This window comes from Homo sapiens, chromosome 5, assembly GCF_000001405.40.
Source record: "Homo sapiens chromosome 5, GRCh38.p14 Primary Assembly".
Taxonomy (NCBI): Eukaryota; Metazoa; Chordata; class Mammalia; order Primates; family Hominidae; genus Homo; species Homo sapiens.
In genome coordinates, this window is record NC_000005.10 from 165,850,105 (window position 1) to 165,994,283 (window position 144,179).

General features: G+C 36.6%; 1 pseudogene; it reads left to right on the forward strand.

Moving 5' to 3' along the window:
• RPL21P59 (ribosomal protein L21 pseudogene 59) lies at positions 54,980–55,533 on the forward strand (annotated as a pseudogene).

Sequence of the window (144,179 nt, forward strand, 5' to 3'; positions counted from 1 at the left end):
CATGCTTCATGTGTCTCAAAAGAATTATTTGCCTTTTGCTGGGAAAAAAAAATTCTTTATACTTATACACAAATGAATTTCAGAGGAAAAGAGAATTATAGTTAGGAAACTTAGGTAATGATAACACAGGTAGAGAAAAAACCTAGGAGAGAGCCAAAAGTTTACATTTTGACAGAAGTTTAGATTAGTCATTTTAAATGTCATTCTATAGAATGTCACTGGAATGCATAAACAAGTTAATTAGTTTAGTTTTCTTTGTTTCTTCTTTTGCTAAATCCAGGCAAACAAAATGGGATTCCAAAACCAGAAATAAAGAAAAAAAGCCGTTTATCCCCCTTAATCCCAAGATTCCTGATTTGGGGTCTTTCAGTGTTTCGATGCTTCTGGTAACGTGTTCATTCAAATATAAATGCGATCCGCATCAAAGGCTTAACATTCAGATTAACCACTTTTTTGCATCTCACCTCTTTTTAGTTTGAACTTGGAATCTCCTCCATGTACAGACCACTAATGAGAAAATCCTTGCTTATGAATTCAGTTCAGAATTGGAGCAGTTTTCCCCCTCTCTCCTTTTGCATAATGTCTGCTTTGAAGTCAGGCAGTCCAAGAAAGTGATTGATCTCACCCACGTTCATAACTTTTTCAAAGTACTGCCGATATCATTAAATTTTAATTAACCCTTTGAGCTCCTTCTATGATATAAAGATGAGGGAACATCAAAGGCTCATGTGTTGGAACAGCAGTGGCATCTTTTGTGCTCACATAGCTTTTTAGAAGATCTCTAAGATGCAAATATTTCAATGGGGCCTTCAGCTTATTTTTTGTGTGTCTATGACATTGTTATGCTGTTGCAGGGATAGAGCTAAAATCCATTGTTAGTCTTTCAAAGCTAGTTATTTAAGCATTGCTGTTTTAAAGGCTTAGAAGTGATATAGCCTTCCACCTCTTCCACATAAAACATTGTAATCAAGGAATCTGTTTAAAATGTCACTCAGTTTGTAGCTTCCTGTGTTGTTGTCCTTCACCAGCTCTCATTTATAATTTAATCTTTATTTCCATCTTATGACTTAATGTGTAATACTTTGCATGTGGTCTTAGAAAATGATACAGTTACGTTTAAATCCGCTGGATGAAGAAGCTAAGGTAGAAAGGGGAATGTGTACTGCTAGAGGTTACGGGCTTTGACGGTGCAAGTATGATGTAGAAAAGAGTTTTCCTTAAAGCATTTAGTAAATATTTATTGCGTGTACAGACTGTGCCAGGCATTGTTTAGGGGTATAGTCACTGCCCTCATTAAATGTACATTCTAGTAAAGCAGCTTCTGCAAACCCAGGTATTTGTGTTCTGTGTCTCTTAACATCACTGACAATCACTGTCAAATGTTATGTGAATTTTACCACCATTTTTTTCAAAAAGATTTTTGAATATTGTTAATGCCTCGTAGTTCATGGATGCCTATGAGGCCACTAGGAAATGCTAGCAAGTTCAGGGGACCTAGGATCCTCACCCCATGCACATGACAGTGGATAGACAGTGTCTCGTGTGATAATTAGAATTGAAGAAACTTGTGAAGGTGGATACAGGTAACTCATTCACTCATGCCTTGGTTTTCCCACACTCCTATCTATTTTCTGTTTCTTGATAAAGTTTAAATTAATATACATAAATGTGTTTTGAAATATTACTGTCTTAAGGGTATTAAGCCTATTCATTTTAAGCTTGCTAGTTAGGTGCAGGAAAATTTGACTCGAAAATATTTCCCTTTGTCGGGTGCCTTTTCCTCCTGTTGTTTCTCTTTTAATGTGAATATCCACTACCACAGTGTTCCTTCTAAAGATCTATGGGAGGAAGAAGAAGTGATAAAAGTCTTGATTACTTCACTTCTGCAGAAGTAATGATAAGCTCGTTCCAAAACCCAAATGCACATTTGCCCCTTTAGGGTCACTTTAATCAAGGCATCATCACAGATGATGCATGTCTACCAAAATGAGATTTTCTGACCTTCCGAAATGAACATGATCTGGGCTTGCATTTGGGGTGTCTGACTTAATGTGCTTCATGTTTATAAGACTTAAATTAAACCTGCGTATATTATTGGGGAGAAATTCAACAATTTTACCAATAATTTAAAAAGTAATTGATGTTTTTTTCTCTTAAATAGAGTTTGAGCCCATTATAGCAAAAATATTTTAAATATTGAACTGTTAATTGCCTTAATAATTCTAGAATTCCTTGTAAAGACAAACACTTACTGTAAAGATAAAGTAGAAGTGTAAACGGTGTAATTGTAGTTTTGGGCTCAGAATGTAGATTAACCCATGTGACGGATGTGTCCAATACAAACAATATATTCTGACTACACTATACAGATTTTTTTTCTGTTTTTCCCTATATTCGAAGAGGACACTAGATAAATTAATTTGAAAAGTCTATATGTTCTAGAAATGGACAATAATAAAGGACAAGTAAAACTTAGTTTGCGTTGGTAACAGATGATACTTCATATAAAAGATTAAGTTTTTCCTTACATTTCACAGTGAGGAATGGTAGCCACCTAACAAGTCACAGTGCCATTTAATGTTTCATATTATTTCTAAGTGTAACCTGTGTTTTTTCATATTGTTAATTATATGCAGATTCGTATACATTTGTTCACCCCAGATTTAAGAATGGTTATCATGGAGAATCAGTCCAAGTGCCTGAGAATAATACTCGAAAAGCCATCAATAAGAAAATTGTGAAAAATAAAAGTGAAATAAACAAATTAGATTAAGAGCAATAAAAGGTTTAAAGCTATACCCCTAAAAGGGTTTGTTAAAAACTAAATTTTTTATAGTTATATAAGTTGGAAATAATTTGGGGGCATGCATGCAAAATGAGCTTAAAATAGGTTTTATATAAATGATGAACATATGGTGATCTATGAATGCAGTGGCAAATGGGATTCACTGGATAATATGCCCATTCCTCCTTTTCTCTCCAATTTCTCTGTCAAATGAAAGCCAGAAGAGATTATGATTAAAGTTATTCTGAGGAAAAACAAAATTCTGAGTCGTAGATTATAAGCCCCTACTTGCTTTCTGCTTTCCAACTTCGCCAAATCTGTGTTGCTGCTCAAGGGCAAGATGACCTTAGTGTTACCTCCAGATGCCCTTCTAACTGGTGGTGCCATACCAGTAGGAGAAAAAGATTCACAATGACTGTAACAAAACTTAGCCGGGTGACCCAGGGGAGGGTGTTGACTTTTTCTAGAGATTGCCGTCTGGTACCCACTATTTCCCAAAACAAACTCCTCTGATTTTGATCATCCTTATCATTATTTTGTCATTTGATTTTTACTAATGCTGCTAAATATTGCATTTCAGAGATTGCACCAGAAGCTTTAGACACATTATCTCATGTGCTAACGAATGACTCTAGGATATACACAGTGTTATCCCCATGGAACAGATAAAGAAACTAAGGTTCTGAGCAGTTAAATATCTTGCCCAAGACATAAAGATCAATGAATAGCAAAGTTAAGAATTTAAACCAAGTTTTACCTGTCTCCAATTCCTTAGTTCCGTTTACTAAGTTCTATTGAATTTCACACTATATTTGGCCATCTTTCTTTTCCTTTTTTTTTTTTTGAGATGGAGTCTTGCTCTGTCACCAGGCTGGAGTGCGGTGGTGCAACCTTGGCCAATCTTGGCTCACTGCAATCTCCGCCTCCCAGGTTCAAGCGATTCTCCTGCCTCAGCCTTCCAAGTAGCTGGGATTACAGGTGCACGCCACCACACTCAGCTAATTTTTGTATTTTTACTAGAGACGGGGTTTCACTATGTTGGCCAGGGTGGTCTTGATCTCCTGACCTCGTGATGTATCCGCCTCAGCCTCTCAAAGTACTGGGATTACAGGCGTGAGCCATCACGCCCAGTCCATCTTTCTTAATGTTATGTAAATGGGCCAAGTTTGTTTCCCCTCTCTCTGCTTTTTGATTTGTCGTTCTTCCTACCAGAAACACTCCATTCTCTTTGCCGTTAGTTCTTTGAGCCACGACATGGATCCTAAATAATGGAAACTCCAGTTTTGTCTTCTCAGCTTCCCTAACACTCTTTTTCTTCTGCTCATGTAATTCAAGTGGGCTTCTGCTACCCCCAGATCTAGCAGAAGTGCTCAGAGATGCCTCCTCCCTCTGACCATAGTAATTGTTTGGAGATGAATATGCAACTCAAACTGAATCAGTTAGAGTCCTCCTCAAGATGTTGACATCATCAGAATGACTTTTTCTTCCTGGTAGTTTAACTTACAGCCATCTTTCCTGCCTTGTAGAGCATCTCTTCTAAGAAAACATTCATTCAGGGAAAATCACAGACATATGGAAAAAGACAAACCTATCAGGTTAAGACTGAGACCCTGGATCTAGCTGTGCCTGAAGCAGTCCAATTTTTCCAATGGCAGATGAAACTACCACCCCATATTTTCTATATGAATTTGTATTGTGTCTGAAACTTATATTGATTCTCACTAATATTCTTATTGATCTGTCACATCTTTTCTGGTCGTCTGGGTCGTTATTATATTACATCCCTGAATAGCCACATTTCTCAGTACTTCAAAAAATGTCCCTGAACCCTCTTCTTAAAAGAGTCATTTTCTTTTCTCTTTATTTGTATCAATTCATAATCCCAATAGACTATAACTTCTAAGACAGTACAGACCAGGCCCTATTCTTCCTCATATTCATTTATGCTACTCAGCGTATAGTGTATGTGTTCCAGTAAATTTAATACAACAATATAAAACACATGCTTAAGCACTATCACATATATTGAGATTAATAAGATTGAGAACTACTTCTGAGGCACTTAAAATCATTTTGCAGAATGGGAGAAAGGCAAGGCATAAGTATTGAATGAAGCAAATTACTTTAATACAGGATAGAGTAAGAGTGGGGATGGAGGCAGAAGCTCGTATTTAATGAGTGCTTGTTATGTGCAAAGCACACTGAGCTAAGACCTTGGCACGCATTATCTCCAGAAATCCTCAAAATCACACTACAGAGAATTTTATACATTGTAATATGGAGGAAACTGAGACTGAACAAAGATTATTATCTTGACCATGTTTTCATTCCAGATGGCATGTGCTGAACAAGTGCCACTTCTGGGAGGAAAATATACATAAGACTGAGTAAAATGTTACTTAGGTTCTCAGACAACAAGGTAGGTGGCTGGTGGGTGGATTCTACTTAGAGCCAAGGAGGCAATGCAGTGTAGACAAAGTGGTGTACAGTGAGATCATGTTAAAGGAGTCAAATGGAGCCCAAGATAGAAGGAGGATTGTGGATTCGGAATCAACTGGTGCAATACATGAGAAAATGTCAGCACGAGCAATTCAGACCTAAGACTGCGGATGGGTTGTGAGTGATGACCTGATGTTCTGACTGTGAAATTCAGGGATAGTATTGGAGGCTTAAAATCATCTTGAAGGTCTGGACACACAGTCCCATGGTTAGTAAGGGGGAGGCAAGTAGGATTGGCCACAGTCCACCTCCAAAGTCCTCATTCTTTTCCTCTTACCCAGGTGCCTGAAGTGTCAAAGAGAATTTTAAAGTGCTATGGGAGCTCAAAGGAAAGTGAGATATACCTAGAGATTTAGGAGGCAGCTTTGGAAAAGAATGTCAAGGGATGCTTCAGATTTTAACAGAAAGAAATACATAGAATAAGGAACATTTGTGGCTGAAAAAAAAATGGTAAGAACTTAAGTGTAAGAAATGCATGTTTTGAGTGATCGATGAAAAACGGGTGTGAGAGTTAGTTTCAGAAAACATTCTGGGGAAGAAAAATGGGGCTTGTCTTCTAAAAGCCTATGATCCAATGGGTGACTCCTGTCCAAAACCACATCTATGGTTCTCAGTCATGAGTTTTGATCTGAAAAATTATACTTTTAAAAACTCTTCAGTTTTGGTTTACTTTTTCTTTTCACATCATAAAGGATTGTTTAACTAGATCATGGTGTGGCATACAAGTAAATATCCTCAGTTTTGAAGCCACTGTTGAGAGTTCTTCCTTATTTGCAAGTCTATCATATTAGAGATAGAAGAGTGGAAAAAATATGAATTAAAAATTTGATTTGAGTTGGGATTTGGGATAAAATCACTTGGGCTGAAATCCAGACTAAATATGTAGGCACAGGAAAGCTATTTACATTGTATTTCCTTTATATCTTTGCAAGATAGTCATGAAAATCGTGAGAAGGCAAACTCAATTGTTTAGCAGACTATTATAGAATAAGGGCCTAATAATCATAAACTATTATTCATAAATTATCATATAGAAAAATTAAGTGCTGTATCTGATTTGCATTAGAGAAAGTTATTCTTCAAGAACTAAAAAAGTAGAACTATACTAAAAGACTTTATAACTCTGGTATTAAAATAGAGGTGGTATCGTATGCTACAGATGAGAAAGTAAGACCCAAAAATATATCCATGATTTAACCAGATCCGTCAGTTTGCTATGATTTAACCAGATCAGTCAATTAGTTTCACCATTATGTAACATATCATCATCTTTCCAGCCTCCAACATTTATTGAGTTTTCTTGCCACTTGCTAGCTGGCTGCAAAGCCAATCCCAAGTTTTTATTTATAAATTTATTATTTACAGCAATATTTCACTTCCAGGCACCAATGTCTATATCAATTACCTTTAATGGTGAGGTAACAAGTACTTCCAAGTTATCAGTAGCTTAAAACCACAATGGTTGATTTCCTCTTGCATGACACATGCTGCAGCTCTGCTATGGCTCTTTTCCATGTGTCTGTTTATTCCAGGACCCGTGCTGACCAAGCAGCCCTTTGTGGTATATGATGGCCTTGTGACAGAGGGAAAAACTCTGGCCAAACACACGAGGGCTTTCAAAACTTCTGCAAAGAAATGGTAACATGTTAGTTCAGCTCCTATTTCCTTGGCCACAGCAAGTGTCATGGCCCACCTTAATAGTGATGGCCTGGAGAAGTATAAGCTTCTCACCTGGTTAGTAAATGACAGAGTCATAATACTAATGATAGGGGCAGGGAGCAGAGAAATTCTAGACAGAAAACGGTGAGCATCCAGCAAAATCCCACTCTCAAGCTGAAAAGCCTGAAACCATGGCCCAAAGTGAGAACGTATGTCCCTGTTTTTCCACTCGAATGTTGCCTTTTCCTAAACCACCATGGCCTGCCCCACTCCATCCTGTGTCTATAAAAAACCCAGACTCAGCCAGTAGATGGGACTATGGCTGGACATCAGAGAGAAGTGGCTTGACTTCAGAGGGACAGCTTGATGGTATAACTTCAGAGAAGAAACCAGCCAGAGATGGCCAGACTTCAGGGGAAGATTACCTACCTGCCTCATCCCCTTTTAAGCTCCCCTTCCCACTGACAGCCACTTTCTTTGGTGATAAAAGCCCCCACATTTACCATCCTTCAATTCCTTCTTGCAACCCCATTTTTCCTGGATGCTGGACAAGAGCTCAGGAGACATGACTGCAGATGAAACGGCTGTCATGCTTTCCCTTTGCCCTTGCAGAGGGTAGCCACCTCCTGCAGAAAGGCAAAGGGCCCACTGAGCTGTTAACACTTAAGATGTCTGCAGACAGCAGAGCTAAAAGAGCACCACAACATGCCTTCAGGAGTCGCAGGCACCCCGCCTGGATGCTGCTGGAGGGCTTGCATGGAGTTCATTCCTGCTGGCGCCCAAAAGTGGCCAGCCAGTTCCAGTGCTTTTTCACTCCAGTTCCTGCACTTGTTTGCTCAGGCACTCGCTCCTGTGAGGATTAGAGAATGGCAGGCTGACTAAGCAAGGCGCACCCCTGTCGTGGGTCCCATGAAAGGGTCAGGAAAATAATCTGCTTCACTAATGTTACCAACAAGACCTTCGAGTGGGTACTTAACGCTTGGCAGAATGCTAAGATGCTTCCCTGGACTCTTTATCCCCTATTGATAGCCCTAAGGATTATAAGTACAATGGATTTTACTCCCATGATCAGGTTATATTTTATGGCACAGTTGATTTTAAGAGAGGAAGGTTATCTGAGTGGGATTGACCTAATCACATAAACCCCTTTAAATCTGGGTCTAATAGAAAGAGAAAGCTAAAAACTGGAAGCACAAGGGAGATTTGATGGGAGAAGTCCTCAGTTCCCGGCTTGGAGGTAGACAGGGCCACATGGTGAGAAATTCAGCTGCTCTCCAGGTGCTGTGAGAGACCACTGGATCACAGTCAAAATGGGGATCTTGGTTCTACAACCACAGGAAATTAAACCTCATTTCTACAACCACATGTAACTGAATTTGGCCAAGAGCACTGTGAGGCAGATTCTTCCTTAGAACCAGCAAAAAGAAATGCAGTCTTGCTGACACCTCAGTTTCAGCCTTGTGTTCCCCCAACCATAGAACCCAGTCACTCTGGGCCCAGACTTCTGACGTCCAGAACTGTGAGCTAATCACTGGGTATAGTTAAGCTACTCCCCATGTGGTAATCTGATTTACAGCAGTAGAAAACTAAATCCATATTACTCTCCTACTTACTAGCTCTGTGTCTTCAAGCCAATGTTTTGGCTTCTCTAAGCCTTAGTTTTCTCATATTTTACAAATAAAATATCTACTCCATAGATTTCATATTGTGATAATCAAATAAGGTAAAATATGCAAAATTGATTGTAAACAAAGTGCTACAAACAGGTAACGATTGACATTGCAACATATAACATAGTAGTTTGGTCATTTACATGTACAAAGCAATAAATACAGGAATCCTTTATTTTCCTATAAAGTCTCACCAAATTCAGGAAACAGTCATGGAGAAAGGGAGACAAAATAAGCATTAGAGCTAAGCAACAAGGGTTTGGTTTCAACTCTGCCATTGGAAAAGTTACAGGAATTTGAGTAATGTACTTAATTTCACTAAGCCTGTTTCTTTAAGTGTAAAACATTTAATATCTACAAAAGATTTGTTATTGAAGATTAGAGATAATACATATACATCGTTCCCAGTGTAGGCACATATAAGCCCCAAATATTCATAACATTTATAATAATAAATAACACTGGCTATATAATATTAAAAATATGTACAGCATATTCTATGTCCATTTGCTTTCTGGCCTGTCCTGGACGAGGTCAAATTATCCATTGAGGTAGAAGTTCAAAATGAAGTCTAGCAGACTGTCATCCTGGGCATATTGGCTTCAGGCTTAATCTGGATGGAAATATTCTCCACTCATCACATCTTCAGCTTTCAATTATGGGTTTTACATTAAAGTTCAGTGAGCATCATAGATAAGCTCTCTTGATTGACATCATTAAAAAATTCTTTAGTTCAGTGGCATCTTGCCTGCAGATTTATTAGACTGCTTTTTTTGGTACACTGCCTGTTTGAGGGAGAAAATATTCCGCTACTACATAAGGGCAGGATAAAGATTAAGCACAATTGCCAATTGCACATACGGAGTCTGATGTGTTCCTATTACCAAAAGGAATCTGTAGAGTCTGATATCCAGGAATAGGAAGAAACTTCAGAATATCCTGAAACCCAGCCTCATGCGCTGAGTCAGGTCAGGTGGTGGTACCTGTTTCACACGTGGAAGCACCAGAAATGTGGGTGCTTTGTTTAGTATCTTGTAACTAGCTTGCTGTCTGATCTCAAGGTCCTGCATTCTTCCTATTGTGCCACAAGATTCATAATGCTGTTCTCTAGAGGCGGTCTCGCCTACTCACAGTCTCTTGATGGATAATAAGAAACTTTATTCTCTTGATGCGTGTTTACAAAGTAGATAATTTACCAGTGAATCAAATATTTATTGAACACCTACAGGGGGTAGAGGATGTTGCCAGGCAGTAAAAAGAAACTGAGATATCCAAGATACAATTCTTGTCATGATGGAAATGATAATTTGGCTGAGCCACAAAAATACTTTAATGAAATTATAAGTAACATTATCACAAAATATATCAATGTCTCAGTGAGTCCCTCAGATCACTGGAATCAAAATCAACTGGTGATTGCTACAAACACTATATTTTGAGAATTACTTTAATATGTGCTAAGAGTCGATTATATGATAGCAAAAAAAAGAATGCTCTATAGAACCGAAACACAAGACCTTAATAGGACAAATTACTCCATAAGAGACAAATGAGTGGATGAATATATGCAGCAGGGATTGAACAAATATCAAAACAAACAGAGGTGATCAGGGAAGGTAGTGATGAAACTATAAACAATTGACTAGATTCATGAATAGCAGGGAAAGTAATGTAGAAATTCTATGACATTAATAATGTTATTACAGATGGGCATTTTTAGTCTTTTTATAGCCAAAATTATGGTCAAACTGGAGAGCCTGAAAGGATGGAACATTTTTTTAAGGATTCATAGTCAGAATCTTTTTTCTGAGGACATGTTAAAAAAAATAGCGAAGGCTAAATGATAATATGCAGTCACATTTGAATATATTTTTCCATCCATGTGAAAAGAAACATGATGTGTTACATGGTATTCTAGGTTAACAATGTGGTTATTTCCTTGGAAGGAAAGGCAAAGACATGTAATTGTCAGCAAGACAATTTTTTTGTCCCTAATATATTAGGAACCCATTTTTAAAAGTAGATACATCTAGAAGAATCTTTCCTTCGAATCTCAAATTTTTTTTAATTTTATTTTTTTTCAGTAAATGCTTTTAACAAAAGCAATAGCAGCTCAACCCTCCCTTGAAAAACCCATTGAAATTAAGAACATGTGAACATGTTTGGTTTTTTTGTTGTGTATGTTTACATTTTGTATTTTGTCAGAAGAGAATGCTACAGTTTGAAGACTGTATTAGAACTTCTCATACACGACAGTATTGAAAAAGAATGCATTATTTGTGAGCATGTGGTATCTGAGTTTGATTTTTATTTTTATAAGTGCATTATATCTTGATTGTAAAATAATGCATACATGTAACAAAAATTCAGGTAAAAATCTTGATTTCACCATAATCCAGTGACCCAGAGGTAAATATTGTTAATCATTATTTCATATATCAACATCTTTCTCTCTCTCTCTATATATATACATATACACACGTATATTTATTATGTAAATAAGAAATATGTGTGTATATATATTTCTGTATATGTGTATATTATACAAATAAGAAATATATATGCTTATATAAATAATAGGAAATATATAAAATATGTAACACATTATATATAATATATATTAATATAAGAGGAATAAAGATAATATATTTTTTACTTAATGTATTCATTAAGTAAAAGTGGAATATTCAACCACTTGCTTTTTTTCTGCAAATTTGCTAATATATATTGGATATTCTTCTAGAAATACTTTTGTCCTTCAGCAAGAACAGAGACTTGGAAACGGGTATGAAGTGAGAAGCCTCATTACTCTGTTATGAATTACACGTAAATCAGATTGGCTGGAAAACAAATGGCCGGTTTGCTTTCAACTGCTGTTGAGCATTCCAATGATAGTTGGCTTCTTTGTATGGAATTCAGTACTGCTTCTGTGAAAACTGTGTGCAACCCCAAATAGTCAATTCTAAATCTTGTTAATAGTGTTATTAAGTTGCATTATTGTAAGCTTCATTTCAATTATTAAGAACTATCAATAGGCTTATTAAAATACTCATTCTGTTAAAATGATCCAGTACTGTTAACTGTAAGAGAAGACCAGCCAACACCTTATTCTAAAATTTCCTAGTGAGAAAATTGTTTAGAATCTTATATTATCATTATCTTACTGCTCTGAAAGAAATTTTCCACATGAAACCCATTCTCCTCACGTGTAGATATGATCTGGCACAGTGGTATGGTGTAGTCATTAAAGGTAGGCTTATTTTTCAATATTGCTGAAACTAAAAGCATTTTGTATGTTCACTGCATTATTGAAAATGTTAGATAAAGAAGAACTAACATTAGTAAGTTTATTTATGGTTTACAATGTGTTTTCGTATTATTTTCTCTTTTAATAAAGATAATTTGGAAAAATATGAGCTGGATGTCAGCATTCCTCCTGGGAATTTCAAGAAATATTTTTATTCATTTGCTAAACTTTTATTGAGCGCTTATAGGATCTGAAACCCCATGATACAAGGTTTAGTCCAGTGGTTCTTAACCTTGGCTATATATTGTAATCACCTGGAGAGGTTTAAAAAACAAAACAAAACAAAACAAAACTGGATGCCAAGGCCACAGCACAAACCAATTACAGTAAAATATTGGGGGTCAGAATCTCAGCATTGATAGTATATTCAAATTTTCCAGGCAATTCTATCATGTAGTCAAGGTCAAGAATTAGTAATTTTCAACATAAAAGCATAATATAAAGATAAAGACAATTTAATCAGCAGTTAAATGTTATATTCAAATATAAATTTAGATTGGAGTAATTAGAAATACAGAGTTAAATGCATTTTTATTACACTTATAGTGTAGAATCATATTTTACTTGCTAAAATCTATAAAGTTATTTTTGCATTGCTCTTCATATCTAGAAAAATAATGAATAGGTAGGTAGGTAGGTAGGTAGATAACACTAATACAGGCATGATACCTTGAGATCTGCCTACTACTGTGTGTATCAAAACAAAGGAAAGTAAATATCAAAAAAAAAATCCATGAAAGATATAAATCTTTACTATATGATTCCTTTAAAAGTCAGCTCAGAGGCCAGTATTGCATATCACAAAGAACGATACTTATTCTCTTTGCCTAAATCTGTCCACTCCTACAACTGCTAATGAGCTCTTTCTTTTCCTGAAGAATGGTTTCGCCATGTCTCTATCCCCAACTGCACCTTTCTCTAAGCAATGCTCCACCCCTGTATCAACATCATGAGGTCACTGTCATCACATGGCTCCAAAAATCTAATTATTTTTTTGCCCTTACTAATTTTGGTTAGGATAAAAATGGATCCCTTTGGGAGTTGGGTGAATTAAACACTTCACGATGCGTGTAATTGACTGACGGTAAGACAGAAGACAGTTTGATAATGATAGCTGAGAAGATCTATAGAAAGGAATGAGAAGGAAGGGAGGAAGAAAAGGATTAAAAAAAATGGAGGGAGGGGAGGTTAGATAAACTAAACCTAAGTCCCTCTCTGCTCAAAACCAGCAATTGCTTTTCTTCAAATGACAGTAAATCCCAGCCTGTATCACTGCCCACAAAACTGCACAAATGTGGCTCTGCCCACACCTCCTTGCTCTGCTTTTCCTTGCTACTTCTACGCTGGCCACCCTGGCCTCATTTCTTGAACATGCTAAACTCATTGCCTCAAGGGCTTTGCATTTAGTATTCCTTTTGTCTAGACCGGCGCTTGCATACATTTCGCAATATCTGCAGAAATTTTTGATTGTCACAACTAGAAACATGTTACTAGCATCTAGTAGGTAGAGGCTGAGAAGGCTGGTTAATATCCTACAAGGCCTAGGTCAGCCCCACCCAACAAGGATTCATCTGTCTTCAAATGTTAGGAGTACAGAGGGTGAGAAATTCTAGTCTAAACCTCTTTTCCCAGATCCCTTCTGCTTCTCCTTTTTTTTTGGGGGGGTGGGGGGCTCTCCTTAAATGTCAGTTGCATAAGGAGGTATTTCCAGATTGCCTTATCTAAAATAATAGTCCCTATCACACTGTCTCTATCCTGTCATGCTGCTTTCTGTTTATTCTATGGCATTTATAAATGTAATGTTATTGATGTTAAAATGGACAAATACATAAGACAAATGAAAAACTGTTCCTACTAAATGTCCAGCAAGTTCCAAGATGAATCATACTTGCAGTAATATTAAATGAGAGGAAAAAATTACCATGTATTTCAAGACTGAAGAAACGCGAAATTATCCAGATTTTGCAAAGAAAACTGAGGCTTCAAGAGGTTAAGGAACGTACCCAAGATAACATAGCTCTTAAGTGGCAGACGTAGAGAGCTGATGGTTAGATTTCCTCTTTGAAGTCTTTTTGGTGGGTTAGGTTGGGGCTGGGAAAAGGAAGATAAAGAAGCTTGAAGGGTAGAAAGAAAAGAAAAATAAAGGGAAGGAAATAGAGAAAGCATACATTCCAAATAAAACAATATCATAGAACAAACAATTTCCCATACTCTAGGGCATAGCGTTTAGCTCATCTTTAAGAAGCACAAACTACTAGTATTGTTCAAGATGTAAAATAGCAAGGTCATTTGACACAACTACACTAAAGCAATCATAATACTTAAACCGTGAAACACCGTGCTGTAAAACACAGCCAACATTCTACCACGCAGCTAAGTATCCCCCCTGGACTAATTATTTTTAAAAGTTAGACAGAAAACCGTTATAGTTTTAGGCACTCTTGTCGACCTAGAAGTGAATAAAGCACGTTTCTGCCAACCAGAGGATGTGGTTTAAGGTGCCTGGCATTCTTTTGCTTTTTGTTTTTACTCATTTGATAATGTTTTCATTACGTACCAAGCAGAAGAGCTCACTGTAACAGTACGCGGCGGCGTTAAGATGGAATAGGTGTACCGTAATGGATGGTATTGCAAATACCGAGCTATAAACGATACACTCTTATTAAAGTCACAAAAGAAGGGGACAGACTTAAACATTCCTAGATTGTAGCTGAAAAGTAAAATATAAGTTTTGGAAGTAGAAATGGAATCTTTTATTTATACAACTGTAGATACACTGAACAATATAACTGGCAGGGATTCTGAAAGAAATCGCATTACTGGGCGCAGTGGCTCACGCCTGTAATCCCAACACTTTGGGAGGCCTAGGTGGGCGGATTGCCTGAGGTCAGGAGTTCGAGACCAGTCTGGCCAACATGGTGAATCCCCGTCTCTACTAAAATACAAAAAAATTAGCCGGGCATGGCGGTGTGTACCTATAATCCCAGCTACTCGGGAGGCTGAGGCAGGAGAATTGCTTGAACCAGGGAGGCGGAGGTTGCAGTGAGCTGAGATCACACCACTACATTCCAGCTTGGGCAACAGAGCGAGACTCTGTCTCAAAAATAATAATAATAAATTTTAAAAAAATAAATCTCATTAAGTGTTAAAAGATCACTAGATAATTTTGGGGTCTGTCTACACTAATTAACCTAACCCTACTTAAAACTAATTAAAATAGTTTTAAAGGAACAAACATCGAGTAGTCAGAACAGATGAATCCCTAGGGGGTTGCAGACACAGTACAGAGGGTCTTTAGGCGTACTCAGGTTTGGGAAGATCCTAGCTGGTTTTGAATTCAGGCTCTACCAGTTACTCACTGTGACCTTGGCTAGTTCCTCAACTTTTCTGTGCTTCTGGTTTCTTAACAGTAAGGTGGCATTACTAGAAATGTCAACTACACAAGATTCTGGTGAGGATTCAACACATTCAAGGCACATGAGAGTCATGCTGGCACTTGATAAGCATTCACTAAATGGAAGTATGATTGCTATTGATGGCTTCCACCCACTACTTTGGGAGCACCTGAAGTGACACAGTACAGGCTATAGACTTTTGGTGATCTTTGCCTGTAGATTTTCTTTTATTTTCTTCCCTTAAAAAAATCATCTAAATATGAGTACTGGCCATACATAAACCATATAAACCGATATACTTTGCAAAATTAACCCCAAATGCAAATTCCTTCATTTGTCCACCATAGAGTATCCCCCCTTCTTTAGACTTGTTTATATACTTGGGTTGAGAGCAGGATTCTTTTTTTTTTCCTTTTTTTTTTTTTTTTTAATAAATTGTTATGTTTTTTCCTCCATATACACTCAGTCCTCCCCCTCCTCTGCCTACATACAAAAGAAAGACCTCAAAAATACACAATAGCTTTTTCTTTTCCTCTGTCAGACGTAAGTTTTGAAGACTTCACAATTTATTGGTGGTCAGGTGGGAAAAAACAGTTTTCTAAAATGCAAACGCTTCTAAAACTACCAGTGTCTCCTCTGGCAGCACCAGCTTCAAATGATCTGCCCACTGAGAGCATCTCAGTTTGATGCATACTATTTCATAAAAGCTGATTCAGGCTTTAGACTCCTACAGGGTCTTCATAAAGTAGGTATAAAATAATAAAAAAAATAAAGCTAAAGCTTAAAGATTGAATCTAAAGGACATTTATTTCTGATCTCACCTCTCTCATTTTAGAAGAGGGATGTTGATTTTTTTCTTCTAAAATATGTTGTGTTTACTTTAGTAAATTTTCTTCAGATAGGATCCAAAGAAGGAATAGCTTGTTCTAGTTTGATATTTATAATTATATATATGCTTAAGCAAATAAAACATTTAGACCTAAACTCTCAGACAAAGGGCTAGGCATTTTATGTGTTTAGATCTGCAGACGGTCCTTACGGCCATCATTTTCTTTCCAATGCTCTTTGAGTCTGGTAGCCATAACAATAGTGCTGTTCTGCAGTAATGAAGCTATGTTTTCTCATAAAATGCAAAAGATATTTGTTTAGATCATATGTCTGTGAAGCAAGTATAGTGCAAACTTTTGAAAATAGTCACAATCAGACATGAAATGTGTTAGGTAGTTAGGCTGATAATTTCTAAATTTAAATGGATTGAGCAAGAATGTTGTATGTTTGTCAGTTCCTAGAAGAGGGGGCATTAGAATTTAGCTACTCACAATCTTATACCAATTATAAAAAGTTTGCTTTGACAAGACATGACCAAGAAGCATAGACTGTCACAGTGGCCTTAGGCTGCTCCCCATGCATAAATATATTTCTTCCACTTGATTAAGATTTCAGAATTAGAATTGCACATTTTTAGATTAAGCAATAATCTCTTCTAATCTCAAATAAGATACTAGCTTATTGCCTCCCTTTTGCATTTACACCTACGTTTTTTAAGGTCATTACTTCTGTTTTTAATTCTACACAGGTTTTTGTATAGCAAAATAGGTCTACCTTGTATAGCCTTCCCTGTTTCAGTCTTATAAGTAAATCTGGACATATTTTCCTGTGGTGTTTATGATTTCTTGTTTTCATATTTAAAATTGGTATGCCTAAGATTATTTTCATGCATTAAGAACCTAGGATTCCAGAGTCATTATATTCCAAATGTTTAGCATTTAAAACAATAACAATTTTTAAAAAATCTAACCATTCTATCAGTTTAAATGATATGCTTATTGTTTGCTAGTTACTCATATATATATTTAGTTCCAATATCTTTATTTCTATTCTGTGAAATTGGTACCCTTCTGTTTTTTGTGTTTATTTTCTTTTCCTCCAGTAACCAACCTGCTGTCTTGGGTTCTATCACAGCCTCTCATAGCATTTTAATTCTTGGCAGGTTTACATTTCTTGCCTGCCATTTACATTTCTTTCTATTTTTTCTTTTATTTTTTAAAAATATTTTTGAATAACCCTAATTCCTAGTTTTTTTTTTTGTTTTACTTGAAATGCATTCCTACAAACTTGCAGTTACGTAAAAGGAATAAGTCCTAGTTTTCTATAACACTGTAGGTTACTATAGTTAGCAATAATTTATTGTACATTTTCAAGTAGGTAGAAGAGAGGATTTTGAATGTTCCCAACATAAAGAAATAAAAAATGAGGTGATGGATGTGCTAGTTACCCTGATTTGATTATTATACATTGTATAGATGTACTGAAATATTATACCATATAGATATGTGCAATTATGTATCAATTTAAAATAATAGTTAAAACACATTCTAATATCATATTGTTACTTCCTACAAATTTTCGGAGGTATTTTAATTAGCATATTCATTGAATATAAAAATTTTTGTGAGGAAATATTAAATCTGTGCAATAATAAACCTTTCTATCAAAAAGTAAGGTGTGTTTTCTGTTTATTTGTCTTGTCCTTTGATAGAATTTCAACATGTGAGCAATATATTTTCATATACTTTTTAAAAAATGTAATTACATATGATAATTTTGTAGAACTTACTTAAAAATCTACAGAAATTTGTGAAAATATTCTTTGATTCTGCTATTGCACAGCTATTAATTTACCTCATAGAAACATTTCCCAATGTACACAAAGTTATTTGTACAATTACTTTGACTGAAGCACTGTTCATAATATTAAAAATTGAAAGCAATTTAAACGTATATCAGTGAGAGGCTGTCTGACACATTAGGGTTCATAATTGTATACAGTAAAATGCTTGCATCTATGAAAAAGATTCAGGTAGATTTTCACGTACTGATATGAAAGGCTTTCCAAACTACATTACTAAATGAAAAAATATAAAATACAGAACAATGTATTTAGTAGGTTAACATCTGTATAATTTTTGTATGGACTTTACAAGGAAAATTACACTGCACTATGCATAATAATTTTTCTAGAAAGACATACAAAAGTTATTTTACTATAAGAATATGTAATAATGACTTATTTCATAGGCATTCAGAAGATTTTAGACATCGTTCTAAGTGCTTTCCACATAATAATTCACCTAATCCTCATTACAGTTCTCTGTGATGGCTCCTAGGCTGATCAGCGGTTTATAGATGAGGAAACTGGGGCTCTGTGATGGTAAATAATGTGTTCTAGAAAATGTATTGGTGATAAGCAAAACAGATAAGATTCAAATCCAGGAAGATCAGCTTCAGAATCAATATTCTGAACAAATGCATGTGCTTCCCTTTAGAAGTGCCCATCTTTGGGGGTAAGACCTAAGATGTTGGGTAAGAATCATTTCATTTTGCCTTTTGTAGCTTTTTGTTTTAATATCTACTTTCTGATTGTAATACTTTTTTTATCAAAAATTAAGTTTTATCCAAGTGATCTTTTAATTTTTCTTTATTGTTTTCTTGTTCATACAAAACCTAGCAAATGCCATATGAACAGATTTAAGAGTAAAAGAATAATGCGGATGTCCACACAGGGAGAGTATCTTAGAGAAAATATACCTTCCCCACATGAGGGGACTGCTGGCAGTAAACGTCATAAGCGGAGGGACATTGTACCAAAGGGTAGTTGGAAATGTAATGGAAGTCTTTTGCTCATGACTCTCTGACCTGAATATATTTTAATCTGCTTTTGAATCGCTAAGTTATAGCAACACATTGCAAAGCACTAAGATATGTAAAATATTTGAATTTTTAAACAGAAATATTTGACTATTCAACAGGATTACTTTCCATAGCGTGATTCATAACATTGTCAGTACTTTTGTCATTGCCTTCATATAGCAGAAGTGATGTAACATTATAGAATAATGTGTGATGTGTGATAGAAATATGAAATGATGGAGTGGTTGGGTCTTTGCATTAGAATAAACTTTATGAGTTACATAGTGTTTAATAGTTTCTGGCTGGTATGAAACCATGCTTTAATTGGGATTGAGCCAAACCAAAGTAGTACCAATGGCGTGGATTCATTTCCAAAGAACCAGTGCTTTTTTTCTGCAAACTATTTATGGATCATTTAGTTTCCCAAAGAAAATGTGGGGTATATCTCCTATGTAGTCCTTCTGGAGGCTGGTGTGTGTGTGTGTGTGTGTGTGTGTGTGTGTGTGTGTGTGTGTGTACAGCTGTGTGTATAACTGTGGTAATGTACATAACGTATTTGAAATGATAAGAAAGCTGTTATTGCAAATTGTAGCCTAAGATTGCAAAGCTGAGGAAGACAGGTGGCAGGATCCCACCACCTAGCTCTAAATATAGATTCCAGATAACATAGAACTTTCTGAGAGGTGAATGGGGTTATAGTGAATGTGGGGAAGGGATGGAAGGGTAGTAATTCCTAGAGAAATGTGGGAACATAGGAAAATAAAAGGACAGCCCTATGACAAGCTCACTTTCTTTCTGTGAGTTCTCAAGACTCTGGTCAGATCCAAGTTAAAGGAATGTAAAATTGAATTTTGGATTGGATATTTTACTGTCTACACATGAGAATGTCCTAGAACTGAAAATGAGTGTAAGCTATCCATTGCTGAAAATCAAAGAAAAGGGAAGTACAATGCTTAATTTTATGTGCCAGCGTTGCCAAGTTGTCATCCCAAGATAGGTCACCAAACTTTATTCTGAATGTTTTTGTGAGGGTGTTTTTGGATGAAATTAGCTTAAGTGTGGACTTTGAGTGATACAGATTGCCCTCCATAATGTGGGTGGGCCCTCATCCGATTAGTCAAAGGCCTGAATACAACAAAAAGACTGACCTTCCCCTAGCAAGAGTGAATTCTGCAGTAGTTGGCATTTGAACTTGAGCGGCAACATTGGCTTTCTCCTAGGTCTCCATTCTGTTGACCTTTAGACGCGTAATTGCTCTTCTCTGGGTCTCCAGTTCGCTGACCCACCCTGCAAAATTTTGACTTGCTACCTTCTAAAATCACATGAGTCAATTCATTAAAATGAATCTCTGCATATATTTGCACATTCTATCAGTTCTGTTTCTCTGTAGAACCCTGATTAATGCAGGGGACAAGGCTGCATATTTGAACACAGTGGTGGGAGAAAAACTAAAGCTGTTTTTTGCTTGCACCCTAAGAAGTTTGTCCCATTTAATAAATTGGCTGCACACACTAGACAGCCTGTCCTCTTACAGTGAAGATCAGAGGACGACACAGAAAACTGAAGCAAATAGAGTGAATTGGATCTCTTGTATTTCTCTTTTGCTTTGGCTCATTCCTTTTTCCTCTCATTTTCACCTCTCAGAAAGTCTTAGAGTTGGTTCTATCCTTTGTGTGAAAGGGCTGAATTGGGCTCATCCCATTACAGAATCTATGGCATATTACTATCCAGAAATTCTTTTATGTCAAATAGAAGCAGCTAAACTGGTATGAAATTGTTGACAGACCAATAGCATCTCACAAGTAAGTGAAGCTTCTCCTCTTGAAACTGAATCTTGCAATTAATAGAGCATTTAAAATGACATGATTATTGCATCAACTTTCATTAGAGTTGTAATCTTCCGCACTGCACATTCCATCACCCATTTGTATTCATTTACAATGTCATCCAGACCCTATGAAAATAAATCACCTTGGATTCAAAATACCAAGGTCTTATATCAATGCACCTTATATTTTAATGCCTCTTGTCTAATGACATGAATACCTCAGACATGCAAATTTATAATAGTGTATATACATTTGATGATGGTCTAAAAATAGCTTCATTCTCTTCTCTTTTTTAAATCTTTGTTGCTTAAAGTAGAACAAAAAGGAATAATTAGATATAATTGAAAGAAAGAGATTTGGTAGTTTATTTATTCTTTGAGGCAATGGTCATTTTTCCTATAACCTACAGGGTAAATTCAAAATCTCTTCCATGATCTGACTAGAACCTGCTGTTTTTTTTTTTCTACTAAATATCTATTCTCTCCGTGAGTGCACTGTGGCAGAGAATGCTGTGCTCAATATCAGGTTTCACCTCTTGTCCCCAGCACACTGCATCTACCAGCCTCTTGCTGTTGAGGGAAATAACACTCTGTGTTTAGGCCAATTGGAGGCAGGTGAAAGTGGTGTAAACCAGTTCTAGACATGACCTTTCTCAATTCTCACATGATCATTCATGAACTATTATGCCTTTGCTTATAATATTAGATGTAGAGAATCTCATGAAAGATTCTAACGCCCTTGAACAGGGGCAGGTGGAGTAACCACATGGAATAAACCTTGGTCTCTGAAGGACTGCATGGGATAGAAGTCACACAGGGACCCATCTTAGACTGTGATATGAAAAAGAAATAAGCGTTATGGTGGTAAATTGTTCAGAGTTTGGGTTTCCTACAGCAACTAGCATTACTGCTAGTAATATGAATAATCTAAATTTTAGCTATAGTAAATTATTTTTATACTCTGTCCATGCAATTCCTAATTCCACAATGCCTTTCCCTGCAATGCCCATCTCTGCCAACTGCATTTCTTTTCTTTCCTTAAGACCCAATTAAAATTCTTCTATCTCCTTTATACTCATAATAAGAATGTGTTATTCCCACAGAATATATTCGTTGTCTTATATCACTCTTTATGTCCTAGTACATTTAGTTTTATACAGTACCTAATATATTTCTATATTTCTCATCAGTATAATATCTGGCACATATAGATGTGTAAAGTAAAATAGATATGTCACATGACTCCCGTGGCTCATAGCCAGCCATAAACATTATTTTATAACCTGTAACTATGCTAAATAACCCTACTTGTATATGTAGCTATAAAATGTCTTTATTTTAGTGCATTTTAAACCAAAATAGTTAATGGGAATAGTTGATCATTTTGAAAATGGAAGGTTATAGTTGTTTAGGAGAAAAACACTAAAGGAACATGTATTACATACTTAGCTGTTGTGACATACTTTTCAGGTGAATCTTCAGTGAGAGGTTAAGAAGTCCTCACATTTCAGAAATCATTAACATTTGAAGTTACAGAATCCTGAGGTCAGCAGTAAGTAGACTAAATGGTACCCATGAGGAAGTCAGCACATGTCCCCAAAAGTAAATTTCTTATCCCCTTATCACGAGAAGCAGCCTATTAAGTAGTTATGGTAGTAAATTTTAAATTCCCCTGAAGAAAAGATTGACAAAATTGAATTATGAAGAAGAGCTAAGAAGATTAAATTACCAGAAGAAGAGCAAAGTCTTGGGAGTAACTTCTCAGCAGTCTTCAGACCCAGAAAGTTTTATTAAGTAGGGAGTAGGAAGGGTACAATAAGACAACATTGCTGAATTTGCAAATGTTTGGGCTATCTATATGTAAAGTCCAACTGGTGTAAACATTGCACAGGAGGATGAACGGAATTTGTAAAAATTTGGCATTAGGGAGTGTTAGGACCAGCATATCCCCCATCCTAGAACCATATGGCTATCAAGTCTACTTCTCTTATTTCTGAGATGAGCAAACTGAATCGTAGAGAGGTTAGTTAGCGTCAGACCATCACTTCAGATTTCAGAATATGAAAATATTTATAAGTCCTGCATAAACATAAACTGTTATTACTGCAATTCCTCTCACTTAAAAAACAAACAAAACAAACAAACAAAACATTTAGCATACGATGATGACTTTTAGTATGTCTCTCCATGGTTAAAGGACTCTTGCTCAGGATCTTAAAATAAATAAGGTAGACCCAAAGAAGAAAGGCAACCCTTATACCCAGGGCCTCATGTCACTCATACATTGTATGTCATTCTGGTCATACTGATAAAACTAGAGTATATAGTAAAATTATCAAAATGTTGCTATCTTCATGTAACTCACAATTAGATTACTCATTTAGAATAATTAATGTGATAACTTTTCCTAATTGGAAATTTGGTAGTTCTTGTGAAACATCATTAATGCCATAGAAAAACTAAAATAATTAGATTTCAAGTATCATACACATTTTTCTCTAATGCAATAAGGGGAAGAGGGCAATTGTGATCTGGTTGATCTGGTAGTATTCAGTTTACCAATTATTTTATATTTAATCTCTACAGAAAAGCCTTTATTTTATGAGTACCAGTGATATATGAATAGACTGAGGCACACCAAGCTGAAGTCTCATGAAGCCATGTAGCTTCAATCTCCTCATCCAAGAATGAATGATTCCAATTCATTACATTTATTCATTCACACAACAAAACTAGGATGTCTAATGGTGATAATTGCTATAAAAAAAAAACAATAAAATAGGGGAGGAGAGAGGATGTCAAGGTATAGAAAGTACAGCTTTTCATAGGGTAGAAAAAGGAAAAGCATCATTTAAAAATGACAGCTGAGCAATCACCCAATCTGCAGAAGAATAGTTTCAGAAAAAGGGACAGCATTGAAAATGCCCTGAATTGAGGAGCAGCAGAGTGGTCTGGGGAGGAATTAGCAGGAAATAAAGACAGAGAGCTAATGTAGAGCCAGATTACATAGAGCTTTTTGAAGTACTGCAAAGATTTTACCCTGAGTTGAGCATTACACACTCTATGCATGGAACAAAATATCACAGGTGCCCCCATAAATGTGTGCAAATATTATGTACTAATAATGATTTTAGTTTTTCTTAAATTGAGTGGAGAAGATATTAGAGGGCTTTGGTAAAGCGAACCGGATGGAACGACGTATATATTAAGAGAATAACTCCGGCTGCTGAATTGAGCATAGACTATAGGAAAGTGGACACAGAAGGGGAAATGGAGAAGCTGAAAGGCCAGTGGAAAGGCTGCTAAAAAATCTAAAAGAGGCCAGGCTCAGTGGCTCATACCTGTAATCCCAGTACTTTGGGATGCCAGTGTGGGCAGATCACCTGAGGTCGGGAGTTTGAGACCAGCCTGACCAACATGGAGAAACCCCATCTCTACTAAAAATGCAAAATTAGCCGGGCGTGGTGGCGCATGCCTGAAATTCCAACTACTCCGGAGTCTGAGGCAGGAGAATCACTTGAACCTGGGAGGCAACAGTTGCAGTGAGCCAAGATCGTGCCATTGCAGTCCAGCCTGGGCAACAGGAGCAAAACTCCGTCTCAAAAAAAAAAAAAAATCTAAATGAAAGATGATGTTGGATTGGAACAGAGTGGTAACAGGGACATGCTGAGAAGGCATAGATTTTGAAAATAAAAAAGCAATGGGCTTTGCTAAGGAATGAATGTGAGGTGTGGGAAAGAGGAAACAAGAATGATTCCAAGGCCGTTTGGCCTAAACAGCTAGAAACTCAAGAGTAGTTGTCCACTGAGATGGGGAACACTGTGGGAGGAACAGGTGTAAGGAGGTAAAACCAAAAAGTTGAGTTTGGGATATGATACATTTGAAATGCCAATTAGATTTCACAGAAATATATCAAGTGGACAGTTAGGCATGTGATTCTGAAATGCAGGGGAGAGGTTCAGGGTGGACTAATAAATGTGGAAGATTTTATAGCATAGAATACTTAAATCCATGAAAATGGATGAGTATGCCAAAGGAATGAATGTGTAGTTAGAGATGAGGTTCACGGTCTGAGAACTGAGGGTCATGAAACTTTGGATGCTGCGGAAATGGAAAAGAATGAGCAAATGGTCTGGAAAGGAGAATCCAGTTATGGAAAAAATACAGGAATGAGTAATGTCCTGGAAGACAGTATTGTTGTTGAAATTTCTAATACTATTTTTTTTTACTTACTTTATATCATCTGTACCTATCAATTTTAAGCCCAAACTCCCAAATCATTCTCCTCATGCTTTTGTGAAGAATTACTATGCTTATTAGGACTTGCAAATGTAGTAATTCAAATAACCTGTCAAGTATTTGGTAACTTTCAAATTTAGATCTCAATAGTAATTTCATTAATTAAGTCAATGAACTTCCCATGTACCTAATGAAGTTATCACTGACTTCTTAAACTTTCTTGGGGAGCTATTCCAGACACAGAAATCCGGGCAAAATCTAAACCCCACATACAAATGGAAAATAGACCCTTAAAAGTTTTTAAAAGGGTACATTCTCATCAGGTCTCCCATTTTTAAGAGCCTAATGAGCTTGGGGTAATTGAAATATTCACGTTAATGGTAGGTGTTGAGCAAATTTCAAGAACTGAAAATAAATTACCAGTCTTTGTCTTCACCCCTCTCAGTCGCAATTAGAACGAGGTTGCAAAGTGAAAGGTGGCAAGTAGAGAGATATATTTCTCTTTAACCTCTTCACCCAATCAATCACCTACTTTTACTTAGTTTTCTAGTTCACCCCTCAACCCTTTCTACCTCCTTGGAGCTACCATTCTCACCTAAGCTTCAACAATCACTTCTCTCCTTGCTTGGAAATAACTTCCTAGTTGTTTACTCTGCCTCTGTTTCCTATTGTTCTTCATCATAAATATAGTCATTGAACAGTAACACTCAAATTCACTAGGATATTGTTTTTATTTATAATTTCATTTTTATGTCTCATGTATTATCCCTCTTTTTTCTTACTCAGACATGTTGATAACATTCTAAACCTTTCAAAGTGGAAAATTTTGGTTTCATTAATCAACTGAATTTCCCTTAATTTAAATTTCAATAAATAGTGTTTTCATCTTTGTTAATTTCTGTTATTGACTACTTTGTTTTCTTTTTTGTTATTTTTCAGCCTCTCAAGTCATATGATTTGTTTTTCAAAGTTAAAATTCTTCTAGTGTGTCATTTTCTGGCTTCAGGTTTACTTCTAGATGCTACTTTGGCTGAATCTCATACAGTACTTTTATTGTCTTTTATTTGTAAATTGTTCAAGATTATAGTGATTTTTCCTCATTTTAATTGAGTTAATGGGTATTTTCAAGTTTTCACGTGGATACATTTATTTTTCACTGTTCAAGGTCATTTATTGTTAATTTCTATTTTTATTGCATTGTTTTTAGATAATGCAGCCTTTATGATCTCTGCTCTTTGGGGTTTCTTAAAATAGTCCTTTGTGGTTTCATACACCATCCATTTGTGTGGCTGTTCCAGGTATGCTTAAAACAAGTTAGTTTAATGGTTTTAAAAACAAGTTGGATAAATCTGGCTTAATAACAATAAGCCAATTGTCTATTCAAGTATGAAATATTTATTAGGCACCTACACTCTGCCAAGCACTGTTCAAGACAGTGAGATGATTTCAATGAACAAAATAGACAGTTCCTGTTCTCATTGAGGCTAGTCAGGAATAAAACAATAAAAAAGAAGGCAAACACATTGTATGTCAACACATAATAATAAAGTAAATGGAGAGAACCAGGAAGGGCAGCCAGAGGCTGTTATTTTATAAGATCAGACAGGGCTTCCCTGATTAGATGACATTTGAGGCAGGATGTGAAAGCAGTGGGGAGAGCCATGTGGATGTCTAGGAAATGAGTGCTCCACAGAAGGAAGGACAATTGCAAATGCTCCAAGGAAAGAGCACTCTTCCTATAATCCAGTAATAGCCAGGGGTTGAGGTGGCTGGGAAACTTTGAGTAAGGGAAAGTATGGTCATTTAGCTGTGGTAGGCAGACCACAGGGTGGCTTGAGAGCCATGGCAGCAGCACCAGCTTTGACTCTGAGTGAGAAGGAAAACCTTTGGTGGGCTTTGAAGATAAAAGTGCTATGATCTGACAGAGATTTTTATTAGAAGATTCTTTCCATCTTGCTGGGTTGAGAATAGGCTTGGATGATGGCATGGGTAGGAGGGTGTTTGGGAGGGAAAGAGAGGAAGGGAACAAAGACAATTCAACTAAGAGGACAATTAGGAAGTTAGGGGAGACTTAAAGGTGCCTTAGACAAGAGTGTGGCATTCAAGGTAGTGAAAAATGCTTGAATTTGAGGGTAGAATCAGGATTTGCAAACAGACTGGTTGTGTGGTGAGAGGGAAAGAGAGAATTCTAGGATGATGTCAAAGATTTTGCCCGAATAATGGAAGGACAAAATTTTCCATGATCTGAGCTCAGAAAAATCTGTGGATAAAGCAAGTTTTTATGAGATAAATCAGAAGTTTACTTGTAGGCATCTTAAATTTGAGTAGCCAGTAACACGTATTAGAGCAAAGTCAAATAGCAGTTAGATAAAGGAGTCCGTAGCTCATGGGAGACATCTGGACTCTATAAATATTTGAGATTTTCTGGAGAGTATGAAAAAGCCCCCAAGACTATACAAGATCACCTAAGAAGAGAATGCAGAGAAAGAAGAGCTGAAACTGAAAAGTGAAACTGTTAGGCACTTCTACATTTAATTGCTGGGGTAAGGAAGAGAAACCATTCAAAGAGATTGAGACAGAGTGTCCGATGAAGAAGGGGAAGAGTCAGGGTATTCTGATTTCATGGAAGGCAAGGGTTTTGAGGCAGGGAGGAATCAGCCCTAAGAAATGCAGTCCATCAAATAAGATGAGCCCTGGAAGGCTTGCATTGGATTTAGCAATGTGGAGAACTTGCTATATGGTGACAGTGACAAGAGTTAACCAGTGTTCATGACAGTGGTGAAAGCCTGATGGAGTGAGTTCAATAGAAACAAAGGCATATTCATTATTCTTTCCAAGGAGTTGCTGTTAACTCCTTGAAATGAGGCTGTGTTGACAATTGAAAGGTTTTTTTTTCTTATTAATACTTCAAGTTCTGGGTTACATGTGCAGAATATGCAGTTTTGTTACATAGGTATACAGTGTCATGGTGGTTTGCTGCACCCATCAACCCGTCACCTACATTAAGTATTTCTCCTAATGTTATCCCTCCCCTTTCCCCCCGCCCCCCAACAGGTCCCGGTGTGTGATGTCCCCCTCCCTGTGTCCATGTGTTCTCATTGTTCAACTCCCACTTATGAGTGAGAACATGTGGTGTTTGGTTTTCTGATCTTGTGATTGTTTGCCGAGAATGATGGTTTCCAGTTTCATCCATGTCCCTGCAAAGGACATGAACTCATCCTTTTTTATGGCTGCATAGTATTCCATGGTATATATGTGCCACATTTTCTTAATCCAGTCTATCATTGATGGACATTTGGGTTGGTTCCAAGTCTTTGCTGTTATGAATAGAGCTGCAGTAAACATGCATGTGCATGTGTCTTTATCATAGAATGATGTATAATTCTTTGGGTATATGCCCAGTAATGGGATTGCTGGGTCAAATGGTATTTATAGTTCCAGATCCTTGAGGAATCACCACACTGTGTTTCACAATGGTTGAACTAATTTATACTCCCACCAACAGTGTAAAGGCATTCCTATTTTTCCGCAACCTCTCCTGCATCTGTTGTTTCCTGACTTTTTAATGATCGCCATTCTAACTGACTTGAAATAAAATCCTAGAAGAAAACCTGGGCAATACCATTCAGAACATAGGCATGGGAAAAGACTTCATGTCTAAAACACCAAAAGCAATGGCAACAAAAGCCAAAATAGACAAATGGGATCTCATTAAACTAAAGAGCTTCTGCACAGCAAAAGAAACTATCATCAGAGTGAACAGGCAACCTACAGAATGGAAGAACATTTTTGCAATCTATCCATCTGACAAAGGGCTAATATCCAAAATCTACAAAGAACTTAAACAAATTTACAAGAAAAAACAACCCCATCAACAAATGGGGAAAGGATATGAACAGACACTTCTCAAAAGAAGACATTTATGCAGCCAACAGACATATGAATAAATGCTCATCATCATTGGTCGTTAGAGAAAGGTTTTTGAAAGATAGAATTGTGGGGCAATATCCCTGAGTAAGCTAAAGGAATGGACTTCGTCCTCAAGTGAAGAGAGGTGATTAAAGAAGAGAAAACTATTGTATTTCAGAAGAGGCAAAGTGTATTACCTTGCTATGATTGGAGAAGCATTGCCTATCTTTTGCAAGAAGCAGGTTTGCACCTTTGCAATCATGTTTTTTTTTCCCTTCCCTATACCCCTATCTCACATGTAGAACAGGAAAGGCCAAAGAGATCAAAATTTAATGTCTCCTTTACTTGTTGTGACGCCTACTTTGAGACTATGTGCTTACCAATGAGATACTATTTTTTTTCTCTTTTTTAAGATTTAAAGTCCCTCTGACTCTTAAGTCCCTCTGACTCTGTCAGTTATACTTACTATAATTAACATAACTTTGAGATATTAATCTTTCCATTTTCAGATCTTTTTGCCTCTGTTTTATGGTTTTGATTTTGTTCAAATATTTGAGAATCTTTGGTTTTCTATTCATTCTTCTATTTGAGAACCTCTGCTTTTATCAAAGCCATGCTCAGATGAGAACTGCTAAAAAAGATGATGTTTTGATGTTTCTAGTTGGATATGGATCCCTGCCCTGCCTGAATTCATTATTGTGCAGGACCTTTCCTTGCCTCTCCTGCCCCAGTGCCAATTCTTACTGCATCATACTTGGGGCATATTTTGCCATGGCTAATTCCTTTGCTTGGCACAGGGGCTCCTTGTGAAAGCTCTTATGGTGGCTCTGTGATTAGTTGTTTTTTTGTTTGCTCAGTGGTTGCCTTTCCTTCAGTGTTCACTCACTGAGCATGGTTCTTCTCTATATTCACGAGAATATTTTACTTTGTATACTTGGGGTCACAGTTGCCTTTGATCATTTTGTTCTACCAATTCCACTCTCTTTCAGAAGGTCTCCAGAATTTCTCATTCATTAATATCATATTCCCATTTTCCAATTTTGTTATTCCATTCATTAATAAATTACTTTCTAAATTTGTATGAGATGTGAGGTTGGGAGAATTTGGAAGAGTATTGTCAAATGTCAGTTTTGATTATCACCCTTTTAGTTTTGTGTTACAAACTTAAAAATCTTTGATAGGCCTACATATTTTATATTTTGACTTTTTAGTGACCAGAAAAAATGCTTATATAAAAAATAATTTTAAAAAGCGTTTATTATAAAAAGTGGATTTTTCCTTTTAATCTCACTCTAATACCACTCCGTTCCTGTCTTCTCAAAGAATAACCCCTTAGGCCGGGCGCGGTGGCTCAAGTCTGTAATCCCAGCACTTTGGGAGGCCGAGGCGGGTGAATCATGAGGTCAGGAGATCAAGACCATCCTGGCCGATATGGTGGAACTCCGTCTCCACTAAAAATACAAAAAATTAGCCAGGCGTGGTGGCGGGCACCTGTAGTCCCAGCTAATTGGGAGGCTGAGGCAGGAGAATGGTGTGAACCCGGGAGGCGGAGGTTGCAATGAGCCGAGATCGTGCCATTGCACTCCAGCCTGGGTGACAGAGCGAGACTGTCTCAAAAAAAAAAAAGAAAAAAATAAAAGAGTAACCCCCCTTTATAATCTTTATTATATATTTGTACAGTTATGTAAATAAATACTTTTTATTTTTACATGCATAAGAATATATTGCACATATTTCGAAATTATTTCATTGGCAACTTTTCATGTCTATACATATAAATCTTTTCAGGTATTATTCCATTTGATATAAGGATAATAAGGTTGGAAATCTCTAGCTCATTGTCAACAGATAATAAGTGATGATAAAGAGTAAGAAGAGTAAAAAGATCACCAGTTAAAAGTGACTGAATCACATTTAATACGATAACCTTAATTAAAGCCTGATTTTGAGAGCTCACATGTGAGCTTGGACAAGTTTTCTCATCTGTAAAATGGTAAAATCATAATAATAATATTCATTTCATACAGTTGTTGTAATATATGAAATAATACATGTAAAATACCATGATTCTTGGCATATAGTAAATGCTCCAGGAATATCAGTTGTCATTTTTTTTTTAAGGCAAGAAAATAAGCTACTATATGATACTAGGCAAGAAATAAACACTTTTCTTAGGCATAATGGCATCTGGAGTAAAAGTAATATCCTAGTGTAACTCTTGAAATTCACTGAAGATGGAACATCAGGATGAGAGTAGACTAGAGTGTTCCTGCAAAGAAATACTCACCTCTGAATATCTTTTGTTTTCCCTACCACATATTGTTCTCACTATAATTGTACTTTAAAGATGGGTAGGAAATGGGGAGCCATGAGGACCTCTAGTGGTTTGGTTTCTTTGTTTTTTCTCTTAGGAGTCCACAGGCCAAATAATCGCTACCCAACATAAAAATGGAAGCAACATAAAAATGGAAGCCATAATGTCACCTCTAACAAACCTGTGGTCCTAATATTGAAAGGCGTTATAGCATATCCCTCCCTCACTCACATTTACTTAAATCAGGCATGTCTATACAGGAGGGATGCACAGCCTGTCACTATACAGGCAAGGCTTAGGTAAAGCGATGCAGTAGAACTATTTTTCACAGTGCTGGCCTCAGAGGATTGGCAACGTCTGCATTAAATATGAACCCGGAAAGTTCACCACTCAGCAGACTGGGCTGCCTCTAAGCACAAAAGAAGGTTAAAGCAACATGCTTACAACTTCATTCGTTTCACAGAGTTCTCCTAAAGAAGACCAAAACCTTAAAAAATGTACTATACTAATTTTTATTGTTTTTCTCTTGGTCTACTAGAAACAACTCCCTTAATTCATGGATTAAACTTTTGTTTGCAAAAGCACAAACCTATACAACAGTAAAATACTGTGTAGCAGTAAAAAATTCAACTTTTTAAAAAACATAAATTCTAGAATTACATTGAATGATAAATGTAACTTTTAAAAGATTGTATAGTATACCGTTTTATCAAGTTTAAAACAACTGAAATTAAACAATTTACTTTTTAAAATATGCTATATTAAGAGACCTCATGCACATACACACGCTCCCCAAAAGAATTGTCAACATAAGATTCAGAATAATGGTTACCTCCAGTTCAGGGAGGCAGGGAAACAGGATGAAGGACTTTATGAGTTCATTTAAGTTATTGTCAAGGTACTGGTTTTCCTTATAGGTGTGGTTTTATTGCATTATTAAAAATAAACAGTAACTAAAGAGAAAAGTATCATTTGTGTCATAAAACAAGCATCTGAAAAGAACAAGCCAGTTACAGGAGGCGATGTGAGATGAACCCAGAGCAGAAAGCCAGATATTAGCAGGGGATTTATTTCTAGAAAAAACAAAGGCAAAAAGGCACCACTGAAGCCTCGTTATGTCATATAGGCGACAGTCTCTACTATAAACAAGTGACTTGACAACTATTTTAAATAATTTTCAAGAAGCAAATTAAAGAAATGTTCATTCGTATTAATAAATAGAATCATCCTTAAACCCAACGTTTCTAAAAGAAAACCTGTGTGGCTGTAGGGGCTGTGGATTTTCTTGGTTGATCCTTTCAATCAGACAAATAAAGAGGTTATTTATTAGCAAGTGTAGCAAGTACTTCAACACACGCTAAGGCTGTTGGTATCTACAGTCCAAATAGTTGGTGAGCAGGGTTCAGGGACAGTTATTTGACAGCTGTGAGTGGAGCATTGGTTTCCATCCATGAAACTCATGAAGAGTGCTGAGGAGTAGCCAAATAAATGTGAGGTAAACATGTGATAACCCTGTCTCCAATCTTTACAAAATTAAAGGATTTGGCTTAAGAGTGGTTAGGATGGCTCTATGCTCCTTGGAATTCCTCAGGACCTGGGTCACTGTCTCTATTTTATTGATGATTAAATTGAGAACTGGAGTGTTTTGTAAGCTGGTCAAGGCGTGGCAGACACAGAGCTTAAGCAGTAAGCTCAAAGGTAACTCTTTGGGCCAAGTAGGGTGTCCCCAGCACCAGAGTCTGTGTTTGGTTTTTGGCCTAGCTTTATTATGCCATCTTAAGAAAAAATGCCTCAGTCAAGTCCCTGTAGGACCCTATCTGTCCCTGTCTGTCCTTGTCCATCCCTGCAAATCTCTGCTAGTTTCTGCTAGTCTCTGCTAGTCTCTACTAGTCTCTACTTTTGTACCTCTTTAGGGCACTGACCTTATATTGCTAGTCTTTGCTAGTCTTTATCTATCCCTTTCTGTCCCTATGGTATCTGTTAGTTCCCACAAGTTCCTGCAAGTCCCTGTCTTTCCCTGCCTATCTCTATTTGTCTCTACTTATCTCATCTCTTATCTCTTACTTATCTCTATTGTCTCTATTTATCCCTGAAGGCCTCTTCAGGTCCCTTCAAGTCTCTTCAAGTCTCTGTTTGTCCCTGATAGTCCCTGTTCAGGTGCCACTTGTGGCTGACTGCCCCGGTTACTACTTGAGACGAGCATTACAGCAGTTACTACTGTTACTGCTTGAGACCATCATTACAAGACTGAATGAAGGGACGAACGTAGAAATGATAACACAAAACAAAAGAAACTATTTTAAAGAAAAGGCTAGCATGGGAAAGAAGAAGAGAGCTCCCTGCTTCTAGTGAGCAAAGGCAGTCCCCCTGAGCTTCCACAGCCCTTCTTATTTATTGGGTAACAAGAGCAAGGAAGAGGAGGTAATGATTGGTCAGCTGCTTAATTAATCACAGGTTCATATTATTACTAACAGGCTTCAGATGTACCTAATCACAAGAAACGTTTGTGTGGCCTCCAACATCCATAGTCATTTATCTAGATCCCAGAAAAATAAACACATCATGTAAAAAGAAATGTGGCAGGGCGCGGTGGCTCACGCCTGTAATCCCAGCACTTTGGGAGGCTGAGGCAGGCAGATCACGAGGTCAGGAGATCGAGACCATCCTGGCTAACATGGTGAAACCCTGTCTCTACTAAAAATAAAAAAAAATTAGCCAGGTGTGGTAACAGGCACCTGTAGTCCCAGCTACTCGGGAGGCTGAGGCAGGAGAATGGCGTGAAGCCAGGAGGTGGAGGTTGCAATGAGCCAAGATGGCACCACTGCACTCCAGCCTGGGTGACAGAGTGAGACTGTGTCTCACAAAAAAAAAAAAAAAAAAAATGTATAAGTTTGCAACACAGCTTATCATTTGGTTTTTCCCTCTCTCCCTCTGCATCAAGAGTCAAATGAAATACTAAATACATTTCTGCTTCTTTCAATTCCAAGATTCTCTGACTTTTTACAAATGCCAGCAGTCACACAACTCTGGGAGAATCTTTTGATATTCACATTTATTATAATATAGAATAAAAATGCCTTTTGATTCTGCCTCTTGAACTTAAAAAGCTTGTGTGGTTAAAATTGCAAACCCAGGAAGCAAGGGATCATTATTTTGCATCACAAACTGCAATGATTTTATCCAAGGAAATATAAGGAGTGGCAGTTGTGGGGAATACATGGTGGGAGGGGGGTGTCTGGAGAGAATGAAAGAAAGACAGGGTTAAGGACAACTGATTTTATTTAGGTTTTTTTTTGTTTTTTTTTTTTTTCTATTTAAGTTCCTATGTTCGAATGATTGAGTGACTCCTGGAAACTCCGCTCTCAGGGGCAGAGAAACAGATGGCCAAGATCATCCAAAGTTCACCTAATACATTTCCCTTGTCTTCAAATCATTCCAAACAATTCGCTCGCATTGCAGAAGGGTTAGATTGGATTAAAAATAAGCTTTTTCTAATTTCGTGAACGTTCTTTAAAAAAAAAGAAAGAAAAGAAAAAGAACATTTGAAACTACACCAAGACCAAGAACTCATTTCAAATACCCATGATTACCAGTTGGGAATCTGTAATTCCAAACATTCAGTTGTGTGGGTATGGCCATTTGCTATAGACGTCAGGGATAGCCTACACATTTTGGCAATGCAGGATCTTGATACTACGTAGAATCTACAAAGTTGAACTCATAGAAACAAAGAGTAGAACAATGTTGTCAGGGGCTCAGATTGGGTAAAACAGAGAGTTGTTTGTCAAAGGGCACAAAATTTTAGTTGAAAGATAAAAAGTTCTGGAGATCTGATGTATAGCATGGTGACTACAGTTAATAATACTGAATTGCAAACAAGTATTACTCTTAAGATTTGGAAATCATTTTTAAATAGCAGTCATATAATGTGTCAGGCTTACTAAAAGAATTGTAAGTATATTAAACTTTTTCACTAAAAGTCAGTGAGACTAACTCATCTGGCTATTTATCATAAACCAGTTGTGCTTTAACCAAATCAGTCAACACATGGAAGCTTCTCAGAACTCATGTGTCTTCAGTCGCCAAGTCTTTAGGTCCAGACAGGTTCAGGGAAGGCTTGGTACATAACCTTTTTGACAATCCAACTGTGCTTTCTCTCTACTATTTTGGAGCCAGTACACCTGGGGTAAGCTGTTCCAAGCAAAGTGCAAGGGCATATCAAACCCTCACCTTTCTCCTCACTTACAGTTTAAGCAGAAGAACGTGTTCAGGCTTCCCACTGCTACATTTCAGAATTTTATTGGTGTGGGAGGCTTCCCAAATGAGTATTTCAAGTGACAGATGATTTTGTTGTGCCCCTTCTCCACAGCATCAATATCCGCTATTCTATGGAGGATTAACTAGAGTAAGCACCCTGCAGTCACTGGTTATGAATTGTAAATGTGTGACGATTATGGCTCTTAAGGCACAAAACATACTTTTTATAGTGATTTGTGGGGCCCATTTTTATTGAGAATGAGCTTAACATTGCCAGATTCATTAGCTACTTGAGCTACGCTGGTCAGATCCTTTGTGTGTTCGCGCATTAGGCTTTCTTAATCAGAGAAATAAGCTTACATAATTTCTTTTAAATTATGTGTAGTAGGGAAGGAGGTATGCAACACAGGAAGGTTTGTGAGAAAAAAAACTATAAAGTAGAAATGCCAAGAGCGAATTCACATTAAAAAATATTTAATGAGCAATAAAATGCTTCTGTAGCGGTTCCAAGGGATGCGCAGCGTGGTCCGGGGAAGGAGCAGTGTGTGCCAGTAATTCCTCTTGAGAACGGTATAATTTAGAGAGTCCAATTGCTTTCTGCTTCTCAGGTCCCCTTGTCTGATTCTTTTCTCTCTTCTTTTTTTCCTGTTTGGAGTTAGGAACAGTAAACTGATACTGATATATTTTCCAGCAAAGATAATTTTGAGGGCTGAGTGTTACCTCATCATCTGCAAGGAGAATCTCTGTGCATGACAAACTGAAAGATATTTTTCCTGTGAAAGGAGTATCATATACATAAGAGCAGAAAAAGCAGAAAGTATAAGAACATTCCTTCAGGATATCCCTCAAGTTTTTAAAAATTTTCATATATCCATCAAATTAATGAAGTATTTGAGTATGTGTCTGTATGTATGTGTGTATTATATTTAATGATGTGATTTTTATAGCACTTATATATAAAGTTATACATAGAATTATATGAATTACATAATATACAAATGAGATGATATTTATATTAATAAGTTAATGTCATTGGCATTTACTCAATAAACTTTCATTGTGCCAGACATGCCCACTGGGTTTGGAGATTCAATGATAAAACCAACCCTTCACCTCCAGGAACCTGCATTCTAATTGGGTTGTGAGTTGTTAATTAAAAAGTGACCCAAATTGTAGTATAATTAATATTTGTTCAATGAAGGAGCGGTATATGGCATTATGAAAGCATTTAACAAGGTGGGTGAACTGGCCTGTTTCCTGGCTCCCATAATAAATCACATCAAATCGGCCCTTCAACTTCTGTTAGGGCATTAGTGGTTCAGCCTAATACTTCAGAGTGGTCAAGGCATGAGAACAACATTGCTCTCCACTTCATCCATATTCAGGTGCTCTTAGGTCCATCCCACATAAAGAAAGCTGAGGCACAGAACAAAACTGTACATTGTCTCTGAGCTCTTGTGGATGATGTCCTTCAGCTCAGGATGATGTCCTTCAGCTGAGTTCCACCATTCCCAACTTCCCTTCTTTCGATGGTTAATTTCATGTGCTAACGTGGCTAGGCTTTGTGTCCAGTTGCTTGGTCAAACACTAATCTAGATGTTGCTATGAGGGCATTTCTTAGAGGTGACTGAACAATTACAATCATTTAACCTGAAACAAAGCAGATCACTTCCATAATCTGGGTGGGCCTCATCCAATCAGTTGAAGGTCTTCAGAACACAAACTAGGGTTTCCCAGAGAAGGAGGAATTCACCCTCAAAACCATAACATAAGAAATCCTTCCTGAGTTCCCATCCTGCTGGTCTGTCTGATGAACTTTAGATTCAAGACTGCAACATAAACCCTTATCTGAATCTCCAGGCTGCCATGCTGCCCTACAGATTTTGGACTGCCAGACTCCATAATCATGTGATCTAATTCCTTAAAATAAATCTCCCTCTCTATATATATTCCCAAGTGGTTCTGTTTCTTTGGAGAACCCTGACTGATATTCTCATAAACTACAAAATAAATTACCTGCAGTTGGTTTCCATAAAGCAGGGACTGAGATAAAGCATTATGTGCAAATGATCTATTGAGGAGGTACTTTAAGGAGAAATCGGTCAGGGAGGAGGCGGGGGGGATAGAAGAGGGAAGGGAGGAATCCCATTCCAGCAAGGGAGCAATTTCAGATAAAGGCCTATTCTTGACCTGGTTTCATGAGGAGCTCTGGAGAGTAAATTGTACCCTAGAGTTGGTGCTACCTTGAGAAAAGGTAGCTGACCTTTTATATTCTGCAGCAATCAGTCATTGGGTAAGTGTTGGTGGGGCCCTGTATACTCCTAGGTAGTGCTGACTTTCTGTGTTGCTGGTACAAGTTGTTGGAAGCAAAGTACAAAGACGCTGAAGGTTGAGTGTATAAAATAGTAAGCTGGATCTTCGGGGATGTGGGTGAAGCATGGACAGTCCCACTCTATAGACAGTTAATAAATTTGGTTGAGTTGGCCTAAGCCGTGCTATGTGCCAACTACTTTAATGTGCAGTGCTAAATCATATAATGATAGATTAAACATAGAATTTAATATGACTATATATCTCTTACACAGGAAATAAATATTCCTCCTTTTCCTATTTCTGAAGAACAAGAAAAGAATTGTAGGTCAACTACCATCACCATAGTCAGACAATAGTTTCACCCTACTATGTTCCCAGCATAGTGCTGGATACTGAGGAACATACACAGAAGTATTAAGACCTGTTCCCTGCTCCCTAGAAGTTCAGAAATTTACATAGGAAAATCATGTAAGTGTATTTTTAGTATCTGAATGAAGTTTCAGCCTCTTCCTTATTTGTGATATGGGAATAATAGTGATATCTGTCTCATCTGACTGATATGATAATTAAATAAACACATTCAAAATGGTTAGCACAGAGAAAAGCACATAAATGAAAATTATTTCTACTTTTTATTCTTTTGCCAGACTATAAGCTGCATGAAAGCAGAGATCTTGCTTTCCAGGCTAATTCCCCCCAGCCATCGCCAGAGTCTAGCACAGTTCCTAACTTGTAACAGGCATTTCATACGTATTTCAATGAATAGGAGATGTGAACTAATGAATTTTCATCTCTTTTCTGTCTCTTCTAATGTTGTAACTTTTATTTTTAAACATAGGATTCTCAAGGGCAAAGAATTAATGCTAGTTATAAGTTATGTACAGTTGGCACTTAATGTTAAGTAATAATATTTGAGTCAATTTGATATATTTATTGTTCTTCAGGGAGGTACCCATTGTTTATTAGCCTTTAGGAGATGTCTTAATTGTAAGGGAAAATAGAAGACACATGGGGTGCAGGTATTCGCTGAGCTGTTCAGTGAACTACATTACTGAAATGTTGCCAAACACTAAAGTTCTATTCAGAATTGTTAATCAGTCTGCATATTCTTGTCTCATCTTCAAAGTTACTAACTGCATATCATCATCTATTTCTTATGATTGTTCAAAGTATAGCTAATTAAATTGTCCTTCTCTACCTGAAATGTGCTCCTCTCTTGACAAGCTAAAGCTGTACCCAGGTAAGGGGGCTCCTTATATGTTCATTCATTGATTTGCTTTTCAGATTTGTATGCCCCCATTGTGCTGGGCACAGTGAAATACTTTGAAAATGAAAAGGTGAATAAAAGTGCCTCTCCTCAGGTGATTCAGACATTGGTAGGGGATCATATTTTTCAGATTTTCTATTGTGGCACATAACAACAATAAATTTGGTGAACAAATCTTAAATGTATAACATATAACCACCACCTATATTTTTAAAAAAAATTATTCCAGAAGGCTCCTACCTGCTCCTTCTCAGTCAATAATTCCCCACCAAGAAAGATCTACCACTCTGACTTCTAGCACCTCAGATTAGATTTACTTGCAAAGAGACATTTAAAGGATCGTTTTGATACTATTTTGAAAGTACTATACAAAGATGGGTCCAAGGAGATGTTAGATCATAGTGAAGCAAAAGAGATCCCAGGAAGGGGAAGAATGTAAATCTTCATAGAGAAATGACATTTCAATTATATGTAGAATAATATGTACAATTTAGGCAATGAAAAATGTGGTGGAGAGGGACTTCAATGCACCAAAAGTGGCATGCGCTGAGAGCATTTTGTGTTCAGTAGGTGGCAGGTAGATCACTTTGTTAAACAGTGGGTCAATGGGAGGAGAGACGTGGGGTATCAGCGAGAAAGATTAATTGGCATCAGATATAAGACTTTTTGTAACATGTTGGGAGTTTTTCATGTCATAAGCAACAGGAGGCTAGGATTGGTCTAATTTGAGTGAAGAGATTTGGAAAGGAATAATGTGAAGAAAACTAACAGAGTGCAGAGGCCACATTTCCCACTGAAGAAGAAAGTGATAACAGAATCATAATGCCGCAATGGTAACTCCACTGTCTGTTTCTAAGTAGTGGGTTTCCAGGTCTTAAAATTCTAATTGCACAGGGGTACTATAGGAAGCATTAGAGTCTTTGTAACAGAAAATGCTCACATGTTTAAATGAATTGGGAAGTATACGGTTGTCTGACATGAGGAGATCAAAGGATGACGGGCTGGCTTTATGCGCTTTCATGAGCGTGTGCTCACACTCAACATGATAGGGACTAATGGGGTGTCTCCTTTAAATGTCCCTCAGTTTTTTTGGTTAATCTGGAAAGGAGAGGGTAGAGAAGATACTGGTAGAATGATGCAATCCTTTCCATGAGGTGAATAACCTGATATAATGACTATTATGCTTTCTTTCTTCCCTAAATCACCTCATTTTTTTTTTTTTCCTACCTGATACAGTGGTCCTAGGACCAGGACTGCAACTATAAGTGCTGGAAGCAGGGATGATTCCTAAGCAAAAAACTGCGGCTATGTTTTCAAACCTTATGTCAGCATTTCTAAGGCCCTGATGAGAAAGTGTTGTGCCTTCACCCCATCTGCCAAAATTGGGTCTCAGAGTGAATGCAGCTATAATGACTGGTGGTAAAAAATAAATAAATAAAAATAGACAACTAGTTCGGCTAGTTACTTAACCTATCTGAATGCGAGTGGACTGAGGAGGAGGTAATTGCTAGACTAGTGAAAATGTGTGGGTATTAATGGACAGAAGGAGGAATAGTAGCTGAGAGTAAAGAAGTGAATACATTAGTTATGAATTGATGGAAATCCAATCTTCACACCTCAAAAGAGCCTAGAGCAAGAGATTGTATTGTCTCCTAGCTCAATTCTAACCAGATGCATAAAAGGGTAAAGCTACATGTTTGCCAAGCCCACGCTGCTTTGGGGACCTGAGAGGAAGAAATGGAAGCCTGAAAACCTGAATGACCCCACTCTGGGAGATATTTTCATGCCATATGATGAACTGGACTAATTATTAATGACTGAGTGGGATTCTAATAATATGGCAGTCTCTTTTGAGTTATATATCCTTTTGACGTAAGAGATTCATGTTTGAAGACCAAGGGCTGACCATGATTTTGTGAAATTTATACTTGGTCTCTGTCCCTGTTTCCTGGCATGCAACTCCTAAAATCCTTAGAATCTCCAAAGTGATGTCTTTTTGCTTGCTACTGAGTTGACTGATGGCTGGCAGCCTGTTGGTAGCTTCAGGATGGGGCTGGTCACCAGAAAGATGAAGACAGAGTTAGAGGGTTGGGACTTTCACCCCCACCTCCTCAACCTCTAGGGAGGAGACAGGACTTTAAGGTTGTAATGATCACCAATGTCCAATGGGATTAATCAGTCATGCCTATGTAATGAAGCCTCCATAAAAACCCGAAGGACAGGGTTCAGGGAGCTTCTGGATAGCAAAATACTTGGATATCCTGGAGGATGTTACACCTGGAGAGGGCCTGGGGCCTTCTTACCCCTTTCCATGTGCCTTGCCCTATGCATCTCTTGACCTGTATCGTTTGTAATATTCGTTGTAATAAACCAGGAAAGGTATTTCCTTCGATTCTGTGAGCCCTTCTAGCAAATTAATTGAACCCAAGGATGGGGTTATAGGAACCCCAATTTATAGCCAGTAGGTCAGAAGCTCAGGCTTGTGATTGGCATCAGCAGTCAGGAGGCAGTCTTGTGAGACGAAGCCCTCAACCTTTGGGATCTGACGCTGTCTCCAGGTAATCAGTGTCAGAATTGTATTGAATTAGAGGATACCCAGCTGGTGTCCACTGCAAAACTGATTGCTTGCTGGTATGTAGGGAAAAAGAAACACACACATTTGGTCACAAAAGTCTTTGTGTGGATTTTTGTGGGATGAAAGTGAAGGAAAACTTCTTAAATACCCAATAGTCAAACATAGTAGGTTTCTATAAATTAAGAGTGCCTTTAATATATACATTGGGATCTTGGGAGAGGGAATATTGTATATTTTCTTTTGTTTTTACGTTTGAGTAAATTTTTTTTTCTTTCAGCTTTATAGCATCTTGTGGTGTGGACGGTGCTCTACAGTACACTTTGTGAAATGTTGCTATACAGTGAAAACATGAAAAACAGCCTATAAGAAAGTTCACCTCCATCGTATAGATTTATAAACTGAACAGGTTAAGCTAGATCCACATCATTCTGAAATATATATTATTTCCGTAAAAGTAATCAAATCATCTCTTAACCCAGAGCTATTAATCCTGGGCCCTGGATCCCAGGAATCTTCAAAGGTAGTAAGTGTTGGTCCTCGGCAATAAAAGATAGAAAATCCCTAACCCAGTGAAAATATTTAGGAATGTGCAAGTAACATTTTTCTTCAAACTTGAAATCCTGCTCTTGAAAATAAGATGTTAAAAGAAGACAGGGCTCTGTGAAAGAGAGCCCCTGTTATATCACAAGAATGGCTCAAGATGCTAACTCAGGAACAAGCCTGAGTGATAGCTCAATGGCGCGGAGATCGAAAGCAACGTGAGCATTGTGTGCTGTGAGGATGGACTTGCAGAAAGTTTCCTCTGATTGGACCAGTTCACAGCCACAGCACACGGTTTAAGATTCAAGGGTAAATGGTGTTTGAGTCTGGCTAGATGTATTGACTAAAACCAGTGATGAACTCTCCACTTCAAAAACAATGCAGTGAATATCTGCAAAGGCCATTCCTCCTGCACGCTCCTCAGACATGGTTATAAGTTAAGAGCTTAAGACAGAGCATCCATGCCGAGCCTGGCTTGGTTTCATTTTTCTGTTCTAAATTGAGCATTTTTTTTTTCTGGTGTTCAAAGACTACAGATACCCAGGAGAAGAGAGGATATAAGCATAGTACATGCTTCAAATTTTGTAAAATAAGAAGTCTTATTTCTTGTGATTGTATCTTGATTATATTTTGATCATTTGCCAGCATGGCTGTGTGCCCATCGTTGCTTCTTCATAATTTTTAGTTTATGAGTGTGGAAATTCACAAAAAAATAAAATATTCTCAACAACAGTATACAAAGCATCACTTTTATTTTACATTTAAGGTAACAGTAAGGTTACCTTGACAGCATTTAACATAGCTCAGAGTAAATTTTCTTTTCTCTTTTCTTTTTTTTTTTTTTTTTTTTTGAGACGGAGTTTCACTCTTGTTGCCCAGGCTGGAGTGCAATGGTGCGATCTCGGCTCACCACAACCTCTGCCTCCCCGGGTTGAAGCGATTCTCCTGCCTTAGCCTCCTAAGTAGCTGGGATTACAGGCATGTGCCACCACCCCAGCTAATTTTGTATTTTTAGTAGAGACGGGGTTTCTCCATGTTGGCCAAGCTGGTCTTGAACTCCCGACCTCAGGTGATCCGCCCACCTCGGCCTCCCAAAGTGCTGGGATTACAGGCGTGAGCCACCGCACCCAGCCGGACTCTGAGTAAATTTTCAATGTTTTTACACTGCAGTATTGCCAGAGTTCAGGAATAAAGTTTAGAAAATGTTTGATATTTTTGGAGGTTTATCTTGTATTATCGTTATTTTTTGCCTGAAAATTGATAAAATCAGTTTGCTTTCAACCACAAACCTCCAAAATCACACTGTTTCTAAGAATCTTATCTTACAGCAAATGAAAATATTCTGCCACAAATGTTTAATTTATGTCATCCTGAAAATTACCTCAAAATGAGAAAGACCAAGCAAGTTACATTTATCTCAGTTTTCTTTTAAATTAAATGAAGTTTTGAAAATCTTCCATCAGCTCAGTATGTCTGTGGCCATTTGTTAATCATCAACTTAATTTGTGATGATTATTTTATGTTCATATATCATTTTTATGCGTTATAGAAGAGAGAGCACACTCATGTCCCTTCATGCACAGGCTCTCTACAGCGCACCCACGTTATTAGTACACACCAGAGTACTTCTTTACAGAGAAACCACAGCTCAGAAAAGATGTCCTGTCCAGTGTCACCCAGTGACCAGAATCCTCACCCAATTTCATGAAGAACTAAATATAGAATCTATTTAGAAAATTAATTAAATCAGTACATTTTAATGCTAGAAAGAAGTCCAAATTTCATCTGGTCTTATCAAATGTAAATGAGATGACAAAGGCTCAGAGATGTCCAGTCATTTTCTCAGTGCTATCCCCTCAACCCCATCCCCATCCCACTGCCTTAACTTCTTAGAAGCAGAATTGATACTCGAGTTTTAGATTTCTGACATGTGGCTTCCATGTTCTTTCTCCCTCTTAGGAGGGACTTTGCCACCTTCATATCTGCAGCTTTATTTATTTATTTTTCTCATTCACAAGCAATTTTAATATAGAGGCTTAGATTATCTAGGATAATAAAGAATACTACTGACCACTAAATCCAATCCAATGTATTCTCTGGATAGGTGAATAAAACCCTGTGTAGGTATATAACTTTCCAGCATGAGTAAGTCATATCCTAAAAGGTATGGCAGATTTCCTGTCATGATCTTAGCTGCTGAATTTACTTTCAAATCTAAACTCAGATGTTTATAATTGGCAATTCATGCAGCTCTCTTGTTCCATTCCAGTTATACTGAAATGAGCACCAGCAGATACTATTTGCGGTAGGTATTCTCAGAACCAGAAGAAAAATAAATGTTAGTGAATAACAGAATTAAGATTCATTATTCTTGTATATCCTGACAGTATTGAATATGACTGATTGCACAGTATAGAGAAGTGGTTTTGTTATATTCATCATTGTGGGCTTTGAAGAGCTAGAATAAGAAAATGGATTTCAACGTGAACTCCCATCCTATGTTATAAAAATCTGCAGGTTAAATATGTTGAACATTTTTGTGAACCATGAAGTACATGCAAAATAGATGCGTTGAAAATATATAATTTTATGTACACAGTTACACACACATATGCACATACACATTTACTATGTGTGTGGCATTTAATTCCTATCTGTATACAATAGCATGGTTCAAAGTACCTTTTCTGTTGAAGTCACTGAAGCTTGATTTCCAACACCTCGCTATCTTATCTTCCTTCCCTTCAATCTCTCAGTTAATAGGATTTCTATAAACCAGCACAGCAGTGGCCTTGGTAGCTCAGCAGATTAGCCGGTGAGCTTTCATCCTTGGAACCTAGTTCAAATTCAGTCCTGACCAAGATGTCTAATAATCCTCCATGGGCAGATTGCTCTCAAAAGGGCATGAAGCCTAGTTTATCTCTGAACCTGATGTGGAGCTCTGTTTTTTGAACCCTTCCTAAAACCTGAGGTTTCATTCATGCAACTGAGAAAGAAGACGAAATATAGGCATTTGCTTTTAGGTTATAGACTAGTTTCTCTTCTGCAAAGAATTCAAGATATCTCTGGGAAAAAAAAAATTCCTTGCTTCTCTCCGCAACCATCAATATTCTAGAAATAGCCAAAATTAAAACATTATTTTTAATCTCTTTACAACCCCTTTACCACAAGGATCTGTTAGTAGTTTTCACTGCCTCTTCTTACCATTTTAACTATACTATTGCACATGGAAATACTAGAGTGATATTATTATGTTACTCCTTTAATAAGACCCTACAATGATGATGCTTTGTTGTTTGTTCTGCCTTATAGCCAAACATACCTGAATAGCAAGTTGCTACATGATATATTTTTTTCCTTCTCATCATGGTCAACATTTTAGTTGGGCGGAAAAACGTATCTTCCATAAACACCACGCTTCTCTGGTCTCTGAGCATTTGATACTGATACAGCTCCCATACCATTCCTTCCCAACTGCTCGAATGCCTTTAGTATTCTTTTTCAGTCGTACCTATTCTTTAAAAATTACTGGCTTCATCTCCTCTGTAAATGTCTTTCTGTCATATTGGTTCACAAAATCTCAAACTTTTTTATAAGTTATATCAGAAAGAATACTACATTGGAGTCAGGTAACCAGCCTTCTATTCATTTCTATTTCATCAGTTAGCTGTGTGATCTAGATCAAGACATTGAGGGTGAAGACGATGATGACAACGATAATGCGATTTTAAAAACAACTGTAGTTATCTGCTAGATCCTAAGTGTTGTGCTGGGTGCTTTATCCAAAATGTATTTCAACATTTCACTATGAGTATATAAGTGTAATATTCAATCCTATAAATAGCTTACATGTAAGACACACCAACTTTTTATAGAAAAGGTTGTGGAGAACTTTAAAGCAATTTGCCCAGGTAGTAGTGTAATCTGGAATTGAGTTCAATTCAGGCTGATTATTTGTGTAACTTCTAATAATGACTGTGTTGATTCTCTCCCTTTAATCTAGCTGAGCTTCACCTATCGAAGGAGAGGATCTCAATGTGTACTCATGAAGTTCTTCCAGATGGAGAAGTGCAATCATTTTATACATTCTTATTTCAATTGCACTATGTAATTTTCTCTGAGTATTTGTCAAACACTCAAAAAATATATATAAAGAACATTTATATATGTATATATAATTTTTATTTATACTTTATGTATATAAGTTACACTTTTAAAAAACATATATATATATATAATTTATATTGCACAGTCAATATTGGGAATTCAACTCCGCCTTTTTTTGTAGACAAAACAAATTTTTAAATACATAACCTATAGTCATTTATTTGCCCTAAAAGTAGAAATAAAGCAGTCCAAATCCTGCTTCATTGAAACCTCTCCAAGCGTTCAATCCTCCCTGTCGTGAAGAGTAGGTTACTGCATTGAGAAATTTTCTGTAAACTAGTAGTAAAGAGATATTTGAATAACATTTGAATATTGTTTATGTTCTGCACAATCCCAGTATGAACTTTCAAACATTTTAAAATAGGAAAATATTAAAAATGACCTATAATTTGAAAGAAATTATTGTCTATTTTTGCTAATTGTAAGCAGATTTCTTTAGAATGAGTAATACCTAGGAAATGGTTATAATCCTTTCTTCCCCAAAATGATGGAGGAGCTAGGAAGGCTAGAAAATTTTCCATTAGCAGTGAACTGAGTCTGCAAATCTCTTTTCTCAAATACTTAAAAAAATAAACAGCTAAATGTTGAGAAATTTTAGTCTTCAAATCTCTTTCAACACTTTTATGCAGTCTTCCTACATTAATAGATATTGAGTTGTAATGATCATATCAGTTTCTGTTCACAAATTGTAATAATGAAATATGTCCTTTCATATTTCTTTTTATTTGATCCACTTGGATAATACAGAAAAACTAGTTCAATTTTTAGAAATTGCTCAGTCACGTATTCTTACATTTTTCTGATGCCAAATCAAATGTGAATGGCTGATTGATCTGCTGAGGTTGTGATTAATGTATAAGACAAGAAAATATTTAATAGTTGATCCAGCTGCTTAGAAATAATATTTTAAGTCTCTACCTTAGCTTCAAAAAAACTAGGGTAAATTTTTCGCTTAAAAAAGCAATTCTCTGTGTATCAGTATTATCATTACTAATTTAATCAAGTTTGGTGAAGCACTATGGCATAATAATTTTAGAATCACTCAGAATTAGGTTTAAGTTTTGGCTTTACCATTTTATTTACTGGGCGTTGGACAAATTTCTTCATACATATATATATATATGTCTCCATTTTCTTATTTTAAAATTTAAACAGTAAACATTACGTTTCCTAATAGAGTTGTTATAAGGATTAAATGAGATCCTTCACGTGAATTTATCAGAGTACCTCGCATATAATACATATTTAATAAATGTACATATTCAATTAATGTGTGGTAACTTAAGCATAGTTAATGTGATCGTAATGGCATAGTTAACATTAAGTTCAAGAACAATAAGAAATAGTTGGGTGAGGAGATAATTATGTAAGACCATTTAGTTTTACACATTTTTGTTTCTAGTGCTTTAATCTATATTTAAAAATTTAGTCAGACTGCATGAATTCTAGGATTCAGGGTATATTTTCTTCTATTTTATTAGAGCCTATTGTATATAGTTAATGCCTTTGTCCATTTATCTTTTATGCTAAAAGAACTATGAGGTTAAATAAAGATGGTTATAGATACAATAACTATGACCTTACCCATATCTGCAGACCTAGAATCTGAGATTAGGTTTTCTAGTTTCTGTCTAAATAGTTCTATCCAACAGCATGGCTCTCAGACTACAGAAGAGAAACTTTAAACTCCCTAATCTAGCAATGATTGCTCTTAGCATACCTGATTCATTCATTCATTAATTTTAAAGCAGATTTTATTATTTACCATGTGGCCAGAATTCTGCTAAGTGAAAGTTATATCATCATAAGTAAAAAATGTCCCTTACGGGCTGGGCACTGTGGCTCACGCCTGTAATCCCAGCACTTTGGGACGCCAAGGCAGGCGGATAACCTGAGATCAGGAGTTCAAGACCAGCCTGGCCAATATGGCAAAACCCCGTCTCTGCTAAAAATACAAAATTTAGCCGAGCATGGTGGCAGGCACTTGTAATCCCAGCTACTCGGAAGGCTGAGGCAGAAGAATCGCTTAAATCTGGGAGGCAGAGGTTGCAGTGAGCCGAGATCTTACACCACTGCACTCCAGCCTGGGAGACAAAAGCGAAACTCCGTCCAAAAAAAGAAAAAAAAAAAAGTTCCTTACATCTGTAGATCTGATACTCTAGCACATGGTTGGCAAACAGACCGTGGGCAAAATATGTCTGGCCCATTACCGGTGTTTGTAAGTAAAGTTTTACTGGACCACAGATGCACTAACTCATTTACATATTGTCTGTCACAGGTTTTATGCTGGGATAGGAAAATTGAGTAGTTCCAACAGAGGCCTTAGAACCCACAGGACGTAAAATATTTACTATCTGTCCTTTTGCCAAAAATGATTGCCAACCCTTGGTCTAGAGGAGAAAGGTATTGCATAAGTAAATCGAATACATAACTAATTTTAACAAAGTTGTGATAGGTGCTATTAAAGCAAATAATAGAGTGAACCTAATTTGAATGATGTGGTCAGGCTACAGTTAACATTTATTTTTATCTACACAATCAGTTGTGGTCTAACCCAGGGGTCCCCAGCCCCTGGGCCGCCGACCAGTACTGGTAGTCCGTGGCCCGTTAGAAATTAGGCCGCACAGCAGGAGGTGAGCAGCAGGCTAGCCAGCATTACCACCTAAGCTCTACTGCCTATCAGATCAGTGCATTTGATTCTCACAGGAGCACAACCCCTGTTGTGAACTGCACATACGAGGGATCTAGGTTGCACCCTTCTTATGAGAATCTAATGCCTGATGATCTGTCACTGTCTCCCATCATCCCCAGATGGAACCATCTAGTTACAGGAAAACAAACTCAGGGTTCCCACTGAATTCTACATTACGGTGAGTTGTGAAATTATTTCATTATATATTACAATGTAATAATAGAAATAAAGTGCACTATAAATGTATGTGCTTCAATCATCCTGAAACCATCCCCTCCCCAGTTCTGTGGAAAAACTGTCTTTGATGAAACCTGTCCCTGATGCCAAAGGTTGAGGACCGCTGGTCTAGCCAACCCTCCAAGACACCTGTCCTCCTTGTGGTGTTTCAGTGATATACTCAGGTCTTCAGGCTCCACCACCTCAACAAGCTCATTGTCAAAAATGAAGAGAGTCAGCAGAATCACATGGGTAGTTTGACTGCCCCAGCTTGGAAGCAACACTTGCCATTTCTGCTTGTCATTGGCCAGAATGAGTCACACGGCCCAGCATAAAGCCAAGGAAGCTGGGATGTATCTCCCTTACATCCTAAGACATAACTCCCTTATGCCTAAGATGGAGCAGAAGACCAGCAATTGTTGAGCACAAATAATATTTGTCACATCAGGGAAAGCCCTTTTGAGAAAGTTACATGTACTGTAATCTGAAACCTGAAAATAAAGAATGAGTCCGGCAGGTAAAAAGTAGGCAGTACCATCATCAGACACAGGAATCAGGATGTGAGAAGGCAGAGGAAAACCAGATGTGAGGCCTCGGTGTGTTCCAAGAACCGAAGAAGACCATCGAGTGTGGGGAAAGTGGAAAAAGTAATCGGAGAAGAATTCAGGAACAAGGTCTGGAAGGGCCTCGTAAGCCATATGCAAGTTTCAATATTATTTCATGGGCAGTCAGTGGAAACTTTTAAACACAAGAAACTATCTCATTTTTGTTACAAAAGAAACATGTTACCTTCTTCTTCTTCATTTTTTTTTTTTCAGACTGAATCTCGCTCTGTCACCCAGGCTGGAGTGTAGTGGCTCAATCTCGGCTCACTGCAACCTCCACTTCCCGGGTTCAAGTGATTTTCCTGCTTCAGCCTCCTGAGCAGCTGGGATTACAGGCGTGCACCACCACGCCTGTCTAATTTTTGTATTTTCAGTAGAGACAGGGCTTCACCATATTGGTCAGGCTGGTCTCGAACTCCTGACCTTGTGATCCACCTGCCTCAGCCTCCCAAAGTGCTGGGATTAGAGGCGTGAGCCACCGTGCCTGGCCAGAACCACGTTACCTTCTAAACAGACAATGGATTGGAGAATTTGTCTGTGTCAGGCAAATCCAGATGAAATTCTGTTTTATTGTGGTTTTTTGTCCCCGGCATCTCATTTATAGATACTAAAAAATTTAAATATTTTGCCAGTGAAGTTCATAAAACAAATATAAGAATAAAGAATTTTTCTCTTACTTAGAGATTAAGGCATACACATATACTGAAAAGTTATTTGCTTGAGAAATGTGACCTAATACCTGCTACAAATCCCCCAAACCTGTCCCTGTTCATATAGATTATGCACCAGCAGTAGACGGAGATTAATGATGAAGAGTCTTATCAGGATCCTCTTTGTTTTCCTTGCTATATAAAATGTAGCTATGAAACCACTCCATACTGAAAGCCTGTGTTTGTTCGCCCATCTTCATTCCCTTTCTTTTTTCAGGTGCCAAACAGTTTTTATAAGTTAAAGAGATGGATTTTTATGAAACAGAAAATATCTTTTCTCTTTTTTCTGCTTGACTCTTAGGTATAAATTTTGTAAATACGAGAAAATAAATCATGAAGCACTGAATAATATACGTGTTGTTATAAATTTAATTTTGATGTTTTCATGACTAGCTAAACAACATAATTCATTCACAGTGTAATCACACCTTTTATAACAATTCTTATATACATATATCAGGTTAATTATAGTCTGTGTATCTGATAAGAATTTTATGACAGTCGAAAACAGTTTTCATTTCTCTTTATAAGTAGGTGATATCTTTTCTTTTTTTGGGCTCATTTTATCAGTTGTATTCAGCATGAACTGTTGAGAAAGGACTCTCTAAAATCCACAGTTCAAGTTTTTGAGGTTGCCAAGTTTCTAAATGCAATTCCGTGAGTGGTTCTTTTTCTAATAAAGTTAACCCTGAGTTTTACATCACTTCTCATCTTCCTCCAAGTACTTTCTAAAAGGAGCCAAGTTAAGAACCAGCTCCTTTTCCAACCATTGCTTCTAAAACAATTGGCCAGGAATGAGAAACAGTTTGCGTCTTCTCTTGTCAGCGTAGAATCCTTTAAGCCCTCATGACTCTGACACTCACAAAAATTGTCTCCTTTGGAGGCATTGTGACTTACAAAAAATAAAGTGCTCAGAATTTATAGATACCTTTATGTATCAGAGGGGGACAGTGGGATGCATTCAAAGGATCCACTCCTCTCTCCCAAATATCATTTGAGATAGGAAATGGGATGAACACAAATCCATACTTTAAAACTCTAAGCTGTGCTTCTACTTGTTCTGTAACAGCATGAAAAATCACATCTTGAATCAAGAAAGAAAACAAAACATAAACTACGTGTCTTTCCAGCACTGCGACATCAAAGTTACTTGCTTGCCAGCTACCCCATAATTATTGTTTGTATTGCTGCATGGATGGGAATCAGCACACTTTTATTTTGATAACACTAAACAATTATATGGTGAATGAAAGCAAATGATACTGGAGAAATTGGTGGGGTTAGAAAGAGCCACAAGAATTATAATAATTTTGACTTCTTAACGTGTGCCAGGCACTGTGCTACACAATTTTTATGTATTCTCTCTTTCAATCCTGATGAAAACTAAGTAGAGATATTATTCCTTTTTTTACAGAATAGTTAACTGAATCTTGAGTTAAGCATTTGCTTAATGTTCCTGAATTAAATATACACAGCAGCTCTGAAATATAAATCTAGTCATTTTTCTTAAGACTGAATTTTAAACATTCATTTCACTTAATTTGCACTCTTCTTTTTATAAACAAGAAAATAAAACAATGTTTTTCATATTCAAAAAAGGCGTCAAGTCTGTGAGGAAGTTTGGCACAGAGATCAAATAGATTAAAGATAGTTTAATGATCACAGCATAGACCAGTCCTTCGTGATGTGCCACAAGTCTCTGAGCCATTCAATAGTTTTTTTCAGTGATGTAGGTGTGTGTTTACATGGCTGTTTATTTTTAAGAAATGCATGGATGTGTGTGTATATAGACGATTAGGAGGAGATAACAAACACCAAGAATGACTGATGATAACATTTAAAACAGTAGACATTCTCTAGGAGATTGTATTTTAATTAAAAAGAAGTCTTTAACTTGGATCAAGAAATAATTATACTAATAATTAGTCTGTTCAAAACACAACAAGAAATACTTTAAGTGTCCTCATATCGTGGTAGGTACTTCGCCTAAATTAAGTAACATAAGCTTTGTCGCTAATCATTATTCACTTTAAAACAAAACAGATGAAGCTCAAAAAAATTGAATAGCTCATTGGGGTCACAGAGATAATAAGTAGAGAAGAAGGGATTTAAAGATAGATTCTGTTGCTGCCACTGTGTGTGTGTGTCTGTGTGCGCGTGTGCGTGTATGTGTGTGTGTGTTTACCTTTGAAACACTGCATTCTACTTGATACCTGGTAAATAACATCATGTGAAAAAACAGGTTTTAGTTGAAAACTCAATTAGCAGGAGTTTACAAATCCACACAGCTAAAAAACCAAATGCATCTGTTCTTTGTATTAATTACAGTATGGTTTCAGAGCAAAGAGAGGGCTGGTCTGCCCTCCTATTCCCTGAAATATTCACAGTCACACCTGGAAACTTGGCTTATACCTGGGGCCTCAGACATGAAGAACATTGTTAAATGGCAGCAAGCAAAAGACTGAGGCCAAGTTGAGTGAGCCCCTCTCATGAGGAACAATGAAAGGATGCAAACTAAGTTTAAGTTGGATAATTTTTTAAAAAAAGAAAAAAGAAGTGTAGCAATTGGATTAAAAACTATTTTTATATTTGCAAAGAATTCCTTTACGTAAAAATGTTAAATCTTTCAGTATGACTCTAAAAGGCAGAAATAAGGCTGCATGATGGATGCTAGTACAAAGCAGTTTTAAACTCAGTGTACAGACAAATTAACATGTAACTCTAAAGTCTAATATGGGAAACTTAAGGAATAGGAGCTTTTTCTTTGGGACTAGAACTGCACAGCTTCTGATGTAATTATAACTGCTGTAACCTGTGACCTTCCCATTTGTTTCCGAATAATTCAAATTGCTTTCAAGGTTGGCAACATACTTTATTTTTCAAAATAGTTAATCCAGGATTTTTATTTGTTTGGAAAAGATGGGAAAGTTGGGAATGATGTCACATTGATCTTCCGTTTTGAAGGAATGTTCTAAAGCTTCTTCCCATTCTGAGAGCACTGTCATTCCAGGACTTTTGAAAGGTTAGGAAGCGACATGGCAATGATACTAATTCTAGAAATCTTCTCTTATGACTTCCTCACTATCTTTAACCAATAGACCATACTGTTATGGATTTATAAGTAAATTATGTCATCTTCTCCATGATCTGGCCTATTCTTACCTTATCCAGAAAGAATACCCCCATCAAATATATGACAGCTTGAAAGTTCTACCATTCCACGCCAGTCATCTAAAGAAAAGCTTCTATAATCTCTCAACACTCTGTTTCATGGCCTATAACCCTTATTCAGCAATTTATTTTGGGGACCAGCCTAAATCCCTCCCAGCTATGGTCTCATCTTATTGCCTCTGTTCTTTCACATTATAGTTGAATAGAACTCTGTCTGAAATATAATTTTTCCCTATAGTCCAGGTCTCATGTTTGCCCATAAAATTGAATAGGGCAGATGACAAGGACTTTTTGCAGGTGGTGTAGAGAAATATATGCATATGTATATATGTCTGCATGTATTCATACCTATAAATACATGTGTGTGTGTATGTGTGTGTGTGTGTGTGTGTGTGTGTGTGTATAGTATGGTGTACTAGGACAAAGGCCATACATAGATGAGTAAACCTGTTACCATGTATATATGTGGGACCCAATTGTTTGCATATGTGTGAGATGGGTTTTTTGTGTATGTGCTTTTTCTTTTAAAAATTAATTTCTACAGTAAAAAGTTAAATTCTAGTCAGTCTCTTTCTTCAAAGAGAAATTTAAGCATTTTCTACTCTAAAGTTCTGTCATTCCTATGCACTTGGTGACTTGCTAATTGTGGCAATTATTTCCAATCATTTATTACTTTAAAGCTATTTAATTAAAGCCATACAATACAACTTTGTGCTGTTTATTAATATTTTCTCCTCCTCAGTTCTCTGGGCGACAAGGGCTTAGATTGGGAGCCCTGGGGTTCATAGGTTGCCATATGATTAATAATAGACTGCCTGGAATTTGTCATCTGGCAAATATATGATAATCCCCTACCTGTAAAAGATAAATGAAGCACTTCCAAGACTAAATATTTTATTCACTTTTTAAAAGAAAAATATAATGTATGTTCTGGATAAATTTGGATCTAAATGAGTTCAGTGGCTTTTTATTTTATGTTAGGTCAGTTAACTTATTCATTTTCATTCAAACAAATATTAATGAAAAGGCTTTGCTGATGTGTTAAGCCCTTTTCTAGGTGATGTGGTTGTGAACACAGCAGTGAACCAAACAAACAAATATGCCTCCTCTTATAAGGTTTGCCTGCTGGTGGGCAGAGACAGAAAAAGTGGAGAGACTAAGTAAGTGATGCTTCCTCTTGACCAGAACCACCACCATCCAATAATTTTCCAAAATGACAAACAATGGAAAAGAGGAGTGGCACCTGGTGTATATATATTTCCTTGGCCTTTTAGAAAACATGGAGTTGTTCCTTTGGCCATGTACATGCGAATATACAAGAAGGGTGATATTATAGACATCAGGGGAATGGTAATGGGTACTGCTCAAAAAGGAATGCCCCACAAATGTTACCATGGCAAAACTGTGTCTGCAGCATTACCCAGCATGTCACGGGCATTGTTGTAAACAAGCAAGTTAAGGGCAAGGTTCCTGCCAAGAGAAGTAATGTGCATATTGAGCATGTTAGGCACTCTAGGAGCCAAGATAGCTTCCTGAAACCCATGAAGGAAAATGATCAGAAAAGGAAGCCAAAGAGAAAGGTAGCTGGGTTTAATGGAAAGACCAGCCTGCTCCACCCAGAGAAGCACACCTTGTGGGAAGCAATGGAAAGGAGCCAGAGATGCTGAAACCTATTCCCTATGAATTCATAGCATAATAGGTGTTTTTTTAAAAAAACACCATAAAAAAGTAGTAAATAAAGAAGTGAAATATGTAGTGTGATAGTGATAAGTGCCATGGAAAAAGAAGAAAGGATAGCAAATGCTTGAAATGATGGAAGGAAGGTTTAATTTTAAATATGATGACAAGGAGGCCACACAGAGAAGCCATTTGAGTAAATGCCTAAGGAACTGGAGTGAGCTCTGCCCCTACTTAGAAAAGTGTCCCTAGAAGATGGACAGCCCCCGACGACACCCTGGAGTGGAGATTATGTGAGATGTTCACAGAAAGAAGGCTAAGGTGGCCAGCCCATCTCTCCTCAAACCATGCAAGGGCTCACACAGAATAAACCAAACCATCTCACACAGAATAAAAGCTAAAGTATTTGCAATGGCCTAGAATGACCTACAAGATGTGGCTTACATTCAGGATGGTGGGTTGAGAGCAGATTCCAATAGAAACCAGGTGAAAATAGGTTTGCTCTTAGAGAGCTATTGTAATAATCAGGTCAGCTATTGTACATTGGACCATGATGGAAACAGTGGACATGGCAAGAAGTATTCAAATTGCGTGTATGTTTTGAAGGTAGCAGCAACGGAATTTGGTGATGAAACTTATGGCACATGAGAAAAGGAGATGTCACATGTGACTTAGGTTTTTGACCTGAATCAGTGAACAAAGAGATTTGGCTCCTACAGTTCAAACAAAGGATGAAAGCATGATAAGGAAAATAAGAAAGAAGCACTTGCTGACTGGCAAAACCAAAGGCGAGTGATCCAGATGGTTACATTAGGCAAGTATAGTACAGAGGTGTCTGTGAAACACCTATACAATGAATCTCTTCATGAAACCTCCTTATATGCCAAGCCAACATCAGTTGTCTTCTCAACACCTACTTGAAAAGCTTCCCGTGTGACATACAGAGATGTGGACTTTGGAGTCAGAAAAACCTACATATTATATTAGGTCTCTGCCATTCATTAAGGTAGTTTTTCTCTTCTCTAGAAAGAGATGGGATTGTCTTTGCTTTAAGATAATTCATTAATAACATATGTAAATAAACTAAGTTGGTTTCTAGCACACAGTAGATACTTAATAAATGGCAGCTGCTGTCATCGTTGTTGTTGTTATAACTACTATAAATCTTGTCCTTTGGCTGAGATTAAAGACTCTACCTATTGTTTATTTCTCAAGCTCTCTTAAAGAATATTAAAATAACACAGTCTGCTGGGTTTTTATAATTAATATGTAGCTGGTGATAAATTCATCAACTTATTTGTTTTTTTTAATGAATAGAAAACTAGAAGGAAAAGGTAATCACAACATGATTTTTCTGGCCTTATGGGTGAAATCTTACCCAATTTAGAATAATCTTATAAAATATGGGAGCCTGGATATTATGCATGAGTCATAAACACTGCATCCTCTTACAGAACTAATATAATTCAGTAGATGCTTCAGATGCCTTGGCAGATGCATCATACCAGCCTAATCTAGACAAACTGTGCTATCATTAAGTAATTTTATGGAAGTAATTGCCTGTATTAAAAATCTGTCTTCCTCTCCTATTGAAGAGGTTGCCTTCTACTAGGCACAGAAATGTTTTCCTTTCAGCCCAGGCACACCAGTTTCAGGGCTTAGAAAAATGGCCAAGAGATTTCTCCTGAAGCAAGCCTATAGCACATTAGTATTCGTATGTTATTTTCTTGTGCCCTTATATGTGCCCCTGGTTCTAGGAAAAGGGAATGCAATGTATTAACTCTTTTCAATATTCATCTCTTTGACTTTTTAAAATATGTATCCCCTATACTGGGCTAGGTGTGGGCTCTAAAGCAATGAATAAATAGTTTCCTGCCTTCAAGGAGGATACTAGAGCAGTGCTTTCTAAACTGAAGTCAAGAAAATATCATTTGGGGAGATAAAAATTAACGTGCTAAGGAAATAAATTGGATTGTTGAAGCATTAAAAATATGTCCTTGCTGCAAGATTACCCAGAAGGTTAATCGGCTACAGGGCATTCTGACTTTTCGAAAGATCTCTCAGTATAAAGCATTGTTTAAGCTAATCAAGAGAGTTTGTTCAATTAAGAGCTCTAGAATATTATTTGGCATTGAGAAATGCTAGTTTGATGTAATGTTAGCATACATCCAGTAAATTACAACTTCAGTATCAAGAACATGATCATTTAGTTCATGAAAAAGTTGATGTAATAAAACTTTTCGAATTACAATGTTGATGCTCAAAGGTCGCTTGAAGGTCATTTAATCACCATGTCTTTCAATCTTTCCTTCTATTCACTACACACTACTAAGGAAACAATTCAAAGAGCTAAGTCTTCACACTTGGTCTCCTCTCCTACAGGTGGTCATTTGATCTGAAGCTATGCTGTAATGGGGATTATGGAACTTCTTGGAGTGTACTGGCATCATATCTAATAATGGGTGCCATGACATTTATATATGGCATTATATATGATTAGGTATTGTGAGGTATGATCACAATGCCCTGTATTATTAGGGCATTATATATTATATATGATTAGGTATAATGAGGTATGATCACAATGCCCTGTATTATTAGGGCAGGGACTATGCCTCTGTTTTCTTTGTATGCAATGTTAGATTAAAAGACCTGAAGAATTGAACATATTAAGGTACATCCCCCATGTTCACTCAAAGAACATACATTTATTGTGTTCATTCTAAGAGCTGAGGCTCTGTTCTAGGCACTGAGAATATAGCAATGAATAAAGCAGATACTGCATCTACCATCACAGAGCTTACATGACAGTCGGAGACACAGACAATAAATAGGTGAAAAGATATGTATTATAATGGCAAAAAAAGATGATTTTATGTAAAAATAAAATAAGGCATAATAAGAAAATAGGGAATGATTAGCGTGGTTTGGTATGACCTCTCTGGAAGTAAGAATATTTCAGCTGGAAGTAACAATGAATACAGAGACCGAGAAACCAGGGAGAGTGCATGCTGTGTTCACAGAACAGCAAAGAGGCCAGTCTCAAAAAAAGGGATTGAGGGCCAGGCACAGTGGCTCATGCCTGTAATCCCAGCACTTTGGGAGGCCGAGGCGGGCAGATCATGAGGTCAGGAGTTCAAGACCTGCCTGGCCAACATAGTAAAACCCCGTCTCTACTAAAAATACAAAAAATTAGCCGGGCATGGTGGCACATGCCTATTGTTCAAGCTACTCTGGAGTCTGAGGCAGGAGAATCAATTGAACCTGGGAGGCGGAGGCTGCAGTGAGCTGAGATCATGCCACTGTACTCCAGCCTGTGCAACAGAGTGGGACTCAATCTCAAAAAAAAAAAAAAAGGACAATTTGTCAAATCAGATTTGAAAACACTAAAGATTAACACATAACTTAGGTGCATGCTAAATTTAAAATAAACTTAGAGTTTTTTTTTAATTGTAAAATTCTAGGTAAGTTCATTGAAGTCTACTATTTTATTCTATTCTACCCCTACTTTGCTGAGGTCCTAATGTTACCAAAATGCCACGGGTTTGGTCTGGGTCCTGCTATTTGCTGCACAGAAAGCCAATCACTGAGACAACAAGTATTTCCAGGGAAGAAGGCTTTACTTCAGTGCTGCAGCTGAGGAGATGGGAGATCCATCTCAAATTCATCTCCCTGACCTACTAAAATTAGGGGTTTATATAGCAAGGAGAAATGTAACCATGTGTGAGAAAACAGGAATTAGGGAGGGGTAAGTAAGAGAAGTTGGTCAGTAGGAAGCATGTGGTCAGTTACACAATCACGATGGGCAAGGGGTCTGGCATCCCATTATCCAGATGATCGATCTGGTGAATTTCAGTTCCTTGATACTATTTGGGAAGCGTCATGGTTGGTTTCCTGAGAAAGGAACTCAGATAAGACAAATGTGACTCCCTCAAGTTTTAAGACTGGGAAGATCAATTTCTATATTTATTCAAAGGAACCATAAACATCAGTTCTGTGGGACAATTGGGCTGGTTTTACTAAATACAGAGTCAGGCTCTCCCCCAAGAATCTGGCAGAAGAAACTTCTCAATATAGTTTGCTTAAATTTTGGCTAACCTTTACCACCCCCTGCCCCCAGCCCACCCCCTACACACACTTCTTTTAATAAGGAAATGAAGACATTAGTGGTTAAATTATTTAGCTGAAGTTATGTAGCTAGCTATCACAAATCTAGAATCAATTTCTAGATCTCCCAGTAAATATCAGTTTTTGTGGTTTGTTCAAGAACACTAGGCAATGAATTTAGCAAAGGTGTGTGCCTTTTTTATGTCACCTTATGGCACTTAGTATGGTGTCTTTGCATGCTATAAGGACCCAGGACATTTTTGGTGAATAAGATTGAGAGGACATAAATCTTAACTGGAATATAAACTTATATACAGAGAGCTAGTCTAAATATCTGTGCTAACAACCGTCTTACTTACAATTAAGGGTCTAAGAAAGCATTGAGAAGTAATAGGGGAAAGGAAAAGCTGGAGGTGAATGCAAATGCTTGTGTGGCTTTCCTCCAGGGATCTAAATCAAATCCTCATTGTATAATTTGATTTGGTTACTCATTGTTTCTAATTAGAAATAATCACATTTACATGATTTCCCCCTCCTTTTTAGTTTCTCACCAAAATTGCTTTGCTCAATTATGCCACTTTATGGTTTCATATAATTTGTATCTCTTGACTCAACAGTTCCCCACATAATTTGGAATGTGTTTTATTTTTTTAAGAAGTGAAAGTTTGAGAGCTATTCTCAAACTGATCATGAGACTTAAGTAGCTCCAGTAAGCACAGAAGCATGCTAAAAGCAAACTGAGGAATACTTGAAAGTTCAAAACTAGGATGATGCTTATTACTAACTATATGTGAAATTAATTAAAGATTTAATTATTTGAGGAAAAATAAATTGGCAGTTTCTACTTTTTGAGTCATTAAAAACATGTCTATTGCTCTAGGGGTTTTGAGTGCATGTGCAAAAAGTAGACTATGCCAGCTTTGAAGTTGCAAGTTTTTTTTAATAGAAATTCAACTTAAATATATGCTGCAGTCTTAGCTTTTTATCCCAAATATGCCAACTTATTTTCTTCTCTAAAAACTGTTTATATAAATTTATATTTTCACCAAGATGTTTAAATACTATAAAATGATTTTCCTGTTTTTATAAAATCATGGTATTTAGAGTTGTAAAAGACTTTCAGGCTTGTTTATAAATAATGACACTCAGATTGGCAAGTGTGTTATGACCCATAGTTATATAGCTAGCTAAACACAGAAATAACAGGGACACGACAGTTCCATAAGATACTGTTTCTTCTGCTACATGATTTTGAAAACTCTAGGAGAAGGGGGACAGGAAAGGAATGATGACAGTGGACATGTTAAAAGCATTTCCTTTCTTCAATCCTCTGTATTTGTGTGTCTGTGTAATAAAATCTATGTAATTTATCAGACCACTTTTATTTCCTTCTGTCTGAGTTTTCTTTTCAATAGTCCATCTTTAACCAGTAAAACTTTAACAACATGTCATTGCAACAAGTAACCTATTGCACATCTATTGTATATCAATGTCTCTTTTAAGTGCTGGGGCAACAGTGGTATATAATGTACAACATTTGTATTTTAATGAAAAAAGTATTACAGAAGTAATTCTATCAACAATAACATTTCATAGATAAGTGATGAAGACATTAAAACAAAGTAGTGTAATGGAGAGTGGGTTCAGTTCTTGGTGATTTATAAATTGGTGGTCAGTTTGGTATCTCTGGAGAAATAAATTTTTTGTGGGGACCTGGTTGAAAAGATCTGGCATCAACCACAGGAAGATTTTGAGAACCAGTCTTCCAAGAAGGAAGGGTAGCAAGTATCTAATGTGGCATTTGACAAGAATGGGCTTTCCATATTGAGGTCCATGAGGTTCCACATGGTGCCCTACTGCTGTAATAAAGACGGGAAGAGAGCTCCCAGGAAAAGGCAGAGCAGAAGAAGAGAGTGAGGTAATGTAGGGTCTCGTAGGCCATGAAAATGTCTCTGGACTTTACTGTGTGTAATTTTAAAAGCCATTGGTCATAATTTTGTTTATTTGGTTTTTTTACTTAGAGCATAGAATTCAAAGATAATGCCTACAGTCCGGGGTGATATCGGATCTAGAACCAAGAGATGATTCATTCTGCTGGGGGAAAGATGTATAGGTATTTTTTCCTCATAAAAAGATACTAGAAGAATTCTTACTTAGCTGTCTATGCCTAAAACATAATTAATGACATTTACTTGTTTTCAAATTCACATTTTAAATAATATTGAAAGTAAGACACAGGAAAACATTCTTGTGCTGTCTAACAAAATACTAAGAGTTTTCTGTCTGAAATTTTTGCAACATTTTTCTCCAAAATATTTTTATGTAGAGAAAAAGCATCTATAGTCAATATAAACCCCTAAAAACAGAGATAGTTTGGATGAACAATTATCCAAAATGATGATCTGTATTACTTGGTTTCAGTAATCATCCTCAGAGCAGTTTGGGTTATTTCTAGATCCTTTAAAATAATTTGGTTTCTCCTGAACCATGGGTAAATAGGTTCCATGTATCAAAGGAAAAGATAAACAACAGAAGTGTAATGTTATCTTACTTTTTGTGTTTCCGAATTTTAAATTAATTTAAATAACCTACAAATGTAAAATATGATGCAACTAATTTTAATTGGAATTTTACATCCCCAGGTATCAAGCATTGCTATTTCCATGGAACTCTTACACATCATCAATCCACTTAAGTGCCTAAGATAGTTTCTCGTGAATTAGAGATTAAGGATAAAAGCAATACTTACGTGATATCATGCATGTATTTAGTCTTTTCTCACATTGCTATAAATAATTATCTGAGACTCGGTAATTTATAAAGAAAAGAGGTTTAATTGACTCAGTTCTGCAAGCTGTAGAGGATGCATGGCTAGGGAGGTCTTAAGAAACTTACAATCATGGCGGAATACGAAGGGGAATCAGGCACATCTTACATGCCCAGAGAAGGAGGAAGAGAGAGAAGGAAAATGTGCTACACAGTTTTAAACAACCAGATCTCATGAGAACTCACTTATCAGGAGAACAGCAAGGGGAAAGCCCCACCATGATCCAATCACCTCCCACCAGGCCCCTTCAACATTGGGGATTACAATTCAACATGAGATTTGGGTGGGGACATATATCTAAACCATATGAATTCATAAGAGAGCAAAGCAAATGGATTGTGAAGTTTGAAATCAAAAGCCTGTATTTGAGTCTCAGCTCAAAACCCTTTGACCTTGAGCAAGTTCCTCATCCTCTTTGAGACTCTGTTTTCCCAATTGTTAAATGCAGATAACAATGCCCATCTCACATGATATGGGTACTATGAGGTTTAAATTATATAAATGAAGTACTTAGTAGACTAGAATATAATGTTTGTATTATACACTCCTGCTGCATAAGGTTAAAATGTCACTGTATCATTTATTTTAGCATTTGGGATGGAAAACCATATCAAGACATGTGCATCTAGTTTTCCTTTAAACATTTTCTGTTGTCCAGTGATTTTCTTTATCTACTGCACACGAGCACTCAGATATCTGTGGTTTGACAGTTGAGATGTTTAGAGGATTAGTACATTGAATGGCAGGTTGACTTACATTATAGTTCTCTTCCTGTGTAGCTTGCCTTCATGTTCTTAAAATACAATATTTCACAGACAAGATTGATGATGACAATGAAGAAGAAAACTGTTTTCGTATTGTCAAGCTGAACAAACATAACTTCAAAATGAAGTTGGGACTAGGATTCTAATTATTTTATCCTTTCAATGTAAAGAGAGATGTTTTCTTCCAGGATGCAAAAAAGCAAAAATACATTAATCTCCCTAAAGAGAAAAAAAAAGAAGCATTTTAACAGTATTATTCTATGTGAATTACTAAATCACATTTATCTACATCTGGAGGAGCCAAATCTGAATTGACTGATTACTTTTTAAACTAGAATTTGGTTCTGGGTTTAGAACCTTAACTCCAGGTGTTAAAAGCATCTTCTAATTCTTTGATTCACGAAAGTAGACTCTACAGAAAAATTTAGTATTAGATGAGTGGTGGAATTCAAAACATTTAGCATTGTTCTTTATTTTATTTGTTCTCGTTTAATCCTTGGATAAAAATGACATTCATTTTAGTCAAAAGAAACAATTATGCAATGGTATCTAATGAAAAAATGAAAACATTTTCCCCCATTCTTGTTTCCCATCTATCCAATTTCCCTGGCCCATTGGGAGCCACTCTAATTATTTTATATCCTTTCTGAGAATCTTTAGGCTACACAAACAATTATGAATACAGATTCTTCATTTTGTCTTCTTTTCTACTCAAAAGATAGGAAGCCACACACAATAACCTTTACTTTGCCTTTTTTTCTTCTTATATATACCGATAATATAAAGATTCCATTGATGGGTATTATTTGTTTTCAATCTCTTGTTATTAAAAATATTACTCAAATAGCCATGTACAGAGGCCATTTGACACATGTGTACATATATCTCCACTTAAAAATGTGTCTGGAATTTACATGTAATTTTAAAAGCTTTGACCTTAATTTTGTTTATCTTTTTTTTTATATAGACTATAGAATTCAAACTTAATACAATTCAGGGTCATGTCTGATTAAGAATATGTTCATAATAGCATTGTTAGGTCAACTGTTACTTATATTTATAATATCAATAGCTGTTGTCAAATGCCTTATACAGAGATTGAATTGACTTATACGCCTACTTGCTGTATGTGAAAGTGCCTGTTTCCCCTACAGCCTTCTCAGCATAATTTGATATTGAACGTATATTTTTAGCTAGTATGAGAAGCAAAAACTATATAATTTTTATTTGTATTTTCATTTATATTATTATTTATATTTTTCATATTAAGGTTGATCATCTTTGCATATGTTTGAAACCTTTTTACTTTCCTGCAAATTGAGGGTTCACATTATGCATCCATTTCTGTATTGGGTTATTAACGCTTAGCTCATCAATTTTCTAGACATAGAGTTATGTATTATGGGTATTATCTGTCTGTGTTATGGGTTGCAATATATTTTCCTCAAATTTTCATGTGTCTTTTGTTTTTTTGAGACGGGGTCTTGCTCTGTCACCAGGCTGGAGTGCAGTAGGACGATCTCGGATCACTGCAACCTCTGCCTCCCGGGTTCAAGCAATACTCCTGCCTCAGCCTCTTGAGGAGCTAGGACTACAGGCCCCTGTCACCATGCCAGGCTAATTTTTTTTAATTTTTTTTTTTAATTTTTAGTAGAGACGGGGTTTCACCGTGTTGGACAGGCTGGTCTTGAAATCCTGACCTCAAGTGATCTGTGCTCCTTGGCCTCCCAAAGTGCTGGGATTACTTTATCTTTAAAATTAGAGTATAGGCCGGGTGTGATGACTCATGCCTGTAATCCTAGCACTTTGGGAGGCCGAGGTGGGCAGATAGGCTGAGCTCAGGAGTTTGAGACCAGCCTGGGCAACATGGTGAAACCCTGTCTCTACTAAGAGTACAAAAATTAGCTGAGTATGGTGGTGCGTGCCTGTAATCTCAGCTACTTGTGAGGCCTAAGAAGAAAAAATCCCCTGAATCCAGGAAACGGAGATTGCAGTGAGCCGAGATCCTGACACTGCACTCCAGCCTGAGCGACAGAGGGAGACTCTATCTCCCCCCGCCCAAAAAAAAAAATATATATATGTATATGTATATATATGTGTATATATGTGTATCTATGTATATATACGTATATGTATATATATAGAGAGAGAGAGAAAGAGAAATAAAATTAGTGTATAGTTTTTTTACTTCATTGTGATAGCACCACTAATTAATAATCTATCTTTTCCTCACTGAGTTAGTCTTTTTTTACTATGTTAATTTGTTCTTATTTTTGGGTTTTCTTTTATATTTAATTTATCCATGATCCAGTAATATACTGAGTTAATTATTAAGACCTTATCAAAGAGTGCCTGTTTCCTCTCATTTCACTTTTTAAAGTTTACTGGCTATAGTTATTAATTTATTTGTTTATACTTAAAATCATCTTGTTTCATTTTTTAAAATATTTTTATATCTTTATTGAGATCAAGTTAAATTAATAAAGCAACATATGGAGTATTTGCATGTTTATGTGCTATACTTTGCTAGTGAGAACTCAGTGTGTCTTTATTAGTTCTTTTTTTATAACCTTCAGAAGTGCTTTAAAATGTACTTCAAATACGCTGTGTATCATTATTTCCAGTTATTCTTGTGCATTTCTCTTTGGTTTTTGTAACTTTTTTTCTCTAAATCTTTTATCTTGTGTTTGTTGATATTATTTTTTACCTTCTATGTTGTGGTTAATTTGCCTGAAAATGTTGATTTATTTGTATTATTTTTGATAATGAATATGGCATTCCCTTGTTTATAGCATATTTTCAGTTGTGTCCTGGGATTTTTAGGTATTCTATCATGTTTTCTGTAAATACTGAGAGTTGTACCTACTTCTTTCTTTTTTTATGCTTCTGTTGCTTAATCTTGTATAATCATCTTGTCTAACATCTCTAGGATATTATAAAGTAACAGTGATACCGTATTTTGAAGTCTTCTCTTGACTGCTTCTAGAGCTTTCTTTTGAAAAATAACAGCTCTAGCTTTGGGCTGAGACAGATGACATTTTTGTATTATGTAAGTATAGATCAGTCTTGTTTTATTGAATATTTTTAAAATTGTTTTTAAATATCAATACCTTTCAGTTTAAATGGATATAATAAAATGCCTTTTTCTCCTAAGACTTAGTAACATGAATGTGATTAGTATATTTAATAATATTGAACTTTCTTTGAATTCCTTTAATAAAACTCATTTTTTCATGGCATATTTCCCTTAATATGTTACTGAATTCCATGTTGGAGAATTTTATTTGTAAACTTTGCATTGCTATCTATAACTGAGATTAGCATCTAATTTTCAATTTTTGTGTGTTTAATACTTTAGAGCATTATATTCATTTAGTACAAAGGGTTTGAATGTTGTCCTTTTCTTTTTTTTTTTTTTTTTTTTTTTTTTTTTTTTTTTTTTGAGACGGAGTCTCGCTCTGTCGCCCAGGCTGGAGTGCAGTGGCGCGATCTCGGCTCACTGCAAGCTCCGCCTCCCGGGTTCACGCCATTCTCCTGCCTCAGCCTCCCGAGTAGCTGGGACTACAGGCGCCCGCTACCACGCCCGGCTAATTTTTTGTATTTTTAGTAGAGACGGGGTTTCACCGTGTTAGCCAGGATGGTCTCGATCTCCTGACCTCGTGATCCGCCCGCCTCGGCCTGAATGTTGTCCTTTTCTTAATGCTCTAAAAATGTTTTTAAATCTTTGCAATTACCTGCTATTTAATTGTTGGGTAGAATTTCCCTTAAAAACTCTTTGGCAAATGCCACTCTTTCAATGGACATTTTTCTGTTTACTTTTTTTTTCTTTCTGCTCTGAGATCTATTCTGGTAACTTTAATTTCATAGGAAATAAGGCATATTTTTCCAAAAGCTTCAGAGTATTTACTTGTGATTCTTTAACAGGCTCTCTCTCTGGTTACTTCTCCCTAAGTTCTTTCCCTTTTTAAATTTTATTCTTTTCTTTTTGTTATTCGTTATAATTACATAAAATTATAACCATAATAATTTTATATTACCCCTTATAAGCTTAGCTATTCTATATTTACTCCTAATCAACAGGGTTTTCAAATTTGTTTCTTTTCTCTCCTTTTGTAATGTATTAGTTTTTTTATTTTGCTTTATATTGTTGTTTTTTAATGAAGTTTGAGCCTGACATGGTTGATTCATTTGTATCTTTAAAAAATTTTTTTTTCTTTTTTTGAGATGGAGTGTCATTCTGTCGCCCAGGCTGGAGTACAGTGGCGCGACCTCAGCTCACTGCAACTTCTACCTCCCAAGTTCAAGCAATTCTCCTGGGTCAGCCTCCCAAGAATCTGGGATCCACGCATGAGCCACCACACCCGGCTATTTTTTGTATTTTTTATTTTTATTTTTTAGTTTTTAGACAGAGTTTCACTCTTTTGCCCAGGCTGGAGTGAAGTGGCATGATCTCGGCTCACTACAACCTCCACCTTCCAGGTTCAAGCGATTCTCCTGCCTCAGCCTCCTGAGAAGCTGGGAATACAAGCATGTGCCACCACACCTGGCTCAATTTTTTTTTTTTTTTTTTTTTTTTTTTTTTTTGGATTTTTAGTAGAAACAGGGTTTCATCATGTTGGCCAGAGCTGGTCTAGAACTTTTGACCTCAGGTGATCCACCTGCCTCGGCCTCCCAAAGTGCTAGGATTACAGGCGTCAGCCACTGCGCCTGGTCTATTTTTTTGTATTTTTAGTAGAGATGGGGTTTCATCATGTTAGCCAGGCTGGTTTTGAAGTCTTGACCTTTAGTGATCCAGCTGCCTCAGCCTCCCAATTAAAATTTTTATAATTATGTAAGGCAATGAATTTTCCTCATAGCACTTTTATACATAAATAATGTTTACATTATCATTGTTCTGTAGCAATTCTGATTTTTTTATTGATATGCATGTTTTAAAAAGGACCCTTGTTCATTTACAGAGAATGATTTTTTGTTTCTATCTTCGTTATTGAAATTCTAGTTTATTACATTGAAAACAGACAAAATTTGTCATGCTTTTTCTGTTTCAGCACTAATTAAAATTTTCTCTCCAAGTATATGGTCATTTCTTTGGTGAATGTTCCATGAGCACTACTGTGGGAATTCATTAGTATCCTGTATTACCACACCCTACTACTAGTGCATTTCTATTTCTTCTTACATTTTCTATAATTATGATGTGTGAGTGTTAAGGTTGATATAAGTTATGCATTTTAGCATTATAAAGCACCCCTGCTTGTTTTACATAATATTACTTTATTTATAAACATTGTTCTGATATTGAGAGTGCAATCCATGTTTTCTTCTTATTTTGTTTTCCTGTTATAATTCTGCACATCCTTTTAATTTCATACTCCCCGAAGTACTTTGTTCAGGTGTATCTATTGCACATGGTATAGAGTTAGATTTTGCTTTGTTAATGTGATATGAAAATCTTTGTTTTATAATTGGTAACTTAGACTCTGAAGTTTGTAATAGCTATATTCATATTATCCTAAAAACAAATACAAGATTTCCGAATCAAGGTGTATTAGTAATACTTACAGCAAAAAACACACCAGCAGTTCCTGTGAACCCGATCTTTCTTCCTACTCAAATTGTTCATTATCTTTCCCTTATTCACTCTCTTTTGTTGTTGTTGCTAGTAATGGGCATATACCTTAAATTCTAATATTTCATGATCATCCATACATCTATTTTAAACTTAATTCTGCAGTTAAAATAGTCAATGCCACTAATCCTTTTGGCTAGGATTTCTCCAATAATCTCTTGTTTGGCTAGAGTTCATCTAATAGTTTCCTTTGTTTTTCTAAATAAGGACTCATAAGAAACATATACTGAAGTCCTCTATATTTAAAATTACTTTTCTATAGACTATTTACAAGGGGGACACCGTCGTTGAATAAATAATCTTTAGATGTCCTCTTTTAGTCTTTAAATTCTAATAGGTGTTACTCTATTTCCATCCATTTTGTTTATTATTTTCTATGGTCCCGTTTTTGAATGTTGCTATAGAAAATTTGATGCCAGTCTAGGGGTGCAGCCCCCGCCCGGCCAGCCACCCCGTCCGGGAGGGAGGTAGGGGGGTGCCTCCGCCCGGCCACCGCCCCCGTCTGGGAGGTGGGGGGCGCCTCTGCCCGGCCGCCCCGTCTGGGAAGTGAGGAGCCCCTCTGCCCGGCCGCCACCCCGTCTGAAAGGTGTACCCAACAGCTCATTGAGAACAGGCCATGATGACGATGGCGGTTTTGTCTAATAGAAAAGGTGGAAATGTGGGGAAAAGAAAGAGAGTTCAGATTGTTGCTGTGTCTGTGTAGAAAGAAGTAGACATGGGCGACTCCATTTTGTTCTGTACTAAGAAAAATTCTTCTGCCTTGGGATGCTGTTAATCTATAACCTTACCCCCAACGCCGTGCTCTCTGAAACATGTGCTGTGTCCACTCAGGGTTAAATGGATTAAGGGCGGTGCAAGATGTGCTTTGTTAAACAGATGCTTGAAGGCAGCATGCTCCTTAAGAGTCATCACCACTCCCTAATCTCAAGTACCCAGGGACACAAACACTGCGGAAGGCCGCAGGGTCCTCTGCCTAGGAAAACCAGAGACCCTTGTTCACATGTTTATCTGCTGACCTTCCCTCCACTATTGTCCTATGACCCTGCCAAATCCCCCTCTCCGAGAAACACCCAAGAATGATCAATAAATACTAAAAAAAAATAAATAAATAAATAAAAATAAGGTTCTCTAAATGACTGCTAAATTAGTAGGACTAATCTTCATAGTGATTTAGAATTGGTCCCATTAGTTTGAGATTGAAAATTTTCTCTAGCTGTTTACAAGATAGTTCTTATATACTTAAGGTAAAATTTCCTTATGTCCTGTTATTATATTCCTTGCAATCTGAAGTAAGACTGAAATAATTGTAATAAATCAAAGTTCATCTCTACCCACCCTCAAGCCTCTTATCTAATTATAAATGGAAGCATGGAACTTGTATTTGAATTCCAATTATTGAAATAATTGTTACTAAAAATTTTCCCAAGGCAAAAAAAAAAAAAAGAAAAAAAAAAAGAAAATTTGATGCCAGTCTAAAGATTTAATGAAAGATTTTGTCTTTTTGTGGATCTATTTGCTATTTATCATTGAGATCCAGTATCTTAGTAGGATATCTCCCATGTTGACTACTCTGGGTCAGCTTTTCCTGGTGTTTGGTGTGCCTTTTAATTAGCTAGATTCAGGTATTGATTTATTCAGCAGTATGTCTTTGAACTATATCTTAATGATTTTTTTTTCCTTCCCGTTCAAATATTTGGTTTACTTTTATTGAGGAGCCAGTTAAGAACATCGTATAACTCCTTTGCCTGATATTTATAATGATCTTTCTTTCACTCTATTTTTAGTTTTTTAAGTGTACTTATTTGATTGCTCTGGTAATTCCCATCTACTGCATCCCTAACTGAATTTTTTGCAGTGTCTGCACTTTGTTATGTCTCTCTCCATTTCTTCCCTGGGTTCTGGCAGTTCAATTTTTATTTATTTATTTATTTATTTATTTATTTATTTATTTATTTATTTATTTATTTATTTTATATCTGTTTCCTCCTGTATATGTGCTGTGTGGTTTTCCTTCATAGAAACAAGTGCCTCATACCCATTCTCCTAATTCTCAGAGAAATGTTTGGACAGAATTGTCATCTGTTCTGTGGCAGCACTTTTCCTTCCAAAACTCTGGCAACTTTTCTTGCTTTCCCGCCTTTTGTTTTTATATCTTTGTGTGTATTCTCTGTTCGCTCTCTTTTTATTACTTCTTGGGATTTGTTAGATTTTCCTGGCCCAGCTTTTTACAGAAACCATCCCCACCCACTCTGAGTGTGGTGTTTTTTGTTTGTTTGTTTGTTTTGGTTTAGTTTTAGATCAATTCTTTAAGCACCTTTATTAGAGTTGCCTATATGGCTTATATTCCATGGACTGCAATGCCAGTCGCTCCAGTTCTCACAGCTTTTGTTTGATGCAAGGTCTTCGGGGATTATACCTTCAGAACAAGCCCCTTCCATCTAGAAGGTGCTTTTTGGCCTGCAGTTTTGAAATCTACTGATAGAGATTTTGGAATCTCTTCACTTTTCTCTCTAGAGTTGCTGCTGTAGTTCACCTTAAATTATGTCTATGCAAATCTTATCTTGTGTAGCCTTTATATTTTTTATGCTTTTTATCTTCCACAGGCCATAATTATTTTTTTAATTAACCTAACATAGAGTTTAAAAGTAATTTTTTCATTCACATTGTTGTGTTTTACATTTGCTCAATTACGCTACTGACTATGAATCCCAGAATCTCAAAGGCTTAATACAGTAACATTTACTTATGTTTCAAATAACAGTATGTTGATGTCATTGCTGGTTAGGAGGCCCTACTGGGCCACTGTCCTGCAATTAGTGAAACAGCAGCCCAGGATTTTTCCATATTAGGGCTCTACTCTTTTAAATGTAACTGCCAGTGTCACTTTGTGGGTTAGTCTCTATTCCTTCCAGCTGAAGAGGGAAAAAAGAAAAAGAAATATTAAAAATACAACTCATAGGAAGGGTATATATAATTCATTTCATTGACTGGTATAGAGTCATACAGTGTCACTGCCCTGCAAAGACTGGAATATAGGCTAGTCATATGCTAGGAAGAGGACATGGGTTTGGTGATCAAATAACTTATTCTTCCAAAGTAGGATTCCAGGGGAGAAGTTGCTTGAGGTTTCATGCTGCCATAGACATGTTAAAAATTGTTTCTAATGTTTTTTCTTGTTTTGATATTCTACGATGGAGCCTAAGAAATGGTAGGCATTCAGTAAATATATGGTAAATGGGTGAATAAATGAATGACTAAATAGACAGATGGTTGCTTGTTTTATTGAAGGAGTAATTGATGAAAAAGTATATGGCTGGATCAGAAATGGCATGTAAAAAAGATAGGCAAATTGACAGACCTATTTGTCATACAATGTAGCATATTCTTTTCTACTTTAACTTCATCATTGCCCTGATTTTCATATATATGTATATACATTTGTTTTTTATTCTGATTAAAACAAGTTTCCACATGCAATATGATAAAGTTAATAGGAAACAGCTTCCAAATGCAATGTTTGGTTGGATTTAGGCAAGACTTTTTCAAAGTATAAACATGAAATTGTTTTTTAAATTGGTGATGAAATAATAAAGGGTATGAAAAGTCCAAAGTATTTATTTTGCTTTTATCTAGTATGTAGTGAGGAAACATATAAAAATATGAACTAGAAGCAACTTGCAGAAGGCCTCTAAAAATGTTCCAATGTTAAACGTTCATCCAGACTTTGAATAGATATGCTTTGAAGCCTATAAAGCTTCTATTTAAGGCTTACAAGTATTGCTCAGTATGACAGGCAGAAGGATATTCCCCCAAGATGTCACCTCCTAACCCCCAGAACCGGTGAATATGTTACATTACATGGCAAAGGAGGATTAAGGCAGCAGATTAAATTAAGGTTTCTAATCATCTGAATTTTAAAAAGGGAGATTAAACTGGATTATCCAGGTGGACCCCGTATAGTCAGAAGAGTCTTTACACGTGGAGAAGGGAGGAAGGGAGGAAGGGAGGAGAGTCGGTGTCAGGGTGATGTGATGTGAAAAAGACTCAACTGGCCATCGCTGGCTTTGAAGATGAAGGAAAGGAGTTCCAAGCCAACATGGGTGGCCCCTAGAAGCTGAAAATAACAAGAAAAGACATTCCTCCTTAGAACCTCCAGAAAGGAATGCAGCCTTACTGACACTTTCGTTTTGGCCCAGTAGGACCCTTTTGGGACTTCTGACATCCATACCTATAGGATAATGAATTTGTGTTGTTTTAAGCTACTAAGTTTGTGATAATTTGTTACTGCAGCCATAGGAAAGAAAAACACTCTGGAAACTCAAATGTTTCTAGGCTACAAGCTTCATACTTTTCCCAACTTATGCACAACAGTATCATTGATCAACATGAGACTGGTAGTCTGAAAGTTCAAAGATATAATTCAGTTATGTGATCAGATTTGTTGTTTTATCGGCTTATTGGCCCTGACCAAATTATATGACTTTGCTGCCATACCCAGCAGCGGGTACTTTATGGGACCCTTTGAAAAAAAACCAGTTTATACAAGATGCCAAGATAAATCTTAGCTAATAACAAACCTGTATGGTCACATTGATGAGGTAAAAGAGAAATAGGAAACAGCTTCCAAATGCAATGTTTGGTTGGATTTAGGCAAGACTTTTTCAAAGTATAAACATGAAATTGTTTTTTAAATTGGTGATGAAATAATAAAGGGTATGAAAAGTCCAAAGTATTTATTTTGCTTTTGTCTAGTATGTAATAAGGATTACATATCTAGTATGTAATGAATATTAGCCAAGATAATTCTTGGCTAATAACAAACTTGTATGGTCACATTGATGAGGTAAAAGAGAAATTATGTTTTGAGAGTCAGTTTAATGCTAACCTCTTAATGATTTAGCATTTGTGTAAATCTCAAGTATATATATATATATATTTATTTATTTATTTATTTTCCTCTGATTTTTTAAAAACAATATCTCTTCCCTGAAAGTGTACATTGCACATTTTATTATGATAGGAAAGACAAATAAACTAATAAAAAATAGAATAGGCTGGGGAACAAACATACTTGTGAACTTTTTAAATAGAAATACACAAAGAAAATACTCAGAATAAAATTATCTCTACTGGGCAAACATAAAAAGGACCATAACTTTTATGGGTCTTTCCAAAGAAGTGAACTCTGGCTTAATAACTTAATCATGATCTAGATTTTCCTATTGGCATTAAGAAGTAGAGAGGTTGCTGGTTGGAAACATAAAATGAGCTGAAACATCACAATGGGTATGAAGTATCTTTCTGATAATTTTACTAATTAAATTGTTACAGGAAAGTTGCAAAGCTGCGTATGCCCCATGGGAAGGTTTATTGCTTTTCTGAAGTATTCCAACAAGAAACCAAACTATGAGCACGTATAAAATGACATTATGTGTAAGGCCCAAAGTTAGATTAGCCGAGTTGTTTTGAAGAGGCATCAGATAATTGATCAGGAAGTAAAACTGTGATTATATAATAAAATCACAGTTGAATTATAGCAAATAATTGCAAAAATAATTAAAGTCACAAATCCTCCCAGTAACAATATGAAACAATTCTCTTTAGTACCCCACAGGGATGGAACTTGCTAGCTTTGATTGGGATTAAACCTGGAGGTGTAAAAGAAAAGGAAAAGTGTAGTCTGGAAAAAAATCGTATTGAGAACATATCATCCAAAGGAAAAAAAGTTCCTGAGAAGTGAATTTGGAAGTTGTGTAATTTCCATTTCAAAGGATGCAATTTGTTATAGTTCCTTTAATGATTTTAAAAGGAGACAACATCAGCATGGGCTTTCATATATAGGCAGATTCCCAGGTCTCAGTTTATTTCGTTTTCTGCTATGGTCAAATAGAGCGAACTTGTTTCATATCTCTAATTGAAAGACTAGGAACTTAATTAAGAAGAAAAATTTACTTCCAGAAGAATTATGGAGATGATTCTTATAAGCACATTTTGATTCTGGAGGCATAAAATAACTGTCCTTTTGCTTTTACTATTTGTATACCACACATACAATGTAATGTAATATCTACTACTGGATGAAACCCTCGAAGTAGAATGAATAATTTCTGAAAATATGCCTTCCATCTTAAAAAAAATCAAGTAATAAAAATGCAACCTGAAACACACAACACATTGCTTATATTCCAGTTGGCCTTTGTGTTATCCACTCAATCTTTCTTTTGATGTATATGTTATGATCCGAGTGTAAATATCTACCTGATCTGTGATCTCTCAGGTTTCTTTGAAATTGAATACATAGGAATGCTCAAGCAAGAAAGATACCATGAAAAAGCCTTAAAAGAAAAAATAATGATATGAAATCTGCTCCGGAATTTAAAGCACCTAGTTACAAACAACAAACTCAATCTCAGTTTTTAAAAGTTCCAGTGTTTTAAATCCAGTTATTTTGTTATTTCTAAATTGTTTACTGAGCCTCTACCTACCATATTGTTTGCACTGTGGGGACATTTTATATTGAAGAAATTGATAATTATATAGTCAAGAAAATCCTCCACCAGAGTAACACATTGAAATAATAAAACAAGGTTTTATATAGTTACAAAAATAAATATATTATAAAAATTACTCAACTTGATGTTCAGCTTCAAATTAAAATATCTTCTCTAATTGGGTAGACTCTACTAATAAATCTAAGTAGAGCCATTAAAAATTGTAGCTAGATATAATCTCTATATTTAATGAATATTCAGCATTTTCTATGTCTAGACACTGTCATGAGATTAGGCTAAAATGATGAACAAGTGAAAAAAAAATAGATATAGTTTCCACTCTCTCAAAGTTGTACAGTAGTGGGGATTTATACAAGAAATCAGGTAATGACAATACAATGTGATAAATATATGAAGTACTTCAGTGGCCACAGGATGTCGGTAACTCCAGCTTTGATAGTCAGGAATGAAGGATGAGTAGAAACTTACTAAATAGAGACAAGTAGCTAAAAATCTTCTGGCAGGGGAAATAGTGAACAACCAAAGTTCAAAGACGGAGAAATAGAAAATGGGAGAGGAGAAGGAGAGGACAAGAAACATAGGGGAGAGAATGAGTATCAATGGCCTGTTGGATAAATGAAAGAAAGGTATTATGTTGGAGTCTAAGAAGGATTGTAAAAGAAATGATGCTGAAAGAAAAAGCAAGAATTATGTCATGAGTAACACACACAGTACTTTGTTTATTCATTCTATCCAGGACAAAAGCATTTCCAAATGGCTGACAACCTGCCTGAAATTCACATGTACAGAAAAAGACTAATCATTCCACTACTTTTTTTTTTTTCTTGAAACAGAGTTAGTCGATCCTTAGAAAAATACTGTAGGAAGGATGAAAGAGTGACGCAACAAAAGCAGTGGGCATCGCCTCCTGGTCACATCTACTCAAAAATAAGAGCTCTTTATGATGCTGCACCTCAAAAATAAGAGCTCTTTATGATGCTGCACCGAAGATTTGGTCTCCAGGATGGCCACATCACACCTTCCTGAGATCTTCCTCTTTTTACTCATTTCTGCAACAAAAGTTATGCGCTTGCCTCTATGAGCAACTCTTAGTTTACATGCTATTTATAGACAGGTTTTGTTTGAACCATATAGTAATTGTTTTTTGTTTTTGTTTTTGCAGCCAGAAATTCAAAGTTGTAAACTTATCATTTAAAAATTTAGATTCCCAGTTTCTTCTAAGAAACATGAAGCTTCATGGCAGAAACTGGCTGGAGTAGAGCAATGGTACTCTTCCCAAGTAGGGCACACACTGCTTTGCTGCAGTGGTCAACACTCTTTCCTATACCTAATCTCTGTAGATATTGGACGTTTTGACCCATGGTGTAACTTTGGCCATTTATCTTCCTACTGGTTTACTTTAGGTCTTAGCCTCATCTTCAGGGTTGCTGGATTGGTAGCTTCTTTCTCTCTACCTGGGACCACATTTCAATCTTTGGCTACATTTCTACCACTCTTTTTTAGATTTGAATCCAAAGTCTTCTTCTGATAATATCGCTCCAGTGGAAAGGCCTTCCTGCAGTCTATTACTATCTGTAGAAAGTCAAATAATAGCACTCTTCTGCCAAAAAATTTCTAAGAGCTGTCCCTTTCACTCAGAGTGAGAGCCAAATCCCTACTACTGACCTATAAGTTACTAACCTTTCCAAACATGTCACCAATGACACCCCCCTCACCCTGCTCCAGCTCCAGCTGGCTGCTCCTCAACTGTGCCAGAGATGATCCCAACTCAGAGCGTTTTCTCAAGCTGGGACACTGCTTCCCATTCAGCTTTGTTCACATCCACATTTTCAAGGAGGCCTGCCCTGACGACCCTATCTAAAAGAACGGCTTGCCCTCTCTCACCTGGCACTCCTGTCTCCTGATTCTGACCCACTTTTATGATTGTTGTCATTATTATAGCACTCATTGCTTTCAAACCATATGCTTTGTAGATTTGTTCTGTTTGGTGTGCGTCTTCACTAGGATATATGCTCCTTGAGAGCAAGAATCAGTGTGTTTTGTTCATTGATCTTCCCCTGAGAACCTAGAGCAGTAACTAAATATTAGTTGAATAAAAAATGAATGGGTAACACATGATAGAAATAAAACTGTAAGAACTTTATCAAATTCCATCCCACTGTCTATTCATAATATCTCCCACATTTGCTTTCAGGAGGAAGTTTTGTTGGGGAAGAACAATGTCTTTATCATCACCATAAAATAAATTTTTAAAAAATTCATGCTAGTTTATACATTCTTTGTAAGCCTCAAGTTTCTAATCTGGCAAAAAAGTTAAAAAGTGTATTAATACCTTTAAGACTTGTTGTGGAGATGTGAAGGAGTAAATAATTACAGACTTTCCTCAGTTAGGTTGGAAGGTAATTGCTATTTTTGCGAACCCGAAAATAATAGTTTCACCAGCCTAAAAATAATAGTTACTACTAACAAAAATAATACAAGTAAGAAAAGCTCACATTTACTGAACATATGCTATGCATCAGGCACTATGCTAATCACTTTATAAATATTGCCTCGTTTAATCTCATTGAACTCTTATAACAACCTTAAGATACATGACAAATTATTATGCCTATATTTCAGATGAAGAAGCCAAGGTTTGAAGCAGCCATTGACAGAGCCACTGCTTGAACTGTTTTTTTTTTAATCTAAATTATTTGAAACACTGTTCTTCTGTATTATATTATCAGACAGTGTTGTCATTGTTTCTTACAGACTCAAGCACACCTGTGTCTTTTTGTCTTTTCCTAAACTCCTACTTTCCACTGGCTAATGCATACCTCCCCAACCAAGCCCATAATAGGTGGTTATGGAACAGCTCTCTATTGAGGAAGGGCTGAGAGCTGTTGGTTTGGCACAGAGATAACCAAAGAGTGAAGTGCCTACTAGACCAGGAAGACTATATCAGAAAACATTCAGTGGTTTAACACATGTCAAAATTATAACACCCAGGTTGAAACGAAAGGAGGAAGCCCCCACATCCTAGGAAAAAAAAGAAAGACTGTTCTTTGAAATAAAACTTTTTTTTTTCCCCTTCAGCAAGAGCACCTCTTCTGAGCTGACCCCATGGAATGCTAGTTCACTTTACATAAAATATTCTTATTCTGTACTTACATATTTTAGTGGGAAAAAAGCAAATGGGAGATTATCATCTGTCCAGATTTTGGGCTTGGCATTATTTCTGACAACTCGCAATGAGCTGGAATTGCTGTTCCCTCTACTCAGTTGCATAGTTATGTGCTAAAACAAAAAGACAAAAAGCAAAAAATGCTATTTGGGCAGTAGTAGTCCTCCAAACCCAGCATTTTTTTTTAAAGCCTGTATTTTCCAAATGATATTCCAACAATCATAGTAATTTAGCATGTTGTGTTCTTGATTCTGGTGGGCAGACAGTGATTATGTAAGAAAATAAGGTATATTGTGCTGTTTGATATTGCACTTCAGCACAGGAACACCACCAGCTGACAGTAATCAGGCAAGGAAGACCAATTAGGCAGAAATTGCCCAAAATGTGCCTGAGCTTAACGAAGGTAGAAAGGTGAAGATCACTTGTGGTTTGGTCAGCACACCAGGAGTCTGGAATACAAAATGTACAACTTAGAAAGAAGGAAGTGTTAGTCAGCCCTGCATTTTAAATGATCACTTTGAAATTTAAGGAGAGACGCTTGTTATGTGGGAGTCTGGGAGACAGGTCCCGCTATCGGGGACTCTCACAGCATGTATGGTTTGCCACATCTGAGTCATTGGACCTAGTGGCACGTAATGAAGAAACAGGCTATGTTCTCTGAGGTTATTGCTATTTCTTAGGAAAATGTATTAAACAGGTTGAGAGGAATGTTATTGCTCTGTATAAAGCCAGATGATTCAGAAAGCGAGTCCAGGGAATGGGGGCATTGTTTGTTTCTGAAAGTGACTCAATAAGGAAAAAGTTACCTTAAAAAATTGAACAATATCAGAAAGTATAGATTGGAAAGACAGGTGATGACAGTAATACCTCTCTCTTTATAGCCCTTTGCTACCCAAACAGAACTTAGAGATAAATCACCTCAGTTGCCTAATGAGATGATATAATGAGTTGGAAGACTTTGGAATCACAGGCGAAGGTATTTATTAGACTTAACTACCTGAGAGACGTACTATTAAAAATCTCTGACTCTTTGTTTTCCTATCTTAACAATGGGGATAATACACCAGACTCATGGCTCCTTGAAGTAAGAAATTAACAAGATGATATTTAAAAGAGGTAAGGCTGAGCCTGATACATAGAATGTGTTCAATAAATGTTGGCAGTTTTTTTTTTTTCTTTTTGCTCTCATGGCTCATAAAAGAATAAATGGTCTGGATTCAGGACATAGGCATGGGCAAGGACTTCATGACTAAAACACCAAAAGCAATGGCAACAAAAGCCTAAATAGACAAATGACATCTAATTAAACTAAAGAGCTCCTGCACAGCAAAAGAAACTACCATCAGAGTGAATAGGCAACCTACAGAATGGGAGAAAATTTTTGCAATCTACCCATCTGGCAAAGGGCTGATATCCAGAATCTACAAAGAACTTAAACAAATTTACAAGAAAAAAACAACCCCATCAAAAAGTGGACAAAGGATATGAACAGACACTTCTCAAAAGAAGACATTTATGCAGCCAACAGACACATGAAAAAATGCTCACCATCACTGGTCATCAGAGAAATGCAACTCAAAACCACAGTGAGATACCATCTTATGCCAATTAGAATGGCGATCTTTAAACAGTCAGGAAACAACAGATGCTGGCGAGGATGTGGGGAAATAGGAACGCTTTTACAGTGTTGGTGGGAGTGTAAATTAGTTCAACCACTGTGGAAGACAGTGTGGTGTTTCTCAAGGATCTAGAACTAGAAATACCATTTGACCCAGTGATTCCATTTCTGGGTATACACCCAAAGGATTATAAATCATGCTACTATAAAGACACATGCACATGTATGTTTATTGAGGCACTATTCACAATAGCAAAGGCTTGGAACCAACCCAAATGTCCATCAATGATAACTGGATAAAGAAAATGTGGCACATATACACCATTGAATACTATGCAGCCATAAAAAAGGATGAGTTCATGTCCTTTGCAGGGACATGGATGAAGCTGGAAACCATCACTCTCAGCAGACTATCATCACACGGACAGAAAACCAAACACTGCATGTTCTCACTCATAGGTGGGAGCTGAACAACGAGAACTCTTGGACACAGGGTGGGGAATATCACATACCAGGGCCTGTTGGGGGTTGGGGGGCTGGGGAAGGGATAGCATTAGGAGATATACCTAATGTAAATGACGAAGTGATGGGTGCAGCAAACCAACATGTCACATATATACCTATATAACAAACCTGCACGTTGTGCACATGTACCCTAGAACATAAAGTATAATTAATAAGTGGTCTGGTGTTAATTATTTTCAAGTCAAGGTAATAAAGTTCAAGCTAGAAGAAATAGGAAAATGTTGTAAAGAAAAGTTGATTACGTTTTGCCTGTTTATTATAAAGCATTTAACTTTTAGTATATCTTCAAATAACTTCTACTTGATTTGCACAGTTTTCTTAAATTGTAATAAGTATTTTTATAATTGAAAACTATTTTTATAATTTAAGAAAAGTATTTTTATAATCATGTATTTTACATATTGTACCTTTAAATGTTTTTCCAATAGTAACATAAACCCACATTTCTTCCACTATCATTTAGAATAATATTATAAACCCATTGTCCTCAAATAATTATACCTTTTATTGTTTCCTTACCTACCCCACTTTCTTCTTTTCTATGTTTTATCTTTCTATCCTCTTTCCCATTGACTCTTGTATCATCATTAGTTTCTACACTACTTATAGCAACTTTGGTTCATATAATTCCAAAAAATATTTAATCTATTATTTCTATTTATCTTAGGATTGTTATATGCAACATAGTAAAAATCAAGAAATGTTAACTGTCATTGTTATTATCTCTATGCTTTTATTTTTAAATCTCTGTTTATTAGTTATCCATTGCTGCATACTAAATTACCCTAAAACATATGGCTTAAAGCAATAAATATCTATTAGTTCACATTTGTTGGTAATAGCTCTATGTCATAGCTCAATGCCTCTGGCTTGTCATAGCTTGATGCCTCTGGCTTAAGGTCTCTCCTAAAGCTGTGCTTACACTGTCAGCTGGGGCTGTGGTCTCATCTGAAGGTTTGATTAGGGGTGGGAGAATCTGCTCCCAAGCTGATGAATGCGGTTATTGGCTGGTTTTATTCTCTTGCTGCATGAGCCTCTCCACAGGGATAGGTCACAGCATGGCAATTACCTTCTCTCAGGGAAAGAGTCCAAGAGAGAGAGTAAGAGAGGGCACACAAAGCAGAATTCATAGTCTGTGACTTAATCTTAGAAGTGTCATTCCATCACTTCTGCCATATTCTATTTGCAGAAGTGAGGCAATACGTTTAACAGGCACTTAAGAGGAAAGAATTACCTAAGGGCATGAGTATCATAAGGCAGTGATCATTGGGAGTCCTCTTAGAGAATGTCTGTCATCTAAAATTTCTTTCTGATGTTTATAGACTGCCTTAATTCAGGCTTTCAATGTCATTTGACATTCACCACTCCTTAAGATTTCCCTCTTAACTCTGTGTAAGCCACCATCACTAGCAAATATTTATATTTTAGGTGTTTGTCTGTTAAAGTAAGTCTCTGGGGTGGGTGGTGGGGAAGGTTTCTATTGTCTTCAGAATAAATACTTTTAACCCTTGAGACACAGTTGAAGCTCTTCAAAAATCTACTCCTTGCCTTCCTTTCCAGTTTTTTGTCCCTATCAACATCTCTAGTCCCTGTCCCCAAAATTGTCCTAGGGAACAATAATTAGATCAGGAATCAACACTGGCTCATAAAATTCCTTTATACATTCCTGTGCTCAGATTGGACCATCTGAAATGTATAGTCAGAAAAATCCTGATATTCTTCTGAAGAAATGTTGCCAAACAGTTCCTCAAATCTTGGTACGTGAGTCACACTTCAAGTGTACATAGAAATCACCTCCCTGGACATCACTGCTATTTCACAAAGCTCAACAAGTCAAACCTTCAAAACAATGCATGCGTCTTTAAAAATGTGCTTGACATTTTCCCAAATTTTCTCCTTGTCTTTTCTTGTACAATGTGCTCTTTCTCTAACCTAAGAATTGCACAATTAGCATGCAGTATTCCCTAGTATCAATCCTTTTGACTAATTAAGAAGAGAAACATTGAGAGACTATCCTCAGATCACATCACCAGGGAGGGAGAGAGCCAGAACCACAAATAATCTATGCATGTGTCAGATTCTCTTCACCATACAACACTGTCTTTCTTATGTTCTTACAGACAGCAGCCTATAAAATAGCATGCTAGAATTTGGATTGATGTTCCATTTCTCCTCCAACAGTTTTTTTTGTTTTTTGGTTTTTTTTTTTTAGAAATCAGAGTACAAATAGAAAAAATCATAAGCATGTCATTTGCTTTTATTAAAAAAGGATGTCCCAAATCAGGAAATGTGACTGAAGAGTTATGTTTGAAATTATAAAGGCTCTGAAATTAACCATGAATTTAACACTTGCTGAATTTAACTATTAATTTAGCATGTAATACATTTTTAATAAAAGCAAAAGTGTTTAAAAAGGAGGTAAAATTCTACTCATGTCTATACATGCAAAAGAGCAGATTGAATAATAAATATATTTATTCTGTAAATTTTAAATGTTGTGGGGAATAATCCCTGTAAAATAGTTTATCTGTAGTAGGAGAGTCACATTGTATCACAAATGTTTTTAATAAATGATGGCATACCTGAAGGTTGTCTATTTTTAAAATCAACCGTTGTTTCCAGTATCAACCAGTACTTTCAGATAATGCCATTAGAAAATAATTTTATTTACTTCAGCCAACATATGAATACCTTCAGACAGAATTGGAGACATTTTTAAAAATGATCTATGCCATTTCTTTCCTGCTGCAAATATTGTCCTCTTGACAGTCTTTAGCAGTGTGTAGGTGTGAATGTGGGTGTGCATATGAATGAACAGAAGCGAAGCTATAGGTAAATCAGCATGTGAAAATATTGTTTTAATAAAAGGAAATATTTTTGTCTATTGAACAGGCCAGAAAAGAACTATCAACATAAGATGGTTAAAATGTAATGACGTGCAGAGATATCTCAGGGGGAGTACGTACAGTTTTATCTCTCTGTCTCCAGGGGAGTATATGTAAACTAAGCATAAATATTTTTATGTGTGGCAGATTTTTAAAGCTAATTGTTAGTAAACCATGGCTCCATGAAAAACCTCTAAGGCGCAATAAACTGCTTCAGTATTAAGATCGTTGTAAAATAAAATTCGGCAAGTGTATATAATGTATTCAAAGGGAATTGATGAAAAGTATAGTACCAATAGCATGCAATATTCAGTTTGATATGAAAATATTTTAAAAGCACAATATAGGGCCAAAACTTGGAACAAAAAAAAAAAAATGTTCAACTGAAAATAAAATCATGTAATGGCCATTCATACAAGAGGATAAATGAAGCTTTGCCAGTTAAACAAATATAAATATATGTATATATGTTTTTAGGAATAATGAGGGCAAGATCTTAATTAGCTTAACAGGGTTAGGACTGAGTTTTAATGTATTAGGAAAAGAGTTAAAGTATCTGGATAAGGGCCGGGCATGGTGGCTCACACCTGTAATCCCAGCACTTTGTGGGGCCAAGGCGGTCAGGTCACCTGAGGTCAGGAGTTCAAGAACAGCCTGGCCAACGTGGTGAAACTCCGTTTCTACCAAAAATATAAAAATTAGCCAGGCGCGGTGGCATGTGCCTGTAATTCCAGCTACTTGGGAGTCGGGTGTGGTCACATGCCTGTAATTCCAGCTACTGGAATTACATAAGCTACTGGAGGCATAAGAATTGCTTGAACCTAGGAGGCAGAGGTTGCAGTGAGCGGAGATCATGCCACTGCACTCCAGCCTGAGCGACAGAGTGAGACTCCATCTCAAAGCAAAAAAAAAAAAAAAAAAAAAAAGGATCTGGGTAACATAGTCTCCCATCTCATAAGGCACCAAAAATAATAACCTACATTTGCTTAGGTTGGAAGTCATTTTGCTGGCAAACAACTGCTCTGAAAAAGGAAAACATAGGTATAAACCTAATTTCAATGATTTTTATTAAAAATCTGAAAATTAGACATTGCTAAATGTCACACAAAGAAAAATATAACCCCAGTATTTACTGGATGATACTCAGAAGCCTCAACAGTATATTTTCAAAATCATCGTAGAGTATACTTCACTAGCTAAAGCTAGTATTCAAACTGATACATAAGAAATAAATTATATTAATTGTTACTTTTAAAAATGAACTACATTTATACAGGAATGACTTTTTCACTCTGCCTCAGTAGCCTTTTATAAATTCAAATTGCATATAAAATTATAAATTTCTAAAATATAAACAATTAGCTGCATCTTAGGACTTTTAACGCATTTTTCTCTGGATATAAAACAAATATCTCCACACAGTTGAAGATGGAAGTTCAGTTGACTAATGTTTGTAGTAGATGGTATTAATATATTACTTAAATAAATGTTGTAAAGTTTGCAGTTGAAAATAAAATAAATGGAATGACACCCCAACAACAACACAAGATCTAGTTGTTTTGTAGAAATTCCTTTGCTAAAGGGTTCAGGGGTAGAATATGAAATTTAATGAGTGTAAATGTCAAGTCATGCATGTGCAGGGAGAGGAGCGAGCTAAGTTCAATTTAAATGGCAGTGAATTAGTTAACGGGGGTGAAGAGATAAGGATAAATAACTAGATCCAACATTTGAATTCTCATTGCATTATACAGGAACCAAGAAAGCTAATAAGAAGCTGACTTTTACCAAGACCAATATATTATCCCAAGGATATTGTGCTATTTTGCTTCATGGGAATTAGTCCAAATCTGGGATTTATAGTGAAATTTTGCTGCTTTATTTTTTTCATAAAAACATAGCAGAATTGAAAAGGTTTGTATAGACATATTAACTAATCATGCTTTACATATAGCAAGTTAGTTACTTTTCAAAGACACATAGGTAATTGATAACTATTTAACGACAAAAACTATGAAATTGATCTAGGACAAAAAGAAGACTGTAAATAAGTTTTATTGAAAAAGAGATTTCTAAAAACATGAAGCTATATGACCTGGTGATAATAGTTAAAATATGTTTAATTTCAGTTTCACATAGCGTGTTTTGGAACGTTGCATGTATCACTTTTAGCCAAATAAAAGCAAATATTGGCCTCTCAGAATATGCCTATAATGTTGATAATCCTTTTGAAATGCATTATCCTTCATATATACAAAGCTAATTAAAATGTCAGTTTCTTTATGTGATCTGGCTTATTTTGTATTTTCTCTAATAAAATGTAAGCTACAAAATGGCAGAAACATTTTTTCTGTCTTATTCACTGTTCCTCCTCAGATTCCTAGAACTATGCTTAGCACAAAAGAGCTGCTCCATAACTATTTGTTGAATGAATGAGTGAATGATTAAGTAAATAAGTGCGGTCCTTCTTTCCTCTGGGGTCCCATTTGCTAGCATTGCCCAGGTGTTGTTAACTGCTTGAGATTTTCCTTGTGACAGCACACAGTGTGAAGGGAAGAGAAGAGGACTGCAGTCACTGTGTCCATTTAGTTCTTGTTAAAGACTTGGGGCTGGGCGTGGTGGCTCATGCCTGTAATCCCAGCACTTTGGGAAGCCGAGGCAGGCGGATCAGAAGGTCGGGAGTTGTGAGACCAGCCTGACCAACATGGTGAAACCCCGTCTCTACTAAAAATACAAAAATTAGCTGGGCATGGTGGTGTGCGACCGTAATCTCAGCTACTTAGGAGGCTGAGGCAGGAGAATCGCTTGAACCCATAAGGCGGAGGTTGTAGTGAGCCGAGATCACGCCACGGGACTCCAGCCCGGGCGACAGAGCAAGACTCCATCTCAAAATAAAACAAAAATAACAACAACAACAAAAAGAAATAAGACTTGGGGCTGGGCGCAGTGGCTGACACCTGTAATCCCACCACTTTGGGAGGCTGAAGTGGGCGGATCACTTGAGGTCAGGAGTTCTAGACCAGCCTGGTTAAAATGGTCTCTAAAAATCTCTACTAAAAATACTAAAACAAATAAAATAAAATAAAATTAGCCACGCATGGTTGCACGTGCCTGTAATCCCAGCTACTCAGGAGGCTGAGGCAGGAGAATTGCTTGAATCCAGGAGGCAGAGGATGCAATGAGTCAAGACTGTGCCATTTCACTCTAGCCTGGGCAACAGAGTAAGACTGCATCTCAAAAAAAAAAAAAAACAAAAAAAACAATAAATAATAAATAAAAGTTGGATTGGAATTTAGGTACCAGCATTTAATTTCTTTCCACTATGTTCTTAAAGGGCCTCAGTTCTCTGGAAAAATTTTAGAAACTTAGTGTTCTTTTGAGGATTAAATGAGATAATGTATACAAGTGTTTAACCAAATATCTGACTCTAGTAGGGCCTCAATTTGATTATTTTCCCCCAGTCCCCTTAAATAACCTATTAACAGTGTAAACCAGTAATCAGAAAATCACTTCCTGCATCTATACCCTGCTATAACTAGTAGTGATATAAAACAAAAAGTCCATTGTAAAATAATCTTTATTTTCTGTACCATCTACGGGAAATGCTAGATTCTGTGACTAAGCCAATAAGAAGCTTCCTGAGATCTCCATTAAAAAGCCTTTACTACTGCTTACCACCTCTTAATTTTTCAAAGCAGTCTCCTAATTTGATCTGCAAATTCATCCTTACAGGAATCAAGAAAGAGACTTTCTTTATTTATTGTTCATATTTGAAAGACGAAAAAACTGACACTCAGAAAGGTAAATGACACATCAGAGCTTGTTAGTAGCAATGGGAAAAAAAAGTCATTGTCATCTGATGGCTGGCTCTATCACTTTGTGTAGTGAAGTAGTTTTTCAACTAGATTTGTTATTTTTGCTCTTTTGCTAGATATCTGCTTATTTGCTTTCTTTTGGCATGAGGACTTTTTCTGTTAACGAAATATTACAACAAAGATGTCCAACCTATACAGCACACTCAAACTGTGCTATTTCGTTCAAGGTAGGAATGTGGATAGAGACCAATCCATTAGATTTTATTTTCCATTCCCTAAAATGGGCTTCCTATCTGTCAGGAAACAGCTTACAGCTTTAAAGATTCCCATTTTCTTTCAAACAACAACACTTGCTAAAATGCTTTAAAAGAAATAGAAAAAAGAGCACATGGTTCAACTTCTAGGGCTCCTTGCATTATCTGAGTTTTCTTTCTAAAATTTTCCTTCGGGATACTAAAGCATATTATATATAGACTTCACAGTATTTTTTTTTTTTTTTTTTTTTTTTGAGATGGAGTTTCGCTCTTGCTCAGGCTGGAGTGCAGTGGCACCATCTCAGCTCACTGCAACCTCCACCTCCCGGGTTCAAGCGATTCTCCTGCCTCAGCCGCCTGAGTAGCTGGAACTACAGGTGTATGCCACCACGCCTGGCTAATTTTTGTATTTTTAGTAGAGACAGGGTTTTACCATATTGGTCAGGTTTGTCTTGAACTTCTGACCTCGTGATCCGCCTGCCTTGGCATCCCGAACTGCTGGGATTACAGGTGTGAGTCACCGCCCCAAGCCTTCACTGTATTGTTAAAGATGCCTAATTTTTTATATTCCTTTGGCTAGGCTAGGATGAGATCTACCCTCTTGTTGCTAGAGATGCTAAATGCATGCTGTAAGAAGAGCTATGTTTCTCTCAGTCATAACTACAAAATGGACAAATAATTCAGACCTCTTTTAAGACCAGAATTGCCCTTTCCCTGCTCTTGGCCAAAAATGGTATTAATTTTAAATGGTTCTGCTTTTTTCAACTCTTATTACTATCTCATTTCTTGACAGCATCTGCCTTTCAACGCCCCTGAATCAAAATCTAAACTTTTGAATGGAATATATATTTTTAAAATGAGTCTTAGTCCTTAAGTGGTTAAGTTGCCCCTCTGGATCTAACAGAACAGTATCAGTCATCTTATGTCAAGAAAAAAAATAATGTCTAATCTTTGACAGAAATGAATTACTTCATATGGGACAGCTACATTTGGTCTGATACTTGTTGTCAGCTTTCACTGGAAAACGAGGAACTAAGAAATAGATTTCATCAAATTCTGAGATGGGAGGAAATGAAATCTTAGCAAAGAAAACAAGTTATGCCTCTGAAATGAATTGTACGAGCGGGAAGATATATCAGGTGAAAAGTGAATGTTAAAATCATTTGCCAACAGATGACATAAAACATTTTGGACAGATATTTAAGGATAGAAAGCCCTGATGTTACCAGTTTATAAAATATTCATGTATTCAAGAAAACGAAATGACCTCTATATTAGGGAATTACTTGTAAACATTCTCTGAGTTTTAGCAGTGTTTATTTTTTTGTTTGTTTTTTCTCTTCTTGATACTCCTATTTTCCTCCATGAGCTGCCTGTTTTTCTATGGTGTAGGGAAAAAGTAGCCTGGTACTATGAAGTTAATCTGTTTAGCTTGGATATATCTAAAGAAACTTCTCAACAATTGCTTACCTGGGTCACTTCAGATTTAAATAAAGAGACCACATGTACTGTCTCGCGTCGATAAAGAATGAAACATCATATTTGTCAAAAGAAGAAGGGGACAGGGCCAGATAGCTTAGGGATTAGGGGCAGAAGATGAAACCTTTCAACTCTAAGTCACTTCTTGCCATCTGTTTGTGGTAGATTGACTGTGACAGAAATCATTGCTATCTAAAGGCTGTTCAGTTGTCTACTAGGTGTCAAAGACATAGCAGTCTTCATCTAGCTCTTGTTAGACAGATGCCATATCACACAAGACCCATCGTGATTAGCAGCCAGTGAATTTATCACCCTAAGGCAAAGTGAAACTTTCCTACCTCGGCCAACGCAGGGGAGAAAATACTATTTCACATGCCATCTGGAGGTAAAAACACCTCTGGTGCTTTATCTTTGTCTTCTCTTCTCCAAGGAAGGTCATTTGGAGATGAATATTCTGCTCTTTTAAGTCTGTTTAAAATAGCTGACTCTCCAAAGTCAAAAGACCCTAAAAATGTAGCTTGCAAAATTTACATAGATGAACTTCTACAAATATTCCTTACAAAAAACAATGTACTAGTTTGGAGAAAAGGTATATTCCCTGCATCCTCTCATCTTAGATCTTAAATTATAAGAAGATATACACATATATCTTATATGTATACATATCTTATATGTATATATCTTATAATACAGATATATATACACATATGTGTATATATATGTATATATATGTATATATCTGTGTGTGTATATATATGTATTGGTGTATCACACACATACAGAAAAGCTCATAAATGGTCAGATTCTTTTACAAGTTGAACACACCCATGTAAAAAGCATCCTCATTTATGAATAGACCATGATAAACATCCCCAGAAGGCTCTCCATGTGCCCCCGTCATCTCAGTTTCTACCTTCTCCCCAAGGTTTCCTATATCTTTTTACCGATACCATTGTTTATTTTGAGTTCATCAATATAACTTAGTTTTTGAATCATTTATGAATTTTGTCTGAGCATTAGAGCTGAAAACTTATTCAATTGAAACCAGCAAAATAAAGATCTAGGATACACACATTTGAAAATGACATTTATAACCTTGAGACTTGGATTATGTCTGGCCAAAGTTTATTAACGTTTATACATTTATTTTCAATCACCTTATCTCATATTTGTCTGTAGAGGGAGGTACCAAAAGGGGAGAAAATTAAATGCGGGTTCCCAGATTGTGAGAAATAAGTTACCCACAGACATGATGAAAGAAAGGTGAAATGGAAATAGCACTGCTTCAGTGATCATATTTTATTTCCACCACTTAATTACATTATAATTTGGGGTAGAGAATTGAACTCTTCTGGGTTTCAATTTCTTTAAATATAGTATGGGAATACAAATAACAACTTGCTAAAGCCACGTCTTCCTAAGACCTATGATTCATGGAAGATAGTCTAAAAAACATTTCCCATATTGTGCTGTCTTATCACCAACTCTACCACAGGCTGGAAGATTGGGATCTTTTTATCTCTATGTGAGTAGGAGTAGACTCCACCAGATACCTGTTTTGAGCTGGGGAATACAAAACGTGGGAATGAATCTCCCGTTATGCCAAGGTCATGGCCAGAATGTCTATTCCAGACTATTTCAAGACCCGAGGCAACATCAACTTTATTCATTCTTAGCAACTATCTTTGAGAGGTAGAGCACAGACTTAATCTTTCACATTATACAGATAAGAAATGAAATCACTGAGCACTCCAGTGATGTATGAAGTAGCAGGTAAGAAAAGTTAGAGGAGGAAAAAAAAATTGATCTCTTTTCTTCTTTTCCAGAGCTTTTTTGGGGGCTCTCTTGTTGATCCCGAAGCCATGCACGTACTTTTGATAGTGGCTGGTGGAAACATTGGAGAGACTATATTCTGCCAAAAGGGGAATTTGAAAAAAGACAATAAGGCCCTTTCTTTTTAAGCCCTTGACCGCTGGTGTACAGTTTTCCCAATATTAACTGCATGGACAAACTGCTTAATGGCAGAAATGTCACTGCCAGAACTTTAAAGAGGTTAATCAATACTGGGCCTCAATCAAAATTTTGCCATTATGTTTCCAAACATTGGAGTCCTCATGGAGATTTTTATATATTCACTGAAATGCTTTTAGAGCATAGAGGTCGGGCTCTTTAAATTGTTCAAGTGTTGCCAACCATCAGCAGGTCCCTGTAGATTATAAACAAGGAAGAGAGCCACTGTCCTCCTGTTTGATACTTGATTTCCCAGAAGAGGGCTGGAACTGCTGGCTGAAATGTCAGAATAAAACAAGACTTGCCTATTTTTAGCTCTGGCTTATACAGTTTCCCTCCTCTTTAATCATACATCAAGATTTTAAGCCAGCCACCTTTCCACCTTTAAGCCAGATACCTTTCAGTATCTCGGAGACACTTTAATCCAAGTTATTGCAATGTATAGTAACATAATGATGTTTTATTATAGAAATATGCAATTTTGTTGCTGCTCTTTTGGGTATTGTTTTTGACTGTCCTAACCGATGTGTGACCAGATCCTTGGACATAAAAGTGAGCACAATGCCAAAAGTTTCATAAGGAATTAAGATGAAAAAAAAAAAAAAAAAGAAAAAAAAAAGAGGTCAGTACTCTGAGAGCTTCATCTCAGGCAGTATCTTTGCTTCCTTCATTTCATCACCTGATCATAGGAAATGTAAGAAAAGGAAGTTTGATCAGGTTCTAGCACCAAAGAAGAACTTTTCTTTTTTTTTTTTATTTTTTGCAAATTATTAGTATTATTTTTGATTGACAGATCATAATTGTATATATTATGGGGCACAATGTGGTGTTTTGATATATGCATACAGTGAGGAATGATTAAATCAAACTAATTAACATATCCCTCACCTTGCTTGCCTATTATTTTTTTATGGTGAGACATTTGAAACTTACTCCCTTGGTCATTTTTATTTTTTATTTTTATTTTTTTGAGACAGAGTGTCACTCTGTCACCAGACTTGAGTGCAGTGGCACAGTCTCAGCTCACTTCAACCTCCAACTCCCTGGTTCAAGTGATTCTCCTGCCTCAACCTCCCAAGTAGTTGGGATTATAGGCACGCGCCACCATGCCCAGCTAATTTTTGCATTTTCAGTAGAGACAGGATTTCACCGTGTTGGCCAGGATGGTCTCGATCTCTTGACCTTGTGATCCACCCACCTTGGCCTCCCAAAGTGCTGGGATTACAGGTGTGAGCCACCAAGCCTGGCTGGTCGTTTTAAAAATATATAATGCATTATTACTGACTATAGCACCTGCTATGAAGTAGATAATAAGAATTTGAGCAGTTTGAACTGTACTGAAATCTCCAAAGGGGTAGAAAGTGGTGAGACTAAGTTTAGAAAGATAATTATAGTAATATCTCTCACATGGGCAGAAGACGATTTGGTAAAAATTTAACTGTAGGTAAGAGTTTGAGATAGAGGCTTAGAAAGAGGAGGCCACTCATTCATTCAGCAAACATTTATTGATGCCCACTATGTGCTAAGATCCTGATCTAGATTGTGGGAGTCGAGTAGTGAGTAAATGGTGCTGAAGCTTGCATTCTGTTGAAAGAAAATAGATAATAAACAAATAAATTTATATGCCAGAGTAGTAACTGCTATGTAAGTTAAGGGTAGAGAGAATTCGTTTTAGCTAAGAAAGAGTAATCATAGAAGCCCTATCTGTTAATTGACATTAAGCAGAGACCTAAACAAAGTAAGAGCAAGCCACCTACATACATCTGAGGAAAGAGTATTTCAAACAAAATAGCACATGCAAAGGTATTGAGGTGGGAATATACTCAATATATCCCAGGAAGAATACAGAGGGCAGTAGGCATGGGGATGAGGAAAATGATGGAACATGCAGTCAGAGGTGGGAGGGGACCACATCACACACCTTGGAGGTCATAATGAGTGTTTCCAGTTTTACTCAAAGTGAGATGAAGGATTTTAGGCTGTTTTAGGGTTTTGAACAAGGAAATTCGTGACAAGATTTTCCTTTTAAAAAGATCATTGTGGTTGCTCTGTCAGACTAGATTGTTGGGTTGTCAGGATGGAAAGCAGACCAGTTTGAAAATATAGAGACTAGTATAGGCAATAGTCAGTGGTTGTTTTTACTATGTAACAGTCATGAGAGTGGTTAGGTGAAGCTGGACTCTGAGTATATTTACAAACAGATCTGATATACGTGGTGTTGAATTGAATAATGTGAGGTGTGAAAAGAAAGAAGATGCCAAGGCTTTTTGCACAAGGAAATGGTATGATGGAATTGCCATTTAGCAAGTTAGAGAAGACTGTAAGAGCAATGGAGGAGGAAAACATAAGAAAGGGAATAGTTCGGATGAATCAAGATTTCAAGTTTAGACAATCTGAGTTTGAGATCCTATTAGACATTTCATCAGAGATGTCAAATCAGTGGCTAGATATATAGGTTGAGTTAAAGAATAAGTCAAGACTAGTTTTTTTTTTTTTTTTTTTTTGAGACGGGGTCTCGCTCTGTTGCCCAGTCTGGAGTGCAGTGGCGCAATCTCGGCTCTCTGCAACCGAGACTAGTTTTATAAATGAAAGTATTATCAACCTACAGATGAGTTTAAAGCTATGGGTCTGAATGAGTTCACCTAAGACATAAGCAAGATGGTAGACTGAATGAATAAAGTTATTTATTAATAAATTCAATAGTAGGTCTCTCTGATTCTTTTAAGCCCTGGGATTCCTTGAAATATAAAAAGAAAAGTCATTAAAAGCAATTTGACATGTATTTATAATATACTCTAGGCTTAGAATCTTGGTAACCATTTCCTGTGGTTCATCAAACTTCAGGCAATGAGTTTTAGCACCATTATCTGGGCTTTGCAAGAGACCTGGTTGAGCATAGGAGATTGTCTTCTGTCCATTGTTTTTAACCCCTTTTCAATTGCATGACATTCTTTCATTCATTCTCATAAGATTGCTTACCAGACAGTACACTGCATTTACAGTCAAATACTGATTAATTTGTGGGAGCATTTTCTGGAGTTGATAAATCAATGTACAAAAAATACACCATCTCATTTTAAAAGAACTGTTTAAACCAGTGCTTTTCAAAGCTTATTCCAAAGAACATTAGTTCCAAGGAATTTAAATCTAGAAAATATTAAGTTAAACAGATTTCTATACTGCAGAACTTCTTGGGGCCTTTAACAAACTAATGAGCTTTGTAACTGCAAGAAAGAGGGAAAAGCCATATGTAATTTTTTTCATCCCTAATTGGTCTTTAAATCTTTTTATGCACAGCATGTTGTAAGTCTAGCATCCTGAGGAATAAGATTATTCAATAGCCAAAATGCATATTAACTCTTCAGTATTCTTTAATTTTGGAAAACAAAAGTGATCACTATCTTGGTAAGCATTACCAAAGAATAGGCACTATGCTTTACATAAATCATCTCATTTATCCCTATAAGTTACATACTAAAATTATCCATATGTTACAGATATAAGAACAAAAGGAGGAAAAGTGAGGCAGCTCATTCAAGGCCAAGGAGTTAGTAGGTGAGAGTGCTACCATTCAAACCAGATTCTTTCGCTTCAGAGCCAGGTTACCGAATCAGTGGTTATCACAGTGTAGTCCCAGGACCAAAAGCATCTGTATCACTTGGGAACTTATTAGAAAAACAAATTTGGTCCCATGAATCGGCAATTCTGTAGGTAGAGCTCAGTACTTTGTACTTTAGCGGATCTTATGGGTAATCCTATTACATACTTCAGTGTGAGAACCACTGGCTTAAATCATTGCAGTAAACTCTAATAATATCTGTGTATGGTACAGAGGTCTAAGAAGGTGACTAGGTTAAACAAAAATAATCCCGTATTTGTTCTAAATTGGAGGTCCTCAGCTTGCATTATAAATCAGAAACACTTACGGAGTTTATAAAACTCCAAGATGACCCTCCAAAGCCTGAATATCCTGAAATGACACAGGTATAAAAGCTTATAAAAGCTCCATAGGTGACTTTGATGTATTACCACAATTGAGATCCATGTGGAAATCAATGGGGAATATGCATTTGCTGTTCTATGTGAGTGCCTCCGAAACTTCGCTGTGCATAGAGATACCCAGGTGACGTTGTTAAAATGTAGATTCTGGTCCAGCGAGTCCAGGGTGGGGCCTGAGATCCTGCAATTCTATCAAGCTCCCAGTTGATGTGGGCATTATTGGTTCAAAGACACACATGTTGAATAGCTAGGGTTTAATTTGCCTTGGCAATTTCTCATTTTCTCAAGCATTCCTTTATATTTAATAACTATAAAATTAAAAGCTTCAATTTATTTAGTGAACCTCTCTAGGGGAATTCTAAGTACGCTAGGCACAATGTGTTAATATTTTATTCATTACCTTTTGCTGTTACATGATTGCTGACCATTTGGTCTGCCTGCAACTGGTTTAGAAAGTAGGTATGAGAAACTTAGTGCTAAGCTGAGTAAATGCCAAATAAACAGGGACAAGCTGGTCATTCTACAAGGGCAGGTACTTCCACTTATTATGGAGGGACCCAATTCTAATCTAGAAATACATCCTAGCAATGTGCCTATTTCTAGTGCTATCTCTGTATGTTAGTGAGGGGTGGAGAGGAGCTAGGTTTCAGAAGCACATTGCCCAACAGTCTTCGATAATCTCATACCAGCCTGAGATTTACAGATTGAGTGGTGGAGCCACTGAAACTCATGTAGCCTGGCCCTGGAGCCCTCAGTCCTGACCACTGTGACAGATCAATCTTTCTTCTAATGCCCTAAGGCAAGAATTCCCCAAAGTGGTGTGAATATAGACTGCTCATATGAATATTTGAACATTTTCTTCTATTAATTTTCTACCTAATTCTTTAAAAATTATATTTGGGATGATTGTATATACATTTTTTAACAGATATGTAGATAAATAAAATATTTGATACATGTGTATACACACACAATGCTTTGGGGATGCATGATCCAAAAACCATGGAGACTGCCAGCTGTGGATCACAGATATGCATTTATTAATTAATAATATAAGGGCCGGGCATGGTGCCTCATGCCTGTAATCCCAGCACGTTTGGAGGCCGGGGCAGGTGAATCGCCTGAGGTCAGGAGTTCGAGACCAGCCTGGCTAACATGGTGAAGCCCCATCTCTACTAAAAATACAAAAATTAGTCAGGCATGGTGGCACATGCCTGTAGTCCCAGCTACTTGGGAGGCTGAGGCAGGAGAATAGCTTGAACCTGGGAGGCGGAGGTTGCAGTGAGCCGGGATCGTGCCACTGAGCTCCAGCCTGGGTGACAGAGCAAAACTCCATCTCAAAAAAAAAAAAAAAAAAAAAAGAATATAAGAACTCCCAGTTTCCCACACAGTCATACTTTCCTATTAAATATGCTTTTTTTTAACGTGTAAAGTTCCTACTCATATATTCTCGAGCCCATTTAACATCATTATAGTTTACCATAGAAAGAGTGTGCCTGGTTGCAATTCAGCCTGCTTCCCCTAAGGCTCTTCTTTGGAAGCCCTTCTTGTTGGTTTTGCCTAAATTGTACAGGTCATTGAAACGGCAATCTGTTAACTGCGAGCATGTTAATATCAAGCTTGAAGTATTGGAAATATAATAATTTCAAGGGAGTTCTCATCTATTTTACATTAAGACATTTAGTAAACCTCTACTTTAATATTCCGATATGTCATCTTTCTAAACTTTTAAGACTTCCCTAAAAATTTCAGCCACGCAGAATGAGGTTCAATTCTTACCCACAGAACTGAGATTTGAAATGACCTCAAGAGGTGACAAATTATATACATATATATGTTTACATATTTTTTCACGTGCATGTGTATGCTACAGTATTAGTCCTATATTATTAGTCTGCACTGCAGGGTTTTTTTAATTTTAGTTTTATATTTTGTACATCATTAGAATTACATAATTCCTTATGCTACAGTTTAGAAAGTAACTTAAATCATTGCAATTCTGTTTATCACTCCAATCTTTTTCTACTAATCACTACATCAAGGCAAGGCATTATTTGATCCATTCAAAAAACCAAGTAGTAAATTTAAACAAGCTAAAATATTGAGAGTATCCTAAAATGGACTTTCAATTTGATCTCTATTTCTTAATAAAGATCATATAAATTACATTATTCAGGAAAACAATTTTTTTTACAGTTCTTTTAAACGTCCATCACTTAACCATATAGCAGGACAGTTCCAGCAGAATAATTTTCAATGTAGGTTAAAAAGCATTTCTAGAAAATTAGCATCTTTCTGCTCAATAACAGTAAAAACAACAAAACTTGAGTACTTAAAAGACACTAAGCTGTGTGTTTTGTATGGGTTTTCTTATTTACTCTTCATGACAGAGCCCTATTCCACTCCATCTTTCCACCATAGTACCCGACTGCCTGGTTTTCTTCCTCTCTGGAAGCAACAACTTGTTTTTAACCACCAAGTTTGTGGTGCTTTGTTAGGCAAGCCCTAGGAAGTCAGTACATCCCATGCCTCTCCTTTTCTCTCTCTTTTCTCTATATCCTCTGACCGCATGTACCAAATACATGCTGAGGAACTAAAAAGCTTCTACTCACAGTACAAGCCTTTCCTATGAGTACAAGATGGCTACCTGCTTTGTGTTTCTACTTGGCTGCCTTCTTGGCACCCAAAACTCTGATAGTCTCTGCATAGCCCTTATCACAATGTGCATTTATGTGAAAAAAAAAATATATATATATATATATTCTTTTATTGCCCTAAATCACTTATTGGTTTTTCTTATATAGTCTTCCCTCAGTATACTCGAGGGATTGGTTCCAGGGTCACCCCACATCTCTGCATATATCCAATTCCACTCATACTCAAGTCCCACAGTTGGCCCTGTGGAACCTCTGCATACTTGGGTTTCACATCCTATGAGTACTGTTTTCTATCTGTGTTTGCTTGGAAAAAATCCACATATAAGTAGATCCATGCAGTTCAAACCTGTGTTATTCAAGAGTCAACTGTAATTCTGTTGACATTTACTCCAACTCATGTGTTATGGTTAATTGTATGCATCAACTTGGCTAGGTTATGGTACCCAGTTGTTTGGTCAAACACTGATCTAGATATTGCTGTGGAGGCATTTTTTTACATGTGATTGACATTTAAATCGGTAGACTTTTAGTCCAGCATATTACCCTCCATAATGTGATTTGGCCTCATCTAATCAGTTGACAACTTTAAGAGAAAAGACTGAGGTCCATGAAGGAAGAAAGAATTCTGCCTCCAGACTGCCTTTAAACTCAAAACTACAGCATCAACTCTTGCCTGAGTCTCCAGCCTGCTGGTCTTCCCTGCCAATTTCAGACTTGTCAGCCTCTACAATCATGTGAACCAAAAACTTAAAATAAACCTTTCACTCTACATTTCTACACATCCTATTGGTTCTGTTTCTCTGGAGAACCTTAACACACTATGTAACACATACATGAAAAAATAAAGCTTCTAATGATTTTGCTGGTCTTTTTATTTTATTTGTTAAAGCGATCACAAAGGTACAGTGAGTTTCAAGAAGAGGAGTAATAAAATCCCCTTTTTGATACGGTGTCAAAATTCTAGAGAAACATGGCATCTCTCAAACTGGCAATATTTCCCAGGTCATTTTGCAAAATACAATCTGAGAAATACCGCATTTTCTGTTTTGTGATTTTTACACCCTTGTTACTAAACTAAATACTTCATTTTTTTCCTTCTTCTTTGAAGAAAATTCTATCTGCTCTGTGAAGCTTTTATTTATCTGCACTTTCACTCATTGACATTATTTATCACTTATCAATAATACCATTTGGCATTTAAATATCACCTTATACATTCTGCTGTGTAAGTGGAGGTCACAGAAGTAAAAATGTTCAGAATTAGGCAGGATTTAAGCCCACCTCTGCTACATATTAGCAGGACAGCTGGGAAATTACCTAATCTTTCTGAGTTCAGTTTCCTTGCCTGTAAGATGGGGATATGATAGTACCCATTCCATGGTATCGTTGTTATAAAATGACAGAAGATTCATAAAGACTTTATAAAATTTGTTGTTCACTTTCTATATGTGATGCATGTTACACTATTATGATTCAAGCCACACAGCAACACATGCCATTATTATCTTTATTGTACAGGTAAGAACCTTGAAACCTGTGTCGTTAATGTGACTTGGTCAAGACACACAATGTCTTAAGAATATAAAAGCTGAACCTTGACACCTTGATATCATGATATCACCCTCTTTGTATTCTCACCATTGTACCTCATATTGCATCTTACCTGTGGTAGGTAAGATAAGACTTGTTAAATTAATGAATATTCAGTTAAGCAATATTGAATGCCTTCCACTTAAATCTTGTTAATGACCAACTGCAATTCATATAAATTAGTATACACAAAAATATGTTACTTTGTGCGTATTTCAGATTCCAACAAAGGATTTAGAGGAAGAAAAAGAAGAAATCTTGCTGAGATTAAGATCTGATAAAAATTATGAAATAAAATTAACTGGCTACTGTAGACAAAGTATGGTGCCTCCAAAAGTTCTTTGGGAATGAAGACTATTAGCTCCAGACTTGTTAGTTAGTAGTACATGATATTTTAGCATTATTATTGGTTTATAAACTTAGATTCTAAGCTTTCTATATTTGTTATAAACTAATACTTTTGCAGCAGATCTATACACACTCTGGAGGTTATGCTAGATTTAAATTGAATAATGCAATATGTGGTACAAAAATAGTTTTAAGAACATTGTAGTAATTAGGATTTTATGCAGTTATTTTAAGTATTACTTGCTCTGTTGGGCTGGATCCTGGAACGCTGAAAATAGAGTGGGGCCAGACACGGTGGCTCACGCCTATAATCCCAGCACTTTAGGAGGCCGAGGCACGCGGATCACTTAGGAGATCGATACCAGCCTGGCAAACATGGTGAAACCCCGTCTCTACTAAAAATATAAAAATTAGTCAGGCATGGTGGCGGGCACCTGTAGTCCCAGCTACTTGGGAGGCTGAGGCAGGAGAATCAGTTGAACCCGGGAGGCGGAGTTTGCAGTGAGCCAAGATCACGCCCCTGCACTCCAGCCTGGGTAACAGAGTGAGACTTTGTCTCAAAAAATAAATAAATAATAAAGAAGAGTAGATTAGGTGTCAGTATTCTGATATTTTGACTAAATGGTGGTATGACTTGCAATTTTGTCAACATATGTAAACATTAAGTATGTCATGAACTTTAGGTATGTGAAATGTGTATATTACAGTGATGATTTTAAAGTCTTCTCAAAGTTCTAAACTTTAAAAGTAACTGATGTTATTTTACAATCTAAGTAAAATTTCTAGTTTTTTTGTTTTAACATAGCATTTTCAAATTCGTGAAATGAGTTTTTAGTGCATATAGTGAGCCTTATTAAAACAAAATCAGAAATTTAATTTGTTTTAAAAAATATAAGACCAGACAAAACCAGTGTTCCATTCTGTTAGCATAAAATAATTGGAATAGAGAACTGGCTTCCCTACTATACAGGAGACATGTCTTGAGAGTCTATGCTAAACCCACTTTATTCACTAACAGTATCTGTTTTGTCCCTGCAATAATATGAGTTTGAGTCCCAAGTTCTGAGAATACCATAGTCTTCCCTTTCTCACTTCATTCTAAGAAAATAGATATGTCATAACATAGTGTATAGTGTCATAATATTGAACTTCAGGGATATAAGCTTTTTTACATATTAAAATATGGCTGTAGGGAACATATTACTCAAATTCCATTGCTAGGTTAGAGCTGCGGATATCAAATAAAATTTCTTTCCAATCTGGTTAAGTGAAATAATAGTAAAAAAGTAGTAGGATGGATATCTTTTAATAATATGGCAAACAGCTCATCAGAGATTCCCTTTCATAATAAAACATCTTCAGCTGCATCCAACCCTTTGAATGCAAGGAATTTTTGCTTAGCTGTGGTGGTGGATGTCATGAAAATTATGCATGGACTTTTTCGTTGTTGTTGTTAATCACCTGTTGTTAGTGTATTTTATGTGTGGCCCAAGACAGTTCTTCTAATGTGGCCAGGGAAGCCAAAAGGTTTGACACCCATGATCTAGATCTCAGCTGGGGGCTGGGGTTGGAGGTGACAACATATATTATTAATATACTGCTGCATGTGTACAAGATAACTTCTATGGGCCCTTTCCATGACACATCTAAAATGAAATAGTGTAAATTTCAAACCAGATTAATGAGCATATGACAGGGTTAACCCAAGGGAAGATGCCTAAAGCAGTGCTGTTTTCAGGGAACAAACTCTCTGTCTCATTCAGAGTTAGGGCAGTTGAATCAGAGACTGTTCCATTAAGCAGGTAACCTCAAGTATACTCAAGGAGTATCAAGATAACAACACCTGTTGACTTCCAGCAGCAGTAAAGATGAAGTGTAGCTGGAAGAGAGCATTTGTTGTTAGGCCCCCAGGGTTGCCATAAAATAAAACCAAACAAATATGAGATACCAATGTAAGACAACCAACTATGTACAAAGGAATCATTCCCACAAGTGGGCACTAACAGACATAATTAAATCACAAATTTGTAACCCCAAGTAATTATACATTGGATTTACAAGACATGAAATATAAAACATCTTTATATAAAATTATTTTAAAAATAAAAATCTCAAAATGAGAAATTAATAATTTTCATTAGAAAATGAGGTTATAGAGTTGGAAAAATTAATTAAATATAACTGCTAAGAATGAAAAGTAAAATTGTTAAAAATAAAAAGTAAATAGGGTAAACAACAGATTAGATAGAGCTGAAGAGGCATTTTAGAGAACTGGAAGATAGATATGAGGAGATTTTTCGGAATCTAGCCAGAGAGAAAAAGAGACAAAAAATTGAAAAAAATTTTTTAAAAATGGAGGACAGAATAAAAACTCTAAAAGATGTCTAATCATGAATAGAAAAGAGGAAAAGAGCAAAGGCGATATCTGAATAGGTAATGTCTGAGATTTTTGCAGGTCTGATAAGAGATACTACACCACTGATAGGCACAATAAATACCCAGCAGGATAGAGAAAATCTACAAAACATAAAAAACAGAGTTTTTTTTAAACATCTAGAATTTACCTGAATAGGAACAACTGTTGGAAAAATCACATATCTTTTAACAATAAGTATAAAAACCAGAGAGGCTGTAGAATAATATATTTAAAGCGATGAGGCAAAATGACTAACAACAAATATAGGTACAAAAATTTTTTCAAGAACAACGATTAAATAAAGGCATTTTAAGATAAAGTGAGAAAATTTAACACCATGATACAATAAAATAATTACTAAAGTTTGAACTTCAGAAAGATAAAAAATTCCTAGGGAAAAATCATTTCAGACTTTTCAGCAAGAAGAAATGCTGATTGAAAAGTACATAAATTTGTTACCAAATATTAAAAAGCATTGTTTTATGTTCTCATGTATAAGTGGGAGCTAAACGATGAGAACACATGGACATGATGTGGGGGCAGGCGAGCAACACACACACGAATGGATGCTGGGCTTAATACCTAGGTGACAGGTTGATCAGTGCAGCAAACCACCATAGCACATGTTTACCTATGTAGCAAACCTGCACATCCTGCACGTGTACCCTGGAACTTAAAAGTCAAAGAAATAAAAAATATAAAAAATAAAAAAGCATTGCTTTATCAAATGATAGGTAATATCTAATTTGTGGTCTTAAATTATTGAGGAATATTTTAAGGTAAGTATACAAGTGAAATTCCAATTAATTACTAAAAAATAGAAGTAGAATATATGGGTTACAAATCAGTAAAATAAAATGATTAAGAGCACAGTCAGTCCACAAAAGCAGGGGTTTGGGGTGGGGGGAAATGTTTTTTTTTTAAAAAAATGGGACAAATAGAAAGCAGAAAGATTATAAAAACAAGCAAAAATACATCAACATTCAAAATAAACATAATGGATCAAATGTACCTGTTGGAAGATGAGGGTTAAAAGTGAACAACAACAAAAAATTCACCTATATACTGCTTATAAAACTCATATTTAACCACATAAATTCAAAGAAAAGCTTGTTTTTTATCATATGCTATCCCAATCATCATCATCATCATCAATAATCATCATGGCAAATGTTTATATAATGTTGACTTTGTCCCAAGCCTAATTTTAAGCCCTGTACATGAGCAATCTCATTTCTTACCCAATAGTTTTTATGACTTATTATATAAAAAGTTATGAAAATAACATGTACATCTAAATAAAATTGCTGACAAGAAATAATAAAGGTAAGAATAAATGAAAGGGAAATAGAGACAGAGAGACTCCAGGAAAACATTGTCTTTTTTTAAAAGGGTAATAAAAATGATGCAAAGCATTGCTAAGATCAATAGTTAAAATAATTTTATACATAACAAGGGGACATAATTACAAATGGGGCAAGATAAAAGCAGGAACAATGTTATGTGAACAGATTTCAGCACTTTAAATAAATTATGATACATATCTTCTCAAAACTGAAAAATAAGAACAAAAAGCCTTTGGCAATGAAGTAAATGTATGAAAAGACAAAATTATTCCATACATAAAATCATCAGGACAAGATATTTTAGATATCTTGCCAAGTTCTTTTAGATATTACAGAATAAATTATTTAATATGAATTCTAATATTGATACAGAAGACAGATAAGGAAACAAAAAGAGGAAGAAAGAAAAAGAGGGAGAAAGGGAAAAAATAAGAACATTGGCAGGCCAGTCTGACCTGAATAAAAATGAAACAACATCAAAAAAGTCTTCTATAAATTAACGAACTGATTTGGCAATGTATTTCAAGGATAATATTAAATGGCTGACTGAGTTTATCACAAAAATATAAAGGTGACAATATTATTAGAAAATCTATAGTTATAATCATAATAACTGATTAAAGGATAAAATGTAATCAACCATATAAATTTAGCACCCATTTAATTCTTAACTAGGAAAACAAGGAAACTTCCTTTTGTGATAAAGTGTATCTACCCAAAACCTAGAGCTAACTTACTCCCACTGGTGAAATTTTAGCAGTTTTGCTGTTAATATCGGGAGCAAGACAGAGATGCTTATTATCATTAATGCCCTTATTCTTGATTCTCTGCAACATTTTCTTGCAATGCCCTGCCAACAGAATAAGATAAGGAAAGAAAATAATAGGTTGGGAAGGAAGAAACCAGTGCCTTTTTATCTGCAAACGATACGATTGTTAACAATGGAAAACAGAAGCTAAAGTGTTAGAAATAATAAGAGAGAAATAGGAAGATTGCAATATGTAAAACAGGTAAACAAATCTGCACTGCATTCCAACAAGCAAAAATTTATTATGATATTATTTTCTGAGGCCCCTGTAACAAAGTATAAACTTATTGGCTTAAAACCAGAGAAATTTGGCAGGGCACGGTGGCTCACACCTGTAATCCCAGAACTTTGGGAGGCCAAGGTGGGAGGATCACCTGAGGTCAGGAGTTCAAGACCAGACTGGTCAACATGGTGAAACCCCATCTCTACTAAAAATACAAAAATTAGCCAGACATGTTGGCACATGCCTGTAATCCCAGCTACTTGGGAGGCTGGGGCAGGAGAATCGCTTGAACCCAGGAGTCAGAGGTTGCAGTGAGCCGAGATGGCGCCATTGCACTCCAGGCTGGGCAACAAGAGTGAAACTCCGTCACACACAAAAAAAATTTATTCTGTCACAGCTTTGGAGACCAGAAGCCTGAAATTAAGGTATCCGTTTTTTTTCTAAAGGCTCTAGGGACAGTTTATTTCCTTGAAAATTTCAGCATCGGTGATAATTTCAGCATCAGTGACTCCACGTGTTTCTTGGCTCGTAGCTGCATTACTCCAATCTCTGCCTCTGGGGTCACATTGCCTCCTTCTTTTCTGTCAAATTTCTCCTCTTTCTCTTTTATAAGACATTTGGCATTAGATTTCAGGCTCATCTAGATGATTTGTGATGATCTCTTTATTTCAAAATCCTTAATTATTCCTTCAAAGATTTCCAAACAAGGTACATTGAGTTTTTAGATATTCACGTGTGGACGTATCGTTTTGGTGCCAATATTTATTCAGCCCACTGCAATATTTTTATTGGAAAACTTACCCCCAAAATGTAGTATAAATTAGTTAAATAAAGGAGAGATTTTGCACACACTCTCACCTTTTTTCTTATATGCCCTAGTTATCAAGTTGAGAGTTTAGGCCAATTTCACGAACAGGTTAGTTGACATATGTGAAATATAATGGAGAAGAGAAAGAAGTCTAATGGTTCCTTGGTAGCTGTTACAGACATGGTTATTTTCTACTCAATTGCCATTTTGCCTTTTATTTTTATTCAGGGAGCCCCAGTCTTGTTCATTACAGCAATGTGCCCAACACCAGGGATTGAATCCTAATTAGGACAAGCCAGGAAAGGCTATCCAGTTATTGATATTTACTTTTCAGCCTCTCTCCCACTCCAGGGTGCCCATGTGACACAGTTATGTCCAATGGAGTGCAAATGGCAATTTTTAGGTTCCAGAAAAAGGCACCTAAGTTTGACATTTTGCCTTTTATTCTTACTCTGAGAGGCCCAGTCTTGTTCATTGCAGCAATAAACCCAGCACCACGGGTTGAATCCTAATTAGGACAAGCCTGGCAGGACCATCCAGCAATCTCTGCTATAAGGGAAAGTCCTATTCTGTTTGCCCCTTTCTCAGATTACTAGTGTGAAGACGTGATGCTGGGATTGTGCCATGTATTGTGTGGTTGTTACAAGCTCAAGATGAAAATCCAATGAGAACAAAGGACAAGGTTGCTGCACAAATCACGTAATTGCCTTTTTCAGACTTCTTCAGTGTGAGAAAATAAGCATCTATATTGCTTTAGCAAGTATTAGTTAGGTATTCTGTTATTTGAAGCCTAAACCATCCCTACCTGAAGTTATAGGTGGTGACTTTTTAGATACTTTTCATTCCTTTATGTTTATAAATACGCAAACAGAAGCAGCATCATTGTCTTTTGTTATAAGCACTCACTGTTACAAATTTAGAGATAAGAGGAAACAACTGTTATTTAAGATTATTTTCAGCCCGGGCGCGGTGGCTCACGCCTGTAATCCCAGCACTTTGGGAGGCCAAGGCGGGCGGATCATGAGGTCAAGATATCGAGACCATCCTGGCCAACATGGTGAAACCCCGTCTCTACTAAAAAAATACAAAAATTAGCTTAGCCTGCTGGTGTGCACCTATAGTCCCAGCTACTCGGGAGGCTGAGGCAGGAGAATCGCTTGAACCCGGGAGGCAGAGGTTGCAGAGAGCAGAGATCGCACCACTGCACTCCAGGCTGGTGACAGAGTGAGATTCCATCTCAAAAAATATTATATATATATATATGTATGTATGTGTATATACATATATAAGATATATATACACATATATACACATATATTTTATGTATATATACACACACATATATTTTATATATATATATATATAAAATTTTCATTAGCTACCACTGCCTACCTACGAGAATGAGGGAACTACTGTGTTATACAAAGCCTTTCTTTGAACTTCCAACTCCCCTTTGAATAACTGAATAATATTGACTGTGCTTTTACTGTGGGAAACAAAATTAATTCCTACAGGCATTGAAGTTTTATTCTGTTTTTCTTTTCTTTTTCCTTTCTATAGTCTCTAACAGATACAATATCGTTACCTGGTCCATGCATGCTTTTTTGATACATGAGACAATGCTCAGAACTGTCACATTATCATATCTACCTGACAGATTTTCCTGGCAAATACAATGTTGACAGAAACAATTGACACCCAACATCTAAAATATAAACCTCTCTTCAGATTATTGACTTTTGACACTGAGAAGAACAGCTTTCAATAGCCCTGACAATCACAACCTTGCTTTTTAAAAAGTATGTGCTTAAACGCCAGAGTGTGCTCCTCCAGAGATTTGGGAGGTTTACCTGATGTTGATGTTTAGTGTGGACAGAGAAGGTTGTGCGTCTCATGGTTCACAATGGACTTTTCCTGCCGTTACCTGGGCAAAATCAATCAAAAACATTCACGAAATATTTTGTCTAACTGATGACTCTATTATTAGGTTTTTCTGCATTACTTTACGGTGTTTCAGAGACTCATTAGCATGTCATTGAAAAACATATGGTGAGTCTAACAACACAGTTTGTTATTCCCAAGCCATTATGATTCATCTAGAGACAGAGAACAGATTCACAGAGAGAGAGGTATCATATCAGTAGTCTCTGAATCAGAGTCAATACAAGTGTCAATGGATGCAAGACTGACACTTTTTCCTTAATTATTGCTTATATGTACTCAAATTACTAAATCATTCAAAACATGCATCATTGGTCTGGGCTGGTCTCAATCATTTAGCAATTTAAAACTTTCTAGAACACAAAAGCAGGCTGGGCTGGAGTGGTGGCTCACGCCTATAATCCCAGCACTTTGGGAGGCCGAGGTGGGTGGATCCCTTGAGGCCAGGAGTTCCAGACCAGCCTCGCCAACATGGTAAAATCCATCTTTACTAAAAATACAAAAATTATTTGGGCGTGGTGGCACATGCCTGTAATCTCAGGTTCTTGGAAGGCTGAGGCAGGAGAATCGCTTGAACCTGGGATGCAAAAGTTGCAGTGAGCCAAGATTGCACCACTGCACTCCAGCCTGGGCAACAGAATGAGACCCTTGTCTCAAAATAATAATAAAACTAGTGTTTTTAATAGCTAATAATGTCTAAAGTAATATATTTCTTATAAATACAAATATGATCCAGTTCAATATACATTTTTAGTGTCCCATTAAAAAATATTTCCAGGTGTACATATTAATATGTAAATATAAAATTGAAAATGAATTTTTGGTACATCAAATCATTTTTCAAAGTTTATATATATATATTTTTAGATGGAGTTTCACTCTCTTGCCCAGGCTGGAGTGCAGTGGCTCAATCTTAGCTCACTGCAACCTCCTCCTCCCAGGTTCCAGCAGTTCTCCTGCCTCAGCCTCCTGAGTAGCTAGGATTACAGGTTCATGCTACCACAGCTGGCTAATTTTTTGAATTTTTAGTAGGGACAGGGTTTCACCATATTGACCAGGCTGGTCTCAAACTCCTGACCTTGGGTGATCCACCCGCCTGGACCTCCCAAAGTGCTGGGATTAGAGGCAAGCGCCACCACGCCCAGCTAATTTTTTGTGTTTTTAGTAAAGACAGGGTTTCACCATGTTGGCCAGTCTGGTCTCAAACTCCTGACCTCAGGTGATCCACCCACCTCCTTTTTCAGTTTATGTTCTTTAAGTTCTATGTTCAATTTTGATTAAGTAGCACGTGAATGAATATTGTGTGTATTTAAGTAAAGAGAATCCATCTATTAACAGGAAAAAATTTCTTATCTCATTTATTTCTAAAATTTTTCTCCTTGGAGAATATTCCCCAAATGTGAAACATTTAAATTCTGTCATCACAACAAAGCTGATCTTCCCAAATTCGTTATACACGCACACAATATTGAGCAATAAATTTTGCACATCTAGCTAAAGAGCCCAAAACGGGCTTTGGAATTCAAATTATCATTCTGTGTTCAGTAGCTGGATCGTCCAATATGTACATGGCATTCAGAAAAGTTATTTGACATTTCTGAGCTTCAGTTTCTTCATAAGCAATAATGAAATATTGATATCACCTCTATGCACATTTAACCATTGGACTCCATCAGGTTTAAGTGACAGATTCAGGTGCAACTTTATTTAGAATTCATGTTGTATCCCAAGATCCATCCTCATCTCTGCTTCCTCTGGGTAAGCTCCATTTTCCTTCCTGGCTGCAAGAAAGTTTCCAGCTGTTTCTGGGATAACATTATTTCAGGCTGACATTTATTGGGAAAAGATTGGGAAAAGAGGAAGAGTCTTGGTTCAGCATCCTATCCAAAGTTATGTTCCCTTGGCTATGATTTAGTCACAATCTCTTTTGCCACATAATTTATATAGCTGAATGATTAAGCTGATGTAAAGTCAACTCCAGAAGAACGACTTGGAGAAAGGGGGCAGTCCTTTGAAGGAATATTGAGGGGTCATTAGAAGGAAAGGTATTAACAGATGCCAGAGAGAAAAACTAATCAATGTTCACTGTAATTATTTAGACTGGTTCTTATGAGACTATGTTACCTATATAAAGGTTAACTTTATGACTGTATGCAATCCAAAAATAGTACAGTTAATTGTTAATATTTTACACTATTCATGGCTTTTCAAATCACTTTATATCTTTTATCTTATTCACTGCTCTCAACCCAAAGGTCTTTTTGAGTTGTGTTTGAAGGTTGGTTGTTTTTAAACGTTTCCTCCTCAGGAAAGCTGTATTGCCAGCCCAATGAAGCTAATCGGCTTGGCAGTAGAGCCTAGACTTACACTTTGTCTTGCAACCCTGTTACACCACAGGTGCCCAGTCAGGCCTCCTATGGATGTGATCACTTTTCCTTTCTCTCAGCAATTTATAAAGGATTTGCTACTAGTTGCACATGTGTGAAATCAAAAATGGATCAAAGAAACAAAGTATACATTTTATTTCCTTCAAGATCAATGCTGTTCATCTTCTCAATTTAGCAATTGTTTCCTCTTATATAATCTGTGAGTTACATTTAACTTGTGCTTACTGCTCTTCCTGGAGAGAAGCCAGTTGTGAGGCCAAGAAAAGGCCTGTTTGCTAAGCCCTATTTGATGGTGTTTGGCAGAACTGAAGTCCAGGACAGTTACACATGAGAAGATATGAAATGAAATTGTAGAAGCAGTGAATGAGCATGAATAAGCATGAGTAACAGTAAAGTTAAAGATGAAAAGTCTCAAGTATTTACAAAAGTATTTTTAATCAGTATCCAGGAGGAATCCCATGGAATATGAATCCCATGAAATACCCTTAGTCAAGGTACCTGACTAAAGAAATATCTACCTAGGCTTGCCCTCACAAACTCAGAGATGACTTACAGCAGATAAAAAGTCACTTTACACTTCTGCCACCTAACTCAGAGACTTAATAGCGGTCTACATCAGAACACAGACTAACCATCTGTGCTGTCTTCTTATACATAGCATTGATGTGGCTTAAGCACTGGTACTCATTCCTACCCAGTATTTATGCTTCCTTTTTTCTTCTTTTGAGACAGAGACTCGCTCTGTCACCAGGCTAGAGTACAGTGGTGTAATCTTGGCTCACTGCAACCTCTGCCTCCCAGGTTCAAGCGATTCTCCTGCCTCAGCCTCCCAAGCAGCTGGGACTACAGGCCTGCACCACCACGCCCAGCTAATTTTTGTATTTTTAGTAGAGACAGGGTTTCACCATGTTGGCCAGGATGATCTCGATCTCCTGACTTCGTGATCCACCCGCCTCAGCCTCCCAAAGTGCTGGCATTACAGGCCTGAGCCATCGCGCCCGGCCTGTGCTTCCTGGCATGATCTCAGCTCACCGCAACCTCCGCCTCACAGGTTCAGGCGATTCTTCTGCTTCAGCCTCCTGAGTAGCTGGGATTACAGGCATGCGCCACCACAGCCAGCTACTTTTGTATTATTAATAGAGATGGGGTTTCTCCATGTTGGTCAGGCTGGTCTTGAACTCCTGACCTCAGGTGATCCACCCACTTCCACCTCCCGAAGTGCTGGGATTACAGGCGTGATATGCTTCCCTATTAAAATACAATAACCAGGACAGAAAGCATCCCCAGGGGCATGTGGGAGGATGAGTAAGTACTGATTATGGCAGGTTGCTTCTGGGGTGCTTTAGGTCCAAAAATTAAAGCATTCAAGGAGAGTAAGAGGAAGATTCTAATTAACAGTGTATGTTCCTGGCATTCTGCTGATTGGAGGACCAGCGAGTGATGATAGGGGAAATCCCAGTTACAGTACAGTAAACCTATAGAAGACACTGGAAGCTAGCAGATGAAATTGCTCTCCAAATGCGGATCTAAAAACATGTATGAAAAATTACCTAAGTGGAAATGTTAGCAAAAGTAGGGGCAACTTTATATACAACCTACTAAAGAATGGGGAAGTCAGGGAATCTCATCTTATTGGCCTCTTCTTCAACAACCAGAGCTGCATGGGCTCTCTCATTGAACTACTTTTATCCTGATGTAGTCTCAACCTGTCTGATCCCATCTATGGCTATGGCTATAGGGATATTTTCCATCTGCCTGCTATAGATGTTTGTTATTGCTGGTGACTCCCAACTTTGCATTTCTTGCACCAGCCTCTGCTATGAATTCCAGACTCATATCTGGCTGATTCCTTATCATTTCTACTTGAAGATACAATAAGCATTTCTACTCTTACACATACAAGGGCAAGTATTCCCTTTTTCTCTTTGGTAATTCCATTTGCCCTAAAATATGTTTTGTCTGATATTAAGAAAATGATACTTGGTTAGTATTTATTGTACATATATTTTCTAACATTTTTCTTTTTATTACAACACACATGCAGAAAAGTGTCAATAAACATATATCTCAGTGAATTATTACACAGTAAATACTTGTATATCCACCATGCAAGTCAAAAGATGGGATGTTGCCTGTACTCAAGAAGCTATCCTTGATACTCATCTTAACCACTACTCTCTTCATCTTGTCTAAAGTTAGACACTGCCTTGACTTCTAACACTCCAGTTTAGTTTTCTTTCTCTTGAATTTGATATAAATGGAATCATGCACATGTTGTTTTTTAATCTGTCATCTTTGCTTAGCGTTGTTCGGGTAATTCATCCATGTTATTACATATAGTTATATTTCAGTTATTTTCCTTGCGCATACTTTGAAATACAAAGGAATATTGTGTGAATACACAGTCCCTCCTTATCCACAGGGTATATATGCCAAGACCCTCAGTGGGTGCCAGAAACCTCAGATAGTACCAAACACTATATATATGATGTTCGTTCCTATACATAATACATATGATAAAGTTTAATTTATGAATTAGGCACAGTAAGAGATTAACAACAATAAATGGTATTGAAATAGAACAAGTATAACAATACACTGTAAAAAAAAAGTCGAAAGTGTTTTCTTGCTCTTTCTTTCAAAATACCTTGTACTGTAGAAAGCAAAATGCCAGTTAAAAGGGGACTACTTTACCATTTATCCATTTTAGTATAGAGGGACATCTGAGTTTTCTCCAGCTTTTGTTTATTGCAAATATAGCTGAACATCTTTATACACTTACCTGTGAATATTCTTGTACATGTCTGTTGAGCACATGTGAATGTATTTCAGTCGGGCATGTACTGGGTCATAGGATACATATTTGTTAAACTTTAGAAGATAATGCAAAACTTTCAAAACTGACTCTATCAATATACATTGCTACCAAGAATACATAAGTTCCAGTTGTCTCACATCCTCTCCAACACTAGGACTTGTCAGTGGGTGTGGAGTGAAATTTTATTGTGATTTTAGATTGCAGTTTCCTGGTTGCAAATGAGGTTAAGCACATTTGAATATGTTTATTACATATTTGAATATCCTTTTTCATGAAGTGACTCCAGTCACTTGCTCTTTTATCTTTTGGATTTATGTCATTTTTGTAGTAACATACAGGCATGTTTTTTATATTATAGATATCTTCTCCCAATCTGTAGCTTGTTTTTTACTTTCTTGATGGTATCTTTTGATAAATCAGTTTTCAATTTCATGTACATTAATTTGTCAATTTTTGTTTGTAGTTAGTGCTTACCATTTAGCCACTATTTCCCTACTCTTTAAGATGATAAAATTTGGAAGCATATTGTCATGCCTTTCAAATTTAGGCTTATAATCTACTTGGAATTTACTATCGTGTATGGAGTGACACAGAGTCAAATTTTACTTTGTAGTTCCATATGAAGATATAATTGAACCAACACCTTTTACTAAAATAACTTCATTTTCTTCACTTCTCTGTAAGGCCATCATTTCCATAAATCAACTGTTCACATAGATGTAACTCTCTCTGAACTTTCTGATAATGTTCCGTTTGTCTATATAATAATTAAGCAAATACCACACTGACTTAATTATATTATAGTAGCTTTATAATTAGTCTTGATAACCAGAAGAGCTATTCCTCCCTCCCTCTTGGGTCCCTCAAGGCTGTCTTGGCTATTATTAGCTCTTTGTGTTTCCATATACATTTTAGAATTACCTTGAAAGGCTTCTCTGTCTCTCTCTCTCTCTCTCTCTCTCTCTCTCTCTCTCTCTCTCTCTCACACACACACACACACACACACACATAGCCCTCTGTTGGGATTCTGATTAGGATTTTACTGTATTGATAGCTAAAACTAGTATAATTGAGATATTTTCAATACTGAATCTTTGTAACATTCATGCAAAAGGTATTTCACTTCATTCTGTTTTTGTTTAATCTCATTCCAAATATCATAGCATCTTCGGTACTGTACACATCATTTGTTAGACATTATTTATGTAGTTGATATGCCTGATGACATTTTAAATTTTTAGAATTTCGTTTTCTAATATATATTTCTGGTGTTGAGAAATATAGTTGATATGTTCTTTGTGTGTACCTCACTTTGTAATCAGTAATCTTAACCTCAATTCATTAATTGTAATAGTTTACCTACTTCAAAAAAATTGTATATAGGCAAATACTATAATATAAGACATCTTATCTGGGTAATAGTTCATATTCACATACTTGGCAAAGTGTGTGTGTGTGTGTGTGTGTGTGTGTGTGTTATTATGGGATAAGATAACTATTTTTTAAATACACTGAAATGCACTGGGCCTTTTTCAGTTTTAGCATAAGGATCCGGGATGCTTATTGACCTTATCCAAATGAACTAAGTTTCTAATTTTCTTTTCTTTTCTTTTTTTTGGATACGGAGTTTCACTCTTGTTGCCCACACTGGAGTGCAGTGGCATAATCTCAGCTCACTGCAACCTCTGCCTTCTGGTTTCAAGCAATTCTCCCGGCTCAGCCTCCTGAGTATCTGGGACTACAGGCGCTCACCACCACGCCTAGCTAATTTTTGTATTTTTAGTAGAGATGGGGTTTCATCGTGTTGGCCAGGCTGGTCTCGAACTCCTGACTTTGTGATCCACCTGCCTTCGTGATCCACCTACCTTGGCCTCTCAAAGTGGTGGGATTACAGGCATGAGCCACCGTGCCCAGCCTCTTTTTAAAAAATTATACTTAAGTTCTGGGATACATGTGCAGAACGTGCAGGTTTGTTACATAGGAATACATGTGCCATGGTGGTTGGCTGCACCCATCAACCCGTCATCTATATTAAGTATTTCTTCTAATGTTATCCCTTCCCAAACCCCCAACCCCTGACAGGCCCCACTGTGTGATATTCCCCTCCAGTGCCCATATGTTCTGACTGTTCAACTCCCACTTATGAGTGACAACATGTGGTGTTTGGTTTTCTGTTCCTGTGTCAGTTTGCTGAGGATGATGGTTTCCAGGTTCATCCATGTCCCTGCAAAGGACATGGACTCATTCTTTTTATGGCGCATAGTATTCCACAGTGTATATGTGCCACATTTTATTTATCCAGTCTATCATTGATGGGTATTTAGGTTTGTTCCAAGTCTTTGCTATTGTAAATAGTGCTGCAGTAAACATATGTGTGCATGTGTCTTTATAGTAGAATGATTTATAATCTTTTGGGTATATACCCAGTAATGGGATTGCTGGTTCTAGATCCTTGAGGAATTGACGCACTATCTTCCATAATGGTTGAACTAATGCACGCTCCCACCAACAGTGTAAAAGTGTTCCTATTTCTCTGCATCCTCACCAGCATCTGCTGTTTCCTGACATTTTAATGATCGCCATTCTAACTGGCATGATATAGTATCACATTGTGGTTTTGATTTGCATTTCTCTAATGACCAGTGATGAAAAGCTTTTTTTCTTTTTTTTTATTATTTTCTTTATTATTATTATTATTATCCTTTAAGTTTTAGGATACATGTGCACAACGTGCAGGTTTGTTACATATGTATACATGTGCCATGTTGGTGTGCTGCACCCATTAACTCGTCATTTAGCATTAGGTATATCTCCTAATGCTATCCCTCCCCCCTCCCCCCAGCCCACAACAGTCCCCGGTGTGTGATGTTCCCCTTCCTGTGTCCATGTGTGCTCATTGTCCAATTCCCACCTATGAGTGAGAACATGCGGTGTTTGGCTTTTTGTCCTTGCGATAGTTTGCTGAGAATGATGGTTTCCAGTTTCATCCATGTCCCTACAAAGGACATGAACTCATCATTTTTTATGGCTGTATAGTATTCCATGGTGTATATGTGCCACATTTGCTTAATCCAGTCTATCATTGTTGGACATTTGGGTTGGTTCCAAGTCTTTGCTATTGTGAATAGTGCCGCAATAAACATACCTGTGCATGTGTCTTTATAGCAGCATGATTTATAGTCCTTTGGGTATATACCCAGTAATGGGATGGCTGGGTCAAATGGTATTTCTAGTTCTAGATCCCTGAGGAATTGCCACACCGACTTCCACAATGGTTGAACTAGTTTACAGTCCCACCAACCGTGTAAAAGTGTTCCTATTTCTCCACATCCTCTCCAGCATCTGTTGTTTCCTGACTTTTTAATGATCGCCATTCTAACTGGTGTGCGATGGTATCTCATTGTGGTTTTGATTTGCATTTCTCTGATGGCCAATGATGATGAGCATTTTTTCATGTGTTTTTTGGCTGCATAAATATCTTCTTTTGAGAAGTGTCTGTTTATATCCTTCACCCACTTTTTGATGGGGTTGTTTGTTTTTTTCTTGTAAATTTATTTGAGTTCATTGTAGATTCTGGATATTAGCCCTTAGTCAGATGAGTAGGTTGCAAAAATTTTCTCCCATTCTGTAGGTTGCCTGTTCACTCTGATGGTAGTTTCTTTTGCTGTACAGAAGCTATTTAGTTTAATTAGATCCCATTTGTCAATTTTGGCTTTTGTTGCCATTGCCTTTGGTATTTTAGACATGAAGTCCTTGCCCATGCCTATGTCCTGAATGATATTGCCTAGGTTCTCTTCTAGGGTTTTTATGGTTTTAGGTCTAACATGTAAGTCTTTAATCCATCTTGAATTAATTTTTGTACAAGGTGTAAGGAAGGGATCCAGTTTCAGCTTTCTACATATGGCTAGCCAGTTTTCCCAGCACCATTTATTAAATAGGGAATCCTTTCCCCATTGCTTGTTTTTGTCAGGTTTGTCAAAGATCAGATAGTTGTAGATATGCAGCATTATTTCTGAGGGTTCTGTTCTGTTCCATTGGCCTATATCTCTGTTTTGGTACCAGTACCATGCTGTTTTGGTTACTGTAGCCTTGTAGTATAGTTTGAAGTCAGGTAGCTTGATGCCTCCAAGCTTTGTTCTTTTGGCTTAGGGTTGACTTGGCAATGCGGGCTCTTTTTTGATTCCATATGAACTTTAAAGTAGTTTTTTCCAGTTCTGTGAGGAAAGACATTGGTAGCTTGATGCCTCCAAGCTTTGTTCTTTTGGCTTAGGGTTGACTTGGCAATACGGGCTCTTTTTTGATTCCATATGAACTTTAAAGTAGTTTTTTCCAGTTCTGTGAGGAAAGTCATTGGTAGCTTGATGGGGATGGCATTGAATCTATAAATTACCTTGGGCAGTATGGCCATTTTCACGATATTGATTCTTCCTACCCATGAGCATGGAATGTTCTTCCATTTGTTTGTATCCTCTTTTATTTCCTTGAGCAGTGGTTTGTAGTTCTCTTTGAAGAGGTCCTTCACATCCCTTGTAAGTTGGATTCCTAGGTATTTTATTCTCTTTGAAGCAATTGTGAATAGGAGTTCACTCATGATTTGGCTCTCTGTCTGTTATTGGTGTATAAGAATGCTTGTGATTTTTGCACATTGATTTTGTATCCTGAGACTTTGCTGAAGTTGCTTATCAGCTTAAGGAGATTTTGGGCTGAGACAATGGGGTTTTCTAGATATACAATCATGTCATTTGCAAACAGGGACAATTTGACTTCCTCTTTTCCTAATTGAATGCCCTTTATTTCCTTCTCCTGCCTGATTGCCCTGGCCAGAACTTCCAACACTATGTTGAATTGGAGTGGTGAGAGAGGGCATCCCTGTCTTGTGCCAGTTTTCAAAGGGAATGCTTCCAGTTTTTGCCCATTCAGTATGACACTGGCTGTGGGTTTGTCATAGATAGCTCTTATTATTTTGAGATATGTCCCATCAATACCTAATTTATTGAGAGTTTTTGGCATGAAGGCTTGCTGAATTTTGTCAAAGGCCTTTTCTGCATCTTTTGAGATAATCATGTGGTTTTTGTCTTTGGTTCTGTTTATATGATGGATTACGTTTATTGATTTTCGTATGTTGAATCAGCCTTGCATCCCAGGGATGAAGCCCTCTTGATCATCGTGGATAAGCTTTTTGATGTGTTGCTGGATTCAGTTTGCCAGTATTTTATTGAGGATTTTTGCATCAGTGTTCATCAAGGATATTGGTCTAAAATTCCCTTTTTTGTGTGTGTCTCTGCCAGGCTGCTGTCAGGATGATGCTGGCCTCACAAAATGAGTTAGGGAGGATTCCCTCTTTTTCTATTGATTGGAATAGTTTCAGAAGGAATGGTACCAGCTCCTCTTTGTACCTCTGGTAGACTTCAGCTGTGAATCCATATGGTGCTGGACTTTTCTTGGTTGGTAAGCTATTAATTATTGCCTCAATTTCAGAGCCTGTTATTGGTCTATTCAGAGATTCAACTTCTTCCTGGTTTAGTCTTGGGAGAGTGTATGTGTCAAGGAATTTATCCATTTCTTCTAGATTTTCTAGTTTATTTGCATAGTGGTGCTTATAGTATTCTCTGATGGTAGTTTGTATTTCTGTGGGATCGGTGGTGATATCCCCTTTGTCATTTTTTATTGGGTCTATTTTATTCTTCTCTCTTTTCTTCTTTATTAGTCTTGCTAGCAGTCTATCAATTTTGTTGATCTTTTCAAAAAAACCAGCTCCCAGATTCATTGATTTTTTTGAAGGGTTTTTTTTTGTCTCTATGTCCTTCAGTTCTGCTCTGATCTTAGTTATTTCTTGCCTTCTGCTAACTTTTGAATGTGTTTGCTCTTTCTTCTCTAGTTCTTTTAATTGTGATGTTAGGGTGTCAGTTTTAGATCTTTTTTTCATATGTTTGTTGGTCACATAAATGTCTTCTTTTGAAAAGTGTTCATATCCTTTACCCACTTTTAGATGGGGTTGTTTTTTTCTTGTAAATTTTTTTAAGTTCCTTGTAGATTCTGGATGTTAGACCTTTGTCAGATGGAGAGATTGCAAAAATTCTCTCCCATTATATAGGTTGCCTGTTCACTCTGATGATAGTCTCTTTTGCTGAGCAGAAGCTCTTTAGTTTAATTAGATCCTATTTGTCAATTTTTGCTTTTTTGCAATTGCTCTTGGTGTTTTAGTCATGAAGTCTTTGCCCATGTCTGTGTCCTGAATGGTATTGCCTAGGTTTTCTTCTGGGGTTTTTATGGTTTTAGATTTTATGTTTAAGTCTTTAACCCAACATGAGTTAATTTTTGTGTAAGGTGGAAGGAAGGGGTCCAGTTACTCTTTTCTGTATATGGCTAGCCAGCTTTCCCAGCACCATTTATTGAATAGGGAATCCTTTCCCCATTGCTTGTTTTTGTCAGATTTGTCGAAGATCGGATGGTTGTAGATGTGTGGTGTTATTTCTGAGGCCTCTGTTCTATTCCCTTCGTCTATATATCTGTTTTGGTACTAGTACCGTGCTGTTTTGGTTACTGTAGCCTTGTAGTATAGTTTGAAGTCAGGTAGCATGATGCCTCCAGCTTTGTTCTTTTTGCTAGGATTGTCTTGGCTATACAGGCTCTTTTTTGATTCCATATGAAATTTAAAGTAGTTTTTTCTAGTTCTGTGAAGAAAGTCAGTGGTAGCTTGATGGGGATAGCATATAATCTATAAATTACTTTGGGCAGTATGGCCATTTTCATGATATTGAGTCTTTTATCCATGAGCATGGAATTCGTTTTCATTTGTTTGTGTCCTCTTTTATTTCCTTGAGCAGTGGTTTGTAGTTTTCCTTGAAGAAGTTTTTCACATTCCTTGTAAATTGAATTCCTAGGTATTTTATTTTCTTTGTAGTAATTGTGAATGGGAGTTCACTCATGATTTGGCTCTCCGCTTGTCTATTATTGGTGTATAGGAATGCTTGTGATTTTTTCCTATTGATTTTGTATCCTGAGACTTTGCTGAAGTTGCCTATCAGCTTAAGGAGATTTTGGGCTGAGAAAATGGGGTTTTCTAAATATACAATCATGTCGTCTGCAAACAGACACAGTTTGACTTCCTCTCTTCCTATTTGAATACCCTTTATTTCTTTCTCTTGCCTGGTTGCTCTGGCCAGAACTTCCAATACTATGTTGAATAGAAGTTGTGAGAGAGGGCATCCTTGTCTTGTGCCAGTTTTCAAAGGGAATGCTTCCAGCTGTTGCCCATTCAGTATGATATTGGCTATGGGTTTATCATAAATAGCTCTTATTATTTAGAGATATGTTCCATCAATACCTAGTTTATTGAAAGTTTTTAGCATGAAGGGATGTTGAATTTTATCAAAGGCCTTTTCTGCATCTATTGTGATAATCATGTGGTCTTTGTCTTTATAGTAGAATTTGTTTATATTGGTTCTATTTATGCGATGAATTATGTTTGTTGATTTGTGTATGTTGAACCAGCCTTGCATCCCAGGGATGAAGCTGACTTGATTGTGGTGGATAAGCTTTTTGATGTGTGCTGCTGGATTCGGTTTGCCAGTATTTTATTGAGGATTTTCACACTGATGTTCATCAGGGATATTAGCCTAAAATTTTCCTTGTTATGTCTCTGCCAGGTTTTGGTATCAGGATGATGCCATTTAGGGAGGATTCCCTCTTTTTCTATTGTTTGGAATAATTTCAGAAGGAATGGTACCAGCTCCTCTTTGTACCTCTGGTAGAATTCGGCTATGAATCTGTCTGGTCCTGAGCTTTTTGTGGTTGGTAGGCTGTTAATTACTGCCTCAATTTCAGAACTCATTGTTGGTCTATTCAGGGATTCGACCTCTTCCTGGTTTAGTTTTGGGAAGGGTGTATGTGTCCAGGAATTTATCCATTTCTTCTAGATTTTCTAATTTATTTGCGTAGAGGTGTTTACAGTATTCTCTGATGATAGTTTGTATTTCTGTGGGATCAGTGGTGATATCCCCTTTATAATTTTTTATTTTTTCTATTTGAATGTTCCCTCTTTTCTTCTTTATTGCTCTGGCTAGTGGTCTATTTTGTTAATCTGTTCAAAAAACCAGCTCCTAGATTCATTGATTTTTGAAGGGTTTTTCATGTCTCTATCTCCTTCAGTTCTGTTCTGATCTTAGTTATTTCTTATCTTCTGCTAGCTTTTGAATTTGTTTGCTCTTGCTTTTCTAGTTCTTTTAATTGTGATGTTAGAGTGTCGGTTTTAGATCTTTCCCACTTTCTGATGTGAACATTTAGTGCTATAAATTTCTCTCTAAACATTGCTTTAGCGTGTCCCAGAGATTCTGGTATGTTGTGTCTTTGTTCTCATTGGTTTCAAAGAACTTCATTATTTCTGCCATAATTTTGTTATTTGCGCAGTAGTCATTCAGGAGCAGGTTCTTCAGTTTCCACGTAGTTGTGCGGTTTTGAGTGAGTTTCTTTATCTTCAGTTCTAATTTGCACTGTGGTCTGAGAGGCTATTAAGATTTCTGTTCTTTTGCATTTGCTGATGAGTGTCTTACTTCCAATTATGTGGTCAGTTTTAGAATAAGTGCTGTGTGGTGCTGAGAAGAATGCATATTCTGTTGATTTAGGATGGGGAGTCCTGTATATGTCTGTTAGGTCCACTTGGTCCAGAGCTGAGTTCAAGTCCTGAATATCCTTGTTAATTTTCAGTCTCGTTGATCTGTCTAATATTAATAGTGGGGTGTTAAATTATCCCACTATTATTGTGTGGGAGTCTAAATCTCTGTGTAGGTATCTAAGAACTTGTTTTATGAACCTGGGTGCTCCTGTATTGAGTGCATATATATTTAGGATAGTTAGCTCTTCTTGTTACATTGATTCCTTTACCATTATGTAATGCCCTTCTTTGTCCTTTTTGATCTTTGTTGGTTTAAAGTCTGTTTTATCAGAGACTAGGATTGCAACCTCTGCTTTTCTTTGCTTTCCATTTGCTTGGTAAAGACTCCTCCATTCCTTTATTTTGAGCCTATGTGTGTCTTTGCATGTGAGATGGGTCTTCTGAATACAGCAAACTGTTGGATCTTGACTCTTTATCCAATTTATCAGTCTTTGTCTTTTAATTGGGGCATTTGGTCCATTTACATTTAAGGATAATGTTGTTATGTGTGAATTTGATCCCATGATCATGATGCTAGCTGGTTATTTTGCACATTAGTTGATGCAGTTTCTTCATAGTGTCATTGGTCTTTACATTTTGGTATGTTTTTGCTGTGGCTGGTACAGGTTTTTCCTTTCCATGTTTAGTGCTTCCTTCAGGAGCTCTTGTAAGGCAGACCTGGTTGGTGACAAAATCTCTCAGCATTTGCTTGTCTGTAAAGTATTTTATTTCTCCTTCACTTATGAAGCTTAGTTTGGCTGGATATGAAATTCTGGGTTCAAAATTCTTTTCTTTAAGCATGTTAAATATTGGTCTCCACTCTCTTCTGGCTTGTAAGGTTTCTGCAGAGACATCTGTTAGTCTGATGGGCTTCCCTTTGTAAGTAACTTGACCTTTCTCTCTGGCTCCCCTTAACATTTTTTCCTTCATTTCAACCTTGGTGAATCTGATGATTATGTGTCTTGGGGTTGCTCCTCTCAAGGAGTATCTTAGTGGTGTCTCTGTATTTCCTGAATTTAAAGGTTGGCCTGTCTTGCTAGGTTGAGAAAGTTCTCCTGGATAATATCCTGAAGAGTGTTTTCCAACTTGGTTTCATTCTCCCCATCACTTTCAGGTACAACAATCAAACATAGGTTTGGTCTTTTCATATAGTCCCATATTTCTTGGAGGCTTTATTCATTCCTTTTCATTCTCTTTAATCTTATCTTCATGCCTTATTTCAGTAAGTTGATCTTCAATCTCTGATATCCTTTCTTCTGCTTGACTGATTCAGCTCTTCATACTTGTATATGCTTCACGAAGTTCTCATTCTGTGTTTTTCATCTCCATCAGGTCATTTATGTTCTTCTCTAAACTGATTATTCTAGTTAGCAGTTCCTATTACCTTTTGTCAAGGTTTTTAGGTTCTTTGCATTGGGTTCGAACAAGCTTCTTTAGTTCAGAGGAGTTTGTTATTACCCACCTTCTGAAGCCTGCTTCTGTGATTTCATCAAATTCATTCTTTGTCCAGTGTTGTACCCTTGCTGGAGAGGAGTTGTGATCATTTGGAGGAGAAGAGGTATTCTGGTTTTTGGAATTTTCAGCATTTGTGCTCCGGTTTTTCTTCATCTTTGTGGATTTATCTACCTTTGATCTTTGAGGCTGATGAGCTTTGGATGGGGTTCTGTGTGGGGGTACTTTTTGTTGATGTTGATGTTATTGCTTTCTGTTCATTAGTTTTTCTTCTAACAGTCAGGCCCCTCTTCTTTAGGTCTGTTGCAGTTTGTTGGAGGTCCACTCCAGATCCTATTTGCCTGGGTATCACCAATGGAGGCTTCAGAACAGCAAAGATTGCTGCCTGCTCCTTCCTCTGGAAGCTTCGTCCCAGAGGGGCACTCGCCTGTTGCCAGCCGGAGCTCTCCTGTATGAGGTGTCTGTTGGCCCCTGCTAGAAGGTCTCCCAAAGTCAGGAGGCACAAGGGTTAGGGACCAACTTGAAGAGGCAGTCTGTCCCTTAACAGAGCTCAAGCGCTGTGTTGAGAGGACCCTCCTTTTCAGGATCCTTTGCTGTCTTCAGAGTTGGCAGGCAGGAATGTTTAAGTCTGCTGAAGCTGCGCCTACAGCCACCCCTTCCCCCAGGTGCTCTGTCCCAGGGAGTTGGGAGTTTTATCCATAAGCCCCTGACTGGTGCTTCTGCCTTTCTTTCAGAGATTCCCTGCCCAGTGAAGAGGAATCCAGAGAGGCAGTCTGGCCACAGCCGCTTTGCCACACTGTGTTGAGTTCCACCCAGTCCTTATTACTGTTGGGGGAAAACCACCTACTCAAGCCTCAGTAATGGCGGACACCTCTCCCCGCACCAAGCTTGATAGTTCCAGGTTGACTTCAGACTGCAGTGCTGGCAGCTAGAATTTCCAGCCAGTTGTTCTTAGCTTGCTCTGTGGGAGTGGGACCTACTGAGTGAGACCACTTGGCTCCCTGGCTTCAGCCCCCTTTCCAGGGGAGTGCATGGTTTTGTCTTGCCTGGGTTACAGATGCCACTGGTGCATGGGGCGGAAAAAAAAAAAAATCCTGCAGCTAGATCAGTGTCTGCCCAAACAGCCACCCAGTTTTGTGCTTGAAACCCAGGACCCTGGTGATGTAGGCACACGAGGGAATCTCCTGGTCTGCAGATTGCAAAAACCATGGGCAAAGCACAGTATCTGGGCTGGATAGCACAGTTCCTCACAGCACAGTCCCTCATGGCTTCCCTTGGCTGGGAGAGGGAGGCTTTCACTCTTTGAACTTCCTGGGTGAGGCGATGCTCCACCCTGCTTCTCGTTGCCCTCCATGGGCTGCACCCACTGCCTAACCAGTCCCATTGAGATAAACAGGGTACCTCAGTTGGAATGCAGAAATCACCCGCCTTCTGCATTGGTCTCACTGGGAGATGCAGACCAGAGCTGTTCCTATTCAGCCATTTTGCCAGAACTCATCTGTGAAATTTTAATACTTAGCAAGAAAAAGAGTTTGCTTTTGTGGGGTCAAATAGCTTACACTCATATGAAAAGTGGCATACATTTCAAACAACAATAAATTTCATTTAAGTGAGTATTTCCCACATGATCTAAAAAAAAAAAAAAGCTAATAAGAGGGAAATTCGACAATTAGAATAATCAGGTCATATTTATAGTAGAACTCAGAACTAACTCCTTGTAAATCAATTAGCATGGGTTATTAATTAATTTTTTGCTCTTCCATCTCCTCCCTTCAGCTGTTCAGATAACATATCTGAATATATTATATTACTAAATATATTAGTATGTTCTATGAATCCCTACAGGCTCTCAGGAAAAATATTTTAATAATACAACAGAGGGAGAGAATTTGGTTAGTGGAATATTGGGCTATTTTGATGTCCATTTGACATCACTTTACCTAAAAGTCATGCATGCTTTTCTTTTCTCTGTGTACCTGTGTGTCAAACCTTCCTCTACCTTCCATATAATGATGCCGGTCACTGGATATAGGGACCACCCTAAATCCAAGATGGCCTCTAAATCCAGAATGATCTCATTTTCAGATCTTTAACTCAATTAAATCTACAAAAAAGTACCAAAAATTTAAATTAAAGTTACAAAATACTATCAGGTTGGTGGACAAGTAATTGAAGCTTTGCCATTGAAAATAATGGCAAAAACCCAATTACTTGTGCACCAACCTAATGAGAAACTGTCAGAAAATTTCCATAATCTCCAAATTACAATAATTTTTAAAATCTTGGCCCAGCTATGCCATCTCATTCCTAATGTAATATGGTAGCCACCCCAATCAAAATGGAATTCAGAGAAAGGTTTCTGTGGTATTTAGAATCCCCGTCTTACGTCATTGGTACTGGACCCTCCTTTATTATTCCAAGTAGGCTATGAACAGATAAGGACAAAGAGACATTAACTTTCCCACACTTAACTTTATTTGTAGAGATTAAACTCCAGTTCAAGATCTGCAAGCACAATATGTAATTAAGATATCCAAACTTAATTGGCTAGTAAGAAAAGATTATAACAAAAATATTTTGCAGATGCCTGATGATTGGAAGCCATCCTGCTTTGAAAAGCTCGCTAGTAGGAAAAGAGGAGAAGTTAAATCTAAGTTCACTTCCCAAGTTCACTGCTACATTTATTTATAATTACTTTTTATATTTGACTTTCATACATTTAATTTAACCTGTTGAACGTTCATATAAAATTTTGTCAGTTTGTCGTATAGAAGTACCATTCAAAATGTGACAGTGACAACTAAGGGTTAAGAATGTATAGAGATAAGGCACAAAGTAAAAGATAGATGTAAAATAATTGCACTAATTTTTATATATATATATAATATATATTCCAAATTCTGACATATTTGTAAATATTATAACTTCCTTAATGTATCAGAAGAGGAATATTCAAGAATTCAAGATAAATTAAGGAATTCATGAGTTTAATCTTAAAAAGTATCTTGAAAGATGTTGCTATTGAATTGCATTAGGAGTCTCTCTCAGCCTATTCTGGCTTGGGAGTCTGCCTGATTTATAAAAAGAATTGTATTTCTTGTTTCTCTCATTTGATAGAATATTTTGAATTTGTCCATATGGTGTATGAAATATGTATATGAACTACCTCTTGAAAAATATTACAATTCACAAAACTGTGAAGATATTTGAAGTAATTTCCAAAAGGCCACAAAGTGTTGTCATAAGATCAACAAATTAAAAGGAATTTAAGTAGATTAGAAATATCAACAAGAAATTTAATGACCGCTACTATTGGTAGCAACTTATTATTGTATAGTGGGGGATTTAAAATTAGTGTAAGAATGTGAACCTCGATACACTTTACTAAATAATTATAGTAGCAAAAAGTATGAATATGGATTATGAAAAAGAATAGAGAAGATTATAATATACTCACCAAGCAAATTTTCACAGCAGCCAAATTCGCAGCCATGTGGGATAGGTTAGCAGAAAATTTGGTTTGGGTTCCCATGACTTTCAGAAACAAATTCATTTGAAAGTGTGAAAAATGCTATTTTTCTGCACAATTGTGTTTTGCATGTGGATTGCTGCATGGATCCCATTCACAAGTCTTTTGAACTCTAAGTGTTCTATCTCTCATAGTAGGGCCCAAGATCACTCTCATCAGCAAGTTTCCCAGAGAGAGAAAATCATGTTCCTACCAGTTTCCTGTCTTTTTTTGTCCACTGCCAGCAACAGGAATAGTTAAGAAACATTAAATTGTTTTGCATGGTAACAATTTTTTAAACAATAATAATGGTGACCAAGTGAGAGTGTAGGACTGGCTCATCAAGGGAACTTTGTTGGTCTGCTGTCTCTTGCTCAATCAAGGAGAATACCACTTTCTAGTTTAGGAGCCCGGTGATTTTAATGGGGCATGTCAGAATCCCATGGGAAATTTTCCAAAATGCAAGCCCTCAACCCACACCTTTAGAGCATCAGATTCAATTGGTTTGTGTAAGATTTGATCAATTTAAAAAAAAAAAATTAAACTTGCTAGAACATGACAATAGAGATTGCTGCTTACAAATCACTAGCCTAAAATACCTCACTGTGCGTTGTTACTTGCTTTTGTGCGCGTTTGTGTGTGTGTGTGTGTGTGTGCTAATATCTATGAATTGCTGTGTTTCCAGTACTAAATTAACAGCTGGATATTTTAGATTCTATCTGATGAAATATTTTCATATGGGTTTTTAAATGTCTTTTCATTTTCAGTAATTATCTCATAAGTTCCTAGAAGCATGGACCTCAGTAATTTTGAATCTTTGATGGCTATTCGTAGAGATCATCAAATAGCTATTCTAAAGCTTTGAAACATGTGCTTCCCAGTTCTCTAAGGGTAAACTTGACAGTTTTTCTTAGGGCAATGCTTCTCCTTTGTTCTTGTAAGGGTCACTTCAGTGAATTACCTTAGACATGCTTTGTGAGTCAATAAACTATTAATATCTATTTTCTTGTGATAACTTCAGACATAAGTGAAGTAGTTCAGAGGCACAGACTCTAGCTTGAGAGTGCTCCACTTTGAAAACATGCAAAAGATGACCCTTTTGAGGCTATTTTACAGAAACAAATTTGAGGTGGTTGTTTCTGTTGTTATAAAATGTATTTATTGCAGAGAAATTAACAGTACAGTTTATGCTCCAAGGGATAATGTTTAGGGAAGATGTGGTATGAGGGAGGTGGGCATTAAGGAAAAGAAGAAAAAATGAACACTTGGCTGGGAACAGAATTATAAGCACCTCAGTTTTAAGTGCAGACTAGTTTTGGAAGCTGATTTCCAAAACCTATGCAAATATACATGACTTGTCCATAGGTTGGTGCCATTATTCAGGTTTGTCTCAGGGATTATGATACTAATTCAAACCTTGGAATATGAGACTATAACCCCTACTATATAGTTTTGTAATTCCAGCACTTTGGGAGGCTGAGGCAGGCGGATCACCTGAGGTCAGGAGTTCGAGACCAGCCTGGCCAACATAGTGAAACCCTGTGTTTACCAAAAATACAAAAATAAATTAGCCTGGCATGGTGGCACATACCTTTAGTCACAGCTACGTGAGAGGGTGAGGCAGGAGAATCGCTGGAACCCAGGAGGCGGAGGTTGCAGTGAGCCAAGATCGCAACACTGCACTCCTGCCTGGGCAATAGAGCAAGACTCTGTCTCAAAAAACAAAAAAAAAACTATACAGCAACCACGAATGTACAGTTCTTCACTACATGACAATTACATTTATTCACTACTTAAATAGTTTTATTTGCTATGGAGGGTAAGAGAGTATTTATTTTAACTCTGTTGAAATCATGATTCATAGTCTAATCACTGATAATGTCTTGATCAGAAGCTTGCAACAAGTAAGTTATCACATCCTTTAATTGCTTTCATGTATTATTATCAAGGGTATACCTACTGCAAAGCAGTATTATAAAACTGTCCTTCACATACACCTTTCTTTTCATACTTCTAATAATTACTTCTACATTTTGCCCTTTCCTTTACATTCCTCCTAATAAGAGAGCAAAAGAATCCTCTGGCACACTCAGTTCCCTACTTAATAGTAGCAGTGAAAGGGAAAAGACCAAAACCTGGAAATAATAAAGCCCGAATTCTTTTTACTAGGTTACAAAAGAAGGCTAGTAGTACTCATACATTATATATGGAGGTGATATGCCTTGTACCAAAATGTTTTTGTCTTGCTTTAGTTCAAGTCCTCATAATCTGGAAAGTATGGTAAGTAGTGGTTTGGGTCATGGGTACTGGGGTCAGATGGACTTACATGTGAATCTTGAATTTACTAACTACTATCTACATGAGCTTGGATAAATTACCTCATCTCCCTAAACCGGAACCGTGACTGATAAGTGAAAATGATGCTTCACTTACCAAGATATTATAAAGTTTAATTGGGATAATGCATAAAGAAAGGTAGCATTAAGTTTGCATATTGCAGACAGCAAATAATAGTTACTACACCCACAACTAATAATACTAATAATAAACAATGTCATCTGAGCTGTAGTTATGATTTCCTTAACTGTTTGTGTTTTATATTTTTTGTCTTTAGGCTTTCCTGATTCTATTTCTTGTTACTGTCAAAATGATTTTTCTAAAAGTCCAAATAATTTGCTTGCTTAAATACTTTGAATATTTTCTGACCAATTCTATTTTTGATGCTCAACTTTTTTCTTCCCATAAATATATAAATATTGCTTGGAATACACACACACATGCACATATACACACATCATAAAGATAAAAATATGTTGGCAATTATAACTGGGTTGCTCAAATATAGAATGGGCCTTGTGGTTTTCCAGTTATATTATTGCCTTCGTATTCTGTAACTGTCTCTCCTTCTTCTCTTCCCTTCTGTCCTCCCTCCCAACCCCATTGCCACCATTCTATCTCTCAGATTCTTTCTGTTATCCTCATTCTCTCCCTATGATAAAGCATCCTTGTCATCAGGGTATATCAGGTTGGCTCCAATTTTAGTTATTTTCATTCCTGTGCTGATCACTGTGCCTGGAGGAATGGTTCAGCCTGATTGGCCAGGGATAGTACAAATACACATGTAGCTAGCAAGGTAGGGTACTGTGATCAGAAACTCCTAGGACGATAAGAGGTAGGAAAAGGCAGGTCTCTCAAATGAAGGCATTTCCTTCTATCAAAAAAGGCTAGAAATGGAATGGGTAGGGGGAAATCCAGCAAATTTGATTTTAGCATACAGTGAGTGATATTGTACACATGTTAGATATTTTTATTTACAATCTTCAATAGAGAAACTGAAATGTCAGCTCTTTATTGCACAAAAGGTAATTGAATATGAATGACATAAGAATGAAGATGATGAATCTTCTCTAATTTACTAAAAAGCAAAAACAAACAAAAACCATTAATTGTAGCACCACTCACATATTAGCGTGTCATGAGACTCCAATGTGTCTCATGGTTGAAAACTTCAAAGTTGGAAGATGATGTCCACATCATAGTATACACATTGCTGTAGGCGATGCTGCAGCCTTCTGTTTTAAACTGTTGTCCCATTATTTCTCATCCTGCTTGTAACCTACTCTCCTGCCAGCACTTTATGTGACATTATACTGTTGGGCCATACGTTGATTCATCATAACTCCTTGATTTGCACATGGAATTTATATTCATTGTCATTGTTTCCTCATAACCTGACATAGTGATTGACCAATAGTAAGTTCTCCATTCATATTAGTTAAATTACTTTGATGACCAGGAAATAACTTTGATTCAGTACATGGGACGTTAACAGATTGAATATTTAGCTGTCATGAATATAGGAGGCAAAAGGGATTCCTAGTAGAATGAATAAATAAGGTGAGAATCCTACAGAATGGTCAGGCTACAGATTCATTATGCTACTCTTATAATTGTGCTAACAGAATGGTGTGTGGATGGGATCTGAAATGTAAATCTGGCCTTGATCCAAATTCCCCTGAAATCTAGGGACTGCTGGCAACAACAGATATTTGTTTCCTTTTTAGGCTGAGCTATAAAGGCTTGAAAATAGAGACAAAAATCTAAATTCAGGAGTGTTTTAATACCACTCTTAGCTATATTTTGGTATGTTTCTTTCCATTGATCACATGTAAATAATCATATACAAAAGTGCAAATATCATTTTGTTAATTTTCAATATTTTTGTCTTGCAATTAACGGAGAATAAAGTAAAGCTGTTATTTTGATTTAATGCAGATTTGAAGCAATAGGTTGAAAATATCACCTCTTCTTACAGACGTATGGTGGAAGATTCAAGTATTCTTATTTCAATCTAGCAGGATAAGTTTGCCTGTCTTAAAAGTTCAGTTATTTATTTTTAAAGTATAAAGGTATGCATTCTCACTACTTTTAGCTTTTGTACTAAGTTAATTAATTACCCTGGAATGGAATGAAATTTTTATTTAAACCCAACTTAAGACTTGTATAATCTTCAAGGTTCTTAATTGAAAATTAATGGCTGTCTCTTAAAACCCATGTAGTTGAAGAAGCAGCCGTCTCAGTAGTGCCTAATACTTATGGCATAATCTTCTCAACACTTACATAGATGTTAGGATTAGAAATAGCTTTCCAGTTTTAAGGTTCTAGAAAGTCCAGGTCATGTGGTATCATTTGGAAAATGAATACTAAGTTGGGACTCCTATATTTTGATTTCAATTTCTGGTTCTGCCTTTAACAAGATTTATGAACCAAGGGGAATGACTTAGCTCATCCATAGTGTGAATTTTTCCTCGGTAACATTTAACAAATAATCCAGTAGATAGTATATGTCATATATTGTATGTTTTTATGCATCAAAGTTATATATTAGTGTTGTTAAAGTGTTCCACAAGAATATTCATGGACTGATAGATGGCCTCAGTTCCATCTTCCTAGAAACAACCATTTTCAGCTCTTTTCAGTTATTTTAGTGTTTATTGCCATTCCTCAAATTAAGTTATTCTGACAATGAATTTTCAGTTTAAAGCATTGTCTATTATCATTCCTCTAGGTAGGGTGAATATTTTGCTTTATTTCTTCTGCGACTTCTCCCACAGCACATTTACTCTTATCATCCTCTCCCATTCTCCCAATATATTCCCATCATAATTACGGTTAGCTCAAATCCTTTTCCTTTCCTGTACAACATTTTGTTTAATAATTATGTTGATTTGTTTTTGTTGTTGTTGTTTTTGGCTTTGTGTATTCATTTGCTAGGGCTGCCATAACAAAGTACCACAGACTCAGTGGCTTAAAAAACAGAATTTTATTTTCTCATATCTGGCAACTAGAAGTTCAAAATCAAGGTGTCAGAAGGCTTAGTTTCTTTTCAAGCCTCGCCTTTTGGCTCGTAGATGGCCATCTTCTCCTTATGTCTTTACATGGTTTTCCCTTTGTTCATGGCTGTGTTCAAATTTCCTCATCTTATAAGGGCACCAGTACCACTGAATTGGGTCCAACCCTAATTAGTTCATTTTAACTTAATTACCTCTTTAAAGACCCTATCACCAAACACAGTCATTCTGAGGTATTGGGCATTAGGATTTCCACATTTGATTCAGCCCATAACACTTAGTTTTTTATGTAATCCTTAGGAAATCCCAGGAGATTTGTCATGAATTATGCAAGTCTCCTTTCCAGACACCCAGGCACATCAGCTATTCTGTCCATTTCATCTTCCTCCAAAAGCCTCTCAGAGAGTACACAGCTCTATGTAATCGGTACACAGCTGCCACGCTGGAATCCCTCCTGAGACCATCCTGGAGATTACCTTCACTTCTCTCCTGGGTTCAGTGGCATATTTCCTACAGACCAGGATTTCTTTCTTGATTTGCTCCTTCAGAGGAGCATAACCTCCAATAACTTTCTTTAAAAAGGGAGTAGATGATAACTAAGAATTTTTTAGACCACACAAGTCTGAAAATATTTTATTCAACCTAGGAAGTGACTAAAAGTTTGGCTAAGTATAAAATTGTAGCTTGGAGCCATTTTTCTTCAGAATGTTGAAGGCATTGCTCCATTGCCTGCTAGCTTTCGGGTGTTATTGAAGAGTATGAAGAAAATTGAATTTTTATTTTATATATTTGACATGTTTTTAATTTTCCCTCTCTCCCTTTCTCTCTCTCAAAGTTCTTTAAAAAAAATTTTTGAGGTCGGAATTTAAAAGTTTATGAGCAAGAGCCTCACTGAGGAGCAAACCAACAATTACCTGCACTGATAATATTATATGATCATGTTAAGGTATTCTCATCAGTAAATTTGGGTTCCTCATATCAGTAGTTTCTTTAAGTCACTTGTTTTGTGCTAATCAGAATCCCCAGGCAAATCTCTAAAAATCGCCTGCTTTTCAGATGAAGGATCAGTTATTACAATTCTAGATTTACGGGGGAAAAAAGCTATGGATATTATCATTCACTATGCACATGGTCATTAATCCTGCTGTTTTCAGAAAGATTACAGCACTGTTAATTGTGGGGTTTTTTTTGTTGTTTTTTTTGGTTTCTTTTGAGACAAGGTCTTGCTCTGTCACCCAGGCTAGAGTGCAGTGGCACCATCTCGGCTCACTGCAACCTCTGCCTCTTGGGCTCTGATGATCCTCCTGCCTCAGCCTCCTGAGCTCGGATTACAGGCATGTGCCACCGTGCCCTGCAAATTTTTGTATTTTTTGTAGAGATGGGGTTTCCCATGTTGGCCAGGCTGGTCTCGAACCCCTGACCTCAAGTGATTCGCCTTATCCTCCAAAGTGCTGGGATTACAGGTGTGCGCCACTGCGCCTGGCCTATTCTTAAATTTTTAAGGCTCCTGCACAGCAAAAGAAACACACATCAAAGCAACTAGACAACCTACAGAATGAGAGAAAATACTTGCAAACTATGCATCGTGAAGTAACTCAGGAATGAAAAACAAAATACTGCATGTTCGCCTAAGCGGGAGCTAAGCTATGGGTGTTTAAAGGCATCCAGAGTGGTATAATGGACATTGGAGACTCTGAATGGGGGAGGGTGGGGAATTAGGGATGAAAAACTATCTATTGGATACAACGTACACTACTCAGGTGATGAGTACACTAAAATCCCGGATTTCACCACTATACGATTCATCCATGTAACCAAAAACCACTTATACTCCTAAAGCTCTTGAAATTTACAATTAAAAAAAATTCTTAATTTTTAAATGTCTTTATTGTGGTAAAATGTACATAACATAAAATTTACCATTTAAATATTTTTAAGTGTACAGTTCAGTGGCATTAACCACACTGTCGTACAAACATTACCACTATCCATTTCCTGAACTTTTCTTTATTTTACCAGACTGAACCTCTGTACTTATTAAACAGTAAAATCCCAATTCCCCATTCCCACCAAGTCCCTGGTGCCGCTATTCTAATCTCTGTATGATTTTGATTACTTTAGGTAAATCATATAAGTGGAATCATGTCATATTTTTCTATTTGTGACTGGCCTATTTCGATTAGCATAATGTCTTCAAGGTTCATTTATGTTTTAGCAACTGTTAGAATTTCCCATTGTGTGTACGTGTATACACACACACACACATCCACACACCACATTTTGTTTATCCATTCGTCTATTGATGGACATGTAGGTTGCTTCCATCTTTTGGCTATTGTAAATAATGTTGCTATAAATATAGATGTACAAAAATCTATTCAAGTCACTGTTTTCAGTTCTTTTGGGTATATATCCAGACATAGAATTACCGGATCACTTGGTAATTTATTTCCATTTTTATGAGGAAATACCATGCTATTTTCCATAGTGCCTATACCATTTTACCTTCTCCAACAACAATGAATAAGTTTTACAATTCCTTTACATCCTTGTCCACATAAGACTTTATGTATTTTTTTAATATTGTTAGTGTGTGTGAAGTAATATCTTATGGTAGTTTCACAATTCACATTTTGCTAATGATTAGAGATACTGAGCATCTTTTCCTGTGTTTATTGGCCATTTGTATATCTTCTTTGGAGAAGTGTCTATTCAATTCCTGTGCCCATGTTTTAATCAGTTTGTTTTGTTGTTGTTGAGTTGTAGGAGTTCTTTATATATTCTGGATAGTAACCCCTTATCAGATATATAATTTGCAAATATTTTCACATTCCATGGTTACTTTTTCACTTTCTTCATAGTTTTCTTTGTTGCACAAAAGTTTTAAAATTTGATGTATTCCAATTTATTTATTTTTCTTTTGTCACGTGTGTTTTTGGTGTCATATCCAAGAAATTGCTGCCAAGTCCAATGTCATGAAGCTTTTCTCTTTGATTCCTAAGAGTATGATAGTTTTACCTCCTACATTTAAGTCTGTGATCCATTTTGAGTTAACTTTTGTAAATGGGGTAAGGTGAGGGTCCCATTTTATTATTTTACAAGTGAATATCCACTCTTCCTAGACCTATTTGTTAAAAAGATTCACCTTTCCCCCATTGAATGGTCTTGTACCCTTGTCAAAAATTATTTGACCATATATAAAGGATTTATTTCTAAGCTCTCTAATTTATTTTATTGGTCAGCATATCTGTTCTTATGTCAATACCATACTGTTTTGCTTACTCTAGTTTTGCAGTAAGTTTTGAAATCAGGAAGTGGGAAACCTTTTTTCAAGACTGTTTTGGCTATGCAAGGTCCGTTGAGATTCTACATATATTATAAGTATCAATTCTTAATGCAAAAAAAATGTTATTAGGGTTTTAGTAGGAATTGCATTAAATCTGTAGATAGTGTTGAGTAGTATTGGCATCTTAAAAATATTGTTTTCCAATTATAAACAAAGATTTTTATTTGTTTCTTCAATATACGTCAGCAACATCTTGTAGTTTTCAGTGTATGAGTCTTTTGACCCCTTGGTTAGGTTTATTCCTAAATATTCTAATTTTTAATGCTTTTGTAAATGAAATTGTTATCTTAATTGCCTTCTTAGAGTATTCTTGTTTCCTGTTGAGAAATTCACTGTTAGTATATAGAAATGCACTGATTTTTGTTTATTAATTTTATCTTTTGTATTTTGTATGTTGAAGTTGTATTTGTGCAACTTGGCTAAATTTTTTATTAGTTCCAAAAGATGTTTTTCAAAATCTGTAGTATTTTCTACTTATAAGATTATGTTGTTTATGAACAGAGATAATTTTCCCTTTCCTTTACAATTTGGGTGTCTTGTATTTGTTTTTCTTTCTTAATTGCTCTAAGATTTCCGGTACTATGTTGAATAAAAGTGTTAAAAGTGGGAATCCTTTTGTTGTTCCAGATATTCGAGGAAACACTTTCACTCTTTTGGCAGAGTATGTTGTTCCCTGTGGACCTTGCATAGATGGCATTTATTATATTGAAGTAGTTTCCTTGTATTCCTAGCTTGTTGAATGTTTTTTATCATGAAAGGGTGTTGAATCTTGTTGAATGTTTTTCTGCAACATTGGAGATGATTATATGGATTTTTTCCCTTCATTCTGTTAATCTGGTGTAGTACATTTGTTGATTTTTGTATGGTGATTCATTCTTATATTCCAGGAATAAATCTAATTTGGTCATAACGTATAATCCTTTTAATATGCAGTTAAACTTGGTTGACTAGTGTTTACCTGAGGATGTTCACCTCACTATCATTAGTAATATTGTTTTGGAGGGTTTTTGTTTCTGATAACTAGTTTGTCTGGACTCGATATGATGGTAATGCTGGCCTCACTATCTAAGTTGGGAAATGTTCCCTTCTCTTTAGTTTTTTAGAAGAATTTGAGAAGAATTGTTGTTAATTCTTCTTTACATTGTAGAATTCACCAGTGAATCTATCTGGTCCTGAGCTTTTCTTTGTCAGGAAGCATTTTATTACTGATTCAATGTCTATACCAGTTTTCAGTCTATTCGTATTTTTTATAGCTTCGTGATTCAGTCTTTATAAGTTGTATTTCTAGGAAATTGTCCATTCTATTTAGGTTATCCAATTTGTTGGCATGCAATTTTTCAAAGTATTTAAAATCTTTTTTATAATTTCCATAGAATTAGTAGTAATGCCCCCCCCCCCTTTCATTTCTGATTTTATTTTTTTCTTTTTTCTTAGTTCATGTAGCTTAGGTCTTGTCAATTTTGTTGCTCTTTCAAAGAACCAACACTTGATTTTGCTAATTTTCTTCACTGATATTCTATTTTATTTATCTCTGCTGTCATCTTTATTATTTCCTTTCTTCTGCTAGCTTTGGGTTTAATTTGCTTTGCTTTTTCTAGTTCTTTAAGACATAAAGGTAGGTTGTTAATTTGAAATATTTTATTTTATTTATTTATTTATTTATTTTTTGAGCAGCAGCAAGATTTATTGCAAAGAGTGAAAGAACAAAGCTTCCACAGTGTGGAAGGGGACCCGAGCGGATTGACCTGAAGTATTTATTTTAATTTAAGTATTTACAACTATAAATTGTCCCTCTCAGCACTGCTTTTTCTATTTCCATAAGTTTTTTATGCCATGTGTTCATTTTTATTGTCTCAAGGCTTTTTCTAATTTCTTTTCTGATTTCTTCTTTGGCCCATTGGTTGTTTAAGTCTGTTTAATTTCCACCTACTTGTGGACTTTCTAGCTATACTTCTGTTGTCAATTTCTAGTTCTATTGTATTGTGATTGTAAAAGATACTTAGTATAATTTCAGTCTTTTCACATGTATTAAGACTGGTTGTGTAGCTTAGCATATGGTCTACCCCAGAGGACATGCCACGTGCACTTAAGAAAAATATACACAGACATACCTCATTTTCATATATTTCACTTTGTTGGGCTTTGCAAATACAGTGTTTTTTGCAAATGGAAAGTTTATGGCAATCCTATGTGGAGCAAAACTGTTGGTGCCATTTTTCCAACAGCATGTGCTTGCTTCATGTCTCTATGTCAAATTTTGGTAATTCTCACAGTATTTCATACTTTTTCATTATCATGATATGTGTTATGCTGATCTGTGATAGTGATCTTTATTGTCACTATTGTAATTGTTTTGGGGTGCCACAAAGCATGCCCATATAAGATGGCAAACTTAAATGTTATGTGTATTCTGACTGCTCTGTTGACTAGCTGTCCTCATGTCTCTCTCCCTCTCCTTCAACCTCTCTATTCCCTGAGATACAATAATATTAAGACAATTAATAACGTTATGACAGTCTCTAAGCATTCAAGTAAGGAAAGAGTCATGGGACTGTCACTTTAAATAAAAAGCTAGAAATAATTGAGCTTAGTGAGGAAGGCATGCTGAAAGCTGAGATAGGCTAAAAGCTAGGCCTCTTGTCCCAAACAGCCAAATTGTGAATGTAAAGAAAAAGTTCTTGAAGAAAATTATAAGTGCTGCTCTAGTGAGTGCACAAATGATAAGAAAGCAAAACAGCCTTATTGCTGACATGGAGAGTTTTAGTGATCTGGATAGAAGATCAAACCAGCCACAACATTCCCTTAAACCAAAGCCTAATCCAGAGAAAGGCCCTAACTCTCTTTAATTCTGTAAAGACTGATGGAGGGGAGGAAGTGGCAGAAAAAAAATTAAAGCTAGCAGACGTTGGTTCATGAGGTTTAAGAAAAGAAATTGTTACCATAACATAAAAGTGCAAGGTGAAGCAGCACATGCTGATGTAGAAGCTGCAGCAAGTAATCCAGAAGATCTAGTTAAGATCATTGATGAAGATGGCTTCACTGAATAACAGATTTTCAGTGAAGATGAAAACAGCCTTCTATTGGAAGAAGATACCATATAGGACTTTAATAGCTAGAGAGAGAAAGTCAATACCTGGGTTCAAAGCTTCCAAAAACAAGATGACTCTTTTATTAGGGGCTAATGCAGCCAGCGACTTTAAAGCTGAAGCCAAGTCTCATTTTGCATTCTGAAAATCCTAGGGCCCTTAAGAATCATGCTAAATGTATTCTGCCTGTGCTCTGTGAATGAAACAACAAAGCCTGGGTGACAGTACATCTATTTACAGCATGGTTTACTGAATATTTTAAGTCCACTGCTGAAACCTGCTCAGAAAAAGAAAAAAAAAAGTTTCTTTCAAAATATTACTGCTCATTGACAATACACTTAGTCACCCAAGAGCTCTGATAAAGATGAATAAGGAGAGCCGGGCATAGTGGCTCATGCCTATAATCCCAGCACTTTGGGAGGCTGAGTCGGGCAGATCACGAGGTCAGGAGTTCGAGAACAGCCTGGCCAATATGGTGAAACCCCGTCTCTACTAAAAAAATTAAAAAACTAGCCAGGTGTGGTGGTGCATGCCTGTGCATGCTACTTGGGAGGCTGAGGCAGGAGAATCGCTTGAACCAGGAGAATCGGAGGTTGCAGTGAGCCAAGATTGCGCCACTGCACTCCAGCCTGGGCAACAGAGTGAGACTTCATCTCAAAAAAAAAAAAAAAAAAAAAAAAAAAAAAAAAAAAAAAAGATGAACAAAGAGATCAATATTGTTTTTATGCCTGCTAACACAGTATCTATTTTGTAGCCCATGGATCAAGGAGTAATTTTGAGTTTCAAGTTTTATCATTTAAGAACTGTAATGTGTAAGGCTATAGTTGCCATAGATAGTGATTCCTCTGATGGATATGAGCAAAGTAAATTGAAAACCTTCTGGAACGAGTTCACTATTGTAGATGCCATTAAGAACATTTGTGATTCATGGGAGAAGGTCAAAATATCAACATTAATGGGAGTTTGAAATAAATTGATTCCAATCCTCATGGATGACTTTAAGGGGTTCAAGATTTCAGTGGAGGAAGTAACTGCAGAAGTCAGGTAGAAATTGCAAGAGAACTGGCATTAGAAGTGGCGCCTGAAAATGTGACTGAATTGCTACAATCTTAAAACTTGAACAAATGAGGAGTTGCTTCTCATGGATGATCAAAGAAAATTGGATTTTTGGATGGAATCTACTCCTGGTGAAGATATTGTGAACATTGGCAACAAAGTATTTGAATATTACATAAACTTAGTTGATAAAGCAGTGGCAGAGTTTGAGAGGATTCACTCTAATTTTGAAAGAAGTTCTACTGTGGGTAAAATGCTATCAAATAGCATGGCACGCTACAGATAAATATTTTGTGAAAGAAAGTCCATCAATGGGGAAAGCCCTTATTTTCAGAAATTGCCACAGACATATCAACCTTCAGCAACCAACACCCTGATCAGTCAGCAGCCATCAACAACAAGGCAAGACCCTCCACCAGGAAAAAGATTATGACTCACTGAAGGCACTTATGATCATTAATATTTTTTAGCAATACAGCATTTTTAATTAAGTATTTACATTTTTAGACAAAATGCTGTTGCATACTTAATAAACAATGGTATAGCATAAACAACATTTATTTGCACTGAAAAACAAGAAAAAATTGTGTGACTCACTTTATTGGGGAGGTCTGGAGCCAAACCCAGTATCTCTCAGGTATTCCTATATTCTTCTATTGTTAGACTGTTCTGTATATGTGTTTTGGTCCAATTAACCTATAGTGTTTCATCTTATTCCCTCATTAATCTTCTAGCTGACTATACTCTCTATTATTGAAAGAGGGATATTGAAACCCTCTATTATTGTAGAACTTTCTCTTCTTCCCTCAATTCTGTCAATGTTTGATTCATATATTTAGGAGGTTACATGTTGAGTGTATATATTTTATAATTCTTATATCCTCTTGGCAAGTTGACCCTTATGTAATATCCTTTGTATCTTTAAGAATTTTGACTTAAGGCTATTTTTGCCTGATATTAATATAGCTACCCCTGCTCTCATTTGGTTACTATTTTCATGGAATATCATTTTCCATCCTTTCACTTTCAATCTATGCATGTCTTTGCAATTAAAGTGAATCTCTTGTAGAGAGCATGTAGTTAGATACTACCTATCAATTCATTCTATCTTTAACTTTGATTGGGAAGTACAATGGAATAAATTGTGCCCCCCTCCCAAAAAATGTATATGTTGAAACCTCAACCCTGTTTGTGGAGTTATTTGGAGATGGGCCCTTTGGAGTTAATTTGGTCATGAAAGTAAATCCCTCATAAAAGGATTATTATCTTTATAAGAAGAGACACGAGATCTCTCTCTCTCTCTCTCTCCCCGCCCCCCCCACTTTGGTCTACATGCACACTGAGGAAGGGTCATGAGATGCCACAGAGAGAGAAGTTGGCACCTGCAACCTGAGGAGAGAGACTTCAATAGGAACCAAATTGGCTTGCTCCCTTGGTCTTGGACTTCCCAGCCTCCAGAACTGTGAGAAAGTTAATTTCTGTTTAAAACTCCTAGTCCATGGTATTTTCTGTTATGGTAGCCTGAACAGACTAAGACAGAGATTGATACCATGGAGTCATGTACTAAAGGATCAAATACTTTAAAATGTGGAAACAGCTTTAAAACTTTGTAATGAGGAGAGGCTGGAAGTGTTTCAAGGAGCATGCTAGAAAATGCTGATATTGTCATGAAGGAATTTTTTTTTAACTCTTAGTTTCAGGATACATGTGCAGGTTGGTTCTATAGATAAATTGTGTGTCACAGGAGTTTGGTGTACATATTATTTCATCACCCGGGTAATAAGCATAATACTGATTAGGTAGTTCTTGGATCCTCACTCTCCTCCCACCCCCTATCCTCAAGAAGGCCCCGATACATATTGTTCCCTTCTTTGTGTCCATATGTGTTCAGTGTTTAACTCCTGCTATAAGTGAGAACATGGTGGTGTTCAATTTTCTGTTCCTGCATTAGTTCGCTTAGGATAATGGCCTCCAGTCCAACTATGTTGCTGCAAAGGATGTGATCTTGTTCTTTTTATGGCTACATAATATTCCATGGTGTCTGTGTACAACATTTTGTTTATCCAGTCTACTGCTGATGGGAATTTAGGGTGATTCCATGTGTTTGCTATTCTGAATAATGCTGCGATGAACATATGCATGCATGTCTCTTTATAGCAGAATCATGTATATTCCTTTGGGTAGATACCCAATAACAGGATTCTGGGTCAAATGATAGTTCTGTTTTAAGTTCTTTGAGAAATCACCAAACTACTTTCCACAGTGGCTGAACTAATTTACATTCCCACCAGCAGTGTATAAGAATTCTCTTTTCTCTGCAACTTCTCCAGCATCTGTTATTTTTTGACTTTTTATTAGTAGTCACCATAAAGGGATTTTAAAAAGTGATTCTGGGAGAGCTCAGAAAAAAAAGTAGAGAGCTAGAGAAAAAGCCTCTATCTTCTTAGAGAATACGTAAATAATCATGAGAAGAATGTTGATAGATACATGGATGGTAAAGGTCATTCTGATAAGTTTTCAGATGAAAATTAGGGACATATTATGGGAAATTGGAGAAAAGGCCATCCTTGTTATAAAGTGGCAAAGAACCTGGCTGAATTGTGTAAGTGTTGAAAGCACAAGAAAGAGGGATAAATGAAAAGAATAAGGCAAGAAACTTGGATTTTAAGCACTAATTATCTAAGTCCCATTTTTTTTTTAGGATGGAAGGCTTTGATCAGGAGCCTATATTAAAAGTGGGAATTGACCAACTATAATTGAAATTGGAAAAATAATCATTGCAAGGAAATACATCAGTCACCAACTCCCTTACACAAATAGAGATGACAACTTACTCAATGGAGATTTTTTTAATGCCTTTTCAAATGTAAAACCTTGATTTTTAAGTTAAATTTCAATTTCTGATAAAAATCAGCCTTACACAAACTATATTAGAGATAGAGGATATGATGTTTACATTAAGGCATCTTTTAAAATGAGACATAGGCTACATTCTCTAATGTCATGGTGGTTTGTAACTGGAGTACCTTCGAAGTCATCTATTAAAACAAGCTACGGTATGTTTCTTGGGTAATAACTATTTTATTTATTGGTATAATAATTATTATTCAGCTACGTTAAATTCTGTTCAATATATTGCATATTATAAAATTCTGAAAGTAATAGTAATTAGTATTCAGAGGATGTTAAAGCAAGTTAACCCACATTGGTATTACAGTAAGTAACTTGATTAGATGGCACGCTACCTATTACCTTAATTATACTGCTATTGATGTACTGCCAAAATTTCCCCTCTTTTATCAATTGAAGTACCTATACCACAATTACTCTATACAATACCTAAAACCGGTATCTTTCCTCAGTGGTACAATGCCTCTTGACAGTGTGATAACATGCCTCTGTGAGTTCTGGCAATCTGCCATAAAGCACTGCCATTTGCAAAAGGAAAAATCTTGTCTCTCGGTGTGTCTATGTATATCTTTATGCTCAAAAGCAGATAATCATTTACATATGCTTATGCCAACCTGAAATACTCACAGGCTGTTTTGAGGTTTCAGCCCGTATTTAAAAAAAAGAAAAGCTGATCAACGTGGAGGGGAAAAATACTTCAAAACACCATGTTTCTTGAAGTATTTCCTAAAATGAACCTGGTTTCTCTTGAAAATTATACCCCTTCCAGGCTTGACAGAAAATGTTATTTGACACACGACCAGTTAATGCCTATCCCATCACATAAACTTGTATTTTCCCAAATTGATTTGTGCATATGAATTACAACATACAGAGTGGTAGTAATAATAAGTTTCCAAATGTGTGCTGGAAAGAGATGGGGAGGTCGGAAGAGCGAGATGGCAATTTAAAATAAGTCATAGAAATAGAACTGGAAAACTTCGCTTTGAAACCTAGATTCCACTGTTGCTAATGCTCTACAGGGAACCTATTCTGGCAAAGTGTACAAAAATTAATTTCTCAATTTTTACTTTTATTTTTTCATTATGAAAATGTTCAAACATGAATAAAATTAGAGAGACTACGTAATCAACTCCATAACATATCATCTGAATGTAACTGCTGTGGAAATTTTTCCATATTTACTTCAACACTTTTTGTTCTAACATAATCTCAAGTAAATCCCATGTTATAATGAAACATCACCCCTAAACACTCCAATATATGTCTTTAAATGTCAGAAAATGTTTGTATATATCAGTGAGTTTTGATTTTCGTACTCCAAACTTACTTTTGGTTCTTTTTTTTAAAAAACCTCTTCAGTGCATTTGACTGCAACTATTTTTTCCTTAAAGCTCTCTTGCCTGTCTCTATTTTCTAATTATTTTCCCTCCTTCCTCCTGGCCACTCTTTTTTGGTCTCATTCGTATGTTCTTCTCCCCTGATCCCTGCTCCTGGACACACATTTTAATTATGTGATAAACCTGAGTTTCCTCCTTCAACATCCATCTTACAGCAGGGCTTAGTATAAGAACTATTTGCAGAGCAATAAGAACTTAAAAATTGACAAAAAAAAAAAAAAAAAAAAAAAAAAAAGTAGAGTCATCTCCTTCCCTCAATGTAGAACCAAGCAAGTACAAAAATCCTTCCACAAAAATCCTTGTGCTATACATTCTCCCTATTTGTGTATATTGTTTCATCTATATTCTAGTATCTCCATAATGCTAACCTCCAGATCATAACGTTCCTCTGGGCTTTGGGTCCAAAAAATTCAACTACCTTTTAGGCACTTAAAACATGGACTTAAATATGACCTATGAATGTCCAATTCAATTAAGCATTCCACATCTGTTGTTTTTCATCCTGTTCACCAAAACTGCTCAACTCTGTTCCCCATCTCAGGGAAAGGCACCATCATGAGAAGTATTGCCCAAGCCAGAGATGAGGATTCATATGCTACTCTTTCATATTCCACATACTTTTTAACCAGTACAGAACCAATGCCTCCTTCTAAATGCACCTCCAGTCCACGTACTACTTCAGATAACACTGCAGCTACCTCTTTCCAGAACTGCATCTCTTACCTACCTCTAAGTTGATGTTCCTGCTGCCAGCATGCCCATCAATACACCTTCTTCTTGCCAGAGTGATCCTGTTAAAAAATTCAATATGTCCACATGCCTCCCATTTTCAAGCCTTCTTTGGTTCTCCAGAAACTTCCAAGCAAAGTTTATGCACATGTTGTATCCTCTTCCTTATCTCTCACTACTCCCCAAACCTCCTTGACTACCTTCAAAACTTCAGGGCTTTCAGGCCCCTCAACTTATTGCTCCCACTGTTTGGAATGTCCCTTTCATTCCCTCC